The sequence below is a fragment of the Cavia porcellus genome, unplaced genomic scaffold (genome assembly GCF_034190915.1).
Source record: "Cavia porcellus strain 051 isolate PalLab524CR breed Dunkin Hartley unplaced genomic scaffold, mCavPor4.1 scaffold_4, whole genome shotgun sequence".
NCBI classification, from domain to species: domain Eukaryota; kingdom Metazoa; phylum Chordata; class Mammalia; order Rodentia; family Caviidae; genus Cavia; species Cavia porcellus.
In genome coordinates this window covers 77,165,032-77,305,924 of record NW_026947487.1, presented here as the reverse complement: position 1 = coordinate 77,305,924, position 140,893 = coordinate 77,165,032, and the positions used below count along the sequence as shown (strand labels likewise).

The 140,893-nt window shown below is 37.8% G+C and overlaps 1 protein-coding gene across 2 annotated transcripts; it reads right to left on the bottom strand.

Moving 5' to 3' along the window:
• Nucleotides 1-33,372: 33,372 nt before the first annotated feature.
• On the bottom strand, nt 33,373-118,201 carry Smarcad1 (SWI/SNF-related, matrix-associated actin-dependent regulator of chromatin, subfamily a, containing DEAD/H box 1). Of its 2 annotated transcripts, XM_003472105.5 has the most exons (23): nt 117,994-118,201; nt 106,114-106,291; nt 91,327-91,495; nt 89,628-89,694; nt 86,340-86,440; nt 70,249-70,350; nt 69,042-69,123; nt 66,785-67,176; nt 58,024-58,223; nt 52,769-52,859; nt 50,449-50,548; nt 49,753-49,812; nt 49,552-49,627; nt 45,460-45,595; nt 44,799-44,936; nt 43,295-43,390; nt 43,002-43,119; nt 42,676-42,797; nt 41,516-41,704; nt 40,735-40,853; nt 39,795-39,977; nt 38,911-39,020; nt 33,373-35,169 (listed from the first exon to the last, which is right to left on the bottom strand). In XM_003472105.5, the coding sequence occupies exons 1-23, from the start codon at nt 118,199-118,201 to the stop codon at nt 35,108-35,110; spliced, it is 3,099 nt and encodes a 1,032-aa protein (XP_003472153.2). In that variant the 3' UTR covers nt 33,373-35,107. The 2 variants fall into 2 exon arrangements, with proteins under 2 accessions (XP_003472153.2, XP_013010347.1); XM_013154893.3 differs by lacking the exons at nt 66,785-67,176; nt 69,042-69,123; nt 70,249-70,350; ... (3 more) ...; nt 106,114-106,291; nt 117,994-118,201 and adding an exon at nt 66,130-66,717.
• Between the last annotated feature and the right edge of the window lie 22,692 nt (nt 118,202-140,893).

Here is a 140,893-nt window from a genome sequence, read left to right as displayed (position 1 = left end):
GCGATCCTCCTGCCTTGGCCCCCTAGAATGCTGGGGTTACAGGTGTGTGCCACCATGCCCATCTGGGAAAGTGGTTGTTGACAAAAAGGTATTAGAGGGCTCAAATGATGACACTAGCAACAAAACAAAGCAATCAAATAAAAAGCACTTCTCATTAAAAAATAGAGATCAAGAGAATGAAAGGACAAGCCACAGACTGGGGGAAAAACTTATAAAATGTACATGATAAAGAACTGTTATTGAAAATATACAAAGAGCTGGAAAAAAGTCAATAAAAAATAAATAAAATATCAGCAAAGGACTTTAACTGATACATATTTTACCAAAACTCTATACTAGTGGCAATAGGTATGTAAAGAGATACCAAAATAATTTTATTAGGAAGTTTCAAGTTAAGATTAAATATACCCACACACCCAATAGGATGTTGAAAACTCCAAAAGACACGAAGCTACTAAAAATGAGGAACCCCAGGAGCTGTGGTTCATGACTGACAGAATGTTCTCTCTGTACACCCCAGGCTGTGCGGCCACCTGGTCAGGGTATGTCCGTGTCGCATTGGTAGATAGGAAAAGCGATCTGGCCACTCTGTGTGGATATAGACAGGGGATCAGATGTTCAAGCAGACAAATGGACCTACTGCCAGACCTGGCAGATCCAGTCACCTCTAAAGCCAAACACATTGGACCTGGCTTCTTGCTGTGGAGGTGAGGCCCCATGTACTTCCACACCTGAGCATGAACTTCTCACAGGTGTGTGTGGGCCTGCTCTCACCCCATGACTGGTCTAACAGCTGTCTCTGACCTAGACACTGTGCTATGGTGATGCCACAAACTCTGAAGCAAAGCTGTTCTGTGGCCTGGTTAAACCACTTTTTAAACAGTTAACCACTTCCCAAAATATCACCAGATTAAACCTCCTCAAACATCCCAGGCACTGCAGTAGTTTCCTTCTCCAACTCTAGCCTGCCACGTGGCAGGAGTCACTTTCCATGGGAAATTCCACACTGAGTCTGCAGTTTGCAGTAGTTGTGTCACTGCTTCCATCAATGGTAGAAGGTACTTTAAGGTAATGTACTGCTCCATAGTACATGTGAGAAATGAGGATTTTCCTTCCTTCTCACCTGCCTGCCTTCTTTCATTCCTTCCTGCTTTCCCTTTCTTCCTATTATTTTTTTTTTCATGGTACAGAAGACCTTCAAGTCACAACCAGCCTCACATACAAACATCCTGGGTTACAACTGGAATTTTAGGTTTAACTCATGATCAAAGTCTTAGGTTATGACCTGAATGCTGGCCTCTTGTGCAGTCCTAAACAAAGACTCACCATGCCAGAAAAACCTTTGTTATGTTATAAGCATCAGTCTGAGCCCAGCTGTGGGTGTTTGTGGATGTGATTTCAGTCAGTACTTTATATAATTGCTACAAATGCTGCTACCAAAATGGCCCCAAAAAAGTTAGAAAAGAAGCTAAAGAAGGGAAAGTAAAGAAAGTAATCACAATTGAAAAGAAGAGGAACATTGTGTGAACATATGAGAGTGTTCATGTGACCTTCTCCCTAACGTGCACAGCATGTTCAAATCCAACATCTTGATCATCTTACCAAGAAAAGATTTGTACAACAAACCTAGTGTTGCTAACGGTGTTGCTCAGTTTAGAAAGTCATGGTCAACAGTGTTAGACAAGGTAAAAAGGCTACTATTAGTGCATAAGAACCAAAGGCAGATGGCCAGTTCTATAATTTGTGAGAAACCTAGAGTGATAAAAGCAGATCACGTAAAGGATAATCCATCAATGAGTGCCAGTGGTGAAACATTTCATGCCAGTGAGAGGTGGTTTCACAATTTTACAGTGAGAAATGGGGTTCATAGTGTAACCAGGCTTGGTGAAGTAGCTAATACTGATAAAAGAGCTGCTAAGAATTATACATTACTTCAAAATGACACAAAGAAATGGCTTTCATGACTATCAAGATTTTAACTGTGATGAAACTGGTCTTCTTTGGATGAAAATGCCCACAAGAATGTACATTAACCAGGAAGAGAAAATACAAAGCCACAAATCAAGAAGGACGGCCTAAACTTACTGTTCTATGCCAGTGTGACCTCAAGATAAAGCCTTTCTTGCTTATCTCCATGAGATCTCTAGAGTGTCCTGAAAAACATAAGAATTGCCTGGAGGCAAGTGTGTCCTAAAATTACACAAGAGAATCTGGGTATGGTGGCACATGTCTGTAATCCCAGCACTAGGGAGGCTGAAGAAGGAGAATCATTAAAAGTTTGAGACCAGCCTGCCTACAAAGCTAAAGACCTGAACTGTATAGCAAGACGCTGTCTAAAAAAGAAAAAAACTAGATAGAGAGAGAGAGTTTGAATGCTGCATAAAGGAGCCCAGGCCTTCAGTAGACCCTGTGGTTGATGACACTGGCACTATGGCAGAATCCACAGACTTGCAGTTAGACAGTGGTGATGCTGAGGAACTGGAGGAGAAGCACTCAGAGGAATCGTCTACAGAGGATCCTCAGCAACTTCTGATTGAGCAACAGAGAATGACAGCTAAGGAGCTTTTTGAAGAGCAGGGGACTGTTGACAATCAGTACAGCAAAGTTCTTTTTCTGAAATAAAGAATACATTTTTTTTTCCTGGTGCTGGGTATCAAATTCAGGACCATGCACTTGTGAGGCAGGCACTTGTGGCACCAAGCTAAATCCCTGACCGTAAAGAATATCTTAAAAAATGGACAGTGCTACAAATATTTGTAGAGAAGACGCACCAGAGAGAGAAACAACCAATAGCTACATTCACTTGCTTAATGACAATGTCATGTCATATTACAGAACAGTGTTAAATACAGAAATGATGATCTTAGGCCAGTTTTCAGCTCTGAAAATGTTGAAATTAAGTGAGCCTGAAACCAGTCATAGGTGGCTACAAACCCAAGGAGAGAAAGGACACCAGAGATCCAGATTCCTGACGTTCTCAAGGAAGGGGACTTTCCCTCCAAACTGCAGCCACCTTCCCTTTCATCCTCCCTTTCTGCAAGCCAAAGATGTCAACCTGAACGATGAGTACAGCAGGAAACAGATTCTGGTGAACTAGGCACATTTTATAACTCTTCGGTGAATACTTTAGGAAAATCATTGGTATTCCTGATAAATTACATACATTATACAATCCTTTTGTTGTGAAAAGGTTTCACAGAGATGCTTTGGGAGGTTTGGAATACATTATGGGTATTTCCATTATTTCTTATGGATAGGTGAGTCTTGACTTTCAACACACTTGAGTTACAACCAGCCCTTGTGAACGAACTGAGTTCATATGTCTTGTGTCCACTTGTCTGACTCTTCAGCTGGATGGTGTGCCTTGGTCACACCGTCCTATCAGTTGGTTTGGGAGTGAATTCCTGAGGCTATCTTTCCAGAAGATGTTAGGAACTACAGCACTTCAGCGATGTGAAATGTACACATAATCCTGTCCCAAGAACATGAACTCTGTACATGCACATCTGACACTGCTACTGGATATGTGAAGTTTACTTATCTGTCTTGGATAGGTATGGGTATTCTTTCTTGGGTACTTTTATTCACGGCCATATTAATTAAAACCCTAAGAAAAGTCTGAATTACCTGTGGGGCTACTTGTGTGTTCTGAATTTGGGGAATTTAATTACTGTTTTATGGTCATTTTTGACTGGAAATTCAAGCGATGAGATCTACTGTGACAGGAGACAATACTCCTGTGAGTCTGAGCAGATCATCGAGAGGGACCAGGGGCTGGTCTGTCTTGTTTCCTCAGTTCCCAGGCCATAATGATTCTGGAACCTCGAAAGCCCAAGGGCTCTGAGCCCCACCTCTGTGACAGGACTGCAAGCGAAGGTCGTGTCTTCCTCGCTGAGGAACTGCTAAACATTGGCTTCCTCTAGCACAGTGTCTCTAGCCAGTTGCTCAGGCAGACCTGTGCACTGTGGCTGTGTGAGTACCAGGAGACACTCGCTGGCTTGGTTTTGGTGCTCCTCCCCCAGGGCTCCAAGATTTCGTTTCTTCATGTCTTTGCTGCCTGTATTTAATACCATTAGTGAGCCCATCATATAGCTGCTTCCCATGTTTTGATTGCTCGCATGGTTACTGTTGGTAAGCTGATTTGTCGGGAGCAGCTAGTTCACCAGAGAGACGGAGAAACTGAGATTGGCAAAGATGAAGACATACCTTCAAAGACAATTTGACTTTCAAAAATGAAAACCAGGGACAGGCACATAGCTCAGCGGCACAGCACCTGTCTGGCAAGCCTGAGGTTGGGGGTTCAACCTCGGTCCGGTAAAAAGAAAAAAAAAGAAAAAGGGAAGCACAGCAAAGCAAACTATTTGCCATAAAGAAAACCCAAGCCCTTTGCAGGAGAACAGGTGCACCTTGAGATCATGGTGTTTAATGAAATACATTAGACGCATCAGTTCGCGTATCATGATTTATTTGCATGAGAAACTCAAAATATACATAAAGAGGAAAAGGAAAGCCGGGTAAGAGGAAGTGGGAAGACGGACGGCTCAGGAGGGAAAGGGGACCCAGAGACAGAGGGGGAAGGACAGGCAGTGGAGAGGTGCTCTGAAGGAGAGGCTTCCAGCTGCCAAGGGACAAGGCATTCTCAGTCTCTTCATTTTCTGTGCCGCATCCTTCAAGGCCTTGAGAGTACTCTTCTAAAAAGTTGTTTCTATTTTTTAAAAGGTCAGGTTAATTTTCTTCAATTGCCCCTGCCTGTCCTTTGTGGGCAAAAAAAAAAAAGGCTTTGTTTTCCACGCTGTGATTTAGGCCGGGGCGGGGCGAAAAGGCTGTGGGCGTGGCCTAGTCACGAGGGGTGGGGCTCCAGGCCAGAGAGGGCGGGGCTCAGAGCACCAATGAGGAGCAGGATCTGGAGACCCTGGACTCTGCAGAGGACACGGATTTCCAACAATTAGCCGGCAGGGAAGGACATGAGGTATCAAAGGGAACAGGTCGGGAGGGGAAGACCCCACTGTAGGAATCTTCCTGGGGAGCTGAGGAAAATCAGGCCGACCTAGTGAAGGACTGCGGCGTCCCTTACCAAGGCCAGTCTTAGGCCTCATTTGGAGGAGGAGGGAAGGGCATGGCCTGGGTAGAAGGGCAGGACACTGCTGTAGGGGCGGAGCCAGGAAGGGCAGATTGAGTGCTACAGGAACAGGGTAAGAGGGGCTGTGCCCAGGCCTTGCTATTAGGGCTAACGTGGGCAAGCACTGGGGTGGGGCCAAGAACCATAGAGTGCTACCGTGGTTGGGGCTCGATGGGCTGAGCGTGGGCTGTGGGATGGGGCCGTGGAGGCTTGAACATGGGGCTGTGGGCATGGCCAAAAAGGAGTGGGTTTTGGGGGTGGGATCAGGGAAAGGCAGAGCGTTATCTTGGGGTGAGGCCAGGGAGGTGGATCATTGCGTTGGGCAGGGTCAGCAGGGGAGCTCTGGTAGGGTGAGTACAGGGGTGGAGCTTGGGGAATTGGGGAGGCCATGGAGCAGGGCAAGAGTAATGGGCGGGGAGCCCTGGAGAGCTGGGAGGTGGTAGGCATGGTGAGGGCGTGGCAAAAGGCGTCCTCACAGGGCAGCCTCACGGTGGACTAGGTCCAGGGGCGTGGTACAGGATTTGGGCCTGTGTTGGAGACCACTACAAAGTGGCTCTGAGCAGGATTTAAAACTAAGTAACTGGCTTTCTATGTTTGTGAGTCTGTCCTACGCCTCGGCCCCTTGCCTGGCAACGGCAGCTGATTCATAGTAAGTGATCCGCTATGAATCACTGGTCCTGGCAGAGGCCTGTAGTGACCTGTGAGGCCAGAGAGACCTCAAAGGGCAAGATAAGGCTACAGCTGCTGACTCTTGGCTCAGACATCAATTAAGTAAATATAGAGTGCAGCTGCAGGAATCACTCCTACAGTCTCTCTCATACCATGTCTTCATGATAAGGTAGTTCTCCTAAAATGACAGGATTCATTACTTGGAGACGTCCTTGAAGTGACTCCCAAAGTCCTACTCATTGGCCGCACTTTCCTTAGTGCCCCTGCTTTCTGTTTTGGACTTAATAAAAATGAGTGGTCCAGAGAAGTCTGTCATAGCCCTCAGAGTCTTGAGCTCAGCTAAAGGGTTTTGATTCTCCTGGAGCTCTAAAATCGTACCACTTATCTCATTTGATTTAAGCCTTTGTCATATACTTCTTTGGGAGGTTGGGGATCTAGGTCAGCCCTGGAAGGCTGGACCATGGCGGGCTGGTACAATGGGTACAAGCGGGGTGTTGTGGCAGAATTTTGTCCGTTGGCCCTTCAGGGCAGGTTGCAGAGGCAGAGTCTCAGCCCAGGCAGCAAGGGGCAGGACAGCCAGTTGAGGTCCCCAGGGGTGCAGGGTCAGTCCAACCTCCATCACTAGCAGGCAAGAGCCCAAGGGATTATCTGCCTGCCCCTGCAGGTGCCTTCACACAGACATGCACTGTTCTTAGCTGAACGTTTCTGTTTTTCTCTCACTTTCTGACATTTGCCTCTTTCATTCTTGCAGAGAATTGTTCTGAAACTTAGCCTTGGGGAAAGCTTGCTCTCAATTCTGACAGACTCCTCACTGAGCCATCAGATGTCCCTGGACCAAAGAGCAGGCAGAGGAGGTCACAAGAGGTACAGTGGCCACCTAGGCCCGGAGTTTTCAGTGGTTCCAGATTTCTGGAAGTCATTTGGACACCTGGGACGTTATTCTCTTTGAGTTGCTCTAGGACAGGCTTAATATCATTGTCCTTGTCTGATCAAACACAGGTCTGATCTTGTTGGGAGCCGCAGCCCCGAGCCCGGTCGCCTCACTTGGCGGACGTGAGGCCTGTAGTAAAGAGTAAAGCCTGAGGTAGATTACCCCTCCCATCGAGCACGTTAGTTTCCTGCTTACCGCGTAAGCAACCCGCTCAACAATATAGTCTGCCTGGCAACTGATGATGTTAGCCAATCAGCTTGCCTTGCTTACTTTAACATGATTGGACACTGTATCCGTATATATACTGGTGCCACCCCTGGGGGGGAAGAAGAAGCCCGGAAGTAGAAGCCCAGAAGGAGCCGCGGGGAGCGGACCAAAGGAGGCTTCGGCTGGGAGCGATCCCAGGGCAGGCTGTACGGAGAAGGAAAATAAAAGAAAAGGTTGTCCACTGCCAGACTTTGTCGTGTGTCCTTCCTGCCGGCCGGGAGTGGACATCGACATTTGGAGGCCCGCACGGGGACTGATCACCCCCGAGACGTGACAGCGGACAACGCTCCAGTACAGAGCTGCGAGACAGGTGAGTTGGGGATAAGCCTGGGCTCTGGGTGGCGCGCACCTACAGGGCTTTTAGACTCCCCTCAGGCTCACGCGTAAGTGGCGGATTCCTTGGGCCTCACGCGGTGAGTAACATATTAAAAAATGGGAAACATGCTAGGTAGTAACATTAAGAGCGAGGGTGGTTGTGGAGAAAGCTCTCAAGATCTTACAAAAGTACGCAGGGTATTTGAGCAGGCCCAGTCGGGGAGCTCCCGAGAGGGGCCCGTCAAGGGGAACAAAGATGCTAAGGAGAAGGACGGGGCTCTAGCCTCGGAGTCGTCTGACTCCGAGGACGAGGGAAAGTTGAATGGCAAGGAGGCCAAAGAGACCAGCTGTCAGGAGCCTAAGTCGTTCGATAAGGAGTCGCAGGGTTCTTTCCCAGTAATTCAGGGTACCACAGAGCCATTTGTTGACTTTGTGGCCCGAATGCAAGATGCTGCCGATAAGATATTTTCTGATCCGGGAGTGGCTCGACCGCTGGTAAGGCAGCTGATTTTTGAGCAATGTACAAAGGAGTGCAAGGCAGCGATAGCTCCTCATAAGAACAAGGACCTCAACGCCTGGATTAGGATATGTAGAGAGATAGGGGGGCCGCTCTCCAACTCGGCGGCTGTACAGCAGAGGGGACCTCGCGGGTTAGAAGGGGAATGTAAGGCTAAAGGGTGTTTTGCCTGCGGGGAGCCAGGACACATTAAACGTCATTGCCCAAACAATGCAGATGCTAGGCCTCGCCCTAGGAATGAAGAACCATATGTTTGTGGGCGATGCAAGAGGGGATCACACAAAGCTGAGGAGTGTAGGTCGGTCTTTGATGCTCAGGGCAACCGTATTTGTGGACGAGATGTTAGAGGGCCAAAAAACGGCCAGAGGGGGCCCCCTTCACAGGCGGGCCCCCGCCCCAGAGACAGGACAGCTCAGGATGGCAGCCTTCAACAAGGGCCACCCCTGGGTCAGCAGGTGTGGACCTCAGTGTCGCCTCCAGACTTATATTAGTGCCTGATATGGGTGTTCAAGTGGTTGAAACCACCTTTAAGGGACCGTTACCCGAAAATTCCGTGGGTCTGGTGATCGGGAGATCCTCCACGGCCCTTCGGGGTCTCATAGTAGTCCCGGGGGTCATAGACTCAGACTACACAGGACACATTAAAATTATGGTTCAATCTCTTGTGGGTACTATGGTAATCAATAAAGGAGACAAGATAGCGCAGCTCTTGCTGCTCCCCAGTCTCCACAGGAGATTTCCCTCAAAGCAGAAAATTAGAGAAAGTCAAGGTTTCGGTTCCTCAGGGGAAGTCTTCGAGGGACTCCATATAATACTTGATAAAAGGCCCATGCTCTCACTTAAGGTCAATGGCAAGAGTATAACAGGGCTCCTAGACACAGGAGCTGACCGTTCCATTATCTCCAGAAAGGATTGGCCTTCCAACTGGCCCACCAACACTGCAGATAACACGCTGCAGGGCCTGGGGATGGTGTCAGCTCCTCAGGTTAGTGCTTCAACCCTGCTCTGGTGCGATGAGGAGGGTCATCAGGGCCATTTCCAACCATTTGTGTTGCAGTTGCCAGTGTCTCTATGGGGAAGGGACATCCTCACTCAGATGGACGTCACGCTTACGTCAAACTGCTCCCCCCAGGCTAAGGATATACTCAGGAACCAGGGATATACCCCCGGCAAAGGCTTGGGCAATGCCCTACAGGGTCGGACATCCCCAATACTAGTAGAGAACAAAAAAGGTAGGCAAGGGCTGGGTTTTTCTTAGGGGCCGCTGAAGAAGCTCTCCTACCCACTTCGATCAAAATCACCTGGAGGTCAAATGATCCGGTTTGGGTACCTCAGTGGCCCCTGCCTAAGGAGAAGCTATTAGCCTTGTCAGAAATAGTCAGTACACAACTTAGATTAGGACACATTAAGCCGTCAACCTCCCCATGGAACACCCCCATTTTTATAATTAAGAAAAAGTCTGGCAAGTGGAGGCTGCTCCATGATCTAAGGGCGGTCAACGTGCAGATGCAGTCCCTGGGGGCGGTCCAGAGGGGGCTGCCAGCTCTCTCAGCCATCCCTCAGTCCTGGCCAGTTTATGTTATAGATCTTAGAGACTGTTTCTTCTCAATCCCCCTGCATCCAGAGGACACTCATAGGTTCGCCTTTACTTTACCCACCATTAACCAAGAAAGCCCTGATCTCAGATACGAGTGGATAACGCTGCCCCAAGGTATGGCCAACAGTCCCACTATGTGTCAGATTTACCTTGATTCCCTACTGGCCCCCCTACGGAAATCCTTTCCCAAGATAAGATGTGTGCATTACATGGACGACCTTTTACTCAGCGGCAGGGACCCAGACATGCTAAATAATATGCTCGGCCAGTTGGTCGAGGCCCTGAGACAAGCTAATCTGCATGTTGCCCCCGACAAGATTCAGGGAGGAGAAATGGTGACCTACTTAGGCGCAAAAATCTCCCCTATGCTAGTCTCTCCACAGAAAGTCACCATTAGGACGGATGGCGTTAGGACCCTAAATGACATGCAAAAACTATTGGGAGACATTAATTGGATTAGGCCATATTTACATATACCAAATTCAGATCTCAAACCCCTGTTCGACCTTCTAAAGGGAGACCCAGATATAGCCTCCCACAGGAGGCTCACTCCTGAGGCAAGAGCTGCCTTACAGAGAGTGGAAAAAGCCTTAGGTGGGGCTACCTTACACAGAATTGAACCAGGGCGACCCTTTGATGTCTGTTTGCTACAGACTAGTCTACAGCCCACAGCGGTGATTTGGCAGAAAGGACCATTACTGTGGATACACCCTAAGGTCTCACCTGCAAAAGTCATAGAGCATTACCCGGAGGCAGTCGCTTCATTGGCCCTTGAAGCGCATGATAGAGCTATCCAACATTTTGGCTCAGGACCACAAGCCATCCGAGTACCCTATACCGCCAGCCAGATCAAGACCCTGGCTGCCTGCATAGATACATGGGCCATTCTGAGATGTGTTTTCCATGGGGATATAAACAATCAATACCCTAAAGACCCTATCTTGTCATTTGTCACTCAGCACCCTATAATTTTTCCAAAGGTTACTGCCTCTGAGCCATTAGTCCCAGCAACTACAATATACACAGATGGCTCCAAGACGGGGATAGGCGCCTATGTGATCCTAGGCAAGCCCCCGGTTACCATACAATTTGAACCTGATCAGCCTCAGGTGGTGGAACTGCAGATCGTTAAAATGATTCTTGAACGGTTCTCAGAAGCCATTAATATTGTCTCCGATTCTAGGTATGTGGTCAATGCTATGCAAGTGCTTGAGACTGCCGGTTTAATTAGATCCACTTCCACAGTGGCTGGGCTGTTCCTGTCTATCCAGACATTGCTTCAGAACAGACACCATAAGGTCTTCACCACCCACATAAGAGCACATACATCCCTGCCGGGGCCCATGGCACAGGGGAATGCAGCTGCTGATACTGCCACTCGCCCGTTATGGATTTTTACCTTACTAACACCAATCGAGCGAGCCCGTGCCTTCCATGATAAGTTTCATGTCAATGCCAGGACACTAGCAAACCATTTCCATGTTTCCAGAGCAGATGCATGAGATATCGTGCGACTATGTGACTCCTGTGCCACATACAAACCCGCCATACCGATGGGAGTAAACCCTCGAGGTTTGATCCCTGGTGATGTTTGGCAGATGGACATCACACATATACAGGAGTTTGGGACTCTTAAATATGTTCATGTTTCCACAGACACCTGTTCTCACGTCATATTTGCAACAGCAGAAACAGGTGAAAAAGTGTCTAATGTGATCAATCATTGCCTGGCGGCTTGGGCCGCATGGGGCAAACCAAAAATATTAAAAACTGATAATGGACCAGCCTATATAGGCAAAGCCTTCAATGAGTTCTGCAAAATGATGGAGGTTCAATTAAAACATGGTATCCCATACAATCCCCAAGGTCAAGGAATCATTGAGAGGGCTCATAGAAGCCTCAAAGAAATTTTACAAAAACAAAAAGGGGGAGTAGGCCAAGGCCTGGCCCCAAAGGCACGATTATCCATGGCACTATTCACACACAATTTTTTAAATTTAAATAATGATAATCGCTCCCCAGCTGTGGAGCACTGCAACCCTTCCCCCAACCATAAAGGGTGGGTGAAGTGGAAAGATGTCCTGACAGGACAATGGATGGGCCCGGATCCAGTGGTCAGCTGGAACCGAGGCGCGGTTTGTGTTTTCCCACAGGAATCGGGACGAGAACCACTGTGGGTACCGGAGAGACTGACACGGGCGACAAAGCCCTCGACTGAAGATCAGACCTGCCCTACCGGAGATCCATCACAGACCAACCAACAAGATGAATAGAAATAGCGGTAGCCCGAAATGGACAAAAAGATCCTCAGGCATATGCATGGCTCGCTCGCCTAGCCTACGACCGAGTCTAGGGACGGTGAGCTTCCCACACTCCTCCTCTAAAAAATTATGACATAGCTGGGTAGGAGAGTCAATGACGGGTAAGAGCGTACTCCCCCGGTGCGACTCAACCTAAGCCAGGCCCTACCCCATCCTGCACGTAAGCCGCTGGACTGTTAGATGCTGCCCAGGTCTAAATTTCTCTCCGAGGGGATTTCTTTACGGAGAGGAAATGAGTGCAAGCTTGTGTGCATCCAGGTTCCGTCCAGTTTGTGCCTGGCCCTAGAAAAAGGACGAGGGCCTCAGGGCCTTGGCAGACCATGGGACGGCCGACCAGGGTCTAAGCCAAGGACCTACGGTGGGCCTACGCATAGGGCATAAGCCTCTGCACCCAGTCCAGGAAGGGCTACGATGCGCACATTTATAAAAAAAAAATAAAAATAAAAAAGGGGGAGATGTTGGGAGCCGCAGCCCCGAGCCCGGTCGCCTCACTTGGCGGACGTGAGGCCTGTAGTAAAGAGTAAAGCCTGAGGTAGATTACCCCTCCCATCGAGCACGTTAGTTTCCTGCTTACCGCGTAAGCAACCCGCTCAACAATATAGTCTGCCTGGCAACTGATGATGTTAGCCAATCAGCTTGCCTTGCTTACTTTAACATGATTGGACACTGTATCCGTATATATACTGGTGCCACCCCTGGGGGGGAAGAAGAAGCCCGGAAGTAGAAGCCCAGAAGGAGCCGCGGGGAGCAGACCAAAGGAGGCTTCGGCTGGGAGCGATCCCAGGGCAGGCTGTACGGAGAAGGAAAATAAAAGAAAAGGTTGTCCACTGCCAGACTTTGTCATGTGTCCTTCCTGCCGGCCGGGAGTGGACATCGACATGATCTTCTCTTCTGAGATAGACTGTTTGTTGATTTCTTCAGAGACAGGGTCCCCCACACAGCCCAAATTGGATTTCCAGTTTGGATCCTCCCACCTCAGCCTCCTAGTGCTGGAGTTAGGGTTCGGCATAGTGTTCAGGCCCTCACCTCAGTTTCTGACCTTTCCCTGACATCTATTTAATTTTTACACACTTTGACGGGGTTGTCTGTTATCCAGCCTGTATGCTTAGGAGCACAGTGGAAAAGGTAACACAGGAGTTCTTGCTCGTTCTTTTTCAGGGCTGCATGTGAACCTTAAAGCCCCGTTTCTCTTAGAGGGGATCCTTGGAGGGTGAGAGTGTGGCTCTCTTTTTGCCCTAGCCCCAAAGTCACCTTTGTGTGGAAGTCACTGCCTTGTGAGCCACTGAAATGTCAAGTCTCCTGGCTGTAACTGCACCATCACCCCCTTGGGCCCTTTCTTCTTGCAGCCAGATGTTCTACAGACCCCACTATGTCTGTAGCCAGGATGATCACAGTGATCCCCAGAGACTCTCACCCAGACCCCTGTCCAGCTGCTCGGTGCTCTTCCTGGGGCGCAGGGTGGCTTCACTCCTAACACGCAAGCCAGTCCTCTCAGCTCATGCCCTATTGTCCAGGTGTCAGTGTGTCCTGAAGTTCACTTTCATTCTGCATTTGGAAACCAGGATAGGAGAACTGGTCATGCTTTGGAACCCAGGACCTGAGTCACTGCATAACACAGCTCAGCTGAGCACATGCTGGTGATAATCAGTTTCCTGAGAGACTGTCTGTCTCTATGGAGCAGAGCCCTGGGAGGACAGCAGTCACCCAGTGTCATCACCTCATTGAAGACATCTAGCAACCACTGCTCCCTGTGAGCTTAGGGGGTTTCCATAGGAGCCTCATAACTCCGTCTCTGACATCACTTCTTGTCCCTGGAAACACCTGCTGCTGAAGTGTTACCTTCCTTTTTTGGAGTTAATATCTTTTAGACATTTTCTCATCTGCATTTTTCATGTCCTTCTCACTTGCTGTATGTTTCTTATCTCATTTAGTAGTTTTTACATCTGAAGGTCACAGATTTCACACTTGTACAGAAAGTTACACAACTTTGATAACTTCAATTATTTTTTCCAAATTGATATTCTCAAAAGTTTTGGTCACATTCTATCTTAGGTACTGAGGGCACAGACATCTTTATTGTAATACTCATGAAATATGTTTTCTTATGTTATTAATCTACTGTGAAATGGCCACAATTAGGTTCTTCTCTATGTAGTTGTTGATGTTGTTCATCTTTTTAATTGAAGCCCTTCTCAAAGCTTTCAGTTGGGTCTTAGTATGTGTTAATAAAACTCTGATTAAAACTAGGAATCATTTGTTGCTTGTCCCTTTTTAGAATGTCAAGCAAAAACACATGGACACTAAGCCAGTGAAAGCACAGTAAATAAATGAGATTCATTTTGCCACCCTGATATGTCTCCCTGATCCTATTGAGCAGGGAAGTGTCCAAAATGACCATGGGGTTTGATTTTAAGGAATAGTTAGGCTCATTTTTCTAGGTTGAGGTATTGTATCTTAGCTGTGCTTTGGGAAAGCAAAAGACGTCCCCACATCTACTGATGATAATTCTTGTATCTCACGTTCTTTGTAAGATTCTCATAATCTAGTTCTGTGGCCTCACTCTCCCTGATACTCCTGACCCTGGAGGACTGTGAAGCCAAAAGCCTGAGACAGCATCCCACCAGCTCTTACTGCAGTCCACACAACAGCTGTGATCTGCGGATGTTTCCCAGAGGCCTACAAAACCTCTGGACAGCCCATTGCACCAAAGCAGAAGGGTATTTGAATTTCTTCCCTTCCCATCCTGGTTCTCAGATAAGATTTTCCCTAAGTCCAGTTGACAGAGTGGATGTTGTGAGAGAAACCACCAAACCCAGGTCAGATTGGCGGCTCTTGGAACTCTTACTTGTCTGCAGCAAGGCAGGAGGGGACTTCTGTGTAGCTTCTCTCTCTAAACACAGTAAAATGAATACTATGTTCCTTTTTAGCAACTGCTAATTGATATAGACTGAGAATCTGAGCATTTATAGTTTTTCACATTTAAGTTATGTATTAACTACTCTTTGAGAAGAAGTGCAGAAAGTGAGGGAGAGCAGAGATCGGGTCAGGCTTCCTGTTGGGTGTGGAGCTGTGTTGGGTTGCAGGCTCCTTGGAAGTCAGAGTGGATCCCAAGGGGGCCACTCCTTTCAGCATGTGGGGGCTGGGAAAACTCCATCCCTGGGAGGAAGAGCCTGAGGAATAGGCCACAGGGAAGAAACCTTCCTCATGGGGAATGGTGGCTGTGGGTTGGGGAGATACCTTGGTGGCTGATGATGTAGAAATCCTTTGTCCATGTTTCTGAGGGAAAGTGGAAGAGGATCAGGGGGCTTCTCAGCCTAGAAGAGTTAGAGACACTGGAGTTCCACCTGGAAGAAGGCAGGAAGAATCAGACCCTGTCCTGGGGCTTGGCTTGGGGCAGGCAGAGCTGCAAGAGGCCCTCTGAGAGCCTCAGGCTGGGCTTCCTGGTCCTGCTGGAGAGAAAGCTGAGCATCCCAGTGGCTCCTCCCACAGTGTTGGAAGATGGTGAGCAGATCTCCTTGCAGATGCAGGCAGAACTGAGAGGAGAAGGACCATGCTGGGAATGCTCTCTGTCAGATGAGCTCTTTATGACACTGAGAGTGGCAGGATCTTGTCCTAACGGGAGCTTTCAGCTCTATTGCATGGAGGTTTTGTCTGCTGTGAGAGTTTTCTCTCCTCAAATCCCAGGGGGTGTCTTCAGCGATGGTAGCTGCAGCCCAGTTCTCAGGGGCTTCTCTCTGCAGGGAGGTCATCTGCCTTCGGTAGAAGTGAATGGTCCTGTCCCACTCCTCTTCCAGATCTGGAGCTCTGTTTATGTGGGTCTTCAGTGGCGTGTCTGTCTGCCAGTCTGTTCCAGTGTGGACAGTTTGTACTCTTGGTCCGCCTGGGCTTTTTCCTGCAGTCTCAGTTTCCAGTGGTAGCTCAGCACTGTTTGTTGATAAACTTTGGCCCCCCTTACTGTGAGCTCCTGCTGAAGCTCCTGAACTTACTTCGCAGCTGTGTGTTTGCTGACTGCAAAGATGCTCGCTGACTCTATAGATGTTATTTGCTGATGTTCAACATTCAACAGGGCAACTTTGACTTGAGCCACTTTGGCTGTGAGTGATTTTAAATCCTCTGTTAGGGTCTGGATCCTGGTGGAAATCTCTGCCATCAGTCAGTGGCTGCTGTTCAGAGTGATGTGACTGTTCCTCCACTTGTGGAGGAAGAACAGTATCTCTCGAAGTGTGAGGCCTTCTTTAGGCCGCCTCCCAGTGCTGTGCTTTCCTGGCCCCTCCCAGGTGAGCCTCATCGAGTGCTTCCTCCAAGGCTTTCTGCTCTTTTTCAAGCTGATTGACTTTGTCAACAGTTGGCATTTGTCCTGAATCACTGCCCCAAGCTGGAGAGCAAGGCATTTTTGTCTCCGCACTTCAAGCCGACTTGTAATAGAACAAAAAGTCTTCCATGAAAGTAAGAGACAGGCCCAAAAGACCCACAGTGGCAGGGCACTGCATGGCGTAAGGTTGCTTGAGCAGTTGCCTCAGCCACAGAGTACTGGTCTAGAATGTCCAGTGTTTGGTGCAGAACCTGGCAACAGGACTGGTCCACTGCTGAGCCTGTGGGGGGCAGGGGGAGAGGTGAGGGACACCTGGGGAACAGGACCTGGCAGGGATCACAGGCTCAGCTCCTCATTGACAGCAGAACCTTCATTATGCTGTCTGTCCTGGAACATCTCAGATCCACAGAGCCCTGTGATCCTGGCATGTGTCCTCTCCATGCCACCCCACCCCTTCTCTTTGGTTCCAGCTAAGCTGGCACCCGGGGTTGGGAGGTCATTTACCAGTGCTATAGAGTATGTGTATCAATGTCCAGGAATTCTTTCAAAAACACATAGCCTAAAATACTGCCAGACCAAATATCTCATGATAAGTCATTGAAATTATCTTGAGAAAGCAAAATTGTATGTTCCTAAAGTGATGTGGTGGCTTGTGACAGCGTTAAATTGTTAGAAATAAGCCCCCAGACACAAATTGTTGGTGCCAGAAAAATGAACTCAGACAAATGATAGAATTTGCAAGGCAAACAGCCAGGGTTTTAGCTCAGAGGCCTAAGCACCTGCCTGGCAAGTGTGAGGTCATGAGTTCAATCCCTAGTGCCATAAAAAAAAAAAAAAAGAAAAGAAAGAAAGAAAAGAAAATACAAAGCAAAATTTACTTCTGCCAAAGGGCGCATGGTGACCTGGGCACTCAGAACAAAGGAGTTGGCCCTTTTATCCCTAAGGCAGGAAGGGGAGCTGACCTCTCCTCAGTGGTTGAGTAGAAGGTTCCCGGTCTGTCCTGATTGGCTAACTCAGGCAGTGAGGTATCAGAAGGATTGCGAGGAAGGAACACTGAGTGAGGGACAATGTACAGAAATGTCCCGGGCGCTTGATAAACTGACTCTGATTTATACCTGTGTTTCCTGGGTTTAAACTGAGCAGGCAATTTTGGGACACATGTATTCAGTGAGGGTGCTTAGTGTGAGCCAGAGTCTGAGATACATACAATTCTTTTTGATAGAAAAGACAGTGCTTGTTGTTTTCCACAGTGGTATAGTTAATATCTTACCTGTCTACCCTTAGACACTTTGTTCATTCAGAGTAAGACTACATATTAGCAAATTCATCACCTTTCCCTCAGGATTGAGCACAGTGCCAGCCATACAATAAAATTGAATAAAAGGAAATATTGGCCACAGTTATTTTCACATAACATGACTCCCTCTTGTTCTTTGGAAAAAAATGTACGGCAATATTAAGACTGAATTACATTCAAGCCCCAGTGGCCCCCCAAAAAAGGATGAATTATAACTCCTTATTTTTTCTTTCCTCCATCTCTATATCACCACACCCCTTATTCTTCTGTATTTGAAGGTTGTGATAATGGAGAGTGTCTAACAGTTGTCTTTTCCTCTGCAATCAAAGAATTAAAAATCAATAATTAGCTTGTGTTGGTTGGCTTATTTTCAATAAGTAATAAAAGACAGTGATCTCTTTGGTGCATGTTGAAAATACTTACATTTGTATGATATATCAGGAGGCCAGATCTGAGTTTGGTGGAAAGCAAAATGCCATCCTCACCAACTCACCAAACTCCCCCTGGAGACCTGCACAGCTTTACAACCAGAGATTACTTCAGCAGTCACTGAGCCACAGCTTACCTGGCTCAGTGGCTCCTGGCTTGCAGAGCCATGTTGTGTGCTGGAGAATGTCCACGTTAAACTCTTGAGATTTCATTCTTCATGCATATATCTGTGAGAATAATTAATGTGTGGGAAGTGGCTGAAGCTGGAGATTGATTGCATTAGCAGGGTTAAAGCAAGGCCAGCCCTGAGAACATGAAAGTCCCAAGTGAGCCAAGGATACAAGCTATTCCAGCCTGAAAAGCCAGGAGCTCAGGCAAGCCATACAAAGTTGCAAAGTGAGGGAGGGACTGAAATTGACATCAGTCTCCAGAACCTATAAAGAAACACACTACAGTTGTTGAGCAGTTCCTTTCTTCCCCTCAAGAGAGAAGTCTCCACCTACCTCAGCATTCATCTCTTATTTTCTCCATCCTGTTACTGTCCTATCCCTAAGAATATTTGTAGCTATAGTCAAACATGACATATAACACCTGAACAGGGATCTGAGGCATGAGGGTATTTTTTATTTAGCAGGTGAGAAGGATACCTACAGTGTGCCAGCCAAAGGGTGGGAGGTGTATCAATATCTTCAGTATTGAGCCCATCAACCTCATCAATATTGAGCCCAAATCAGGTATACTTCAATACTGGGCTTCAATACTGAGCCCATATCAGGTATAAAACATAGGACAAACAGGTACACAAGAACCTCAAATGTATGTAGAAATCTGTATATTTTTATTTCAAAGGAAATAAAAAATGTATAGCAAACAGCTGCAGCTCTAGATGTTGGGAGGCAAGAGGCTGAGAAAATAAATTACAGACAAAACTGGGGTCAGGTGGAGCCCTTGTCCTCCTGATGAGAGGAATGGAACCACTCAACCACTGCAGCACATTTATTTATACCCTCTGAAGAAGGTCAATTTCAACCCCACTGCCTAGCAATTTGTTTGCCTGTCTGGCCTGGGTGCTTGCCTTGGTGCTGGAACAGGTTGTTTACCTGGCTTGCTTTGGGGCTTTCTGTGTTTTCAGGGCTGGCCTTACTTTAGCCCCACACATATGATCAGTCTCCAGCTTCAATGACTCCCTACAAAAAGAGAACAAAATGAAATAATGAGAACAGTATTGGACTTCAAAAGCAAGACAGTAGGAAATGCCAAGTAATTACTATATTGTATATTATTATCTTCTAACTAGATGCTTAGAGTACCAGCTTTAGGTCTGCAAAGTCAATCAAATGATCCGTCCTGCGGATCAGTCCGTGGGCCTTGCCTGGAGAGGGGACAGCGATAGAGGGCTGGGCAAGAGAAAAGAGAGATGGAGACAAGGCGGGATTCTATTCAAGTCTCGTTTATTCTTAAAATGGCTACAACTTATATAGGGTGGAAGCGGGCCAATGGGGCAGGAAGAGGGCACAGAGTGTTATCTGATAGGTCATCGTCACATCCGGATATATGATGTAAGCAGGAGAGGATTATGGGAGATGTAGGCTGAAGTGGGAAGTTGCTCCCATCATGCACACTGTAGGCAAGGGGAGGATCATGGGAAATGTAGGCTGACACACAAAATGCCCTCAGGTGGGAGGCGCAGGGCAGCAGCAGCCATTCTGAGCCGCTCCTTACAATCAAACAAGCTTTAAATTGTTTCTTTACTTCAGTAGCTTTCATCTGAGCCTGTGCTCCTCTAAATCAGCCAGGTGCTTACTGGGGCTGGGGTGGAGGCTGGCTGTTCTCTCTTGGTCTGCATGCTGGCTGGTGCATCAGAGGCGCAGCTTGGCTTCTTGCTTCTCACCCAGCCTTGTGTCTGCTACAGGCACATGGAAGCATGTGGCTTGACTTCTTGGTTCTCATCCAGCCTTATGACTGCTGCTAGGGTGTGGAAGGGCATGCCTTGATTTCCTCTTGTTGCAATCTTGATCCTGTATTTACATTACTTCTGTGAATTTGTATCAGGGAGTCTTTTGATGATTGTTTGCCTATTAAGACTGCAAAACTTGATAAATTTCTTGAGTTTGTTTTCAGAAGAAAGAACTATAAAGTTATATAATTCAGAGAAAGTGCTTAGAGCAATGCTAGGGAAAAAACAAGCCAGCACAAATTTATCTGAACCTCTACAGACTTTTAAAGGGTTATTTAACAGGGAGAAACTGTGGCTTCCTGCCCCTCTCACCACTTCTCACAGACTCCTTGGTAGGGAAGGAGACTAAAGTGCCTCACAGAGCCTGGAGCTTGTCCTGGACAGGGTGAGGTGGGAGAAAGGGTTGCTTTTTTCAGCTGCAAGGGTGAATATTACCGTTCTATTACAATACAATGTTGATAGACTTACTACTAGCTTCTAAGGATTGTTAAACCTGTGTTGTGATGTTTAAGTTGTGAAATGATAAGAATCAGCATGTCTTTTTGCCTGGAAATCAATTTAATGTGTGTGTGTGTGTGTGTGTGTGTGTGTGTGTGTGTGTGGTTGGTTCCTAAGTAGACAAGGGGTAGATTAGAATGGTTGATACATTGTGTTACCTTGATTAGAAACTTGGCTGAGGGACAAGAGGATCAAAGATGGCAGATAGATAACAACTGGCTACAGAGGCTGCCTGAGATAGTCAACTTAGAATTCAACTTAATACAGCATGGGGAGCCCTGAAGAGAGGGAGATGAATTCTCTCATCCCAAGAAGAAATTAAGCAGGCGACTTGCTGACCATCTGAGGTCCCACCACGACTTGCCGAGATCCTACTGTGACTTGCCAAGCCATCTGAGGTCTTGCCGCTTCGACTCACTGGAGGCGCAGTTAAATTGAGTTCGGGGGTCCAAGAGCCGAACAGAGAGCTGAGTTGGCAGGGTGCCTACATTGACCTGTGGTGAGTGATGGGAGTGGAACCATTCAATAGAAAGGGGGGCTCTGGCAGATGACATTCTGGGATCAGGCAGTACAAGGGGCAGCAGTGACTTCAGTCAAATATTCCTTTCCCGAATGGGATTGGTGAAGTGAGCTGGGCCTGGGTCATGTGATCTGGCTGAGACCCAATAGGTTATCTGAAATCAAGTCCCTACAGCAGTGGTACACACTAACCACACTAACCCAGTGAAACCTAGAAGTTTGACTGACCCGGAGAGGGGGCGGTGCAAAGTAATATAGGACAGGCCATAGCAGCTTGACTGATCTGGAGGGGAGGGGCCAGCATACACTGTCCCTGTCTACAACTCACTAGCACAGGGCAGTGTGAAGGGTCATCTAGCCAGCATGCTTTGGAAGAATTGCAACCAACAAAGAAAGAAACTGGGGCCTCCTGGAAGAAGCAAAAAAGATGGGAAGAGGAAGCAACAACAAAAAGTCCCCAGGTCCCAACCCTGAGAGCATTGAACCAGGATATGTAAATACAAAGGAGAAAGAGAACAGCAAGCATGCAGTATCAGACACAGCACCAATGGACATGAAAAGATATATTCAGGACCTCATAGATGAGTTCAAAAGGGAAATATTTAGCCAAATAAAGCAAGATATAAGAAGATTAATAAAAGAGATACTAAGCACCCCTCAAGCAGACACAGACAGAAGAATGGAGGAACTCAAACAAAGGAGAGAACTATTTGATGAAGAATATAAAAAAATATAGAATACATGAAGCAGATTCAAAGAGATCACCAGGAAATTAAAAACTCTATGGAAAGATGGAAAATCAGCTTGAAAGAAAATAAGGATAGATTATCCAAACTGGAGGACAGGTTTGCAATGTGGGAATATCAAAGGGAAAACTTTTTAAAAAATAACAAGGAAACAAGCAGTAACAATACAAAGGCTAGAAGATGAGAAAAGGATCTATAACTTGAGAATAAAGAATGTAAATGAAGAAGCTGGGGTATGAGCAAAGGAACTACAAAGGTATTCACAGAAATAATTAAGGAAAACTTCCCAAACATAGGAAAAGGAAATGATATTCTGATGTATGAGGCATACAGAACTCCAGCCACCTACAACTGAAACAGACCTACACCCAGGCATATAATAATCAAGATCCCAGAAATTCAATATAAGAACAGAATATTAAAAGCTGTTAGAGACAAGAAACAGATCACCTATAAAGGAAGGCCCATCAGAATAATGGCAGACTTCTCAACACAAACCATCAAGTCAAGAAGAGCCTGAAGTGAAATATTCCAAGCTCTGAAAGAAAATAACCTCCATCCCAGATTGATATACCCTGCTAAACTGTCTCTAGAAATTAATGGAGAAAGAAGATGCTTTCAAGACAAAGAGGAACTTGAGAAATTTGCAGTCACCAATCCAACTCTACAGAGATACTGCAAGGCATTCTAGAGAGAAAGAAAAGTACTAGGATTTCAGGAATAGTGGCAGAGAGGCCTCAATGAATGGAGCAGAAAACAGAATGAAGAAGATAAGCAGGCAACTGATGACAAAAAAAAGAGTATAACAGAAATGAGGCAGAGAATATTTTATTCAAAACTGGTATGATTGATAGTACCAAGTCTAAGAGTAAAGGCAACTACACTGAAGATGACAAGACTCTACGATACACATTCTGGTTTGATAACTGCTGATTTTTGAAGTTTTATACTATATACAAAGTTGTCTTTTTATTAATACTGTTATGTACTGATATATTCAATTATACTATATCTGATGATGTAGCCAATTCTATTGGAGATAACAAAAGACAACACAGGAACCATGGTAGAATTCGTTGTACAACGGTCTTATATGTTTATTTCATTTCATGTGTTTATAGGAATATGTTTTGTTTTGCCTTGCTTTGTTTTGTTTCTCCCTCTAATATAGAAAGGATAGAAATACATGTTAATACTCATGCATGTGTAGAATCTATAAACAGTTTATGAGAATTGATCTTATGACACATGATGAAATGAACACATACTTTGAATAAAAAGAGACACTAAAATACCCAGTGCTGATCCTGGAGTGTCATAATGTAAACCCACCAATAGTATTATTCTTTGTTCAGAGTGATATTAGCCTGCTTGGGTTTATTCAATCTCAATATAATTGAAGATATGGATAACTGCATATATGTTTAAGTGTATAGGATTGATAACCATATTTCTAAGTTTTTGTTGGATAGTTGAACAGAACTGGTTGCAATCTCACTGTTTGAATCCCCACTTTATATACTCCACTTTAGTATCTTGAATAACTATTTGTAAGAAGACAAGCTGTAATCATCAACTAGTGACTTCTTACTGTTAATTTTTTTCTTTGAAATTATGTATTACTTCTACCCATTTATTGTTTTGTTTAGTCTTTCTTTAAATTTAATTAAAAAAAGACACTACAGTACCCAGTGCTGATCACAGAGTGTCATGATGTGAAATCCAGCAATACTATTATTCTTTGTTCAGAATGATTTTAACCTGCTTTAGTTTGTTTAATCTAAACATAAATGAAGATATGGATAACTGCATGTTTGTTTAAGTGTATAGAATTGACAACCATGTTAACTAAGTTTTTGTTGGACAATTGAACAGAACTGTTTTCAGTCTTGCTGCTTGAATTCCCACTTTTCATGTTCCATTTTTGTATCTTGAACAATTATTTGTAAAATGATAATATGTAAACATCAACTAGTGATTTCTTACTGTTTTTTTCTCTGAACGTATGTATTATTTCTACCTATTTTCTGTTTTGCTTAGTCTCTCTTTAAATAAAATTAAAAAAAAAAGAAACTTGGCTGAGTGATTCCTTAAGGGGGCCAGGGTGCTCATTTTGTAAACATCCTCACCTATGCAGGAGGAAGGCACAGAGATAGATGGTGCACATGCTGTACCCCGCTAGGAGGGGAGGCCTGCTTACAGTGTAGGGGGAAAGGGGAAATTTATGTTTCCCCTCATTTGCTCTTGCTACTTTTGCTATCTTCTGCTGCCATGAACTGTTGCACCCTCAAATGCAATTCAACAGGCTAAAACCTGTTAAACTTGCTCAAAATTCAGTTACAAGAACAAAGGGGCAATTTTACCTACAAGATTTATACCACATTATATAACTTCACTGGGCAGTATGTACTATTAAATTTTAAAATCTTATTTGGGATGAGATTACAGCAGCATAAAGATAACTCAATCAGGTGAGGGAAAAGAAGCTAGAAATGGTCCCTGGGAAATACCTTCATACCAGACAGTGGAAGGGAGCCAGTTAATGCTACTTTGGGGTCAAGAGTATGCTTGTATCTTTCCAGAGAACACTGAATGGCCTGTCCATGTACCACAACATACCATCAGGTTGTATCATGGACATAGGTCCAGAGAAAAAGTTGATTCCACCTTTCTAGAAGTTGTTCAGTCCTGTGATGGTAATGCCTCAGAGACTGCTCTATAGCTGATAGACAAGGATTGGGCCAAATCCAACCTGGGACCAATTGAAGGACTTGACCCAGAATGCCTAGGAGATAGTAACAAAAGATGGGAATCAAATATCTGAGTAGGTTATCGAGTGTTTGGAGATAACTGAGCTGATAAAAGATCTCTGCTAATTGACCTACAAATAATTCTATTTACAATTACAAACTTGTAAAATTATAAGAGAATTTTAATAATTCAATTTGGTTGAAAATATCAGTGTACTCTGAATTTATAACACTTTTGTTTGTCCAATCTGTTAATCTGTGAACTTGTTTGCTTGTCCATTTGCCTAGTAAGTTAACAGCTGGGTTTTTTTAGCTCAATAATTTTTCTCTTTTCCTTTTGCATTTTTCAGTCATTTGTTCATAATTTAGTTTGGCTTATAAATGTTAAAGCATGCTTCTACCCAGGTTGCCAGCTGGTCAAATTATACATTTGGTTTTCTCATAGATAATCAAAAATTGTTAAGATAATCAAACACAAATCCCTTAGGGTGGGGAGAAATTATTAGACAGGATTCCAACTGATGAATAAGAAATTAGCTGCCTGGAAATATTATCTAGTCCTTGTTCATTGTTAGGAGGACCCAATGATCTCCATAGTTTTATGGGAGACACTCCAATAAATGTCATTAAAATATATTATTATAATATGTTTACATTGCTCACTCATAAAAGGATTACATTTTCTAAACAATAAGATTTTTGATTTAAAGATATTCTCATGCAAAGATTTTCATATGGCTATGATAGTTAATTGTTATGCAGAAGTGTGGGTGTTCCAAAGTGTGGAATGAGGATTGTTTATAGTGACAGACTTTTCTTTCAGATTCAGAAATCTGCATTCAACAAAAACTTATGTGATGTACAATTTATTAAAGGAGAACAAGCTATATAAATGTTTCTCATGTATTAGAGAGAGATGATTGATTAAAAGGGTCATGCTTTGTCAAAATGGAAATTTATGTGCAAAATGTCACCATGATTGTCACATTGCAATATTATGTATGGCTTCTGATCTCTAATTTTCTCTATAAAATAAGTATCTGTTGACATTCTATTGGGATTCAAATATTAGAACACTGATAAATGGTTGTTAGAAAATAATGGTTCTATTTTATATTCCAACATGCTTAATATTTAGATAGGAGTTATATTAAGCTGCAGTGTAATCTGATTAAACTTCTCTTTTAGATGTTTAACACCTGAGGCTTGGAGACCAAAAGCTAGAAAGATAGATGGGCTCCAAGGACAACCAATATTTTGGCCCCTGTCCTTTGAGGTCAGTGAGGACCCAAGACATAAGAGAACTCAGCTGCAAAGTCCCATAACTTGATGAGTCCCTTGTATTCTGACCAAGGACATTGTGGGGCCACAGAAGAAAGTGACCAGTGATTTGTAGTGCGCCTAAAGAGAGTCACCAAGAGAGAAAAATCTCTAAAGCTTTCATAGAATGCAACTTGGTCAAGGAATGGCCATAACTCATTCAGATGGCTGACACTGACAGAAGTGCTAAGAGGTGCTGTGCATGGTTCCAAGGCAATTCATTCCTGAGGAGACTTAACTGACCTTCATAGATAGCAAGAGATTGATTAGAATTAATACAGGTCTCACCTTAAGTTAGTCTTGAACATCCTGCAGGAAAGTACAACCACAAAATGTGTAAAACGATGCCACAGTAATATGCTGGCTATAAAAGAAACTCAAATCACTAACACCTTCTGACAGTTGCCATCTGTACTAGTAACTGATTAGTATTATGGATTGATAGTACAAAGATAAATTGCTGAATGCAGGCACTTAAAATCCTTGGACTGGAAATCTTTAGCCCAAACAATTAAGTTCACTCAGAATGAAAAGTGTTCAAGAATTAGGTCTTGTACAGAGACCTAGAAACACAGCTCCTTCAATTTCAACTGACCACTGATTGCTCACAACTACAAAACAGAAAAGGAGGAGAAGTGGGGAGCAGCTGAAGCTGAAGATGGATTGCATGTGTGCGGTTAGAGCAAGGCCATCCCTGAGAACGAGCTTGAGTTAAGCCAAGTAAACAAGCTATTCCAGCTCCAAGTAAATAAGCTCTTTTAGGTCTGTGAATACAAGGTACTCAGTCCAGCTATACAAGGTTGCCAAGTAGAGGGGCTGAAACTGACACCAAACTCCTGAGTGTATAAATAAATGAACTGCAGTGGTTGAGCAGTTCCTTTCTTCCCATCAGGAAACAGTCCACCACCTGACCTCAGCCTCCATCTCTTTTATTTTCTCATCCCTCACCATTCTTCCCCTCAAGAATATCTAGAGCTGCAGCTGGACATAACATTTAATGTAAAGTGCCCAATATACAGTAAAACTCTATATGCACAGATCCAATCTGATAGGATATCTATTTTAAGATATCAATTAGAAACTTGTCCCTGGCTCACATTTAGGAGCCACTAGGAGACACTGATCTCATGGAGCAGGAACACAGATTTCAAATAATGGCTATTTCTGCATCAGGGGTTATGAGCACATGAACTCTCTTTGCTCTCTGGTAGCTTTCCTCTGGAATAAGGCAGTCACTGCTGGGGCCTTGAGCACTAGTGTGACCGAGGCTTTACAGTAGCTATTATAGAGAGATGAAAGGAAGGAAAGAATAAAGGAGGGAAGGAAAAAAGGGAGAAAAGTGTAGAAAAGAGGAGTGGAAAAGAAGAATAAGGAGGAGCAGGATGATGAAGAGGATGGGGAAAAGAGGAGGAGGAGGGAAAGGCAGGAGATGGAGGAGGAGGAGAAAAGAAACAGGACACAATGAAATTTAAAAAAGGCATTGTCCTCCTTTTCTATGAAAAATCCTGTAGGCAAGTTATATAGATCCAGGCTTTTCAATAATTCTAGAACTGGGGTCCTTTTTCCTCATATGTGAGTGCATTATTTAGGTGACAGAAGTAAAAATCACTACATATTCTATAAGTGTCTGCTGTAAAGTATACAGCAATTTGCATCAATTTACAATAATATCAGGACTCTAGAGTCCTGGATTGCTTATTTGTTTACACTTTAGTGACTAGGTCTCACCATGTTGCCCATACTGACCTGAATTCCTTGGATCATGAAACCTCCTGCCTCAGCATCCCAAGGAGCTAGGAAAACAGGTGTGTGCCACTGAACCTGGCTGGATTGTTTGGTTTTATAATATCACATAGCCATTATTGCCTTTCGTATGTTGAATTTTAAAAAAATCCTAATAAAATAAGGATGAGGATTTTTCACTAACAAATGACAGTGAAGGACCATGAAGGATGAACTTGTCTAAAGGGATCTGATAATCAACAGAGAAAACTGCCCCATGATTGTCAAAGACTTCTATGAAAACATTTAGTATCAGTTAAAGATTTACAGAGAAATAGAAAAAAGCCACTTAATTTAGTACAGAGAATTTTAAAGCATTAGAGACATTTCAAGTATCTTCTTTGTAGAAAATGTATACAAAGCAGTGGTGGCCTAGGAGGAGAACCCTAAGCTGCACCCTTCCCTGAGCCAGCTGCAGCTGTGGGCCAGGAGAACCAAGAAGCCAGGCCTTGGACTAGGAGAACCAAGAGACCAAGCCATGCCCTCCTGTGACCCAGCTGGCATAGGCCTGGGAGATAAGAAAAGTGTCTCCCACTTTGCCACCATAAGCAACCAGCTGATTCAGAGGAATACGGGTTGAGATGACTGCAACTGAAAAAAACTTAATGCTTGAATTATTTGATTTTGCAGGCCGAAAGCTGGTAGTCTGGGCATCTATATAGAGGACAATATGCAATATAGCTACTATGGGGGATTTCTTTCTGTCTTGTTTTTTAAATCCAACATTGTTCTATTTTGTTTTGTTCTGTTTTATTCCCTTTAAAATAAAAATTTTAAAGTATGTATCTAGAGTAGAGGAGCAATTTCTTCCTCCTGGTATTACGTCATCCTCTACCTTACACATGAATTGAGTGTATTTACCAAGTGTTAGGAGTTGTTACATTCAAACACAGATTAACGTGTAACGTTTTTATTTTGCACAATAGTTACTGTTAAATATTACTCATGTCTCCTTTAGACAAAGCCATCAGGGATGAAGGAAATGTTTTCCTTATTTATGTTGATAAAGGGCCTTCACTAAATTGTTTTGACTTCCCACATGGTGGCACTGTCAACAACTCCAGTCAGCCAGTTCTTTTATAAATCCGTGACGCTTATTCTGATTTTATTTTCAATATCATCATTAGTCTCTTTGGTGTATATTTCTTTGTTGGCCAATGGTGTTTTTCTATTATGCATTTACATAAAATGTAGCAAGGGTTTGCTCCTGGCCCAAAAGGCAGTAATACTACTTTGTGAACTCAACAGCAGGTGTCTGGGCATCATTCAACCTCTGACTGAAAAGTGCTACCCTGGTGACTAACGGAGAGGGGCATTTGATACCAAGGTGGTGTGTAGACTGAAGAACCTGGGATAGAATTTGTACTGTGTGCATTTTCACACAGGTGATCTGCTCTGACAGCTCAAATCTGAACTGTGTTATTAAGGCCAGGATAGTTTTGGTTTATCTCAAAGCTGCACTGTGTGACATATGACATACACAGCAGAGCTTGGCTAAAACTGAATTCACTTTGGTGCAGCATGCAAGGTCATGTGACTTAGGTCCCATTTAAGGGGCTTAGCTATAAGCGGCTTTCCTTCCCACAGGATCTACAGACAAAATGGGTAGGAGTGTTTAGCCAATAGAAAGCAGAGGAAAGGAGTCACTGATTTTCACCAGTATGATGCTGGGCACTGTTATGACTGTATCTGGATATCCCCCCCCCAAATCCTTATGTGGTTATAGATGGGGTGTTTTGCAGGTGTCAAGATCAAGGGTGTGTGATGCTAGAATCCAGGATGTGATGTTGGAAGTGATTCGCATTGCAATGCTTGGACCCTAGGGCAGACAGCCTGGATAAAGTATAGGAGGCAGAAAGAGGGCTGCTGCTGTTACTGGTCGCTTGTAGCTTGTTACTTCACTGTTTTGCTGTCTTCTCCCCAGCATGAACTGTTTCTCTTCGACTACATACTTCTGCCATGCCACCCTGCTTTGGAGCCAGCCATCTGTGGTCTGAATCCTCTACAAAGTGTGAGCCAAAATAAACCTTTCCTCCTTTAACATTGCGTGTTTTTGTTCCAGCACAAGAAAAGCAACTGAGACAAGAACAAGCTGCACATGTGTATCTTAAAAATTCCTGCTCATTGCTATGCCTTCACTTTAATTCAGACAGCAGGCACACGGAGAAGAACACAGATGTCCACTCTCCTGTCTTGAGCTGTTTAACACACACCTCCTTAAACGGAGAAAGGAGGTATCCTCAGGCCCCAGACCTTGACCTCTATCCTGGGACCTTTTCTGGTTTTTCTATTATATTCTTTGAAAAAACTTTTTATATTCTCATGCCAAAGGAAACAGAACACATATCCTTACTTACAGACAAAAAATACAGTAAAATACTAGTTTACTTGTAGTAATGGTGAAATTATTTTTGCCTATTTTCTGACATTTAAAAAAAGTACACAAGCCATGTAGAGCCATTTAGAAGCTATTCAAATTTCAATAATCAGCATAGACAAAACTAATTCTATGTTTATTCTAAGTTTTACTAAATGATTATACTTGAAATGTATAGATCGTTTAAAAAAGTTAAAGACCTCTGCAAACAGAAATACATGAGAAATCAAGGGCAAGTGTGAAAAAGACAAACATGCTGGTGTCAAGCTAACTTGGGTTTCAGTTTGGGCAATACCAACACTAATACTTTCTTTTCCCTTTTTTTTTCCCCCACTGTACCAGGGATTGAACCCAGAGCCTTCACACTGCACTGCATCCCCAATCCCTTCCTTAAATACTGGGACAGAGTCTTGCTAGGTCACTCAGTTGCCCAGGCTGGGCTCAGCCTTGTGATTTCTGACTCTCTGCACAGTCTTGCAGAGTGCTGGGATTGCTGGTGTGAGCCACCATGCCTGCTTTAACTGGATTTGTTTGCTGTGTGTTTATAAAGTGGGAAACCGGAGTCTGTCCCTTGCAGTGAGTTCGTAGAGTTGGTGCCTGGTACTCAGACAGGCCTGTGCATCATGAGTGTTCCAGTTCCTGACAAATCCCTCCCCAGTGGTCATGGCTCCCTTTAACCGTTTCCACCACACTCCTGAAGCAGTGTGCCCAGAAGCGCAGGTCCCTCTTTCACATGCTCCTGGCTTTTTTAGTGCGTAACAGGTTTGTAGATGGGGTCTTCTAGTTTGTCTCTTTCCCCGACAAGTTCACGCAGTCTTCATTGGGGCAGTCAGGCTGTATTTCTTACCATGGCACCAGAATATCCACATGGCCTTATAGTGAGTGGGTGTAGTTCAGGTGTTTTGTGAGATGCTTTTAAGCTTGTTTTGAGATGCAAAAAACATACTTTTTTAAAATTGTACTGGGGATGAACTTAGAGCCTTGGGTTTAAAATGCTCTACCACTGAACTCCAGCTCTAGTCACAACTTGGCTTTTTCTCAGGGAACTCATTTCCATACCTTCCTTGGCTGCGGTTCTGAACATGCCCCTTTTCTGGGCAAACTGCAAATTTTTCAGAAACTTCTGCCTTTCTTTTGTTCTTCCTGATTCCTACAGCTTATCTGGTTAGGAGCAGCCAGTGCTGCTTCACATCTCCTTTGCTAGATAAACCAGACCATTACCTTTAAGCTCAACCTCTCGCAGTCTCAGGACTGAGACTTCTTTCCCAGACTACACTGAGTGGCCTCCAGTGCCTTTCCCCCAGATTCCATGCCCATCTGTGTCCTCTCAAGCCTTCTGCTTCCTCTCTGTCATGAGGTTTTGATCTTTTACATTCCCACAGGAACCACCTATGAAGCTGTTTACAGCGTGGTCAGCTTTCTCTAGCCTTCTCCTCCAAACCTTTCCAGCCAAGTCCAAAGGCTTCTGAAACACAGCAATAACCAACTAATTTTAAGGCTTTCTGTTACTGTGACAAAATATGCAAGAAAAATCAATTTAAAAGGAGGAAAATTTACTTTGGCTCATGGTGCCTTAAATTCCAGTCCATGGTCAGTTGGTCCTGTTTTTGGCCATGTGGCAGAGTAAAATGCTATGACTAGGAATGTGGTAGATGAACACGCGTGCTCATCTCATTACAGCTGGCAAACAGCATGGCGGGGTCTCCAAATCCCCTTCCAAAGCAGCCTCCAGGGGGATCTCCACACTCCCTGACTACAATGACCCCATCTACAATGGCCCGAATTCCTTCCTCTGGCCCTTCCCAAATTCCACACCTCACAGTGTTGCCACACACCATTGACCAAGCTTTGTGTACCTTTAGGGGACACTCCAGACCAAACCAGTGACCTGTCAAAACAAAAGATACACCCTACTCCATACACAAAAAAAAGACAGAATGATAGAATGTTGGCAGTTGATCCTCAATTCTTTCTTTCTTTTTTTCTTTTTCCTTTTTATCGGTACTGGGGAGAGCCTCAATTCTTAAGTTACATAACAAACAGTACTTATTGCTCCAGCTACTCTGGATAATTTCTTTCATGACAATAAAACTAACTCAGTATTTCTTAATGTCGTACAGGGCATTAAATCAGCACTTTTAATTTACTTATACATTCATTACCAACAAATAAGAACATTTTTAGTATGCTGGCAAAAATTATAAGGTAATAATTTTCCCCAATAATTTCTCATGTTTCGCACAATTTCAACTTTTAGTCACTTTTAGTTATACAATGCTGTGGAAAAAACTGCCTGTACAAATAAGCCATTTAAATAGACCCTGTCATATAACTACATACTTACACCTTCCTCAAAAATTCATTTTAAACTATTATAGGAACATCAAATTTTACATTGCTTGTTAATCCTAAAAATTTTGTTCGTTCTGTCACAAAATAGAAACAGGCAGTACTATTCTCAGAAGCAGAGGAAGGTGAACATAAAGAAGCCCAGCTCGACATGAATATGATCTGAGTAAGGTGCTTTACTTCCTCCCAATTATGTACCATTAAAGAAAACATGATAAATCCTTTGTAAATTATTACACATAAAACAAGATTTCCCAAGTATTTCGATTTTCAGATCAAGTTTTTATTAGTGGCTACTAATGATAAATAGAATAAGAAAACTCACTGATATCACATAATTGATCTAAAGGAAAACTTTTAACAATTTTCAAATACTCTAGATTAGTGACAGCAAATCTCTTATAGACCTTTCAGTGATGTCTGCTGTGGTGCTGTGCTATGGCTTCCCTACCTCTGGTCTAAATAATGAAGGTAAAAACTTGTTTATGAGAAGTCATGTTCTACTGTATTACACTCTGACTAGCTTTAGTGGGGAGCAAACTCAGTAAGTGTAATAAATACAATGCTTATGCAAAATTATGAAAATTAAGTATATACATGATTTATAATTCAAGTATAAAATATAACCATGGCAGTTCCATAAGGAAATATTTAACATTACTGTAACCCTTAGGTTACCTAATCTTTGCTGGACTCAAATGAAGTATTTCCTTCTTCCAGATAAAGAGGGAGAATCAGAGCAATTAAATAAATATTTATAATCAGAAAAAAAAAACCCAACATTCCATCTAGAAATCATTAAAAGAATTTCTTAAATCTATGGACTAGTTAATAGTTACATGAATGGCAACCAAACCACAAGATGCTCCTATCTCTCTGCCACATAAAACAGTAACTGATGTTCCTAGCAACACCAACAGTAGTGTACATTTTAATATAAATATCTACTGCATAAAATTATAGTTCTATCACAAAGTACTGTGATACAGATGGAGCCCTAAATAGATATGAAAACATGTAAGATACATTTCAAACCCAATGGTAACTTGCATTTTAAAAACAATGTCACTGTAGTTGGTTATTACTGTAACAGCTGTGCCTTCATTTGCTTTTTAGGGATAATTATGGTTTATCGGTATCAGCCCAATGAAGGGACAAATAAAGCATCCTAAGTAATAAATTGCAATTTATTGAAAAACAGACAACACTAAGAGATGATCTCACTTGTGCTGAATATAATATATATTTGAAGGTAAGGGGGAGGGTTAGCAACTATTAAAACATGGTGTAAAAATACAACTTATGATCACAAATATTTTATTAAACCCAACACATAAAAGAACATTACAGGAAGATCCTAGCTACATTAGAGATAAAATATTACAATAACAGCAATAGTAAAAAAAACCATCCATCCTATCACGGAAGATACACTGATACGAAAAAGTTAGGAAAAATTCATTGTGAGATTTAAAAGGTAATATTCCCAACAATTTGGCTAAGTGATTTGGGTACTGTGATATAGCAGGAGGTAGTATTAACATTTTAAGATTTGTTTTAGCCCTACAACGCTAAAATATATTCAGTATATTCAATACATTTTCAGTAAATCTACTGACTGTAAATTTTCTGAGCCTATGGCATCTAAAAATCACTCTTAAGAGCTTCACTTGCCTTCTAAATCCAGAGGGTTTACTTATGTAGCAACATAGCAGGTTAAACATCTTAAAAAGTATGATCTCCAATAATTAACGAATCTTTGATTTATAAATAAGTTTATTTATAATGATATTTACATAATAAAAACAAAACACATGAAACTCACAAGTTATACAAAGAAACTGAAATATAATAAAAACAGCAATATAGACTGACAGGCAAAAATTTAAAGGAAGATATAATAATAAAGAATTATATAGCAAATAGACAACTTTACTTCTAAATTTGTCACCCACACTGAATTGGAATTGAATAATGGCTCTCTTTTCAGGTGGTCCTGAACTAGACATTCTGGACACTGGTAAATTATATTTTTGATAAATGTTTAAAGTTAATGACCTATATTTCCATGTAGTACCTCACGCTGCCTTAATGTGAAGTCACATCCAATCTGCTCTCAAGTCAAATAGCTTTAAGTTAACCTGTTCTGATAAACTAGAAAAGTGTCACTGATATTTTGCTGATGTGTAGGGATGTGGCAAGAAGAAATTATCCAGAGGAAGAGAGCAGGAGCAGGAGTGACCAGGCAAGTTTCAAGAGAAGCAAAAGCCAGAAGGAGGAAATCAATGAAAACATGCACAAGAATAGGCAGAATTAACGAGCACACCAGTGAGTGCAGTAGGGAAATGAACAGAAGGAATTCATGGTGCAAGAGAAGGACTTCTTTAGTTCCTATACACTGGAAAACAACTTAGTGCCTAGCCAAACAAATCTGACTTAACAGAAGTATGGAGAGGACCTGGGGACGTCAGTATATGGAATGCCACCTTTAGATTCAGGTTGTGTTCTTGTTGACATTGGTGAACATCTGCTTGCTTCAAATAGCAACAAAACAAAGGCTATAAACCTATCCAGTTGCACTTTTTAAACTAACTTAGGAAAAAATAACTTCAAATGAGACAAGCAAAAACAAGACATAAGCATTGTCAAATAAGGCACATGTAAAAATCTACACACATTATCCAGTGAAAGACAATATATATATTTGGAGGTAGAAATAATTACAAAAATACTGACATTTCTAAAGCATTAGCATATTTGTTACAAACAATCACCAACTAATCCCCATTCAGAAAACTGCTTTGTAAAATGATTATTCAACGTCTTCAGGACTACCTACTTGTGGCTTATGAAATTCATGTGAGCATCTGGAAAGTTCAGTTAGTGGCAAAAAGTTGTCCATACTATGAGAAATACAATATGCAAATTATAAAAAGTTACAAATGTTCATAAACCCCATGGTCATCGTAATGTAAATGTCCTTGAGTGCACCAAGTTGGTATTTCCTGGCCAATTAGGAATTCAAAATTCTCATCTCACAGGCCCATTGATGTCTTTAGTAATGTGGCTATATCTGCTGGCATAGTCCCTTCATCACCTGCAGATCAGAAAGTGGTATTAAAAATTTTATGAAAATCTTATGAATATATTCTCTCAAATTTTCTCCTTTTTTAGTGAATTCCAATTTATTTTTCAAGGTCTAGTTTACTGTAGTATCCCATTAGAAACCTGTAACCCTGTGAATTTAACTAGGACTGTTTCCTCTGTATATAATGCCAATGTCTTAACCTCAAATTAAGGATTCTGATTTGACAAGAGACCTAAAAAGTTTGGATCATATCTAATTTACATAGTGGTATTTTTCACATTTGCTAAACGTAAGAAAAATATGTATGTTACAATCAGTGGGGAAGACAAAGCCATTATATCCCAGCTGAACCAAAATTTAATTCATACACTTACCTTTTTATATAAAAAGGTTAAAATAAAACTGTAAAAGACATTAAGAAGATAATGAGGAAAAGTGTAAATGTGGGTAGTACACAGCACTGAGTCAGGCTGAACACATGTGTCAGGTAAGGATTATTTACTAAGGTAAATTACCTTCTTTTATCCAATGGTTTCCCTGTATTTTAAGGAAGTGAGACCCCAGTACTTAGCCATTTATAGGAACAAACCACTTAGACTCCACCCATCCCTGACTAATTCAATCAATTTCTGATGAACTGAATTATTAAGTTGATAGGTACTGACAATTCACAAATACTTGCTTTTGTTTTACACCTTTTAGGTGCAGCTAAATGCAGCATAACCAGTAACTTCTCTCACAAATGCGCATCCTAGTTACAATCTAAATTATAAGAATACTTTCACGCAGGGAAAGAGTAAAGCAATTCCACTAAATTTAAAGATACTAAAGATATAACACAATGAAATGCAAAGTATGAACTATGGGTTATGGTTTCAGAAATACTACAAAAGATATTAAAAGGACAATAGGGAGAAATTTGGATATTGAGAAAACATAGTATCCAGAAATTATTGTTGATTTTCTTCAACAGAAAAAAGTACTGTGGCAACTTAAGAGAAAATTCTGAAAATGCACTCAATGTTTGGAACTGACATGAATAATTCAGATAGAAAAGGCAGATGACACAAGCATTGCAAATATTACAACTGTTAAATCACCATACTTTCATTTACCGTATAATTTCAATATTATGTAAAAATTTCCATAAAAGAGTTAACAAGATAGAACACTTTATATAATACAATTAATTACTCCTTAAAAAGCAGCAACAACAAACTTCACAATCTTTATTTCAAAGCAGAATTGCCTGGAAGGGTTGTTAAACCAGACTACTCAGTCCCATTCTTGGAGTTTCTGAGTAAATAAGAACCTGGGCATCTGTATTTCCAACTGGCCATTCCTAGGGACTCTGCTTCTGCTGCTGATCTGAAGATGTACACTCCCTCTGGAAACAGAAAACCTAACAGGCATACATGGCATGGTCTTTGACCACTGGGTTTCACAAAGAGGGGACTGTTAGCAAGAAGGCACTTGTATGCTCCCCTTATTTGTGTGCCTTCTGTTTACAGAGAAAGAGGACTCGCTGTGCGAGAGGAAAAGGGCACAAGTGTGCTCATCAATTCAGTCACAATTATGAAACCATAGGCATAACTAAGACAACACTACGACTGAGAGTAAATGCAAAAAGATAATGTAGTCTTACATCTACTAAAGAAAACACATACCAGCAGAAAACATATCAATAGCCTTAACAAGACAAAGGAGCAATGAGGAAAAAAAGAAATGTGGGGGAAGAATCTCCATAATTAAACTCTGTAAGGTTAATCTCTAAGCACACAGCTGAAATAAGTTGCCATTTTAATAGACATCTAAAGACAGAACAGGCAAACTTCTAGCCTATTCAAATTTATATGAACAGAAACAATTTGCATGAATTATGATATAAAATGATTATAAACACATCACCCTTGTTCCAATCTGAAGAATCATACTACACCATGAAAGAAACATACTACACCATGAAAGTGTTGGGGAAAATGAAAAAGCAGAACAGAAAAAAAAGACAGCAGCAAAGAGCACATGCCACCAAGTTTGGGAAGATGGACAGCAGATGAAAAACAGGAACAGCCAAACACTAGGACCCTCTGGTGGGAAAGGGAAGGCCACTTCTTGGTGGTAGGAGACTGGGACACTAACAGGGTGAGGTGGGGTACTGGTGCTTGCCCAGTTGAGTCAGTTGTCCACCCCAGGTGGACTTCACAGAAGGCTCAGCCCACAGAGACAGAAACCTGAATCTGAGGGACAGTGGAAGCCGGGTGGCAGAGAATAAGGAGGCCCTGAGGACCAGGAAGACGAGAACACCCTCCTTCATACTTCTAGCCCTCACTTTGCAAGACTTTCTCTCTCTCTGAAAATCAGCCAACCCAGGAGAATGATATCCTGACCCAGGAGCAAGCAAAGTGCCAGAACAATGAATTATTTTCTATTTAGGGTAAGATCCATACATCTTGGAGTTAAGTATATTGCTCTATTAAATTTCTAAAAGCTGCCCTAACAAATTAGTCAGAAACGAACAGTGCTCATGTGGAAACTGTGTGAAGCTAATTAGCTCTGCTGTGCTTGCTGGATAATCTGAAACCGCCAAAGTCGCCACAGCCTAACAAACCACAGCAATGACTCCCAGTTGTCTATGCTCATCTTCACCCTGAAGTCTAACCAGTTGACTGACTCTTACTGGAAGTTCCTCGTAGTGCCCACCACCCCAAGCTCCCAGAACACGGAATAAATACTATGAGGAATCTCAAGTACTGATCTGATTACACACATTTATTTCTCTCTCTAAAGACAGATCAAAACGTATTCATTTCTATACAGTACAGAGAGCCTAACAAAAGTACTGGGACATAATAAATACTCAATAGAAATATGAAATGAACCATCAATATTAGGAATGCTTATTAGAATTATGAAAAACCACTTATTTCCAAGGAAACTTTCCTATTTAATAAGAAAATCAAGATGAAGAGTGCATGCTCTTTTGCACAGAGAATAATACCCAGGTGGATTTATTTCTATAGGTTTTAAACACTTGGACACACACACGTACACAACCCACCCAACCATGCATACAGGCTACCAAGCACCACCCTTACAAATACGCAGAGCGATGGGGCAAGAAAGGAGGAGGCTCACCCATTTACATCTTTTGAGTTTTAAACTATGTATTATTTTTCAAAAAACTACCACGTTCAAATTTATAAAACCTAAAACTGTATCTTTTGAATAGGGTGGCATGGACAGGAGTCATTTATTTGAGTAGGGCCCAAGTTCTTCAATCTGCAGAGTTGAAATTATTAAATTTTTGAAAACGCATGCTTTATTGCTTTCTTCCTATAAGTATTTACTAAAAATGAAATTAATATAAACATTGGGGTCCTGTGTAAAGCTAACTATGCCACAGAAAAGTTTAGCCATATACTTCAAACATTTAGGGTCAAAGTTACTTTCATGTAAAAGAAATTATAACAATATGGATAAAACTGTACATCCAAAAATAATGAGGTGAAGGTTGGATGAGAAAAAATTTCCTAAAACCCAAGTGTTCCCTATTAAGTTGGGAGAAACTGTTCTTTGTCACTATCTCGTACTTTCAACTCAAACATGTTTACAGTCCTCAGTTTTATCCCCCAGGCCAACTACAGTAACTAGTGAAGAACTCAGACCGCTCTGTTCTCCCGCTGTGTTCTCCCCATGCAATGAGTGCTTCACAATTTAATAAATCCTGGTTTCTGCTCACAGACAACTTACCTTCATCCACAGTGGTCATATCTTGTTCTAGTTTCAATTTCTGTTGATTAATTTTTAGCATGGATTCTTCAATTGTCCCTTGGCTTATTAATTTTATAACTAGTACTTCTCTAAAAGAAAAACAAGAAATGTCCATTGGTTCCTAAAGTTATTTGATATGTGTGAAGTATATTAAAAAGTTTAAAGAGTAATTTCAAGTCTAATAAACATATCCTTAAATTTAAATTCTTTAAAATTTTTCTGAGCAGTTAAAATTTTTAGAAATTTCTTCCTACTGAACTGAGAAGAAAAACATATTTGTGCTTTTAAGATTACAGATAGGCCAGGTGTGGTGGTGCACACCTGCAGTCCCAGCACTCAGGAGGCTGAGGTAGGAGGATCACCCAATTTCTTTTTTTTTTAACACTTTTTTTTTTCTTTTTTCTTTTTATCGGTACCAGGGATCGAACTCAGGACCGCCTGCTTGCAAGGCAGGTGCTTATGCCACTGAGCTAAATCCCCTGCCCCGGATCACCCAATTTCAAGGCCAGTCTGGGTTATACATTAAGTTCAAGGCCAGCCTGGAATACACAGCCAAAAACCAAAAATAAATAAATAAAATTTACAAATAATTAAAAAATGCTAGCCCCCGCACTGTACCATAACACCTGGCTCCTATACTGATTAAACTATGTAGTTTTTGACTAAAAATAAATTTTAACGGAGTCAGGTGTGATGGGATATATGCCTATACTTGGAAAGTTAAGGCAGAGGATTATGATGAGTTTGAGGCCAGCCTGGGCTACACGGTGAATTCAATGCCAACTTATATAATAGTGAGACTTTGTTTTCACCTCTGCCCCCTCAGTAATAACAAAAAGAAAATTTCAACCTAAAATACTTACTTAGTCTGGCCTACTCTATGGCATCTATCTTCTGCTTGTTTGTCATTATAAGGATTACAATCAATATCGTGAAGTATAACAACATTTGCTGATGTCAGATTTATTCCTAATCCACCAGCTTTTGTTGACAACAGAAATACAAAAATATCCATGTCGGTGTTAAATTCATCAATTAGATGAATCCTGTAAGACCAATATGTTAAGTTAAATGTCACTAAAAGGTATGTATATAATTAAAATTAGAAACAATCATACCACATGGAAAAGAAACCTGAAATCATAGAGGTGCTTTTGGAATTGTTGCCTTTGCCTGCAGCTGTATTACTGAAGAATTTTCCAACCTACTAACTCTTCATTATTCCTCTAACAATACACCATTACTTTAATACAACTATCACTCAATTGTTATTTTAATCAAACCATTCAGATGTTTAATTTTGTCTTTATGATCACTTTAATTCATCTCAATACTACACATGCAATTTTCACTCCCTACTGGTGAACAATGTGTCTCTAGAAACAGTGACCGCAAGATCAAATGGTATCACTGAGTTCTCCTTTGGCCTGATGTTTATCTTGACTCTAATACAGAAAAAGAAAATGTCTCTGGGTGATAAAAATAAATCAGATATTGATAGCAATAGAAAATGCATTATTTAAAAAAAATCCTTTAAAACTTAAAAAAGCTAATCTTAAAATAAGATGCTCTAAACCCTACATGTTTTAAAAGAGGAAAACTATACAATTCTCGTATCTATTTCAAAATACAGAAGAAAAATTAAAAAGAAAATTTACCTCATTTTAAGGCATGAGTTTCAATATCTACACATGAAAGTGAAAGCAAAAAAAAAAAACACCCCTTATCAGATGCTCTAGACATTTAAAACTCTAATAAATGATGCATGAGTGATGTTCTGAAGCTAATGAGAAATGTACCAACCTTTCAGAGATCTGAGTCTTCCCATCTAATCTGAGATACCGATGCTGATGATGTTTTAGGAGAACCTCTAAAATATCCAACATCATAGTAAACTGACTGAATAATACAACTCTGTCACCCTATGAAAATACACATATGGATTAAAAATGGAGAATAAAACCACTATACCACTTCAAGTCTTGACACATTTTAATAAGCAGGAATATTTGATGACTGTAGAAAATTTCCTACAATAAGTTACCTAATGATCAACTGTTTAAACAAATATAAAAATTATACTTCAATTTTTTTTAGTTCATATATGAATAATTACCTTATTCCCTACATGTAAGAGCTCAGTTTTAATTTCAAGGACAATTAGTTCCTTTTCATAAAAGAAAATGCCACCAATGTGAATAGTTACATATTTAAATGCTGATCTTACAAATCTGTTTCACAGAGATACTGCAGCATTACTTAAGTATAACAAGTGGTATCTTCAAAATACTAATTTTGAAATAATGATACAGAAGTGACACCTGAAATTATTTAAAAATAACTTCAGTATACATGTGGTCTGTACTGTTCTCTCTGAATATACATGTGGTCTACACTTTACTATTCTCTGAAGTTTCCTGAAGAAAACAGGTAATCAAGAAACCATACAAACAAATATGTCAAGAAAATGTTAGAATGCTAGGATCTAGAAGAATGTAGGACATGTATAGATAAAAGCTCCAAGAGTGTCAAATTAGGCCAGACCTGTTTTAATAAGTAAAGAGAATATATTCTTTTATAATACCTTCTGTTTCAATTCAGACAAGAGGCATCCTAAAGCTCGGAATTTCCCAGAATCCAAAATCAAGTCCATGTCTAACTGGAAGTTATTAATATGTCGGTACTGTTTACAGAGCACATGCAGTTCAAAGTCTGTCATAACTTCCATGTCTTCAAAGATTAGGTCAGGATTAGCCTCACAATGAGTAGGTTCCTTTTTAATACAAAACACAAAGTGTATGCCAAAGTGACAATAATTTATAATATGGTCAGAACAATTTAATCACATCTGAAAAAACACCTAGTTCATTGCACATTTCAGTGTAAACAGATTTAGCAAAGGACATTAGTATTTTAGATATAATAAGGGAATTCTTAGTGTTACCATATTGAATAGTTACAGATGAAATAATGTCTACAATATATTTCAAAATAATCCTGGGGAAAGGCTAGGGGAGGGCACAGATGAAACAACAATATCATTATTGACTACAAAAATGGAGGAAGGTTAAATGGGCAGGAGGCTTCCATTATGTAATTTGCTCTACTTTTACATGTCTGAAATTCTCTATAAAAAATTTAAAATAACAAAAAAATTTAAATAGAAAACTTAACACAAAAATCTGTAATACAAACTAAAGATAAGGTAGTAAAGGACGATGAGGCAAAAAATAAAAGTAAACTATGAAGGCAAAGTACAATAAAGAAGAAATGAATGGAGACAAAACTGTGTGGGACAAATTATGGGAGACCAATTCAGGAACCAGGAAACCTGTCCTGCAAAGAGGCAGAGAGCAAACTGGCTCTGTTGGCAAGATGTGCTGTGAGACTGCCTAGCAGTGAGAAAGCAGATGGAGACCACACAAAACGGGCATGACCCAGGTTACACTGAAGCTTCACTATATAACAAGTCACTGTTTCAAGGACACAGATTGCTGACCCCGATCTAGATTTTCAGTCTGTTTGGTTCTTCTGTTGTTCACATTACCTTGAACTTTGTCCTAAAAATTGTTTTGGGGGCTCAGTAGTACAGTGTTTGCCTAATGTGTGCGCCCTTGTGTCTGATGCCTAGCCCTGCAAAAAAGCTGTTCCTAAACATGCAGTGAAAGGATGAAAGTGCCCAGTGGGTGCAACAGTCCAACTTCTGCCTCGTGACCTTCTGGCCGGGGTGTCAACATTCCTTACCTTTAGCATGAGCTGAGACATTTCCTTGAGTTTCTCAGCTGTGTAATACTGCCGATGCAATAAAGGGTGATTGGCCATTTTTCTCAATTGCATCATGACATTGCACATTTCTGTACTTTTTTCTGTGACAGAGGATACATTTAAAAAGAATAATAAAGCTGACAGCAAAGCATTGAAATATATCTATTTTTTAAAGTTCTAAAATTATTTCTTCAAATTCCAAATAGTTTTTTTAAAAAAGCAAATCTATGACTAAAAAACATGCAGGCCTGGTATGGGATTTTTTTTTTTTTTTTTTACATAAATCTCTGCAAGGCAGCTTTTACCTAGGTTATTGATAGACTTTTTTAGTCTGTTGAAAAGACCCAAGTAGAGCTGCTCCTGCTTCTCTGACATGGCACACAGTTCAATTTGATCTCTCTTGGGGGGCAGCTGCTTGAGAACCTGAGGGAGAAAGAAAGTTTAAGCTTATTTTTTTGGTACCTGGAATCGCACTCAGGATCCTGCATTTGCCAGGCAGACACTTGTGCTGCCGAACTGTATCTTGGGTCCAAGATTTTCAATAAAGAGAAAACAGAATTTAAAAAAGTGTTGTGATCAAAAACATATGGATAGTTACCTCTTCTTTCACTCTTCTAAGAATAAAAGGCTTTATAATTTGTTTTGCATGTGCTATTCTCTCCTTTTCATATATACTCTGCTCATCTGCTGGTTTCTAAGAAAATAAAAACATTCTTTTAGAAATTACTCACTGAAATTATAGCAAGTTAACAGTACAAAACATGAAAATTTTGTGCATTACAATCTAGATGATTTTTTACAGAAACAGTCATGGTATATAGAAAATCATGTTTGAATTCTGGTCTGTAATCCAGAAAGCTCTATGTGCATCTTGAAGTTTGACAAAACATAAGCATATACTATCCTAAGATAATAAATCAGCATTGCACTAGGCTGGTACTCGGAACTAACCAATCATCTGAGCAAGTCAACATCTAGTAACCCAGATAACTCTCATGAAATAGAAATGTTTGTGTTCATGTTTAACAGGAAGACAATTCTGTGGAAAATGGTCCCAAAAGAAACTTAGAGGACTGTCTAATAAAAATCCTGTAGACTCAGAGGATGGTACCTGGACAAAACCGTTGAGTTTCAAGAACAGAAACAAAACTGTTAAAGTGAAAGAATTAAGAAGTAAAATTTTACTCAAAGGCATGAGGGGTAATCCTCCAAATCTTAGGAAGTGGAACTAGGAAAATATCGTAGTTCTACTCATAAAATCTGCCTATTTCAAAACTTGGACATTAAATGGAAAGAATTTATCAAATGTTAAAAAGACAATTAGCTGGGCCTGCCTGAACCCCAATCATGCTAGAGCTGTGGCAGAAGGATCAGGAGTTTGTGATTACCCTCGGCATTATAATGAGACCCTATCTCAAAACTAATAAAAAGTACTGGGGATGTGGCTCAGTGATTCCCACTTTTTTTTTTTTTTTTTTTTGAGGGGGGGTGAAGGGTTGTTAAGTTTGTAGTGGAAGATACATTCTTTTATTTAAATTCTTTAAAAGTTCTTTTAAAAAGTGATCTGGGAGAGAGTTAGGATCTACATGAACATTTTTGTATTGAAAAAAAAGTTTATGAATTTCATTTAAAAACATACAGGTATTTTCTAGATATACTACCTTTGTTAAGTTTTGCAATATAGTAACAAAATGCTACTTTTTTACCTGACTATAAAGCTGTAATTATGGGGGCCGGGGATTTAGCTCAGCAGTTCAAGTGCTTGCTTGGTAAATGCAAGGTCATGAGTTTGATCCCTAGTAACAACAACAAAAAAAGCTGCAATGCCCAAGCTTTCCCTACATGCCACAGATCTGTCAGTTTAAAATTGTCATTCTTCATAAAATCAGGACATTAAAAAATCCACAAATTTTAGGTAATGATTAAGGAATTAACTGTTTTATTATGTATTTATATATTGGCTGATTTCTGAACTGATCCAAATATAGGAACATCAACTAACTTATTTCACAGAGCATATACACTATAAGAATAACAAACAGAATATCAGCTCAGGTAAAACAAAGGAACATATTTGGGAGGAAGTATGCATGAATGCTTACAGTCTTTGAAGAAAACATTCTTCGTATTTCACTGGTACTGCTACTAAACATATGTGGCATAACAAAATTCAACAGTGACATGAGTTCTAACAGATTATTCTGCACAGGTGTTCCTGTGAGCAGTAATCGGTTATTTGCCTGTGAATGAAGATACAGTTTACATTAGTTTTTTTTTTTTTTTTTTAAAGAGACATTTCCTATTTACCAAGCTGACTGAGAATAAGATATAAAGGAAGAGAGAGGAGGTAAATTAAAACCATTATTAATAATTTAACACTGTGATGCTAGGCTAGGAATTTAGACATCTGGTGTTTGCTATCATTATTTACTGTATTTATGGAGGAATGCTAAAACTAGTGGGCTTATTTTATAAGTAGATAATGTGACTCTTATACTATTTTTACAAGATGATGGAAAATAAACACTCTACATGATTATAATTTACTACATAAAACTTGGGGCACATCAATGATGAGTTAACAGGTAATAAAGCATTGTTTAAAGCACTGTTAAAACAACAATATGTAACACAGGAGACGGTCTACAAGGCTTAAAATATTACTATCTGGCTTTACACACTCGATATAAAATACTACACACATCAAAATCACATAACCTAAAATTTTATCATAACTGAGAACAATTTACAAAATACTCTTACATTAATTGTCATAAGGTGCTGGTAGCGGATGGAGCCCATATTCTTTAGCATATGGCCCTCATCAAAAATTGCATAATTAAGTTTCAGGCGTCGAAACAGACTACGGTCATCTGAACTGCTGATTGCACAATTATACCTGTCATCAAGAGAAGAACTATTAAAGAGTATACCTGCTAAGAGTGTGGAACCTAATGACATGTAAACTTTTCATTTTTTATAAATTAAATTTTATTTTATGGAGAAAAGGTAAAACAAAATTTCATAACAAAATAATAGGACAATAACAGCAGCTAATACATTGAGTATTGTTATCTTTAAAGCAGTTACTCAAGAGTATAAGATATCAACATTAACATTTCTATAATCAAACACAAACCCTCTTTTTCAATGAGCTCAGACATACTGACAGTGTAATGAACTTGCATTTTTTCCCCTTTCGCTTTTGTCCTTTCCCTTGTCTGCTATCTTAGTTCCTCTTTCCTTCTGAACAACATCTTTCTATTTCACAACATCTGTTATACATTCTGGATCTTATTTGTTTTTTCAGTTTCCTACACCAGGTAGACAATACACTGTTTACACATGTGACTCTGATTTATTTCACTTATGGGTATGCTCTCAAGTTGTATCCATTCATCTACAGAAGACTCAAGAGAATTATCCTTCTTCATGCCTAGGTAGAGTAGTACTCCACTGTATAAAAATATCTATGTTTTTTTATCCATTCCATGACTGATGGGCATTTGGGTTGTTTCCAAGATTTCTGGCTATTACAAATTGTGTTGCTACAAACATGGGTGCACATTATCTCTGTGATGTTTGTAATTCTGGGAAATACCCAGAAGGGGAATAGCTGGGTTGAATGGGACCTCTAATCCTAGCTTTCTGAGGAATCTCCACAAATGATTTCCACAGGGCTTGCACCTGTCTGCACTCCTACCAACAGTGGAGAAGGGTTTCTTCTTTCCCATAGCCTTGCCAGCATTTGTTACTGCTTGAATTCTTGATAGTAAACATTCTTTCTGGGAGGAGAAGGAATCTCAGTGTTGTTTTAATTTGCACTTCTCGAATGACCAATGATGAACATTTTTTCATATATTGATTTTCCATCTGTATTTCTTCATCTGTGAAGTGTACGTTCATCTCAGATGCTGATTTTTTAATTTGGTCTTTGAATTTTGAGTCTAATTTTTTCAATTCTTTATACATTCTAGGTAAAAGTTCTTTGTCTGAGGGATAACTAAAATTTTTTTCCTATTTTGTAGGTTGTCTTCATTCTGCTCATTTCTTTTGATGTACAAAACGTTTTGAATGAGATCCCAATTATTAATTTTTAAAAAGTATTTCCCATACAGTACAGGCTTTGTACATGAACTCTCTTACTAAACCTATGGTCTTCAAGATTTCTACCTATTTTCTCTTCTAGTAGAGATTAGGCTTCTATTTTAATATTTAGATCTTTGATCAATTTTGATTTTACTTTTAGTGCATGGTGATAGAAGAGGGTCTACTTTCAGTCTTAGGCATGCAGAGAGTCAGTTTTTCCAGTATCATTAAAGAGGCTATCTTTCTACCAGTGAATATATATGGCCCCTTTGTCAAAAACAAGGTGGCTGACTGTGTTTGTAGCTCTGTCTGCATCTTGTAATCTGCTTCTCTGGCCCTCAGGTCTGTCTTTTTGCCAGTACTATGCTGATATAATCATAGTAACTTTGTACTATAATTAAAGTCAAGGGATTGTGATGTCTCCTGCCTTGTCTTTGTTGCCCAGGATTGATTGCCTTTGCTATTTTAGGTCTCTCTTGTTTTCTAATGAATTTAAAGAATATTTTCTCCAGTTCTGTGAGGTATGCTAATGGTTTTTTTTGATTTTGGGATTTTGATTGGGATTGGATTAAATCTCTATAACAGCTTTAGGAGTATGGCCATTTTCACTATGTTGGTTCTTCCAACCATGAGCAAGGAGTATCTTTCCATTTCCTGATATTCTCTCTGTTCTCCTTTTTCAAAATACTCTAATTTTCAATATACAGATCTTTTAGTTCCTTTGTTAGATTGATTCCTATATATTTCATTTTTTTGGATGTTTCTGTGACGGGTATAGTTTCCCTAATTTCTGTCTCAGTGAGTTAGTTGTTTGTGTACAGAAATGGTATTAATTTTTGAGTGCTGATTTCATATCCAGCATACAAATGAATTTGGTTCTTAAATCTAGAAGTCTTTTGGTAGAGTTTTTGTGGTCTTTACATATGTAGAATATCATGTCATGTACAAATAATATTTAACTTCTTTCTTATCTATATTCCTTTTATTTCTCTTTCCTGGCTAATCGTTCTGGCTAATGTTTCCAGAAAACATTGAATATAAGTGGTGATAGTGGATATCGTTGCCTTGTTCCTGATTTTAAAGCAAAATCTTAGAATTTTAGAGGAGATTTAATGCCAATATTCCTCAAACTTTTCTATGAAATTGAACAGGAAGCAATACTTCCTCATTCCTGGAGGCAAGTATTATCCTGACACCAAAACCTGAGAAAGATCCAACCAAAAAAAGAGAAATACAGGCCCACTTTCCTAACAAACATAGATGTAAAAATGCTCAATAACATACTAGCAAGGAGAATGCAGCAAAATGTCAAGAATATTATACATTGTGACCAAGTATGATCATCCTGGAAATGCAGGGATGTTTTAATATATGCAAATCAATAAATGTAACACATTGTATCAACAGAACCAAAAACAAAAATCACATGATCATCTCAATAATGTAGAAAAAGCTTTTGACAAAGTTCAGCACTCATTAATTATAAAAGTTCTACAGAAAATTGGAATAGATGGTCTTTACCTGAATCTGGTAAAAGCCATCCATGAGAAACCAACAGTCAATATTACATTAAATGCACAAAACTAACCTGTAAACTTTTTAAAAGAATCATTTTTATTTATACATTTCCAGTAGCTAGTCTCTTAAGGACAACCACAGACATGATTGATATTCAAATAAACACTAATGCATTTGTATCTAATAATTACTGACATATATATAACGAGTTATGAAAACTATGATATATAAGGAAAAGAAAAATGTTAGACAACTTCTACATATTTAGGAAGAGATCAATTTGGGAATAACTCATAAATAATTCAGTACTATTATACTTTGCAGCACCTTTACTCCTTTTTAAGAAGCAGAAAAAAACCACAAAGCTAAAACATGCCTCGTTTTAAAACATGAATTAATGTAGTAAATCTGAAAAGTAACAGTTAACAGTTGGTCTAGACTACTATGGAGTGTTTTATTAAGATGATATTTTAGATGAATTCTTTCAAGGATAGACTCTTAAAGAACCAAAAGGGAAAAATAATAACAACAGTTAAACAGAGTTTTATCATAACTCACATGATAAATATTAACATACAGAGGTAATTGAAAAATACAGTTTAAATTACAATAGGATTTTTCATATAGCAAGATACACACTGCCAAGAGCAAGAGCATGAAAAGTGTGCGACGGTAGTCTGAGGAAAACTGATGACAATGTGTCTTTGAGTAAAATAAATTTTTATGTTTAAGCATCTGCAGGATTTTTGACCATCCTGCATTAAGAGCCTTAAGTTCTCAACCAGATACCTATACCCAATAGTTGACTATCAAAAACAGGCTAACATTCTTTGTTATATTTTTGATCCCTATTCTGTCTTAACTCAGATACTTCATTTGGAGACTGAGATTTCATTATACATTCTATTAGCAAGTCTGAAATATTGTATTTACAAGTCTAAAATAAAAATCATTTTGTGGAATATCACAAAATATTTTCTTCTTAACTGAATGAATCCTGTTACATCACCATGCATTCAGTTAAAGCGAATAAACCACAATGATATACTGCTGATATACTGCAACAATGCCCTATATTATCATTACATGCCAAATGAAAAAATGCCTTTATCCTCAACATATATCACTGCATTACTTTTATTACATAGTTCATACCATAAACGTTCCTAAATATTAATATGTTTATCTGTTTACCATGTATATTTGTATTGAATTTAGGAGTAGCAATCCCTCATCCCCAATACTTACGTAGTTACTATCACATTATAATCTTCGTATTTATTATGAATGTTAAATCTAATTTGTTTACGTTCTTCTTGAGAACCTGAAAGTGAAAAACAACACACGCACTGATGATACTTATTGTATATTTTAATTTTAAAGAGATTCCCAAAGTTAAAAAAAAAAAAAAAAAAAAAAAGAAAAGAAAAATGATGTATGTAGTCTTACCATAGTAACAGAGAACATTTAAAGTAGGGCACCATAAATTAACTTCCCTTAGCCAGTTATCTACGAAACAAAAGAGATTACTTGCATCTGTTACAATAGTAAAATACTGCATTTTAACATTCTTTCATAAATATAAATTATACATTCATTTTGCATTTATAACAGATACTTCAAATAAGATGCCTTATGATTAAAGTGAGCTTTGGGTTCTAAACAGGTATCAAAATGATGGACAAAGGGCAGAGAAACAATATTACGATTAACTATTTTAAGAGAACTTTTTCTTTTACATTTGTATGCACAGTATTTTTCTTAGCATACTTTCTACATCAAATTCATTAAGAAAGAATGGAATAGTAGCATAGTAATCTCAGGAGGGATTATCTACATATTTGATAAACTATAAAATTACAATTACTTGTTTTCTCTTACTCTTGAAAGTAATTTTAAAGTACTATGCAACCAAGATAAGTGATCTTATCAGGTTCTTAATCTATAATGTTATTTGAATCACCAAATTATATTTATTTTCTTGAAAATGACTGTCAACACAATCAAGCATAAATATGTACATATACAAAGAGAAAAAATAAGGGGTCAACCAAAATTAATATTCACACATGCACACACACACATGCAATTCAATCTATACAAAACATTATTTAGTCAAGGACAGTTGTCTCCAGTATTACAAACCTATGGTTGAAGCTGGGACAACGATGAGATGAGGACCTTTATTTCCTTCCTGATACAGGTATGCCAGAAATGCAATGGCTTGAATAGTTTTGCCTAGGCCCTAAAATTAAAAGTTCAAAAGAAAATGTATAAAATTTTGAAATAAGAATTCTTGAAAGTATGAAAAAAGACTTATTTGTGCTATATTCGTTTTTTATTTCCCACAATTCAACTCAGAATTTCTACTATATTCATAGCTCTCCAATGACAAATGGAATGACTATAATCTCCAAATGATACTATACCTTACTTTAATGAGCAGACTTAGATGGATTGTCACGGCTAGTTCATACACAGCTTACATTAATATACAGCAACTTTTTTAATGCATAGAAAGGATGTACTTTTGCTTACTGTTTATATATGATAAGCATTTAACACACCTGGAGAAATTGGGCATTATGACCCATAACAATCTGGAGTGAAACATATGCCTACTCTATAATGCTGCAATTTCATTCTTAAGAATAAATAGTGGTACATGGTGTGGACTACCACACTATATAGCAATAAAAAAGAAAAACTACCAATACATGTAATAAACACAATGAGTCTCAGTAACATTACACAGCACCAAATGAACCAAAACCAAATACTAAATACTGCATATATTGGCTAACTAGAAAAAATTAACTCATGTAAAAGGTGTCAGAAATAATGATGGTGGTTATGGTTATAAAGGAACATAAGAAACCTAGAATGATGGAAATACTGTTCTAGGTGGTAGTCATACGTACAACTTCACTAACCTGTGTATTTATGCATTTTTCAATGAATAAATTCAGCATCAGTAAAATAAGAGTTGCAAAGTCTACTCAGTGTGAGCACCACAGGGCTGTCACCTGTCTAATGTGGACTGAAACGTGCATGTCTCAAGTCTTAATAAATACTGAAGCCTCAGGGTAGAGTGCGACTGTAGTTTAGAAAAAGGGCCATTGAGGAGGAAATTTAATAAGGTAACAGGGTGGTACCCTAATCCAGTATGACTGGTATCCTGGTAAGAACAGAAATACCAGAGATGGGAACACACAGAAAATGACACCCAAGGACATGACAACAACAGGGCTATCTATAAGCCAAGAGAGGTCTCATGAAAAACCAAAATACCTTAGTACCTTGATCTTCGAATTCTAGCATCTAGAACTATGAAAAAAACATTCTTCAATTTGTGATACTTTTGTTATTGCAACCCTTGCTGACTAAGACAACTTAAAAATAATGTACTTTAAGGCAGGTATAGTAACCCCTATTGGTAGTCCTAGCACTCTAGAAGGCTGAGGCAGAAGGATTATAAATTTGCTCAGTCTGGACAACTTAGTGACACAATAAGACACTGTCTCAAAACAAAAATAAATTAATTAAAAGAACTAGAGGTATAGCTCAAAACCTTGGATTTAATTTCCAGTAATACCAAAGGTGGAAAAAAGACTTTTAAGGTAACAAAAATAATTTCACATAATATATATTTGATGTGGTATCAGACACAATCTTAGGCTATACAAATGATCTATATTTTATTAACATTATTTCTGAGACATCTGGCAAAGATTAGACAAATAATGAAAGGCAAAGCTGAGACTGTATTGATGAGCTTTCCCATTGCCAGGACAAAGTACCTGACACACATAATTAAGAAAGGAGAGGTTTAACTGGCTTATAGGCTCAGAAGGGTCAGTCCAAGGCAAGCTGGCTCTAAAGCAGAAACATCATGGGTAGCCGGATTTAGTTACGGAATGAAGTTACTTACTTCATGGTAGTGGGGAAGCAGAGTGTAAGGAAGGGTGCCAGCAAGAGGTATGCCCTCAAAGGCTATCCCTCAGTGACCTGCCTAATGGCACATTCAGCTATGAATGTCAGTTAATCCACCGATGAATATAGCACCCCATGATCTAATCATCTATATGGGAGTTTCCTAATCCAGCCAGGTTGATAATTAAGATTAAACAGCACAGGACCCAAAGCCAAGCTCTGATTCCCAAGACCAGCTATATGATTACAAAGCTCTTTAGTCTGTGTCTACTTTTTATTAAGTATTCTGAGGCAGGAGACTTGGAAGTTTGAGCCCATCCTTGGCAATTTAATGACTTAGAACCTGTCTGAAAAAAATAAAAAGTCTGAGGATATAGCTCAGTAATACACACACACACACATATACTAGAAGCTGTAATAGTGAAGCGAGAACAGTTGAAACTACAGTGGCAAGAGAAAATGTCAGCCTTTAAATGGATGTCTTTTAATAACATTTTAAATAACATACCCTAGAGTAATGAAATACACTTACCATTTCATCTGCCAAAATGCCATTAAGTCCGTGTTTATGTACCAATGCCAGCCAATTCAAACCAACTTTCTGGTAGGGCTTGAGTGACAAACTGGTAAGAAAGAATTAACCAATATTATAGATTTACACTTTTATTAGTTTTCTACACAATCTTTCCCACATGACACTTGGGTTTATAATGAACACAAAACTGCACTGTTCGTATAGTCTTACCTTTTAAATATCGTTACAAGCTATGTACATCTATTTAAGAATATCCAAAGCTCATTTTAATCTTCTCAAACTTTATCCTATATTTGTCAAATTACTTCTGAGAATATAAATTGTATAAAATAATTCCATATTCTATCACTGAATAATGGTATCAAATTAATTCCATAAATGATCAGAATATTAAATTATAACATATTAATGAGCTTAAATTTATCCTGGAAAGCCAAATTATACTGATTTGATTTTTAGCACATTAATGTATTTATAGGACAAAGCCTATAAACATAACTTGCTATTTTGTCAGGCTATATAAATTCTGTTATGAGTACCTACCACCCCTAAAATCAGTGGTATGTATAACTCTAGAGCATAATGGCCTATAAATATATTAATGTGTGTACTATGCACAAATGTGAACTTGCTAAACATCAATAAACACCAATGAGTAGAAAATAACATGTAAATATCAACACTTATTTAACTTGGAAACACATAAACTAATCCCTGGAAATGACTTGTTTATATGGGACAGTTAAAACAGATTAAAATTTCAAATGGTTAAAACTAATTGCAGTTATTCATTGAATACCTATTATATAGACACACAGCTACCATTTTTCAGATATTGCCTTATTAACCCTTCACACATCTTATGATGTAGCTATTATCATTTTAAACAGATTAAAACCCCCTTCAATCCTCAGCAATCTGCCTGAGATTTCATAGCTAAGATGCTAATTCAGGGAGTCAGTTTCACTGCTAAGATTATTCCTATGCTCAGTAGGACAGCACACACACATAATAATCTATAAACTTAGGACAAAGCTAGCATTTCCATTTGCCAGCTCTTATCATGTCCCCTTAATTTTCCTTTACGTACATGGTCTGCACACAGAGAGAGGTTGGGACATAACTATGGCCTAAAGAATGGGAAAGGGGTCCAACTTCTAAATCAAGATACCTTTTGAAAATGTCCAACTTAAATCAGAATCTGTTTCAACTGGGGAGTAGGCAATGTATAACTTCCTTTCTTAAAAAATTAAAAGTACAAGTACAAGAAAAATTACCAGTCCTTGTAGGATCTTACAGTTATCCTTCTAGGATAATACAGTTCTGTATTAAAGTTCCTTTGCCTTCTTACCCAACATTTTTTCTATGCTGTTCCAAAATCAAAATCTTACAGATGCAAAAATCTTTAGGGTTTAGCAATCTGACAGGCAGAGACCATAGAGCTAACCAAATCCAGGTTTACAGTGAAATCTTGAATCTAAAGCTCCTCTCTTAACCGTGACACAGCAAAAATGATAAAGTTTTCTCTCTGACCACGCGTTCTAGGGCCAACATTGAATTCTCCATTATTTTTCTGGGTCTTTCTCAATGCATTAGTGTTTAGTTATCTTTTACACATAAAGCTGACATTTCACAAATATGACAAATCTTGAGTAAGGTAGATACAGCACATTGCTTATAAATGAACCTAAGGCTTAATGTGCCAACTTATCACAAACACTCCAGAAACCCTCTTAATAAAAATGATTGAAACTCATCACCAACACATTGAGAAGATTAACTGTTCAAAATTTTCATTATGCATCACATGTGAATAAGCAGCAAAGAAAAAGCATCTACTATATGTAAATTTCCATTAAAATAAAATTGATTTATTCACAATCACAAATTATGTTAAAAGTAATTTGATTAGGTTATTAATAGCTTTATTATATTTAAGTTTTATTGTAAAAATATGTAGGTGTTAGTGTATTTAGAAATTTGTTTCTCTTGCTAGATTTATCTATGTTATAACTACATTTTGTTTTAGTATCATAAGTGCTACCTGATAAAGGTATTTTCTCTGAAATGTAAAAAGATCGATGAAAATGCAATTTTGACAAAGGTATTTTGGACCCAATTTATTATGACAAATTTTAAAAAGCAGGGTAACCATAAGAATGTAGGGATTTGTAATAAATGATAAAGAAAATGTGGTATTTATATACAATGGAGTACTACTTTGCCACAAAGAAGGATAACTTGAATCATCTGTAGGAAAATAGATGCATCTAAGGATAAGCATAATGTTAAGCAAAATGTCAGACTTACAAGTTTAAATATAACATGGCTTTTCTTATATGAGAAACCCAAATACATAATCAGAGCAAAATAAAAGATAAGACACAGGGAGATAAAACTTTTGCAAATATAAAACCTAGAAATGGAGGAAGGGAATGGAAACAAAAAGAATTAAAATGTATCATGTATATGTAACAACTTCCCCAAATGATGATAATCCTTATGCACTACAAACATACTAAAAAAAAAAAAAAAAAAAAAAAAAAAAAAAAAAAAAAAAAAAAGCAAAGAAAAAAACCATTTTAATTAGGTACTCCTTTGTGAAGAGTATAACAAGTATCTACAAAATGATGGTATTTTTTATCTACCAAGGAAAACAATAAGACTTTCTGATATCACTAGGGAAAATGAGGAAGCAGAGTACTTAAGTTACTTTTTTTGTTAGAGGAAATTAAATTGGGTTTACATTCCTTGTCAAAGAAGCTAGTTTCAAAATTATTTTCAAAGGTTAAGAAAGACCTGGAACAAAAACAGAAGGGTATATACGGTGCACTTATTCTGAGTTTAAAGTGCAGAAATTAGAACTAAAGGGAATCGTCTGAAGTGGCTCATGCAAGTTGAGATGCCAACTGCCCCGAAGTCTGTGAGTGACACTGTTTTGCTAAAAAAGCACGTCTACTACAAGCATCCAACTGAAATATTTATGCCCTAGTATTTCTGAGTGAAGTCAAACTGTAACTGTGTAGGAATCATTTAAATGATTTATGTTGTTATCAAATTGTTTAAGCCTCTGTTTAGCTTTAGAGATGGCTACATCTATAAGAATGAAATTCTGAGTTTTTCTTCCTTTCTTTCATTGCATATTTATCATTTTAAAATAAAAACTATAATGATTTTGAGGTATAGACTGGAAATTTTATATTTCTCTACAAACTTTTATTTTGAGACAGGATTTCACTATGTAGTTCAGGCTGACCTCAAACTCCTGGTGATCCCTTTGCCTCAGCCTGCCAAATACTGGAATTATAAGATTGCATGCCTGACTATCTACAAAGACTATGTTTTAGCAGGAGTTCTAGAATGTTGATATCTAAAAGGCAAATTTTCTTCTGTGATAATATACATACACTTGCAATGGAAAGCCGAACAACATTATTATTGTCTCAAAACATACTTTACTACAAAGAATATATTCTGTAAAAGGGAAGATCCAAGGGCTTGGGGCTGCTTCCTGGTACAGCACTTGCTGAAGGTGTGTGTGTGTATGTATCCCCAGCACACACAAAAAAGATACAAGCACATATACGATATATATTTGTCAGGATATCCTAATGCTTCTGTGTATGCTAATACAACAAATAAAAATCGCTCCTGTACCTCTCATATCGGTTAAGAAATAAAAAACTCTGAATACACTATCTCCAAAGCCTTTGGGAGTTGTACTTTGGATTAGATCCACTGAACACTTAAAAAAATTTTTTTTCTTACCTATTAAATGTTTCACTTAAAAAAACAAAACAAAAACCTAAAAACTTCAGTCTACTGAAAAGGATAGTGTATTACAGAATCATACTATTTACAACTTTGTGAATATGGGTTTAAGAGAAAAAAATTTTAAGTGATGCAATAAAGCACTTGATTTTTAATATCCAAATTATGATAAAGTAGACTCAACTGGGTAAGTCTTGTAGAGTGAAGAACTCCCCATATCCAATGCTGGAGAACAAGAAGCAGCAGCTCCAACTACACTTTTAGGAGATGAATTTGCTGATATAGTTCTTTCTATGCAACAGAGAAAAGAGCTTCTTTTGTGGGAACTGCATCACGTTCCCCTACACCATCCCATAGCACCCTAGAAGGGCACAGAAAAGATTGTCGCTTACTGTTAAAGGCCAGTAACCACATCTTTTTTATACCTTGATTTTTAATTATTAACCAAGGATCAGCAAATATGCTTTGATCATTAACTTAGATACCATAACTAAAATCAACAACTAAGGCAACTGCTTTAATGAGACCTTAGTGTTCATTTTATTAAAATACCTATCAGCAATATTCTGAACACATGTTCATGAAGTTGCACATTGCACAGTATGGATACACCACAGTTCTCTCCAATTACTCTCTGATTTTAGGACTGTCTCCATGTTCTTGGTGCTATAAATAACATCACAGAAAACAATTTCATATTTTTCTTTTATAAAGTAAGTATTCTGAACAGTGCTGAGTCTCCAGGCTATTTAAAAATAAACTTTTAGAGGAACTCAAAACAATTTCCCAATCCAATCCTTTAACAGCATCCAAGTTGTGGTAGTTCCCAATGACAAAAAGTCATTTTAATAAGCACTTACTACTGAACAATCTTTAGTGTTTATTTTTTGCAAGAGTTTTGGCAAGATATTTTATTGAAAGTAGCAACTTGGGGGAATCACATATCTACTTAATACAAATATCTTTTTTTTTTTTTTCTTCAAGTGTTTCTATCCCAAATGGAGACTTAAAAAATATTTCACTGTAGATAAAGGATATTTTACTAATTTCACAACAAAAAATACGGGCTGAAAAACTTTTACACTAATAGAGTTAACTAATGTTTTTATAGACACCAGATGTATAGGGGTAGTTAAAAACTACCTTTTAGTTTCTGTGATTATATAAAAATTATAGGTTATCAGATAAGGAAGACATAGATTGTATAAGACCGTACCATTCTGTCCCACTAATTTACAGTGATATAGAATAAAATACCCTGCTTAGGTGAGGGGGAAAAAAAGAAAAAGAAAAAAAAAAAAAATCAATGAGAAACCATTCACATACCACTACGTGCCATTATAGGAATGGGGTTGGGGGAGGGTTCTTTTCTGACAAAAGCTGTTATGTTTTATTTAAATTTCCCTAGGCATACTGCAAAAACACGCTCAATATATTTCTGTAGCTGAGATAAAATAATGACAATATTTAATAAATATTACCTTTGGTTTAGAATGGAGGGTTGTTCTATGTTCCATCCACCTCCATTTCCAGTGAGCATGGTAACTTGCTTTGTCAATTTATTTGAAATGTCTTCACATTTATTCATAAGTCTTATAACTACATCCCTTTCTTGGATCAGTGTCTTACAGTTCCATATCAAATCTTCTGATAAGCCATTAGTTTTGGACATCTTTGTGAACTATGGCATAAAAAAAATAATTTAATGGGTCAGATTGAGTACATAAAAAAAGGCAATTTCTTTTAGGGAAGCATTAATTAATTTAAACTTTTATTAATCATCTTAAAGAATTGTTAAAAGAACCTGATTCCTCACCTCCACATCCAAATTCTTGTATTTCACATTGACATCGTACTGTCACTTCAAATTCATTATTTTTAAATAAAATACTTTTTCCATAAAATGCAAAATCTCAATTAGCAAGTTGCTGTTAGTACCTATTAACTTTTTTCTTCAAAATCTCAGCTGCACTTTTCTTTATAATAGTACCAAAATGTAGTAACTGTGTATCTGACTAGTCAGTACTTTTTTGTTTTTATTTATGATTAGTATAAGACCTACCTTCCTAAAACACTTTTCCTCATCCATCATCAATGTAATCCCTGCAGTTCCTGAAATTTCAACTGTATGTCATTTAATATTTTACTTTTTAACTAACACTTGGAAAAACACTACATGAATCAAAACTTAATTATGGCTCTGGGAGAACAGCTCAGTGGTACAGTGCCTTTCTAACATGTAAGGGCCTGGATTCAAGCCCTAGCACTACTACCACACATACCATTAGGACTGATTCAGTAAGTTACCTAAAACCAATTTCAATGTAGCACTTGGATAAGTGGATTTTTGTGAAAGTTCAAAAGAAGTTATTTTTCAAAATTAATTTTTTCCTTTTTGAGACAGGGTCTCACTTTGTAGCTCAGGCTATCTGTGAACTCACTTTGTAGCCCAAGCTGGCCATGATGATCCTTGTGTCTCTGCCTCCCGAGTGCTGGGACTCAGGTGTGCACCACCATGCTCAAAAAAATTTATTTGTATTTATTTTTCAAAAAAAGACACTGATACTTCAAATATAAGATATACCAGCATTAGAATTTTTCACACAGATAGCTAAAAAATATATCCTAAATAACATTATAAATAATATTTTTAGCAAAAAAAGATGGGAAAACTCAATAGTTGTTAAAAAGCTTGTTGGCTAAAAAAACCCCCTCATAATCTAGAAACAAAGGTAACTAAAATAAGCCAGTGTAGTGGCATAAGCCTGTAATCCCAGTACTCAGGTACTAAAATAAAACCATCTGTTAGGAAAACACCACACACAGTTCTGATTCACGTATCTTAATTAAAGCATTCATCCAAGTTACAACATGAATTGCATTATCAATGCTAAACAATCCCTGCAATCACAGCATATTAAAATTCAGAATAAAGCTCATGCAATAAAATTTGAAGTTATAGAATAAATATACTGATAATTTTATGACAATGGAGTAGGTAACAATATGATTTTCATTTCTATACTAGAATAAGTTGGTAAGATAAAAACTATCCAATCTATACCAAAGCCATATTATTAATGGTCTGTAGAAGTTTAAATGAAATCCATTAAAAAAGAAACTACTTTTCACACATTGTGAAACAACATTGTGTGTGTGAAATACTTCTTGTACACTACTTCACATACTAACAAGGACAACATTTATTATCACAAGGTGACCTCACTTTTATGCTTTGCAGAGAGAAGAGCTACACATACATAATAGGCTAGATACCAATATTTAAGTATTAGAAATCCTCATTAAAACATTTTTGTTTTTAAATGGAACGAAACTGTAGACCAAAAGTTTATACAGTGATTTATATATATATATATATATATAACCAGTAAGACTAATCAAGGATAAGAAAGGAACAGAAACTGTGTGCTTTTATGTAGAAAGAACTACTGGATGCCTTTTATTTAGTAACTCAGTAAGTAAATTACTTTTGTTCTGCAACCAACCAACACAGTGAGAGTTCTTCTTTTGTGTGTGTGTGTGTGTGTGTTAGCATATACTACTCTACCCGGTGAAGGTGAAGGTACCTGGTAGATAGAAGGTAATTTTTAATGTAACAACTGGTATTGTAGGGCAAAAAACCCTTCACAGGTATCTAACATATGAACTGATAAAATCTAGGCTCCAGGAAGTTCTTTTAATAAGGTCTGAAAGAACAAAGCACTTCTTTCATCGAAAGAAGGGCAGTATGTCTGATCCTACAGAAGTAAAGAGATGAGCCTCAATAAGAAAGGAGGGAGAATACATTAAAGAGGTACCAGAAAATGGTTATTAGGGTTTTAGGTCAAATGTGACACTATTTCCTCTTCAGAAAGAGCAGTAGGACAATACTGTAAAACTAGACAGAAAGCCAAAATGCACAAGGAATGCTATGAAGTGAGAGACAGCTGACTGATCTGTGATACTTAGGAGGAGAATCCACTAGGTGTGGGGATATGACAGAGAAGAGAGGTAAATGTGATTCCCAATTCTGGCTTAAGCAACTACGTGATTACTGGTATTGAGACACAGAACTTTACCAAACAGAGGGAAATCTGATTCTAGATAAATATTAAATTTGGGTACAGGGGAAGAGCTCCGTGGCAGCATACATGAGGTGCCTAGTATACATGAGGTGATGGGTTTGATCCACAGTACTACCAAAAAACAAAACAAAATATTTATTTTAAAATCTGGGGTTGGTGCCAAATTTGGAAGAGGAGCAACCCAGTTTATTTAAATATATAGATCCAGAACTTATGGAAAAGATGTAGGCTGAAGAAAAAGATGGTGCACAGGTGGCCATCAAATCAGAGTCAGTAATGGGGATGAGACTATGTATGGAAAAGCATATGGCACTGACAGACCAATAGACAGAGTAAAACTTTGAAGAATGTAACATTTTAAAGTTTTAAAACAGAAGAAAAGAGCAAGAAAAAAAAAAATGCACAATGTAAGAGGGAAGCTAAAGAAGTGATGATTGCAAAAAGGAGATTGTAGCTTCAACTCTCAAAAGCACAAGCAACTTACCTGATTTCTTTCACTGATTAAAATGAACTTATCTAACAATGTAGCACATGGTAAATGCTAATTTCTATAGCATTTCTCATCGACAGTTCTGAGGAATTAAATAAATATTTATTGTCGTTATAAATATACACTGTAACTGTGCAATAGTGATGCTTTTAAATCTAAAGATGTTATGATATATTTGAAGGTTAGTAATTAACCACAGTATAAACTTAGCGATGAATAATCAATTGCATTCTCCCACCCAAAATAAAACCTTTATTCTAAGGAATAGCTAATGAAATAAAACATGTACTATTAAGATTCTTCACATAAGTAAGTCTTATTACTTTTATAAATAAAGCCAGTATTAGACTATCCTAAGGAAATACATACAAATTAAAGCTAAAGTGCGATTCAAAAATGAATGTGGCATTATTCTCAAAATACTTTTTAAAACGTTACATAACAAGTCATTTGGGAAAAACACCCAGCATGTCATGATCTGATGGGTAATTATCATCTTCCTGTTCTCTGCCTCTAAAGCACTTCTGGAATGGCAGAATTTCTACAGTATCTTCCTAAGATGAAAAAATTACCAGTCACAGATTCCAAACTGTTGGATTGCTTATACTGTCTTAATTTGTAAATCTAACATTGATATAAAATATACATTTATTAATTTTGTGGTAGTGCGGACTGCACCCAGGGCCTATGACTGAGCTATACCCTCAGCCCTTTTGTATTTTGAGACAAAGACTCACTAACAGCCCCAGGTTGGGCTTGAAGTTGTGATCCTCCTGCCTCAACCTCCCACAGTGCTGGGATTTTGTAAGTGCATGCCATCATACCTGGCTCTGGCTCTTTTACTTTTTAAAAAATATAATCTAGCAGGACTGAGGATACAGCTCAGCAGCACAGCACTTGCCTGGCAAGCACAAGGTCATGAGTTTGATCCCTAGTACAAAAACAAACACAGGGATTTAGCTCAAGGGTGTAAGCCCCTGCCTGGCAAGCATGAGGTTTTAAGTTTGATCCCTGGTACCAAAACAACAAACAAAAAAACCCACACCGACACCCACACAATAAGTCATTCAGAAATCATAACAAAGAGTTAAAATATAGAGGTGACCAATCATTTGGAGAACTTGGAATTAAAGGGAAAGCAGCACTTATTCTCCATTTTGGAAAGAAAACAAACATGTGGAAAGATAGGTACAAGAAAGCTTTTTTACAGGTCATTGTTAAGGAAGTAGTAATGACAGTATTAAAATATTAATTTTTCAATCCCTCACTGAATTATGGATTTAGGCATGTAGCATCAATAGCTGCAGTCTCACATGCAAAAAACCCATCACTGTCTTCTGATGAAAGAACTACTGCACATATGCAAACAAAAACAAGGCAACTCAGAACTGGACAAACAGAATGCTGAGCAAAAATAAAAAAGCAGTCATGTAGATAGTTTACTGTACAGACTGTGAAAGGAATTCAGTTGTAACAATGCAAACAGTATAAATGACCTTCAAAACTATCATATCACAGCAGGACTTGGAATTGTCAGCAGCTATGTGAGGTAAAGATGACAAAGAGAAGAGAGCTAACTGCTACTCAGCTATAATGTTAAATTGACAGATAAGATAGAAAACTGATAAAAAGCACCATATACTGGGAGTGCACAGGTGATGAGGAATCAGACAAATGCAGTTAAACCAAGTTATGTGTGGGGAATAGGCTCAGGAAAGAGATGGCCATGAAGATGAGGGGAGAATAGCTCACAGAATTACTTCACTTCTTAATCCTAAATGCAAGCATAAATAAGAACAATTAAATTTAACCAAAAAAGGAGCAGAAAGCCAGTATGTATTCCTACAATGTCTTCATTAACTCAGGGTGGAAGACAAGCATCCACCACTGCAATCTTGATTCTGCTATCTTCCAAAGAAAGATTAACTGTCCTAGTCACTTAGCTTCACCAAAAAGTGAAAAGGCAGGATTTTAAGTAAATCTAAAGTTACTAATGAACACAAAAACATGATCCTACTTACATGGTATGAGATATTCAAATGTATACATAAATAATTAATGGCAAATACATTTTCAGTGGTGAGTATCTGGTAGAATTTTGGGTAAATGTTACTTTCTTCATCAAATTTTGTTTCAGTTTTACCCAAAATCATTTTCAAAAATAATTATTTTTATGGGCAAGAAAATAAAAATATGTAACTGCTATCTGCTGGACAATTACATGAGAACAACAATATGAACATGGCCCTGATTACTACCTCTTTGATTAAAAACATAATTATCAGTTACAAGACTCTTCAAAAAGTAGTATGCGGCTGACATACCCTACTCTTGCCACAGTGTGTCACTCTTACTGTACAAATATTTTAGCATTCCTCTGGGGAGAAATTCTTTAAATGATATTTAGTTCTCAGATTATTTAATCCTTATTTAACAAGTTACAGCCTGAGGACAGATTTCTAATCCTATTCATTATTATAAAGAGTAGGCAGCAGCCTACAAAGCACTTAGGATACATTTATAACTTTAAAAAAAAAAAGCTTATCGAACTTACACAAAACAAAGCTTAGTACAGTAATCTTAAAAACAAAACAATGAAGCCTCTGTATCTGGAAAGAGTAATATAAATCACAATACCTTGATAAAATTTAGACATTTTACAGAACTCACTGAGTAAAACAATGTAAAAACAAGATCTAAAGTCCAAGTTACCGGTAGATGTAATGGAAGAAGCATGAAGTACACAACATGAACTATGTCTGAACTGTTTGGTTAACAGCCAATGGACACTACATCTACACAATCTAAACGTTGAAATATATGCATATAATAAAAACTTTAGATTGAGCTATTCATGAATAACGGATTGGTCAGTATAAATGCATTACTTATTCTGATTTATGTATTAAATAAAATACAATGTGACAGATTTATCATAAGCATAATATTATTTCACCTTAATGTCCTCAAGGTTAGACAAAAATTCAGTGAGGGGATAGTGAACTGATGACACTAAATGTGCGAAATTTGGCAATAAAAACACAATTTCACTACATCAATACTGGCTTTTAAACTAATGACATTTTTGGCTTGCTACATTTCCAAAGTCCATCTGATTTTCTGAAAAGAGCAACTAAATTACTGCTTATATGTAGAAAAACTACAGGTCAAATTATAAAGAAACCTTGAAAGTTACATTATTTTTGATACAAGGGGAAAAATGAGCTGCAAACATAAATACACTCTGGGATAATGCACTTTTGTAAAAAAACAACTTCATGTAAAATGAGGTGATTAAGTATAATCCATGGCAAGAAAATCATTGCAATATAAAGATTAAAAATTACTGTGCTGATTAAAATAGATGGCACTATGCAAGCATATTATGTTTATATTCTATATTACTTACAGCAAACTTATAAGACCTTGAAAAAACCAACAATCCATAACTCTTCAAATTTTGCTAAAATGTATTGCGAATAATTTCCAACTTTACTCTTAAATAAGTATCAACAATAATTTTAAGAGCTGACTAGATATCAGCAAACCATTGAGTATACAATGCTCTGTCATTTTCATTAGTTTTACTGAGTGACATGATCAAAATCTTGTAATTTTAACTGCCATAGAAATTTCCAAATATATCAAAAAGACTTCTGCTATTGTTTCAAAGTAGTTTAGAGAAAAAAGTATCAAATCTTAACGATTAATGGGAGAGAATGTATATGGCTTTTTACCACAACACACATAATATTGACCTTTCTTCTGATAATTATATTATAGTAAAAGTTGTTCTATATAACAGTCATAGTCAAACTCCAGCATTATTGAAAAGTAAATGGTAAAAATTCTAATTGAAATTGAAAGCTTATACAAACTTACTAATTTAAACTCTTAATGAGAAAATTTATTAACCTACTTTTCTCAGGATAGTAAACGTTATCACTAAACTCAAGTAAGAAAGTCTACTTTTAAGACACTTTTTAACTATTACCTAAAATATTCGACATTTGGATGGCTAGTTAGAACAAACAATATAGTCTTTATGCTCAACTTTAGAAATTTCCAAGTAGTTAGGAGGTTTAAGTAAGCAGTGTATAATCTCCAAAGTCCTGTCAAGACTAAACTATGCCAATTAATTAGTAGGGGAAACATAGTTTCTACACGTTAAGTTAATGAATATTTTTAAAAACATCTGGTGCATACACCGCTGGTAAAATTGTACAATTTTCTTTTACTGTAAGATATCTGGGCAAGTAGTTACAGTGACTAAACAAAGTAGTACAGATAATTGCATTCCTTATTAAATAAATTAGAATCCCAACAAGCCTGAGCAACCCAGTTCTCATAGGAGACCATTAAAGATGAAAAGAAAGAAGAAAGGAAAGAAAAGAAGAACAAGAAAGCCCTTCAGCAAATATTTTAACAAATAATCACCCAGACAAAGCCAAACAAGTTTTGAAAAGGCCTGCTTTGACAGATGTTCTCTGGAAAAAGCAAAGGCTTCGGGCGAAAGGAATGGTCTTATTTTTTTTTTTTTAAAGCTATGAAGTACTAGCAACGTTTCTATTTTTCAAACATTTTAATTTTTAAAATGCTGCGTTTTTTAAACTACTGTGCAGGGCTCTCCCTGTCAGTACTTTACAACACTTCACAAGGGTACTCACGCACATTTGGGTTTGTAATAGGCATAAAATTAAACACAAAAGCAACTTTGCTTAATAAGTTAGGAAAGAAAATGTCCTGAAAAGCTTTACAAAGCAGCCAGAGCCACTTCCTGTTCAAAAACTGTAAAAACTCATCCATACTGCTTTTATTCTAGGGCCTAGATACAATTTATGCTATATAAAACCAATATCCTAAGAGTTGAAGCAATATTTGAGTTCTTACACTGATCTAGGAGTAAGATTTGATGACTGTTGACATTTTTAAAACTCAAATGCAGGTATTTTGGATAAGGCTTGTTTACAGGAAATCAAACTTCACAAAATGATCATGCAAAGAGTACTTACCAGTGCTTATGCCTTCCCTTCACCTAATGCTTGAATTCTAGGTTTCCACAAATTTTCTATCTTTCCAATTAAAAACGCTGCAGCCTGATACACTCCATAAAATGGCCGTGATGTTTAAGCAAAAAAAACACATTAGAGACTGAGCTATCATTTTAGAAGAAAAAGAAAACAAACAATTGCTTTCTTTGTGGTGATGCCGGAAACAAGCTGGCATTTTGAATCATGGAGCTCCTCTGGAAGTTGCTATTGCTCTTTGAGCAGTTGCAGTAAAAATTCTGCCACATTCTTTCTTTCTGCATGGCGCCTCAGCAGTAACAGATCAGAACAGGCTAGCAAACAACTCCTTCCTAAATGGAAGCTCTAATTTCTTCTTCTGCAGTGAAATGAACCAAGTTTCTATGCAAAAGAATGAGTGACAGTATGCTCAGCCAATCAGCTTGGATTTTTTCAGGAAAATCACCCCTTAATTCATTCAAAATTAGGTCATATGACACTATTTGAAACTCTATTGGTTTACAATGAAAAGCAATGTTTGACTCTCCACAGGATAAGGCCACCCATCTATTGCCTCCCTGGGCTGAAGACAACTTGACTATAAACGGTACTGTAAATTAAACACACACACTAATACAGGGGAACAAGAATGTAGCCTTACCAGAGCTTCCCAACTGTTAAAGGGCCGGAGTTCTGTTATCTTCTGAGCCTTCTTCTGGGAGCACTGAGGAATCAGAGTGAGCTCACCAATTGAGGCACCCTGCAGGAAGTGGAGGATTTTACCTTTGTAGCCATCCTCCATCACTTCCTCCCCACTGCTATAGTCCTCATCCAGGGAGCTGCCGGCATCAGAACCCGAGTCATACTCAGAGTCTTCAGTGACTTTTTTAGGGTTAAGCACATTTTTTTTACGTTTCTTGTTAAATCCATTTTGTGCTTTCATGGAAAATTTCTGTTTCAGTTTTGTTTTAGCTGCATTTTTAGGACAATTTTGAGTCCTTGAAGAAATCTCTTTTCCATTGGGAACTTCACTTTGTGATGCATACTGCGTATCTGTATATAAAAGACCAAATCAATAACTAAATTAGAAGTATATAAAGATATAAGACTTCTATAAGAAAAACCATTAGAAGTTTTACATATGCCTTAAAATTCAGAAAAATCTGATTGTAATTTATTGTTAACTTACAATATACCTTAAGAGAAATACTAAGACAGAATTTGAGATCAAGCACTAAATTAGAATAATGAGTTTCAAAAGCTGATAATTTATTTTTTAAAAATAAGTTAAATATAAATTTCCATTTTCTGACAAAGGTCATAAGAATCCTTGTGGCATCTGCATATCCACAGCAGGCACTCCCTAAGTCAATGAAATGATGCGATGGATCCAGGAAGCTTACTAACAAAGTGATGTTTCAACTACCCATTAACAATCACTTTTTCCATCACTATCCCCACTAATCTCAGTTTATCATTATTAATACTTACACCAGGATTACAAATATATTTGTGTAATTTTAAAAATTATATTATTGTTGAAAAGTACCACTATGCTCTCTGAATAATCTACCATATTTCACCTAATTCTATGATGCCTGTGAAAGGAATACTGTTATTTTATGTACCAATAAAAATATGCATCAATTAATCTGTAATACAATTGGCCTTCTGTGCCCTCAGATTCCAAATTCATGATTCAATCAACTGTGAATCAAAAATACTAGGAAAAACTTTCCATGTGTACAGATCATATATGACTTTTATCATTGTTCCTAAATGCTTAAAACAACTATCTCCATAGTATTTACATTGTATTAGGTATTATTAAGTAATCCAAAGATTACTAAATGGGAGGGATGTATAGGTTACAACAAAACTACACCAATTTACATTAAGGATTCAAGCCATTAATCAACAAATTTTGGTACCAGGAGAATCCTGAAGCAGTCACCCACACAGCTACTGAGGGATAACTGCATTAATTTACAATTTTTCTCCGTTAATAGTTTTTTCAGAAATATCACCATACACTCTTGTGTACTTTTAAAAAAGGAAAAATTAATTGGGTAAGAGAGTCCTCAAACTTCTTTCCATTTATGATCTGGATCTTGTGAATCACTTTTTGGCCTAAGAATTTATATTAGTAGCTTTCTTTCTTTCTTTTTTCTTCTTCTTTTTTTAAAAACAGTATTGTTCTCTAGGCAACAATATTGATATTCCTAGTGCTCATTACAGAACTCCTAAAGCCAGTATGCTATTTTTGCCCCATCCCGCACTCGGCTTTTAAAGCTAGCTTTGCAACACCAAGTGCTAAGTTTACTTGACTCCTGCTTAGGGATGTTAGCAAACATGTGTCGCTCAACTCTGCCCACTAGCTCTTTCTGTACTATTCTCTAGAGTGAACATTATTTCCCTGGGTTCAGACATTTTCTCCATGCCAACACAAGTTTCTGATGCCAGTGTTTGACAAGTTTATAAAGTATAGGCTCAGTCATCTAACTGACTCAGTGATCATAAGATACTACACCAAGCACAAGACACAACCTGAGAGCTGTTCAAATGTTAAAAATGTTGCTTTTGCACTCAAACATGCAGTCTAAAGAAACCCTAAGTAGCTGGGAATTTAGCTCAGTGGCGTAAGTGCCTGCCTGGCAAGCATATATTCATGAGTCCAATCCCTGGTACCCAAAAAAAAAAAAAAAAAACCCCTACCTACCATGAAAGACTGGCAAAAAGGAAAAAGATACTTATTGTTTTTGATTTTACAATGCCATAAATAGATCAAGACATTAATTAAGGAAGTGGTCATGAAAAAGTTGTTGTATCATAACTTCCAACATTTTGTGACCCCTTCTCTAATGAGCTGATATGCAGACTATGTTGGGAGTACGTTTTCCTGTGCATAAGGTCATTACCCTGGTCTCCTGCAAACACTCTCAGAGACTCCAAGGCTTCTGTGTATATCCACTCATGTTCTTTGAGTACTTCTCTTAGTTCCTGGAAAGAAGTCATTGAGGGTTCCATTACAATTAGCAATATGCACCATTCATACAACTCTTAAACTAAGCTAATCATCTGAGAAAATAAAGAATTTCTACTCTGTCACGTGTTTTAGACTATACTACAAAGGCATTCTGTATAACTGCATCTCCCTGAGTGTGCTGTACCACACTTGTCAAAGGGACGAAAGACTGACAAAACTTTATAATCCTAGTTCTGTCTATGAATTTCTCGGAAACTGGAGGATCACCCCACCCCCACCCCCCTGGCAAAAAAAATCTGCTAAACTAAAAATGAAACGTGAAAGCCAGATGTGGTGGTGCAGGCCTATAATCCCATCACTTGCTGATGCAAGATCATTGAGTTCAAGGCAGCTTGGGCTATACACTGAGTTAAAGATAAACCTCAATTCCATAGGAAGACCTTGTCTCAATAACAAAACAAAAAAGAAACTTCAACAGGTAGCTAGACTTTTAAATGTAGTTTAAGTGCATGTAAAGAACTGGTATACACAGAAACAAGACTTCTATATTCTACTCATTAGAACTCAGTGGATAATTCCCAATGTACAAGATGGAAGAAATTAATTCAAGGACAAATGTTCTCCAAATGATAAACATGCACTGCAGTGGAGGAGCAGGGAGGAGAGACCCTTGAGCACTGGCCTGTTTAGCACTCTATCAAGACCCTGTAAGTTCTCTTACTCTCTGAGCAGCAAAATAAAGCTTGTGGAATTTTAAGGCACTGAAATGCAATATTACACTTTAAAATTCTAAGTAATTTTAAGAATGAGAATTAAAAAAAAATCTAAGCAGTTACATGAAGGGAAAGGGCCATTTAATTTAATTTAGCTTTCTTGGTGATTTACATTTCATAAATGAGTTCTAAATATTTATTAATAAATGTTTGCTATGATTAGGGTTATAATGCTAATACTCTAGAAAACAAAAAAAAAAAGTAAAGAATCCAAAAGCAGTATAAAATAGTTCATATAACATTGACAAAAAGAGAAATTTAATTGGAAAAATGTAGAACTTGCCTCAAGTTTAACCTTTTACATGGTTAAATACTATTCCATAGAGGTTTTGCACAGAAATTACATTTCCATATCCTACTGCTCACCTGTTTATCGAAATTGGGAAACTCCTTTTGCAATTTCAATACAATACTTTCCTGCTTTTCCCAATTACTACTAGACTCTGCAGACTCGTTTGATTCCTCTCCCTAATGGAGATGAAAGGAAAAAAAAAAAAAAAAAGAACCGATATAAGTGATTATCAGTAACAAGATATTAAAGTCATTACATTCAATTGCAAATTACACATATGATCAGAACATAATGTTTCTTTTTGTTCGTGTGAACACTTGACAAATACTGTGGACTTTGGAATGCTGGAAGACCTGAGTACATATCCATTAACACAAACTGTATTCACAGTATTGAAAAGGAGACAAATCTGCTAAAACTTAAAAATCCCTAAAATTAATGTAATTGATACATAATTATATTATCTCCAAATATGACAAGCTCTAAAACTGATGCAAATATTTTATTATTTTTACAAATTTTATATCCACTTCTAAGCTTTAAGTACTGAGAGAAAAGCTTTCAAAAATCCCGAATCACAGAATAGCTTAAATACTAATTGTTCAATCATAACACAAAAGTGAAATGATACAAGAGACTTAACTACAGTTATATATGGAAACTAATGATAGGGGCCAGAGATATAGCTCAGCGGCATAAGCATGTGCCTGACAAGCGCAAGGTCCTGAGTTCAAGTACTGGTACAAGCAAAACAAAACAAAACAAACAACAAAAAACCCAAATTTTAATCTAGAAATAACTGGGGCTGCACATATAAAATTGCACTTTTTGCTTCATTTTACTTATATAGTTAAATCGCACATTTAAGCAAAAAAGAAACCTTTTGTATTTATGAGTAGGAAGAATCCTCTATTTAGTCAATAAAAAGCTAAGAACTCTGCAAAGGACTGCATTATATGCTATACAAACAAGATAAGAGCAAACCAGTGCACTGTTTTCTCTTTTACCTACTTTATTTTCCAACGGTTGAATTGATACCTTTATTTCAATCACTAAGGTAGAAAGAATTGAGAGTGATATGTTCTTGCACATAGGAACAAGATAAAATTCTGTAAGTCAGAGCCAGATAAAAAGCAATGGAAAGGTTGAGATGTAGCCCAGCACGTACTATGCCCTGGGGTTGATTGCTAGTATCGAAGAAAAAAGTGCTGTGGAAGCTTTCAACAGAAAGAAAACTACATGTACTTTATAAAATGAAGTAGTCCTCTGAGCTGGAGTATAAGAACAGTGGATAGGTTACAAGACTGAAGAATTTAACCACAAATAATAACACATAACCAAAGATTAGTTTTCATTCAAAAACAGCAGAAGCAACAGGATTTTTACCAGGGATACATAAAACAATTCATTACTGCCAGCCTCACTTATCAGTGAGGACACTGAAATCCCAAGACTATGCATTTTAAACATCATAGGTGAATAACTAGGTAGGGTGGAAAAATAACAAGATGTCTGGCTCTACATCAGTATTTTCCCACTTTAGAGATTTCCTGAAACTTCAGTTGTTCAAACAGCACATTCCTGTTTTTAAAAAAATATATCAAATACCCATCAATGGAAGATAAAGGAAAACAACAGCATATACATAAAATGGATTATGACCCTAAAAAGAATGCAATGCTGACATACACAATCTGAATAGATCTTGAAAACACTATGCTACATAAAGAGGACCCTAAGCAAGGCATGGTAGCATGCACTTGTAGTCCCAACTACTTGGGAGGCTGAAGCTGGATGATCACTTGAGCACAGGAGTTTGAGGCTCCACTGGGTAGCACGACAAAACTCCAACTTGGTTTAAAAAAAAAAAAAAAAAAGACAAAACGTCACATGACTATTTTATGAATAATGCAGAATAGGTAAATACAAAAGAGAAAGGTGGCAAAATCATAAGAGTAATAGCAAGAGCACTTTCCTTAAGTAGCTAGACAGGCCGATATAAGCATCCTGGCCCACACAAAAGCTGGAAAGGTCTTAAAGAATTATTTCAACAAAGTATTACAAACAGTGCAGATTCAAACACATTCTCACTGCCTTCAGAATTATAGTAACTGTTTTTCTTAATACAGCACACATTGATTCTGTTTTGTAGTCCATAAAACATCACTTTGATCTACTATACCAAAGACATCATGATGAACAGATCTGATAGTATTTTAGAGAGCATAAATAAAATACGTAAGTAGCAAGCAAAGAGTGGAAAATAACCAATTTCAAGTTTCAGGGTCAGTCATTGTACTAATTGTGTGGGAGTCTGATCAGAAGCATGTTGTAAACTGCACTCTCATTAACAATGACCACACTCAATCTGCCTCTAAGAGACACATGACCTGGTGTGATGTGTTTAAGCACTGGGGCAAAGTAGTAGGGAGTGTGTCACCTGAACCTGCCTATGACGGGGCTCTTAAGAGTTATCAATTATATGCAGGGCCAAGGCTGAGAAAGGTGTGTATCAGATCCAGAGTGTAAGCCTCATGACCAGCATATTCAAGGCTTCTCAAAGAATAATCTGTGGCAAGTAAAGATACTCTGAAGCTGTGATGGCAAACTGTTAGAGCTTTCAATGATACAAATGGTGTGCTGCAGCATATGCTGTTAGTTCGCAATCATGCCCTCAAGTCTCTGACAAGTCCAAAAGAAATCATAGCAGAGAAACTGGCCTTTGCCATATCATCTCTGCCACACTGGCTTACAATATAATCAATAAATAATAAATGAATGATACTTCTGTGTTTACTGTTTTTAAGATGTGGTCTCACTAAGCAGCCCAAGCTGTCTTCAACTCCTGAGCTCCAGTGATCCTGCTGCCTCAGCTTCCCAAGTCCCAAGGGGCTACAGCTATGTGCTAACACACCCAGTTAAGCAATATTTCCACTGCTTGACCAGTCTCTTGGTTTTATAATAGAGCTACCAAATTCATCTGGATGCCATACAAGACTATTCTGATTGCCTTTAGCACTATTAAGTCAGTGCAACTGTTTTCATACTCTGCTAAGCTGATGCATTAAGCAGACCTGATGTAGCCCTTCAGCTATCACCATGGTCATACCTCCTGCATCCACACAGCCATCAGTAGCAAGCTGATGAGGACTTCTGTGGTGCAACCCTCAGCGTGGGACCCTAGAAGCTTTTGGACAGCTTTATTTTATCCCTCTTCAAATCCATTCTGTTTTTCTAGATCAGCACAGCTTGTTTGCAATTTTTAAAAATTTCCCTGCAGGATGAAATATTTCATAAACAAGAATCAGGTCAATTAGATGTTTATCTTTGTACTCCACATAATATAAGCATATCCACGCCCCGCCCCGTACTGGGGTTTGAACCACAACCTTCACATTGAGTTACATCCAGACTTTTATTTTGAGATAGGGCCTCACTAAGTTGCCCAAGCTGGTCTCCAATTTGCTAGTCTCCTGCCTCAGGCTTCCCAGAACGCTGGGATTACAGCACACACTATAACACCTAACTATAAGCATTTTTATGGTATCATTCCAGATTACAACAATGATAGCAATGGCCATTTTAATGTTAAATTTCTTCCAAAGTTCCATAACCATTTTGGATTCTCACCTTCAGTAACAGAAATTAATAAATGTTTATTTTATATACATTATAAATGATGCTATTATAGCTTTATCAAGGGGTTAACAGAGATGGTTTTTGGAGGAAAACAGACAGAGAGAGACTTCAGGGAGAACATGGCGGATAGCTGACAGCAGCTACAGAGACTCTCTGAGATAGCCAGCTTAGATTCCAGGAATGGTGCGGTGTGGGGAGTTCTAAGTAGGGGGAGATATACCCTGCAGACCCAGGAATGAACTAGCTGAGAGAAACCAACTGGAAATGCAATGCCAGTGCTATGACTGTAACAGCTAAAGTCTCAGTGCTGAAGCTGGAACCTGCACCTCGAAAATTCCTGCCACTGCCGCTGCATGTGAATCAGCACAGCAGGCACAGACGAAAAGTTTTGAGAGCAGGAATGAGTGAACCGAATTGAGAGCAGAGCTGGCGGAGAGCCCTGCATGGACCTGCGGTGAGTGAGAGGAATGGGGACGCTTCCACAGACGCCACAGACTAGGAGGCTCCAACAGAAGACATTCTGGGACTGGGCAGACTAGCCGGAACAGGACGCTACAGTGACTTCAGTCACATATTCCCCTCTCAAGTGGGATTGGTAGGGAGCACTTGACCTGGGTAATGCCACAGATTAAGACCCAGTAGGCTAGCCCAAACCAGGTCCCTGCGCCTGGCAGTACACCCTAATGCAGTGAAGTGGTTGGCTGCCTGGGTCTGTGTCTCCCTAGTACACTGCAGTGGGTGGGAACACCTAGCCGGCATGATTTAAACAAACTGTAATGGACAAAGAAAGACACTGGGCCTCCAGCCAGGCATGGTGGCTCATGCCTGTAATCCCAGCACTCAGGAGGCTGAGGTGGAAGGATCCTTGTGAGTTTGGAGACCAGCCTGGGCTACAAAGTGAGTTCAAGGCCAGCCTGAACTGCATAGTGAGACACCATCTCAAAAAAGACAAAAGAACAAAAACTGGGCCCCCTACATACATTTGTATGGAAGGAACAAAAAGTATGGGAAGAGGGAGCAACAAGAAAGGGTCCTCGGCCCCCAATCCTGAGAACACAGATCTAGGAAAAGTAAATGCAAAGGAGAATGAGGACAGAAAACATGCAGTATCAGACATGGCACCAATAGACATAAAGCAGTATCTCCGGAGCCTCATAAACGAGTTCAAAAGTGAAGTATTTAACGAAATAAAGCAAGATATAAGTAGAATAGTTAGAGAAATGCTAAGCACCACCCAAGAAAAAAACAGATGGTGGAATGGAAGAACAGAAAAAAAAGGGGAGAATTGTTTGATGGAGAAAACATAGAATATGTGAAGCAGATTCAAAGAGATTACCAGGAAACTAAAAACTCTATTGAAAGCTGGCCTAACAGCTTAAAAGAAACTAAGGATAGATTATGTGAACTAGAGGACAGATTTGTAATGTGGGAGCATGAAAGGAAAAACTTCTTTAAAATAACAAGCAATAACTATACAAAGACTAGAAGATGATAAGAGGATCTATAACTGAAGAATTAAGAATATAAAGGAAGAAGCAGGGATATAAACAAATGAACTGCAAAGGCTATTCACAGAAATAATCAAGGAGAACTTCACTAATATGGGAAAAGATAAAGATACTCAGATCTATGAGGCATACAGGACGCCAGCCACCTACAACCCAAACAGAACTACACCCAGGCATATAATAATCAAAATTCCAGAAATCCAATATAAAAACAGAATATTAAAAGCTGTCAGAGACAAGAAACAGATCACTTACAAGGGAACACTCATCAGAATTACAGCAGACTTCTCAGTACAAACCATCAAATCACGAAGAGTGTGGGGTGAAATAATTCAAGCTTTGAAAGACAATAACCTCCAGCCAAGATTAATATATAAAGGTGCTTCCAGGATAAAGAGGAACGAGGGGAATTTGCAACCACCAATTCAACTCTACAGAGAATACTGCAGGACATTCTAAAAGAGGAAAGTACCAGGATTCCAGAAACAGTGGCAGAGAGGCCACAATGAATGGAGCCACAATGAATGGAATGACAGAAAAAGAGCTCAACAGAAATGAGGCAGAGAAGGTTGGATGGTATGAACAGCTATCTTGGAGAAAACATATCATAATAGCTAGTGATGATTTAATATCATCTTGCTTTGAAATCTCATCAAGCTTTTGTTCTTCTGTCTCCATCAGTCTTAACATGTTGTATCTTATTGGATTTTATAATATGTGATAATATAAACAAAAACTTTTATAGACAAGGAGATAATACAGAAACCGTTGTTCATTTTGTTAGTTGATTCTAAATACCCTGTAATGCTGTCATTCTCTTGAATGGTTTTACATTGCCTTGATATGTTTGATGAGACACTATGTAACTACTTTTATGTCAGGATATTTTGTGGCAAAACACTATTTTGCTTAAATGGTTATGTTCTGACCTGTGCTGTTTTGTTATGTCCTCTTTGATCTCAATCTTTTTATTATTTATTTTTATCTTTTTAATTAAGGGAAAAATAAAAAATAGCAGGACGTATTTTAGTAACCTGTTTTGATTTCCTATTAACTTGATTTGAAACCCTGTATTGCTCTCACCAACTTGTTTTGACTGATTTTACTGTATTCTGTTTTGCTTGATAGTACCAAGTTTGAGAGTATAGGCAACAACTGTGAAGACAGTAAGATTCACCATGATGCTCATTCTGGTTTGACTATTATATTCTTTTGAAGTCCTGTAATGCCTCCAATGTTTTGGTTTTATTAGTTTTGTTCAATTTTACTATAACTGATGATACAGGCAATTCTTTTTAGCAAGAGGCATTATGGTAACCGTTGTTGATAACCGTGTCTGCTGTTTTTACATTATGTACTATGTCCATCCTTTTGATTTGACTGACTCTGTTTTGTTACGTCACATTTGGTTTTATTGTCTTCAAAAAAAAAAAAGTAATAAGAACCATGGGAGTAATAAAACCCGAAATATTTAATTATCATTGTACAAAAGAGAGGAAAAGAAAGTGCTCTAAAGGATATAACTGCATGTATATTTAAGCGTATAAGATAGATATCCTTATTACTGAGTTTTTGTTGGATCATTGAACAGAACTGTTTGCAGTCTCACTGTTTGAATGTCCACTTTATATGCTTTAATTCTGTAACTTGAACAATTATTTCTAAGATGACAATATGTATTCTATTAACTAGTGATTTCCTGTTTATTTTTTTTGAAATTTTGTATAACTTGTACCCTTTATTTTTTCTCCTTAAATAAAAATTTTTTAAAAAGGACAGATATTAAGTCTTACTTTTGTGCAGGTACAGCTTCATGCACTGTGACAATTTTTAAAGTTTTTTGCTTTGAAGGCTATGTTGCTGCAAGTCTCAATAACTTAGAAGAATTAAATAAAAACACCAATGCAACATGGGCAATGATGCATAGTTTTTTCTACAAAAAAGCCTGACCCAAAGCTGACTAAAAATTCCTTTTACATGTTTCACTTACAAGAGTTGCAATTTGGCTTAAAGCCTCCATTTGCCACTGTTGCTATGTACCATAGTTATGCTAACCTGCTAAAGCCTTAAATTGTGAAGTGTGCTATCTTTGAGGCATTCATTTATAACATGTTTGTGCCATCAAACACAAGAATTTAACTCAAAGCATGGCTGCCTTCTCAATTTAAGTCTTATAACTGGTGGGAAATTCTTTCTGATTTGCACTAATGGCTATGTGAGAAAGCTGAAACTTGAGAAATTGTAGCAAGGCTTCACGTAACTAAAGCAACCACTACTGGCATTAAAATGAAGCATTTTCTGCAAGACACAAGTGATTTCCCTATTTAGTTTTAGTGAATAAAGATCTATGTGAGAAATGTTGTACTTGATTTTTCACTCATTAGTCATGAACCTCAATGTTTCTTTCCTCTTTCATTTCTTTTCCACCTCTCCTTTCACTTCTTTATGCTTGTTATTCCTAACTTAACATCAGAGTCTGTGCCAGGCATATACCTTTATTTTTATGACATTACCTGATGATCCACAATGAAACTTTTTTGGTATCTCTTATTTGGGATCTATCATATATTCTCATCCTTTGTCATTTTCTTTTGAGCTTCTTCTCATTAAAATATTCCCTTTTGCATGTACTACATGGCATTTTTGAACCAGGATATTTAGACTGGCTTGGGGTATTGCATGACTGCTTTTCTCAAACAGAAAAGCTCACAAAGTAAACAGGAAAATAAGGGTCTTAAGATGATACATACTGTAGAATAAGGCAGCCTATAGATGTCTGCGAGATGTGTGTTTTTTACATAGTATAATCCTGTGTGGCTTGGTTCAGCCAGCAGCAATTTTCTATAAACATGTAGCATTTTTAATGAATAAAACTGCATACAAATATGAGTGCAAATTTTGGCTATCAACAAATTGTTCCCCAATATGTTAATCATAGTGGGGGAAAAAATTCACATTTTAAAAACAAAACCAACTTTCAAGGTGGCATGAGTGCTAAGCAGGAGACAAAAACATCTCTGAGGGTCACCGTCCAGATGCTGGAATATAGTATCATGAGGAAGACAAGGAAGGAAGGAAATGGGTCCCCTGGACCTAGTAAGAATTTGAAGTGTGAACTGAAACCCACAGAGTAAAATGAAAAATTTCAATGACGAGAGTGGTAGCTGTCTTCAACCGGAGTCAGAGTAACTGTACAAGGAGCTACTAGAACCTGGGGGCATGTGGTCATGGTGACAGTGATGGCTGGCAGCCCTGTAAGCCTCTATAGAGAGCTGCAGCAGTTATGGGAAGCCACACACAAGGTGACTGCACTGGCTGGTGGTGAATGTACAGGACTCAGTTCTCCTGAGGGCGAGAGCCAGGAGCCATGTTGGAATTGGGCCAGATAAGCCCAGACCCAGAACTGTTGCTGGCTTCCACTAGCAGCTCTTGACTGGGCACAGACCTGAAGAAACTGCTTGGACTGCAGCAAGCCCAATGAGTCTGGTCTCAGAGCAGGCCTGCTGAGATGGCCCACTACTCCATCAGAAAGCAACTGCTGGCTTACTGGGATAGAGTAGCATGATTCGGGACTCTGTCTCCACAAGCTGTCTACTAGGGAAACCAGAGAGAATCCTGGACAATTTTTTTACTTTTTCTATTTCGTTTTTTGTTTGTTGTTTTTGTTGCTGTTGTTGTGTTTAAGCTTTTAAAATTTTTTTTTCTCTTTCTTCATTTTTTTTGAGTGTGAGAATGGTTCCTAACCTTTTTGTGGGTATGGTTCTATTCTGTTTTTCCTTTCACCTCTTCCATCTCTCTTTTCCTTTAGTTTTCATGAGCTTCCTCAAGTTGGAGTGCTCCACCTTTTTCCTCTAACCTTACCTGTAATCTCTTCCTCTTCTTCCACTTCTCTATTTTCTCCTCATTCCATTTTAAATTTTAAGCACAAGGGCAAAATTGATACATTACAGACTTAAGTACTGCATATAATTATCTGGTTTATTTTACATTTTGTTACACAATCACAAATCTAGTTCACATAGAAAAAGTTATAAATCAAGAGTTAGCTCAGCCTGTTGTTTTCTAGGCTATGTTTGAGGCTATTGGTACCAATTATATCCAAAACTGACATAATTATTTTAAACAGCTGTTGGTCCTGATAATCCATGACCGAAATTAAGTAAGGATCACAGAAAATATGGTGACATGGTGCCAAAAAAAAAAAAAAAAAAAAAAAAAAAAAAGCAACTAAGCCAAACAAGCAAAAATTTCTCAACTCCAACAAACTAAACAAGTAAGATCTTCTAACACACTTGAAACCCAAAAAACAGCTATACCTGGAAGATACCTAAGAGGAGGAATCTTTACCTAAGGGTCCAAAATAATACCAATGAAGCAACCCACCATGGGCAACTTAAAAGCTTCATACGAGGAATTAAACTAAAAAAAAGAAACAGAGAAAATAAAATAAGAAAACACTTAAACAAAATGCAACCTCAGACATTTAGTTCACCAAAAGCAAAACCAGAGGGCAATGAGGTGGGACAATCCAAAAGCGCATCATAGGTCTCTCTGAAGTGGAAACAACAAAGCGAGGTTTGTTGTGAGATTCTAGAAAAAATGAAATCAGAAATGATCTCTCATATAACTAGAGATTACCAAAATATACACCATCCTTAGCAACACTGAAACAGGCACAAACAAAAAATTGTAAAGTTTAAGCAAATTATCAATAAAGCAGGTTCAAGAAGATATTTTCAGGAGAATATAAACTCCATTGAAAATACTTAAAGCAGATTAGCCCAATGTGAGGACAAGATCTCCAATATTGAAGACAGGCTTGTAGTTAGTGACCAGGAAAAGAAAGATTTCTCAAAACAAGCAAGAGACCAAGAGAAATCAATCAAGCAGTTGCTGGTAGAGACAAAGAATAATAATTTAGGATTAATTTGAGCCAATGAACAAGCAGGAAATACCACAAATGAAATAAAAAAAAAAAAAGTTCACAGACATCATGACAGAAAACTTTACTGGTAGAGAAAAAGAATATGACATGCAGATAAATGAGGAATATAGAATTCCAAACAGCAATGATCAAAAAAAAAAAAAAAAATCTACACCAGGCATATCATAGTCAAAATTTCAGAAATTCAACAGATGAACAGAATCCTAAAATCTGTTAAAGAAAACTAACAAATCACCTATAAAAGAAAGACCATCAGAATTACAGCTGACTTCTCGCACAAACTCTCAAGTCAAAAACATAGAATGAAGTATTCCAAGTTCTAAAGGAAAACAACCACAGCTGACTTTTCAGCACAAACTCTCAAGTCAAGGAGAACACAGAATGAAGTACTCCAAGTTCCAAAGGAAAACAACTTTCAACCCAAATTAATATACCCTGCAAAAGTATCTTTCAAAATTGATGGAGAAATAAAGACACTTCCATGATAAAGAATATTGGAGGAAATTTGTGACTACCAAACCATCACTCCAAAATGTTCTGAAGGTCATTCCAGAAAGAGATAATAAGGACTACAACTCCACGAACCCCAACAGAAGGAATCCACTAAGGAAGGCAAATAATTAGAGGGAAGGGGAAAAAAAAAAAAAAAACAAAAAACAGCGGGTTCTAACATGACAAGAATAAATCAATACACATCAGTTATACCCATCAATGTTAACGGTCTCAATTCACCAATCAAAACAAAGACTGAGAGAACAGATCAAGAAGCAAGATCCAATAACTTGCTACATACAAGAAACACACTTAATTCAAAGAGACACTCATAGTCTGAAAGGCAAAGGATGGAAAACAAAACTCCATGCGACAGACACCCAGAAAAAAGCAGGGGTAGCTATTCTATTTGCAGACAAAGTGAATTTCAAGCCAAGATTGATTAAGAGACATAAAGAAGGTCATTACGTCCTCATAAAGGGAACAAGCCATGAGGAAGACAACAATCATAAATATACATGCAATAAACACCAGTGCAGCCAAACATGTAAAACAATTATTAAAGGACATGAAAAAAATCAAATACGTCCTAATCCAATCATATTGGGAGTACCTCACATATTGGGAGTACAAAACACAAATCAACTAGACAAAAAAAAAAAAAAAACAAAAAAACAAAAAACAAAACCCAATAATGAAACTGTACAACTAAATCAAACTTTTGAGCAAATGAACTTAGTAGACAGTTATAGTGTATTCCCCTCCACAACATCAGAATACACATTCTTCTTGGCTGCACATAGGATATTCTCCAAAATAGACAATATATTGACTCACAGAACAGGATTAAGTAAATGTAAAGGAACTGAAATTATCTTGTGCATACTATCAAAGCACAGTAAAATGAAATTGGAAATCCAAGCCAAAGGAAATGACAAGACCTTAATAAACACATGGAAATTAAATAGCACCCTACTGAACAAACAATGGGTCACAGATGAAATTGAAGAAGAAATTAGGCAGTTTTTATACCTGAATGATAACAACACAACATACTGGTATTGTGATACACAATGAAAGCAGTTTTAAGGGGGGAATTTATAGCAGCAAATACCCTATCAGGAAACCAGATCAAGCACATATAAACTATTTAATGTTGAACCTTAAACTTCTACAAAAAAAGAGCACGATAAATAAAAGCTCATACAAGGGAGGAAATTATAAAGATCACAGCAGAAATTAACACACTGGAGACAAAAAAAAGGAAAGAATCAATGAATTGAAGAGTTGGTTCTTTGAAAGATTAAACAAAATTGACAAAACCTTAGCGAACCTTACCAAAAAAGGGAACAAGACTCAAATCCACGCAATGAGGAATGAAAAGGTCAAAATCACAACAGATCCTGCAGAAATCCAGAAAATCATCTATATCTACTTTGAAACTTGTGTTCTGGAAAGATGAAAAATACAGACGCAATGGATAGATTCACAGATACATATGAATTACCAAAGCTGAATCAAGAAGATATAAAAGCCCTAAATAACCCAATGTCAATCAGTGAAACTGAAAATGTAATTAAAAACCTATCAACAAAGAAAAGCTCACACCTTGATGGATTCACTGCTGAATTCTACAAGAAATTTAATGAAAATCTAACATCATTACTCTTTACTGAAATTGAAAAGGAAGCAATACTTCCAACGTCATGCCTGGAAGCAAGCATTACTCTGATACTAAAACCAGAAAAGGACCCCACTAAGAAAGAAAATAATAGGCCAATCTCCCTAATGAACATTGATGTAAAAATCCTCAATAAGATACTGGTAAAAAGACTGCAGCAAATCATTAGAAGATTGTATACCATGACCATGTGGGATTCATCTCAGGGATGCAGGGATGGTTTAACATACATAACATAAACTCTTCAATACACCATATTAACGGAGCCAAGGACAAAAATCACAGTCATCTCAAAAGATGCAGAAAAAACCTTTGACAAAGTCCAGCACCCATTCATGGTAACAACCTTACAGAAAATTGGAATAGATAGATGCTCTTATCTCAATCTGAAAGAAGCCATCTATGACAAACCAACAGCCAATATCATACTAAATGGACAAAAACTGAAAGCTTTCTAACATTAGGAACAAGACAAGGATGCTCACTGTCCCCACTCTTTATTCAACAGAGTCCTGGAAACTTTAGCGGGAGCAATTAGAAAAGAGAGAGAAATAAAAGGAATAAAGATAGGAAAGGAAGAAGTGAATCTATCATTATTTATAGATGACATGAGACTACTTAGAAGACCTCAAGAATCCACCAAAAGACTTTTGTATTTAATAAGCAAATTCAGTAACAAAGCTGGTTTCAAAGTCAACATTCAAAAATCAATAGCCTTCCTGTACATGAAAAACAAATTCACTGAGACAGAAATCAGCAAAACAATACCTTTTACAATAGCATCCAAAAACATGAAATACCTAAGAATGTATCTAACAAAGAACTGAAGTACTCTGAAAAAGGATAATGAAGAGGATATTAGACAATGGAGAGATACTTCATGCTCTTGAGTAGGAATAATGGATTTAATGAAAGTGGCCATACTTCAAAACTGTTATCCAGAGGCAATCTCAATCAAAACTCGAAAAGCGTATCTCCCTGAATTACAGAAAACATTCCTAAAATTCCTCTGGAAGAAGAAGAGACCTTGAATAGCAAAGGCAATCCTAGACAACAAAGACAAGACAGGGGGTATCAGTCTCTGACCTAAAATTATACTATAAAGCTAGTGATAAAAACAGTGTGGGTACTGGCAAAGAAACAGATCCAAAGAGCAATGGAATAAATTAGAAGATGCAGAAACAACTCCAGACACACTACGCCATTTTATCTTTGACAAATATTTGCCTTTGCCTAACATTCACTGGAAGAAAGATAGCCTTTTTAATAAATGGTGCTGGACAAACTGGCTCTACATATGCCAAAGATTAAAACTGGACCATATCTTTTATCATTATCAAACTAAAATTGGAATGGATCAAAAGTCTTAATATTAAAACAGAAAAACTAAATCCGCTGGAAAATAGAGTAAGTAAAACTCTTAAAGACATTGATATAGACAGAGACTTTATGAACAAAACCCAGATTGCACAGGAAATATCACAAAGAATCAATTTGGATCTCACCTTTGTGAAAAGCTTTTGCACAGAAAGAGAAACCATCAACAGAGTGAAGAGAAAAACCACTACATGAAAATGTTTGCCTGCTGTTCCTCAAAGGATTACTATTGAGAATATATAAAGAACTAAAACAAAAACAAAAACAAAAAAATCAGTTCTCCCAGATTTAAAGACCCAATTCAAAATGGGCATCTGAGATGAATACATACTTCTCAGATGAAGAAATACATACAGCAAATAAATGCATTAAAAAATGTTCAACATTACTGCTTATTTGAGAGATGCAAATTAAAACAACCCTGAGATTCCATTTCAGCCCTAAAATAGCTAAGATCAAGAAATCAACCAATGACAAATGCTGGAGAGGCTGGGGGGAGGGGAATCCTTCTCTTCTGCTGGTGGGAATGCAGACTGCTGCAACCACTGTGGAAATGAGTATGCAGATTCCTCAAAAAATTAGAATTGGAGGTCCCATTTGACCCAGCTACTACCCTTATGGGTATTCCAAAAGAATCAAAAACATCATATCACAGTGATATACGTGCACTCACATTTATAGCAGCACAGTTTGTAATAGCCAGATCTTGGAAACAACCTAAATGCCCACAGACTAAGGAATGAATAAAAAAGATGTGGTGTTTTTATATAATGGAGTACTACTCAGCCATAAAGTATGATAAATTGGAGACTTCTGTAGGCAAATGGATGCATTCTGAGAGCCTACTCATCAGTGAGACAAATAAGACATGTGCAAACATGACAGTTTTATTAGTGTGAGAAGGTAAAAGAAAAAACAAATATGTGTATATATATAAAAATAATAGTTAAGATATACTACTTATTTCTGAGTTCGCTGAAGAGAAAGATTTTTGCTGGTATTGTTTGCTCAATTGAATGTGGATGTCTTGTGGTCTATGTGAACGATTTGGGATGGCAATGTACCATGTTGCCCCTGATTGACAGGTTTTGAAATTTTGTCGTGCTTTTTTTCCCCTTATTTTTTCTTTCTTTTTATCCTTGAATATATAGAGAACCCTTTTCCAATCTTGCTATGGTCCAGGAAGGTTTATAATAGTAATACCAAGAGAAGTCATTGGAATTCCAGTGAGTTAATTCCATCTACCACTTCCAGTACAACCCATGATGAGAAAAGACACTGAAATATATAGTTATGGGAAGCCAAGGGGTCCTAAGTTCAGCCAAGACTGCAGTTCAATGAACAAAGGCCTCTACCCAGAGCCCTTCCCAAGTTTTATTAATTTTCCATAGGGGAGGGGCTTGGGGATGAGTGACCGTGAGAGTGGCAGGAAATATGTGACTGCCATGACTATGGTGAGTTGGGGTAGGTAGATCTGAGATCACCTCCGTGATAAGCAGATGGCCAGAAATGCTACATAACACTACATAACACAGCAAGAAAGTAATCTACATAACACAGGTGAGATAATATCTAATAATTTGGCATTCGTGCTTTAGTTCTGATGTATAATCTTTTTTGTCCTGAGAAGTCACAGCTTCTTGCTCGAGGCTCAGTCCCAGCCGACAGTGTGGAGCATGGGTTTCTATCCCACCAGACTCAACCATGTATTTGGAGAATCAATTGTTGGGGTAACACTGACCTGTTACCTTATTTCAGAGATTACACATCAGCTCCTCAGCCAGCCTAATTTACATTGCTTAAGGCCAATTGAAGGGAAAAGGAAATAACCTAGCCAGTACATATCAACATATGGAGATAGGGTCAAATTTATCCAAAATGGAGATAGTTGTTCCCCTTTTCAAGGAGTCAAGCAGAGTTGTCTCTGTGGTTCCCCACAGAAAAAAATGGATTTCAAAACAAAAACAAAACAGAACCTCCTGACATATTTTTATGAGGAACTGATAGTAGGTTCTTATAGCAGAATAGTTGACAATAGGAAATAAAGCAATGAGGCATAACTGTTATATAACCTCCATATATGATATCATCCACCAAACCAAAAAACTGAACAGTACAGTAAAATTCATCAAATATAATGGTCAGGTGTGTCTGACACACACACACACACACTCACAGAGGACAGCTGTGGAGGACTGAAGCATGTTCCACAGACTTAAGTCACCTGCATGTGCTGGTGGTTCTACCCTCCGGACACCTATTTCTGCTTCACTACTGCCCTTCTTCAGCCACCATCTATAGCAGTAAGGAAACTGGGAGCAGTAAAGAGCTCCAACTACATATGGTTCACCATGATTCACACAATTGTGAGGGCATCCCAAAGTGAAGATTGTTATACTATAATCTCATTGAAGGGAATTTCAAAAGGAAAGAAAGACTGATTAATTTACATGGATTTTCAGGTCCAATACCCACAAACTCAACATACTTTCATTGTGAATCTGCAATCCAAATGTAACTTACATGATCCAATCTTGTCTTTTTAAAAGATTGATCATCATTAAATTCATCCTCTTCATACGGCTCTGACGAAGAAGATAATTTTCTTTTCCTGGGCCCACCACCTTTTAAAACAGAGAAGCATACTTAAATTTCACACAGAAAAAACAAAACTTAATTTGCTTCAGAATAGAGGTAAAAATGCATCCCACTGACTACACAGTTCTCTTTCAGGTCTAATGTTTTTTCTTCTACATATATTTAGACTGAAGTGAAGGTGAACATGCTCTGTAGTCTTCTCAAACCAGAAATCAGTGTAATGCACTATTTGTAAACCATCACATTAGTAATGCTAAAAATATTCTCCAAATGATAATTAATTATACTCTGTACACCAACTATCTATTAAACATTATGTTCGGAGAATAAATACTTCAGAAATATATTTTTACTAATGTGAAAACATGGTTAAAGCCTGCAAAAGTTTACAATTTTAGCATTAACTTTATTGGAATCAGAATTGTGCAGTTACACAATATTCAAAGCAAGCACATACACTGTAGTATTTGAGTCATTACAAAATAAAACCGAATAACATAAACCTTTAAGGCACAGTAACCACATTAGTATGAGTACTTGTTTCCTCCTACTTCATTCCATAACGCAAAAATGCATTGTATATACACAATCTAATTTCCAGAATTCGCCTTACGAGTGGCAAAATACAACCATCTTATCACTAGATATTAATGCCATGTTACTTAGATGTTTTAACTCTTTCCTAAAAAAGATGACGCAACTAAAAACACAACACCAATAAATTCATATTTTTACTTTCTAAACATTTTTGTAAACAAAGGAGATACTATGTAAAAACTTCCTCACAGCTTAATATACAGGGACATATTGTCTATAGAAGATTTTAATTTGTGGTAAAACTCAGCTCCAGTATCAGGACTTGTAAACTTAAAATTGTTATTTTATTTTAAAAAGGCCTTTTGTTGCAAATATCCTAAAACACAATAGTTTCCTGTGGCAACACAGTAAAGATTATCTCATCTTTCAGTTAGAAAAGGCATCATTCTGTACGGCACCTAAAAGTGTTCTCTAAGAAGTTTGCAAGTATCCTGTCCAGTTCAACACACAGCAAGAAAGTATACTTAAAAAAAGCAAGAAAACCCTACTTTCTTATTTTCTTGTACTTTGTCAAAATTTTAAAAAAATTCAACCTTAACTGAGGTTTAAATTTAGTAAGGACTATAAACTCTCTGAGGAGGGGTTTCTGTTCCTTGTCTCCTTATACATCCTCAGGGCCTCCAACAGCATGTACTAGGTATTAGCTGGGGTCTAAGAAACATTTACTAAAATGATGAAGAAGTCAAATGACAGAAAATGCTCTAGAGATAAAAGGCCAGACACCAGTATGGAATAATCATTCTACAGCCTGTTTTTAATGGAAGGATTAATGTGACATTTCCTAACCCATTAAAACTCAACAAGTGTTAACTGAGCCTTTTTTTTTTTTTTTTGGTATCAAACTGACAACCTTGCATTACCAAGCAAGCACTTGAACCGCAGAGCTAAATCTCTGGCTCTAGTCTATCATTTTATTAGGTGCTTCAAAAATGCTTTAAGTACTAGAGATATCTTAATGAGGAAAATAGGTCAACTCTTGCCTGTACCATTTTCTCTTATCAGATGGCTCCTAAGAACTCAGTGCATACCAGGCCCCACAGTAAGGAAGTTATACTAACTTTATTAGTTGTTCTTCAAAAGAACTCATGAGTTTAGTACAGGATACTATCTTACTGCTGATAAACAAAGAACACAGAAGAGTAAGGCAATACTGCCCACGGTCACACAGCTATTATGCAGAAAACAAAAATACACAAATATTCTGTGTAGGTGGTGCCCACATCAATACTGTTCTCTTGTTTAAAATGGAGAAAATGAAAAGTTTTTAGTATTTCATGTGCACGAAAGATTATCATACTTAGGATCCATTGTAATCAATTGGCTGAGTGAGGAGAAAGTGAGGTAAAATAAGTGGTGGAGAAAGATGACTGGCCTATACATAACCTAAATTAAGAAAACATTTTAACTGTATATACCAGTGCATACTTGTAATCTCAGCACTCTAGGTGACTAAGGCAAGCAGATTATTGGTTCAATACCCAGTCTATGCAACTGTGCAACTTACCAAGACTCTGTCTCAAAATAATAAAAATTTTAGGGCTGGTGATATAGCTCAGTGCAAAAGCCCTGGTTTCAATGCTTCATACTCCAAAAGTAAAAAACTCTACTTAGGGCAAGGGGCATGCGTCATACACAGTTAATGAAAGAACAAACTGGTACAGCCTTAACAAAATACGGAAGTACATATAAGAAGTAAACATGTGCATACTCTGAGGAATCTAGCTTAAAATTTAGCCTACAGAAATAAAGACTTGTGTAAAATTAATAATAGAAACGAACAGCAAGAAGAAAACAAATGCTAAGAATAAACTAACCCTATGAGTAGTCACAGGGAATTGTCATGAAGTGATTTAAAATAAGATACCTAGTTGCACCGACAAGATACGCAAGGTAAATTATATGTTTTATACTCTAGTGTACATGTGCACTATACAGTGTGCCTGAACACAGGAAAAAGTCAATGGAGTACAGGGTTATTTTCATTATTTACTTTAAATGTTTTTCAGTAACAGGATTACAGGTGATTTTTATTTTTGATATGTGTAAATTAACAAAAAATCAAGATATTATTTGCTTAAAAAAATTGGTAATATTTTCTATATTGCAAGCTCCTTGAAATGCTTTTTTTAATCAGAAGCCTGAAACACAGGGTACGTATTTACTCAATGAAGGAATGCTGATTACCAGCAAGGACTTTCCACAAGATATTAGTTCCTACTGACCCAGGTTTGTAGACCTGTAAATAAAACCACAGTGCAATTAGAGAGGATATTTAAAAGAGGAGGAAAATATACCTTCCAAAACTTCACTGTTATGGAATTTGATCTGTAGGAAACAAACAAAATTACCAGTGAGAAGCTGGTCCTTCTCTTTCTTGAGGGAGGAAAAAAAAAAAAAAAAAAATCAACCTACAAATTTGGTTCCCAAGTATCTGTATGATCTCAGTGAAGTTACTAACCATCAGTTTCTTCATCTAAAAAAAACTGAAGCTATTAGTACTTCACAGGTTCTTGTAAGAATTCAGGAAAGTACAAGGTAAACTGCAGAGCACTGTTAATAAAATATTATTATTATGCAACTAATAAACCAAATGACTTAAAAGGCAGCCAGGTGTACCTGCATCACCGAACATCAGCAAGGCGGCAGCAATGGCTCCATCCATAGTGGTCGTTGATTCAATCAACTAACAGGAAAATAAAAGATAAATGTTTAAAAAATAACACTGAAAGAAGTATTTCACAAAGTTATTGAAATATTTAAGAGAAATACATTAAATATACAGGGTGGAATATATGTGTGTTATTGTGTAATTCAGGAAGTTGTATGATATATTTTCATTGATTATTCACTTATTTAAACATTTAAAGAAGATTTTAAAATTTCATCCACTTATTTAAAAAGTTTGGACTTATTCAAGTGTGTATCCTAAAATGCATACAATTTACTCTTTTTCACTAAAAATAGTAACTAAACCATAGTGTATATATGCTACATTCCAGGCTTTTGTTGTTTTAATTACAAAGCTTTTTACTGAAATCTTGAAAACTTCCCCTATTTCTGTGTTTACAGGTATTGTGTGTGTAGAGATGGAGCGAGATAGGAAAGAAAAAGGACAGGGAGACTGAAGGGAAAGAGAGGCAAGAAAGGAAGAATGATGGTCACTTATACTCCTTTTTTATTTTTAGAATAAAAAGGCAAACTCTGATCTTTGAATAATCAATTTCTTAAAATGAATAAAAGGATTCCCAATTTTTATTTTATTTCTGAATGGCCTGAAGCTCCACAAGAATGTAATGCATATAATATTTACCTAGTAATTTCAATACATTTTTTATATTGTTCAGTAACATTTCAGATTTTGGAAAAAACTAAGTAAGACACATTTTTCCTATTAGTTTCTCATATTTCCAACAAGCTACTTATTTTTAAAAAACCCTATGGAGGAGGGGATGCTAGGGAATAATACAGGAACCTGTCTGTAACAGGCAAATATTCTACAGCTGAGCTACCTCTGTAGCCCTTACTTTTTTTTTTTTTTTTTTTTTTGTCTTTTTCGTTTTTATCGGTACCAGGGATTGAACTCACGACTGCCTGCTTACAAGGCAGGAACTTATGCCGCTGAGCTAAATCCCCAGCCCCAGCCCTTACTTTTTAATAAGCTATTTTTATATTAAAACGGTTGTAAGTCAAATCTAAGAATACTTTCTTAATACTACTTTTTTCTCATTTTGGAACCTCTGACATTCTCTAAGTCCCTCTTCATTTTCAAAATAGTCAAAGCATATTCTTACCAAGCCTAGGGCTAGATTTACATTTCATCACTTCTTGAGCTCTTTGATAAACAGCTAAAAATTTTTAATTTGTAAATATTACTTTTCTCTTGAACTGAGGGAATCACTTGAAATATAAATGACTTTAAAAGAGTGTTCCCCCTTGAAGTGAATGTTAAATTTCCACAATGTCAGGTACTGATTAATAAGACAGAAATAATTAACTATGGGGAACTTACATAAGTGTTTCCAGTGGGAGGAATCCCATTGTAGAAACACTTGAACACAAGAAAACCTTGCAACCTAAGGGGGTTTGGAAGATTAAAATATTAAGATGATTTTATTACTTATAAGTGAATAGCCTTCTCTATTAATAAACTATGACTCTCACGAAGTAAATTTCAAACCTTCACCTTTACTACATAAAAGAATTATCTTCAAACATGTACCTTTAGAAAAATGGCTATCCACCAAACTAGAACAAGGACTAAAGAGAGACTTTTATCATCATCACAGCTACAACTGATTATTATAAAAGGTACAACCTTAAGTAAATCAGCATCACTTCTTTGTGGAAAAAGTTCCTTCAAAGTCTGAAGTTTAGCATCTTTAAGATCTTCTAGTGCAGAAATGTCTTCCAGTTCTGAAATCCCATCGTTTCTTTGTGACATGGTAGGAAGGCTCTGGGACTCTTCATCTTCAGATGGTTCAGAACTAAAAATATTTTTGGAGGGGAAAATTTTTTTAATACATTGCTAACTTTATTATTGTACTGTCTATATGTATTCGATATTCATAACACAGATTATCTATCAATCTTTTCTACATTAATGAAATCTGTATTTGTCAGAAGAAAAGACCTTCTTTTCATTTCAACATAGTTCCATACATAAAATTATCAAAGTTAGCCTACTTTGAAGAAAATCTCTAATTATCTGGACTGGGATGGAAAAGGTGAAAAGGGGAACTACCTGAAATTATCTTCTTTATCCAATGCTCTGCATGTTAAATAGTGTTGTCTTTCTTCTTCTGAGAAATTAGGAACATGCAGCCAGGCATAGAGACATATGCTTATAGAACTCTGGGAGGCCGAGACCAGAGGATCCCTCAGTCTGGGCAACCTAGCAACTTTATGAAACTGTTTCAAAGTTAAAAATACAAAAACAGATTCTGCCTTGGGAACTGAAAGTACAAGCATCCTGCGGTGGGGCATTGGAACATCGATCGAAGCATGGTACGGGACCCTGCCCAGCATCCTCCATCATCAGATCCCCCAGGAAGGTCCTTCCTGGCCTAGTTGGGCCCTGCCCAGTGACCCCTAAGTGCCTGTGCTCACCTTGCAAGCTGAAAGTGTGTGCAGCAATCTCCATCCAGGTTTGCAACCGTGGCATGTTACTCACAGCAGGTAGGGCCCTGCCCAGTGCCCCCTATCATGGGAAGACCCACAGGAAGGTCCCTCTTGGCCTAGTTGGGTCCTGCCCTGAGACACTTGAGTGGCTGGGACCCAACTTGTAAGGCTGGTCTAATCACCTCCACTCAACTGGGGAAACTCCCTCCAGTAGAGATAGGTATTCTCAACCCAAGAAACAGCTGAGACCTTGCCTTCAACTTCCCTAAGGGAATACAGGAAAATGAGAAACAAAAAGAGTAAAATGCAATCTTAAACCTCCAGCCCATCCCAAGCAAGCCTAGGAGACATGGACACAGAAGAAAATATAAGCTATGCACCTGAAACCCCTAAAATGTTAGTGATTGAAGTAAAGAAACAACTCCAGGAAGCTATATAAAAGAACTATGATCAGAAATGATCTCCCAGGTAAAAGAAGAAATGATAAATGTAATGAAAGAAATGCTGAACACATCTCAAGAAGGCATAGTTAAAAGATTAGAGGAACAATGCCACAAAGATGGAAACCTTGAACAAACAATGTAAGAAATAAACAGAATGCATGAAATAGATTCAAAGAGATATCCAGAAAATCAAAAATCCCATTGATGGCAAAACTGCCTCAAAGAAAGTGAAGACAGACTTTCAGGCCTCAAAAATTGCAGTTAGTTAACAGGAAAGGAAACATCTTTTAAAAATAACAAGGAATCAGGAAATAACAATTTAAAGCTGCAAGATGATGCAAAGAAAAGCAACATAAGATTGATAGATGTAAAACAAAAAAAAGATGACAACACAAATGATATCAATGCTATTTATAGAATAGCTGAAAATTTCCCAAACATGAATACGGAAACTGGCACACACATAACTGAAGCATATAGAACTCCAAATACGATAACCAAAATAAAACTACACCCATAGAATAATCAACATCCCAGAAATTCACCGTAAGCACAGAATATAAAAAGCGGTTAAGAAAGCAGAGACATATCATCACCTCTAAAGCAAAGCCTATCAGAATCACAGCAGACTTCTCAACACAAACAATGAAGTCAAGAAAAGTACGGAGTGAAGTATTTCAGATCCTAAAGGAAAACACCTTCTAACCCAGAATGATGTACCTTGCAAAACTGTCCTTCAAAATTGATGGAGAAGATACTTCCATGACACAGAACAGCTAAAGAACTTCATGACCATCAAACCAATCCTGCAAAGAATACTGAAAGACATTCTAGATAGACATAGGAAAAAACCACTAAGTATGGTAAACAAACAGAGGGGAAAGGTAAAAAACCAACAGCAGAAAGATAACACAACAAAATAAACCAATATATACCAATTATAAACATTAATGTAAATGGCCTCCATTCACCAATTACAAGAAACAACATTCAATCATATGCTGTATACAGGAAACCCATCTAACCCAAAAGGAAACTCATAGTCAGACAGTCAAAGTATAGAACAATACTTCATGCAACAGGAACCCAAAAAAAGTGGAGGTAGCTATTCTGTTTGCAGACAACCAAGAATGACCCAAAGAGATAAAGAAGGTCACTAATTACTAGTTAGGGGAAAACTTCAGGAGGCAGAGATAACAATCTTTAATATATATGCACCAAATTTGGAAGTACTAGTTATACAAAACAAATATTAACAGAAATGAAAAATCAATAAACAATAACACAATCACAATGGAGACCTTAATACTCCATTGATACAAAGAGACAGATCAACGAGACAGAAAATCAGCAAATAAGTAACAACAGAATCACACCTGTGAACAAATGGAACTAGTAGACATGTACAGGGTGTTCCATCCAACCTCACATTCTTCTCAGCAGCATATGGGACATTCTCTAAAGTAGACCATATACTAGCCCACAGAACATGCTTAAGTAAATGCAAAAGAATTGAAATTATCCCATGCATGTTATCGGGTCATAGTGCCATGAAGCTAGGAATTAATGACAAAAGAAACTGCAAAAACTCCACAAACACATAGAAGTTGAATAATACACTCCTGAGCAATAAGTGGATTACAGAGGAAAATAAAGAAGAAATTAAACAGTATCTACCAGCAAATGAAAATATAAATACAACTTACTGGAACCTGTGGGATGTACTGAAAGCAGTCCTCAGAAGAAAATTTATTGCAGTGAATTCCCACATCAGAAAAACAATAAACAACCAGATGCTACACCTCAAACATCTAGAAAAAGAAGAAAAAGTCAAGCCCAAAGCCAAAAGAAGAGAAGAAACTAAAAAGATCAGAGCAGAAATCAGCACAGTAGAGACTAAGAAAACAATACAAAGAATCAATGAATCAAAGAGTTGGTTCTTTGGAAGAATAAATAAAAATGATAAGTCCCTAGCCAACCTTACTTTAAAAAAAAGGAAAAAAACCTCAAATTCATGCAATAAGGAATAAAAAGGATGAAATCACTGCAGACCCTGTGGAAATATAGAAGATCACCAATATGGACTTCAAAAACCTCTACTGTCATAGATTTGATAACACAGAAGCAGTGGACAGATTCCTAGAAACATATGAACTACGAAAGCTGGATCAAGAAGATGTGAAACTGCTAAGTAATCCGATTACAATTAATGAAATTGAAAATGTAATTTAAATCTTACCAACAAAGAAAAGCCCAGGTCCTGATAGATTCACTGCAGAATTCTACAAGAAATTCAAGGAAGACTCAATGCCAACACTTCTCAAACTATTCAATTTAATTGAAAGGGAAGCAATTCTCCCTAACTCATTCCTGGAAGCAAGTATTATCCTAATACCAAAACCAAAGAAAGACCCAACCAAAAAGAGAACTACAGGCCAATCTCCTTAATGAACATAGATGCAAAAATTCTCAATAAAATACTTGCAAACAGAGTGCAGCAGATCATCAAGATTATATACCATGACGAAGTGGGATTCATCCCAGGAATGCAGGGATGGTTCAACATACACAAATCAATAAATATAATCCACTGTATTAATAGAGCCAAAAATAAGAATCATATGATCATTTCTATAGATGCAAAAAAAGCTTTTGATAAGATTCAACCCTCATTCATACTAAGACCTCTACAGAAAATCAGAATAGATGGTCTTTACCTCAATATGATAATAGCCATCTATGACAAATGATAAAAGCCATCTATGACAAACCAATAGCCATTTAAATGGCCAAAAACTGAAAGCCTTTACTCTTAAATCAGGAACAAGACAAGGATGTCCATTATCACCACTCCTATTCAATACAGTGCTGGAAATACTAGCCAAAGCAATTAAGACAAGAGAGAGAAATAAAAAGAGTAAGGATAGGAAAAGAAGAAGTTAAATTATCATTATTTGCAGACGACATGATATTCTACTTAGAAGATGCCCAAAACTCCACTGAAAGACTCCTGGGCATAATAACTAAATTCAGCAATGTAGCTGAATACAGTCACCACTCAAAAATCAAGAGCATTCCTATACACAAACAAAATCACTGAGAGAAATAAGAGAAGCCACACCTTTCACAATAGCATCCAAAAAAAAAAAATGAAATACTTAGGAATCAACCTAACAAAAGAAGTAAAAGATCTATTCAGTGAAAATTATATTACCCTGAAAAGAGAAACTGAAGATCTCAGAAAATGGAAAGACATTCCTTGTACATGGATAGGAAGAACAAATATTGTGAAAATGGCCATTCTTCCAAAATTGTTATACAGATTTAATGCAATTCCAATCAAAATACCACTAGCATACCTCACAGGTCTAGAGAAATCATTCCCAAAATTTATCTGGGACCACAAAAGATCTAGAATAGCAAAGGCAATTCTGAGCAACAAAGGCAAGGAAGGAGGCATCACAATCCTTGACTTGAAGTATAACACAAAGCTACTGTAATAAAATCAGTGTGGTACTGGAATAAAAACAGACCTGAAGATCAATGGAATACATTAGAAGATACAACTATAACTACAAACACACTAGCCACCTTATTTTTGATAAAGGAGCCAAACACATTCACTGGAAGAAAGATAATCTCTTTAATAAGTGGTGCTGGAAAAACTGGCTCTCCATATGCCAAAAACTAAAACTAGACCCATGCCTATCACCATGCACTAAACTAAAGTCAAAATGGATCAAAGATCTAAATATTAAAATAGAAACACTAAATCTGATGAAAGACAAACTAGGTAGAAATCTTGAAGACACACAGGTAGGCAGAGAATTCATGAACAAAAATCAAACTGCACAGGAAATACTTCCCAGAATCAGTAACTGGGATCTCATCTTATTAAAATGTTTTTGCATGTCAAATGAAATCTCCAACAGAGTAAAAAGGAAACCCATAAATTCTGAAAAAATCTTAAGTCAACTATCCCTCAGAAAAGACTTTTGTCTAGAACATATAAAGAATTAAAAAAAAAAAAATCAGATCCCCAAAATTCAAAGACCCTGTCCAAAAATGGGCATCTAACACTTCTCAGATGAAGAAACCCAAATAGCAAATAAATATATGAAATAATGTTAAGCATCACTGATCATTAGAGAATGCAAATTAAAACAACTCTTGAGATTCCATCTCACTACAGAAAGAATGACCAGGATCAAGAAAACTACCAACAACTAGGCTGGGGTGGTGAGGGGAGAGGAACTCTTCTACAGTGTTGGTAGGAGTGTAGAGTAGTGCAACCACTTCGGGGGTCAGTCTGGAGGTTCCTCAAAAAGCTGGGATTAGAAGTCCCATTTGACTCAGCTATTCACTTCTGAGCATATTCCCAGAACTGAAAACATCGTATCACAATGATATATGTGCACCCATGTTTATAGCAGCACAACTTGTAGTAGCCAGATCTTGGACAATCTAAATGCCGATCAACTGAGGAATGGATAAAAAAGATGTGGTACTTGTGGAGTACTACTCAGCTATAAAGAATGATCTGATCACATTGAGATTTTTATAGGTAAATGGATGCAACTTGAGACCATACTGATAAGTGAAATAAATCAAACTTAGATGTGAAAATACCCTATTGTCTCACTAGTTTTAAGAAATGGTTAAGAGTACACAAGATACAATATCCTTAGTAAATACTGTGAAAGGGTTAAGAATCTGCTCAAAGGAGAAAAAAAAATAGTATCTCAGGGAAAAGGAGGGGAAAAAAGGGAAAAGAAAAAATATTTCAATTTGTATAAACTCACTTAAGATAGCTATTAGTTCTTGAAACAAAATAGTTAAGATTCATAAGATTGGATCAATTTTGCATGTTTGTGTCTAGTCATCTGAGGAACTCTTTGGAAGATCACTATGTAAAATTGCAAGCTTAGTTATGTTCCTATCACCTTGTTTTGAAGGTCTGTATCGTCATTGTTTTGGGCTCCTTGCTACTGTTATTTATTTGTCTTTTTATTTCTTGTTTTTCTAGTAATTTGTTTTCTTTTGTTTTGTTCTTCCCTCTAATGCAGAAAGGATAGATGTACAGTTAGAGGCTTATACAAGCCTAGAACTTTCCTAAACAGTTTATGAAAATCGACTCTATTATATGTGATATGAACAGCTACTATGAGGAAAAAGAGACATCATGGTATGCATTGCTGATTTCCTATCGTCATGCTATGAAATCCAGTAATGATTTTATTCTTTGTTTAGTGGTTTTAGTCTTTTTTTCAGTCGGTTTAGTATTATTTAATTTCAACATTCATGAAGGTATGGACAGCTATTTTGAAGAGAACAAGAGACATTATGGTAGCCATTGCTGATTTTCCTACCATTTGGTTTTGAAGGCCTGTAATACCTTCATTATTGTTTTGATCAGTTTTATACTATCTTGTTTTGTATGAATTCATTGTGTGTGAAGATATAACTATTTAGAAGAAAACAAGAAACATTATGATAGCCAATGTTGATCTCCTGTTGTCTTGCTTTGAATTCTTTGTTACTTACATTGTTTTCTTCTGATCTGCTTTGTTTTGCTTTGTTATGGTTTGTTTTACCCTCTTTAAAACAAAATGTAAATTTTATATTTTATATACAGATGTTAGGACATTTTTATAAAAAATGTGGGAATGTGGGCCTTCAGTGGGCTCATTCAGAAACAGATGGACGAAGGGAGGGATGAAGAAAGAAGACTTCCATGGTTTATGTAGATATTAGGAGAAAAGGGTTAACATCAGAATGGTCCTATTCAAGTCGCTCTGCCAGGAACAAAGCATTGCCTCAGCAGACAGGTAGTGTTTATTTCTTAAGAGGATTTCTTCTCCAACAATTAATTTTAATTCTATCCTATTTCACTTTGTATGTTTGATAATTTAGAGTCAAATTTTACTCATTTATCATGCTTCCTGAAAATTTGTTTGAAATTTTGGTTTCCTAACATGGTAGGCACTCTAGACTTTGGAACCAAAGTAACAAGCGGGTAGAAATGTAACACTTGAGAAAGACAGCAAGTTTGAAATGTACTTCAGCATATTCCTAATATTAGCAAATGGAGACTTGTGTTATGTAACGGGAGAGCTTCCTTAAAACCTACATACTATAATTCTGTAACTTCTTGATAGCTATTCATTAGTTCTGATGTCACCTCTGAGGGGTACCAATGATGTGTAAGAATTGGCTGAGAACACTGAAAAGTAAATTCCCAAGGATTAGGGATTATTTATTTATTTAGACATAGGATCTTACTATGTAGTCCAGGCTAGCCCTGAACTTAACATGCAGTCCAGGCTGGTCTCGAGCTTCAATTTAGCCACCGAAGTGCTTCGATTCCAGGTGTGGCACTGGAGTATGTATTTTTAAAAAACTACAAAGCTCACTGAACTTTGTTCTGAGAAACTGCTCTAAGCACTTAAATAAATCTCTTTATCACTATTCTTGTCTTTCAAGTGGTGGAAGACAATTACATATGCCTCCTATCCACTATTATAGCCAGACTCCCTATTCTTAATGCACTCAACATTGAACTCTCATTCTGCTTTCCTACTGTCCCTGTTGTTTACTTGCCTATCTAACAATGAAGGAATTCAGGCTCAAATTCTTGTAATTTTTGCCCTGGATACATTTTCAAAGGTCTTTACTCTTCTAGTTATCACAATTGTTACTGTGATAAGAATCACGCTTATCCAGGATGGGATATATTCATGTATCTGTGGAGCTAGTATTCATATTGTTTACAAATTTTAGGTCTCAGATTAAACTTTAAGTTCACAAAAAAATACAATTGAGGGAAAATATTCAGTAATGTTTATGAGACAAAACCAAAAGACTATTTTCTGTCAGAAAATCATTAATCTCTTCAACAAGTTGAAGCCATTAAGAAAGGGGTGGGGAATAAACCATTCTAGATTTAAGAGGTCAGTCCTAACATCTGTTTGGATGCTGGCTTTGAAAAACCAAATATTAAGTACGTGAAATCGGAATACTGTGGTATCCTGGAGGTTTGATGAGTACCAAAAATGAGTACTGAACAAACGATTTTGTTTGCAAAGGGTGGCTGTTCATGAGCCCCACTACACTGACATGTTCCAGCTTGCATGGTAAGTGTACTGGGACAAAATTTTCACATCAACTAATGTGCTTAGAGAAAGCAGCACACCATAACTACTGCAGCACACTGCCCCGTGAGAGCCCTACAAAGCCCATAGTTGGTGAGGTGACCTGGTGCTGTGCTTACACACACACACAAGAACAGAAGTGGGCAGCAGGGGCCACTGTTTCACTCTAAATGGATGAGGGGTGAACCCCAGGAGCAGAACAGGGAGGGTCCTACACTGCCAAAGCCCCAGGGAATAAGCAAAGAGCCTTCCAAACATAGTGGGAAGCTGGCCCTTGTGGAACAGATTGGGGAGAAATCTGCTGAGGGATAAATAAGAGCTGGGTGTATCCAGACTCCACTCAGGTGGTCATCACTCTCAGCTCTACATATAAATGACTGGAAATGCCCTTCTGGTCTGGGACCAGCCTAGCAGCCTTAACCTATAGCAGGACAAGGACATTCCTCCTACCCAGTGACAAGTGGGTAAGACAAGCTAGTGGCGTGGAACAGAGGAAGCTATTTATGCAAGGTTGAGAAGGAGCCAACCCTGGGTTTCCCCTGAGAGTGCTACAGTAACTGGGATAGCACCATAGGACAAACATGGTAAGAAAGATCGAACGTCCAGACACTGTGAGCTCAAGACCAGTCTTAGGCCCCACTTCCAGAGGCCAAGATCGCCTCCTCACAAAGCACAAATCCTATTGCAAATTCAGTGGAGTTACACAGGACACTTCTGGAATCCTACTTGAACACTACCACAGAAGTGTGGACACCAGAGGAATTTTATTATTTTCAAAAGGGATAAAAATCACTACATACTTGTTAGGGAAAAACTTCAAGAGGAAGAGATAATCATAAGTATATATGCATCAAATTCCCATGTACCCAACTTAAAACAAGTATTAACAGACATGGAAAATCAAGTAAGTTCTAACACAATTTTAATGGGGAACTTAATACCCCACTGTCACAAACAGATCAATTAGACAAAAAAAAAAAAAAGGAAATATCAAATTAAATGAAACCTGTAAACAAATGGACTTAGTAACTGTCTACAGTGTTCTATCCCAAAACATCAGAATACACATTGTTCTCAGCTGCACATGGGACATTCTCTAAAAGAGATGGCATAGTAGCTCACAAAACATGCTTAAGTAAATGCATAGGCTCTGAAATTAGTCCATGCATATTATTTGACCACAGTGCAATGAAAATGGAAATCTAAAGCAAAAGAAAACACAAAAATATCTGAAAATTAAATAAAACCCTCCTGAAGCAAAGATAAAATTAAAGAAGAAATTAAACAGTATCTACAATTAAATAATTTAATTCTGACACAGAAACTTAAGTTCTGGCACAGAAACTTAGAGGATGCAATGAAAGTAGTCCTGAGAGGAAAATTTATAGCTGTGAACTTTCACATCAGGAAAGCAAACGAGCTCAAATAACCTAATGCTGAGCCTCAAACTTCTAGAGGAAAAAAGAACAAATCAAATCTAAAGCTTGTAAGAGGAAGGAAATTATAAAAAGCAGAAATTAATGTAATGGAAAACAAGAATACAATACAATCAATCAACAAACTGAAGAATTAAATATTCTGGTTCTCTGAAAAATTAAATATAATTGAAAAGCCTTAGCCAATCTTATTAAAAAGCCTTGAGTCTATGCCACTGGGAACAAAAAGGGTGAAATCACAACAGATAATGTAAAAATCCAGAAGATCATCAATAGTTACTTCAAGAGCCTGTACTCTGATAAGATGGAAAACAAAATGGACAGATGCCTAGATATATATGAACTGTCAACACAGAATCAGTAAGATATTAAATTCTAAATAATCCAATATCAATAATCTAATGAAATTAAAAATTTAATTAAAAACAGCAACAAAGAAAAGCCCAAATACTAATGGATTCACTGCTGAATTCTGCCACTACTGATGAAACTCTTTAATGAAATTGAAAGAAAAGCAATACTCCCAAAGTCATTCATGGAAGTAAGCATTTTCCTGATACCAAACCAGAAAAAGACCCAAAAGAGAACTACAGTTAATCTCCCTACTGAACATTGACACAGAAATTCTCAGTAAGATACTTGCAAGCAGGATGTGGCAAATCATCAAGCTTATATATGATGACCAACTGGGATTCCTTCCAGAAATGCAGAGATGGTGTAATATATGCAAATCAATAAATGTAATATATCATATCAACAGATCCAAAGATAAAAACCATACAATCATCTCATTAGATGCATAAAAAGTATGACAAAGCCCAACACCATTCATGATAAAAGTCCTACAGAAAACTGGAACAGAAGGTCTTTATCTCAATCTGATAAAGGTAATGTATAACAAACCAAGAGTCACCATCATACTAAATAATGGGCAAAACCTGAAAGCTTTCACTCTAAAATCGGAAACAAGACAAGGTGGCGATGTCCACTGTTGCCACTCACATTCAATTTAGTTCTGGAAACTTTAGCCAGAGCAATTAGAAAAGAAAAATAAATAAAAGAAATAAGGATAGGAAAAGAAAAAGTTAAGTTACTATTACTTGTAGATAACATGATACTCTACATAAAAACCCCAAAACGTTTATAAAAAATTCGTACAGTTAATAACCCAACTCTGGAGCATAGCTCAATACAAAGTCAACACTCAAAAATCAGTAATATTTCTATACATTAACAACAAACTCAAACAGTACTGACAAAAATGAAATACTTAAAAATCAATCCAATGAAGGAAGTAAAAGATATATTCAGTGAAAATCACAGTACTGTGAAAAAGGAGATTGAAGAGGATATTAGAAAATGCAAAGATATTCCTTGTTTATGGATAGAAAGAACCAACAAAGTGAACATGGCCATACTTCCAAAATTGTCAAACAGATTTAATACAATCTCAACCAAAATACCATTAGCATATTTCACAAATAGAGAAGACATTCCTAAAACTCATTTGGAATGAGATCCAGAATAGCAAAAACAATCCTAGGCAACAAAAGCAAAGCAGGGGCAACAATCTGACTTGAAATTATACTATAAACTGGGCGTAGTAGCACACACCTATAATCCCAGCATTTAGGAGGCTTACCATGAGTTCAAGGCCAGCCTGAGCTACATAGTGAGTCCTGGCCAGCAGAACTACATAGTAAGACCCTGTCTCAGAAAACAAAACAAACCACCCAACCTACTACAACTGACTATGGTTAAAAACAGTATACGGTTGGGCTGGGGACTTAGCTCAGCAGCATAAGCACCTGCCTGGTGAGTGCAAGGTTGTGACTTTGACCCTCAGTATCAACAAAAACCCAATCAACCAACCAAACAAACAAAAAAACAGTATGGTACAAACAAAACAAAACAGACCTGAGGACCAATGGATCATAGCTGGGCATGGTGGTGCATACTTGTAATCCCAGCACTTGGAAGGCTGAGGCAGGAGGAACCTTGTAAATTCAAGCCCAGCCTGGGCTACACAGTGAGCTCAAAGCCAGCTGAACTATACAGCTAGACAGTCTCAAAAACAAAAACAAAACAAAACCAAAAAGGAACACGCAGAAACAACACCAAACATGCCCAGTCACCTTATCTTTGACAAAGGGGCCAAACACATTCACTGAAAGATAGACTCTTTAATAACCATGTTAGAAAAACTGGCTTTCCACACACCACCAAAGATTAAAACTAGGTCACTGTTTCTCACCATGCACTAAACTACAATCAAAAAGGATCAAAGATCTAAATATTAAAACAGAAACACTAAAGGGTGAGGGGCACTAGAGGCTGAACCCAGGGAACACTGGGCTACATCCCAGACCTCTTCTTCAGTTTGAGACAAGGTGTTGCTTGCTAAGTTATCAGGCTCATTTTAAACTTGGGATTCTCCTGACCGCCTGACCCAGTCTCCTAAGTAGTGCCTCCATGCCTGGCACCTCTGTAGAGTTTTGATTTTTTGAACCCTGTTAATAATTTAAATATTATAGTTTTTTTAAAAGGTTGAGAGGACAACATCCATTTGTCAAAGAAGGATACACTCAGTTCCTAGATTTAAAAATACCAATCCCCAGAAACCAGAGCAATCTGAAGAAATGGCTGATTCTCAATTCAGGCTTGGGATAGAGAGAGTGCAAAAAATGGAACTTCTTGGGCTGGAACAGAAGGCTCACGAAAAATGAGAGGAATTTCTCAAAGAGATACACCAGACAGATAGAAAACGCCCTCCTGTGCCAAAACTAAGTAATCTCCCTCAAAATGAACAACAGTAACAGATTACAAGCCACTGAATAAATAAACATCTATAATTTCATGGCGATACCTATTGTTCTACATAAAAAATATAAAAGGATAAATCAGAAGAAACTTTTTGATAGTATGATACCAAATAATAAAAGCATTAAATTCTAAAATATCAGTCAGAATATCACTATTCAACTACCACTTCAAAACAGAGGACAAGAATCAATAGATGCTAAAAGTATAGAGTAAAAGGAAATATGATTATTATACAATCCCTCTGCACATCTCCAGCAACTGCTTAATCATCACAAAGGGGAAAACAGTAGCTTTACAGGAAAAATCCAGCTGAGCCTATGGAAAACAAATTGGCCGAACCTCACTCTATCAATAACAAGACAAACAAGCATCAGTTGCCTCCTAACACAACACAGTAAGGATACAAAACCATTTATGTGGCATTCCTTCTATGTGACCTAAATTTAATCATGAAGAAACTTAGATAAAACTAAATTCACCTAAAAACTGCCCTGAATATCAAAGTAAATATTGTGAGAAATATCCCCCCCCCAACACACACATACACAGAGCTGAGAAATCGTTTCAAATTTAATGGGATTACAGAGATATAATAAACAACAGCCAATGTGCAATACTGGGAATATACTATGAAACACTACTGATAACAAGATCTGAGGACTGACCACAGCCCCCTCAATTGCATGCTGAGGGGTCCATGTCAATGGAAGCAAACTTATACCAGAAGATAAACAAATTATGTTTTCAGGAATGTGGCTTAGTTCAGATGATTTTATTTTTTCTACTGCTCAAGACTACCTTGGAGAATTAATCAGTATCTTTATCATCACTTCTAAGGCATATTCTTTATTTATGTATCTGTGCTTTATAATTCTATAAAAGACATTACTAGAAAAAACTAATTAAAAGAGAGTATTATACCAATATAACTGGTGCTCTAAATCTGAAAATTATTACCTATGTAAGTGAATTAATGATCTTGTTCTTTAAAAATGAATGCAAAATATTGCAGGCAAAATGTTTAGTAATATTTATAAAAACTTTATTGTTTATTCGTTGTTATACTTTCTTGATCTTTTATTACATACAACAAAGGTCGAGAAACTATAACAATGAATAATTCTTGACAGGACTACAAGCAGTTGCTCATATTACTTTTATAAATTTAAATTTAAACAGTGTTGAAAGAAGCTGTATACCATTTTCGTCAGGATTAACCATTAAGTGAGATCTTCACTATTTTCTATTTCAGAGTGAATTCCAGGATGCTTACCATGGTTTTGGGTAAAACATTCAATTTAAGAGGAAGTTTTCATCTTACTGTGTCTGCAATAAATCAAATCTGAATTCTCAGTCCACTCTGCAATACATTTTTTGCTTAGCTTGTACAATATCATTTAATCCTTTGACTCTCTTCCTTTTTATAACCTTCTATAATTCTAAAATCCAGAGTTTGCTGGACTCCAGTATTTCAACCAACAGATCCTCTCTTCTTTGATTACACTAAAGTGCTTATGATTTCTTATAACCATACAGCTTGAAAATTCAAACCAATGCTCCCTGGACTGCTTCATCTGGGTGTGCAACCCATGACTCTAAATAGCTAAATCCACTTAACTACACTGAGGTACTCCGGCACCACTGCCTCAGCAAAGTGTTTCAATCTTGTTCTTCAGAAACCATGCCTGACCCTTCTGCCCATGATAGCAGTTCTTTGATAGCTGTGAGTTTTATTTATTTTTCTGAGTAGAGTAAATATAAGGGCAAGGGTTTGGGGTTTTTTCATTTCTGTGTTCCTAAGCATAAAACAGTATCTAGCTCATAGAATATACCCAATAAATGTTAAGATGATTCAATTTAGGGACTTAAAAACAAATTACACAGCAGTTACAGATGACCAAAGATACTAGTGCAACTAGTGCATAAATTTCCTATTTATGGCAGGTTAAAAATACTGAGCACCTGTGCTAAGCCTTTTATTGAGAATTACTGTTTCTGAGAAATACAAACACATCATGTACCTCAATGTCTACAAGAAAAAAAACTAACCAAGCTGCAGTTGACAAAGTCCAAGGGGAAATCACCAATGTATTTCAAATTAAGTATCTTTTCCTTGAGAAATGTCACTTACACTATAATCACGGTGTCTTTGTTGAAATTTTTCTCTTGAATTGTACTGGAACAATTTGGGGAAATAACATCATCACTATCAGAAGACAAATCAATATATTGTATCCCTTTTTCATTCTTGAAACATGATATGCTTGCTTTTCTTTCATTATCTGGAGTTTCTGGAACACTAGAATCTTCTGTAAAAGAAACAAAAAGAAAGGCATTTTGAACAACTAAAAAAAACAAAACAAATTTGTTTTTAATGATTATAATTATGGGTAAGTCCATGTACTATTTCCCTTCTAAAATAAAAAATTCCTACTACTTAAAAAAAAAAAAAAAAAAAAAAGACTTGACTCTAATTTTGGCCCTTCGTGTTTCTTAATCTCTCCAAACTTTCATATTTCACATCCTCAGCTATAAAATACAGATACAAATAATCAGCCTACTAAGCCCATAAAATAAATAATATATACAGTGTTGATGCAGTCCTAAGACAGTCAGGGACTCAGCACAGGGGTAGGAACAGCTGAAACTCCAGGTCCTGACATACCACTAATTAGCAGTGTGACCTTTGTTTTTTTCTGAGCATCAGGATTTCAGAGGTCATTTCTGCTATGGACACTGACTCTTCCCTCGGGCCTACAGATGCCCAATACTGGTAACTAAAAGTGGAACGAGGCTTAACCTTCAGCTTGTATCATTTATTATTGTAAATCTTGCCCAAATCTCTCCTTGGAGTTATAGTCATCACTTAGAAAGTGTCTGTCTAGGCTGGACAAGGCTGAGTAATCCAAGATCTACAGGATCTCATCCTTCTTCAAAACTGAGGACCACAAGAGATTTATAGGACCTCAGCTCCATTCAGAAGTCTCCAATCACTGTCTGCCCTGAACCTGGGATTACCTGGATTCCTGGGAAGGTGGGGCTGCACACCACAACCTCCTTCAGGTCCCAGGTTCCCAGACTCAGAACTGACATGGGGTGAGGATAATGCATGTGGGCCAGCTGGAACCAGTCAAGTGTCACCCTCCACGACCTATCCTGGAGCCCTTCCCTACCTTTCTTCATTTCCAGTTAAAGCTTTTTTCTATATATGCTTTTCTTTTTATTTACATTTCTACTAAAGCAAAGACTCAAACTAGCCAGTGTCCATATGGTCAAAAATATGGTGAAAGTTTAAATGACAGGAAATGTAGTATACTAGAAAACACAATGCCACTTATTCCCCTCAAAATCCTCCCTCATGCTTGGAACACACTTATCTTTCTTGCCATTTTCTGAAGCAGTTGTGAAATCCTTTTATGAGTGCCTTTAGTTATGAGATTACCCAAACCTTTCATGACCATTTGACATTGAGGAAGAGCCAGATATTCTGTGTGGTGCCACCAGAGAGTAAGACTGATGAGAACACAGTGTAACACCTCTTTTTTTTTTTTTTTTGGTACCAGGGATCGAATTCATGACTTGTGCTTGCCAGGCAGGCACCTGTGGCGCTGAGCTATACCCCTAGTCCCACAGTTTAACATTTTTTATGAGCCTGTGTTTCTCTTGTAAGGCTGTAGTGTCCATTGCCATTTTTTTTATCATGCCTCCTAAAGCTATTCATGAAGGAGGATCCCAAAACTGTATAAAGTGGCAAGAACATTGCAGTGTGTTCAAAGCAAGAGAGAATATCCTGAGGGCAGTTAATGGGAATGAGTCTTGCTGTAATAAACTTTTAAATTTAAACACTTACTATATATTTTGATCACTTCTTGTAAAGGGTAAGAGCTTGGTTTAGGAATTGCCACTAGCCGACATCCTTTCTCCCAGAAACACCAGTTTTTTCCTTATATCTTCTTTGGGAAAAGATCAGACTAAGACAATTCACGCAGCATGTGAATATTTCAAAGGCAATAAATAGTTGTCATTAACTACTTTCTAGGTAATTATAAATCCTCAAACATAATGAGCATTTCATCTTGACAACCCCAAGAAATATCAATAGACAAAACTTAAGGTTAAGAGTGAAAAAACAACTTGTCCCAAAGAGAACAAAATTACCGATCTGAAATCCATGTGCTAGGTGTGGGGCAAAGACCAGGAATCCCAGTAATGAGAGGCTTGAAGCAGGAGGATGGCAATGAGTTCAAGGCTAGCCTGAGCTACAATGAAACCATCTCAAAAAAACACAAACTGTTATACCCTAAAACTCTTAGCCTCTCCCCTTCACTGCTACAAAATGATACTAATCATTACTTCTTTTAGGTTTATAATCTGTAGTTCATTTAGGTTTACAATCAGTGATTCAGGTAGAGAGATAAGAATCTTCACAACCTTTTAAAATTACTGCGGCTATTCTTTGATACTACAGGAAACTTGACACATAACAGTGTGTTAAAGATTAGCTGCAATGTGGAGCCTGAAACCAAAAGACAAAATATCTTGCATTATGTTACATTAAACCCTTTGGCCAAGTCTGCATTTTAATCAGCTCTCCACTGTGTATTATTTTATAATACTGTAAGCAAAGAAGTAGCTAAGAAAATGCAAGAAAGAAGGAAAGATCTGTCCTGAAGCCCATTTTTTAAGTTAAACTTTAACCCCCAGTATAGGATATCCAAGTCCAAATGCCAATGGAAGAAAGTAACCAGGTAACCCAGTTTATACCCAGTAAATTTCCCTAGGGGCCCAGTGGTCTTCAAGGGCCTCTAAACTCATTAATCTGTCTAACTAACATGCACCGACTGGAAAAAAATATTAAAGCAATTGCTCAAATGCTTTTGCTTCAGACAATCATTGCACTAGTGTATGAAATAAAAGTACTATACATATATTCCTCACAATAGTAAATAAGCAATCTATAGTTATTTATTTATTTATTTATTTTGATAGGTCTCTCAACATAGTTCCAGCTTTGAATACCCATCAATCCTTCTGTTGGCCTCTCAAGTGCCTGGAATTATGGTGTGTCCAACCACACCCAGATACAACTTTAGATTTAGTAAAAATTTTATTACTTTATTGAGAAATTGTTTCGTGAAACTGGCACTTAAAAAATTTAAGTATACAATGAATACTAGAACTGTTTGGAGTCTGGCCTTTGATTTGTGCTAAGGGACCAGCAGGTCTATCCACTACTATTTTTTTTCTTGAGATGTGGCCTTAATACCCTATCTACTCTAGTAACATATAGTTTCAGTATACTCTAAAACAAGTGGTCTGCAGGTAGTCTCTTAAGCAGCCAGGAGTACAAGCCATCTATTATCATAGTTGGCCACCACCACTGCTTTTCATCAACAAATGAAAAATGCAAGTAGGGTCTTAATTCATTGATAATAGTTTGACCTTGTGGATGCCCTAAAATGACCTCAGGGAACACAATTTAAAAATTGTTGGAATACAGTGAAAGCCTATTTATAAAACACCAACTTTCTAGTACAGTAAAAAATCTAGAATTAACATAATGCTAAACTCTTAGATTTGGACTACTTTTAGAAGCAACAGTAAAAACCGTGAAGAGTCAATGGCTACAAAGATATTCCTGATGTTGTGATGCTTTTTAAACCAAAGTAAACTGGCATTTTAAAATAGTATCTTAAAGGAGATTGGACATGCACACAGAGGTGCACACACACAAAGATAAAAGTGGAGGAAGAATGGTAGAAAGCATAAACAATTACAAAGGAAAAGCATCTGCCACTATTTGCATCTGACATGTGCTGAATGAACTCTGTGTTTAAGGCACTGTATTGTGAGGCAGTAGACATTAAAAAACAAAAGGCAAGTCACAGATCAACCTGCCCTCACCAAAGTAGCAGGAGCCAAGAAGCCTAGGCACGTCAGTAACAATGAGGCTTGACTGGTGTCATGAGAGAATACACAGAATGCAAAATGAACACGGGAGAAAAGAGCCTGTCCTTTCACACAGAAATAAATTAGCTATTTTGTTTTAAAAACAGAAGATAACATTTTGTTATGGAAAGTATTGGGAACTTATATCATAAGCACATGCATCTTTATCAGTGGCACACATGAGAAGACAACCTTATACCTAAGTATGAGATTTCCAGCACCCTTAGACACTGTGTATCTAAAGTACACCATGAAACAAAATAAGCATTCAAGCCTATTACTGATTTTTTTCTTTAGAAGTGGCCCAATATGAGACTCATTCAAAAACAAATCAATACTGGGAAATTTATGAATTTAGATATTTATACCAATTTGATGATCTACAAATAAAGGTCATCTCCAGATGTAGAATAAAAAACACGAACTTTTACACCTGGGAGGCAGATTTACAAAAGCTTACCATTTTTAAAATTCTAATCGTGTGCCATTCTACACCACTGTCCAATTCTGTAACACACTTTATAAGGCAGTTCTTTTGGATACTAACAAAATTAATCATAAATTTATCCTTTTTAAAAGAACAAGTTAGATAGGAAAATACTTTCAGTATTTCATTGAGATAAAGCAACTCTGGTTGAAAGCACTAAAAAGCAATGAATGCACTAAATAGGGGACTGATGGGTAATTTTGAGGAAAGGTAAAAGAGAAAACACTTTAAAATATATACATATATACACTAGTAAAGTTAAATTTTAAAAGCAGGCTGGGTGTGGCAGCACATGCTTATAGTCCCAGTACTTGGGAGGCTGAGGCAGGAGAATCACTGAGAATTCAACACCAGCATGGGCTACATACTGGGTTAAAAATCAGCCTAAACAACAAACAAAACAACAGCAACAGAAAAGAAAGTTATGATATTAATATAGAACAATGCTAATGTACTGTATTGTTGAGAAGAACTTTTTTTTTTGGTACTTGGGATCAAATTTGTGCCCCTGCAGGTACTTGTGCTGTTGAGCTAAAGCCCCCGCTCTTGAGAAGAACTTTTTAATATATTTCATAACTATAGTAAATAGATAGCTTAACTATACAGAAATAAAGTATCAAGAACAGCCAGCAAGTGGGAGGCTGAGGCAGGAGGAACCCCATATGAGTGAGAAGCCAGCCTGGGCTACATAGTGAGACTTTATCTCAAAAGGACAAAAAAAAAAAAAAAAAAAAAAAATCAATAAAGACAAATGTGAAGGTGTGGTGGTGTACCCCTGTAAGCCTGGCACTTGGGAGACTAAGACAGGAGGATCTTTTCAAGTTCAAAACTAGCCTGGGTTACAAAGTGAGCTCAAGGCCAACCTGAACTGCACAATACAATGAGACCCTATCTCAAAAAGATAAAAAGACAAATGTGAGCCTTTAACTCAAGCTTTTAGTAAGGCAAACAACACAAAATAATTATGTATAAGTGTTTTTACAAATATTTTTGACTGGAATCTACTTAACAGACATGTTTTAGATTATAATACCAAATACAGACTGTTAGTTGGATATAACTAAAACAAGTTTCAAATACTGCTGCTATAACTGATACACTTTGATAATTTTCTATTCTACTGCATTAAATGTTATATATATTTGGTTAGAGATCAAGAAACTGATTTTATGACACAAATATTTGTAACCCACACTTCAAAAAAATCACTGATATAAATAGTATTATTTATATCACATATTATTTGGCATAAAATTAAATCTATACTTAGATTGCTTCTTTTCAAGCACCCTTGGAATATTTACAGAAATCAATTATACACTAAGCCACAAAGAAAATCTCAGTAAATTCCCTAAAGAACATATTATCTGGTCAAAAAACAATAAAATTCAGTAATTGTTAAATAAAAACATGCAAACAAAGTTTTAGCTGCGTTGAAATTTAAAGAAGAAAATGAAATCCAAAGATACCACCTCTAAACAACTTTCAAGTCAAAAAGCATACTGCATTCATACATGTATGTATGTATGTATGAATGCGTATACATATATTTTGTAACACTGTAAGAACTAAAATAATGTGGTAAATCTCATGAAGCTAAGTCAGGAGGAGCATAAGTCTTAAGGCCAACCTAAGCCACGTATCAAAACCCTGTCTCAAAACATGAAACAAAAACAAAAAACAACTAATATACAATTAGACAAACATTAATAGCCCAGAGGATACAGACATAAATGGTAATTCAGACTATTAATAAAATTATTTTAAGGTTAAGAAAAAGATTTTCAACAAATGATCTGGGACTAGTTAACTGGTGAATAATGAATCAAGGAGAAAATCCTATCACTCCTTTTCTATCCCTTATAACCCAATGAATTTCAGATTAAAGTTAAAAACCAACACAATTCACAAGGCAAAAACACCAACTTACACCCTTTAGGTTGGTTTTTAAAGGAGAATAGCTGGGTGTTCCGTAGCAGATCAAGTGCTTAGCCTACATAAATCCTACACTTAATCCCTAGGACCTACAAAATAAAAAGCAAAACAAAAAAAACCACAACAAAAAGCAACAATTACTGGCAAGAATTCGGAGAAACCAGGACTCTGCAGTGTGTAAAAATGTTAAGGGTGCATACTACAGAACAGTACAATAGCTCCTCAAAAATACAAAATTTCCATGTGACCTAGCAATTCCAGTTCTGAACATATCCTCAAAAGAACCGAAAGCTGGAAACTGAAGAACTACCTGTGCACCCATGTTCACAACAGTACACTTCACAATAGGCCAGGGATAGAGGCAGCCCGTATGTGTATTAATGGATTAACGGACAAACACCATATATGTACACACAGTGTAGTATTACGTGGCCTTTAGACAGAGACTCTATACCATACTGTATACCATAACATGAATGAACACTTAAGACTAGTTGAAACAAGTTTATCAAAAAGTAGCTGGCTCAGTGGCCCAAATCTATAATCCTGGATACCTGGGAGGCTGAGGAGGGATGATCACAAGTATAAGCCCACCTCAGATAGACTTTGTCTCAAATAAAAATAAAAAGGGCTGGATATGTAGTGCAGTGAGAAGAAAGGCCCTGGGATCAGTTCCCAGGACACCAAAAAGAAAGAACAAAAAATCCAAAAAAAAAACACCCCAAATCACTTTTGTGTAGCAAAACACAAGTTAAGATCTCACCACCCCTCCCTGGCCCCATCTGCTGGTCAAAACCTTCACTTTCACTCGATTTGAGAGTGCCTAAAACGAGGTCCTCTGAGAAGGAACTGCCACCTGTGCAAAAACTTCAGGAACAGGAGCAGTGATACCTCCTCCATCAGCAAATGGGGAGACTCTTCAGGAACAAAACTGATTGGGGCCTGCTACCTGGGTTGCCCAGCATCTGACTGTGAGAATTGTTTGCTGTTTGTAAGCAATCCAGCTGATGTTGGCTTAATACAGCAGCCCTAACTACAGTATGATGAAATCTTAAAAAATACAACTAAAAATTTACAAATCCTTTATCAGAAGAGGAAAAAATAATAAAGGAACACAGAAAAAACTTAAATGGCTAATACATTTTAAAAGCACACTTCACCTTAAAAATAAAGCAGCAAGCAATATTGAATACAGTAATATAACAGCCTGATTTAAAAAATTAGAAGATTAAAATACTTTAGCTAGGTATAAAAATATAGAAATGACAAAAATCAAGCAATAGTCTGAGGCAAAACATTTTTCTTTTTTCCTTTTTTTCTTTAAGACTGGGGATTAAAGTTTGGGCATTTACCCTGAGCTACATCCCCTGCCCTTTATTTTGAGACTGTCTCACTAAATTGTTAAATTGCCCAGGTCTCAGTCTCCCAAAGCTGGGATTCTAGAAATACTCCACCACATCAAGCCACACTAAGTGAAACTTTTAGGTAGTGTCTGCAATAATATGCCCTCCTTTATGACAATTCCATTTCTGGGAACTTCCCTACTTATTTGTACATATAGGAAAATACCTATGCAAAATGATGATCATTACGGCATTCTTTTAATACTAAAAAAATCTGAAGAAAATCAAAACTAAAAGACAAACAGGAAACTATAAAAACTGTAATACATTGTATAACTGTCCTCATTTTAAAAATTGAAGTACAGCACAGTTTATATGGACTAACATGAGAAGTGTGAAAGAAATCTTTTGAATTAGCAACAAGATACATTACAATGTGTTCTCTAGCTGTCTGCTTATGTAACTTTTAAGAGGGCTAATGAGTAACTGATGAGAGGCTAAGCCCATGCTGGGGAAATGCTGCACACTGAGCTGCAGCCCCATTTCACACAATACCCTTTGTGCTTAAAAAAAATCAAAATAAAACCTAAGCCATATACACAGAGAAAAAAAAAATCTGAAAGAATAAACACTAAAGACTGTAGACTAGATACCACTACATCGTTTTAAATAACAGTAATAGCAATAAAATTTTTGCTAAGTATGAGTACTTATCGTACCTTCTATTAGAGTAATTCAGCATTATCCCCTCTATTAAGTATTGCTTTTCAACTAAGCAAACTAAAGAAACAACAGTGACTACCAGTAGACATTGATCGTTCTTCACATATTAGCCACCTATACCTTAAAAGGACATGAGTACTATCCAGTGGTTACAGAATTGTGAAGTTAAAATGATACAGGTAATGGCAGTATGTCCCCATAACCTCAATATACCCTCTGCAATCAAGAGGCTGAAGCAAAAGATCAGCCAATCCAAGGCCAGCCTGGACTACATGATGAGATTCTACCTCAAGGAAGAGCTATCGTTCAATGAATCATACCCACGTACTGGCACAGACTACAATAAACATCCATCCAGGCAGAGCAGGCAAGAGGAGCCAAGCTGACAATGCTGACACCTGACCCAGGATGGCACCATCTGTACTCGGCCCAGCCATGCTCTCTGGAAGGCTCGGATGATAAATACACTTTTTCACTTACTATTCACTGTTACTTTCAGCAGACAGCCACTACAGATGACTGAATCTATTTAACCAAGAAAATAAATTCATTAAGCACGTATTAAATCTCTCCTCTCTGCCAATCCTAAAAACAACCAATGAACCCACATATTATCTTTCATTTTTTGATTCCTTCACAAAAATTGAACAGTCAAACCAGTTTAGTTCCCACTCTCTTAATACCTCTTTTTTGGATATCTCATTCCTTTTGGACACGTCTTTGTTTCTTGACTATATTCCATTCCCTCAAAAAATCTTTGTTGATTTGGAGTATCTATTAAGCTGCTATTTTTTCCTTTCTTTAAACAGTCATTATTTTATTCTTCTTCTGAAACTGTTAAAAGCCAAGAGTACCCGGGCACAGTGGCGCATGCCTGTTATTCCAACATTTGGGAAGCAGAGGCAAGAGGATGATGAGTTCTAAAGTCAGTCTTGATTTTCTTTTCTTTTTTTTTTTTGTACTGGGGTCGAACTCACAACCTTGCACTTGCCAGGCAGGCACTTATGCCATTGAGCTAAATCCCCTGCAGCCTTGGTTTTTCAAGACTCAAAACTTTAAACTGGGGATGCAGTTCAACCTGAAACTTCTTCACTCAATCCCTAGTATTTTCTACCTCTCACACACAAATCATAGCACTGCGCCAGGAATGATGTACCTAGCCCATATACTTAGCATTCAGGAGGCTCAGGCAAGAAGACTGAGCTCACCAGCTTGAGTACAAGTTCAAAGCCAACCTGGACTACACAGTAACCTTTTTTGGGAGGGTGGGGATGAGACAGTCTTACCATATAGTTCAGCCAGGCTCTGAACCTACTATGCAGCAAGGCTGGCCTCTAACTCACAGAGATCCTCATGTCTCAGCCTCCCAAGGACTACTGGAATGAGCCACCACACCCAACTGATAGTAATCTTGTCTCAGAAAAAAACCTCAAAACAGATGAACAAAAAAATCCAGTCTCGTTTACAATAACCATTTCTTTAAGCCAAATACTCTACTCCTAGTAGATGGATTCCCACCCCTCTTAGAACAAACTTCAAATTTCCCAATGATTCCTAAAGCAACCACAGTTTCTAACAGCTTATGCATAAAAAGGAATTCCAGTAACACGAGTGCTTAATGAAAAGGGAAGAAAGGGAAAACACACAAATATTCTGACTAGAAAGGAAATTAAAATTTTCACATTACAAATATTAGTAAGTAAAACATTCCACTGAAATCCAGCTTATAAGTGCTTCTTCATGGCCATGGCCCTCACTTTGTAAGTGCCATGTCCAACGTCCTGCATTTAACCAAAATGTCCCACATTCAGCCACGAAGCAGTGGCTTTAAAGAACTCAATATGCCCTACATAAACCCCAGTTTTTCCTGTCCAGCTAAAACTACATAACAACAGTTAAGTGTCCTTGGCAAAAAATTTAAGGTACCTCAATGTTTAGACAATAACTGCGGCATTTGTGATGCAAATCAGTATCCACAGAAAGAACACAGATCTCAATTCTGTGCTTAAAATTCCCAAAGGCACAGTAGGGTGTGCCTGTAATCTCAACACTTTGGAGGGGGATGTGTGTGTTTGGGGGTGGGGTGTGCAATTTACCACAAATTTCAGGCCAGCCTTGACTACACAGTGAGATCTTGTCTCATAAAAAACAAAATCCTTCAGTTTAAATCCTGGAGTGGCGTTGTACACATGTAATCCCAGCACTCAGGAGGCTGAGGCAGGCAGATTGCTATGAGGCCAGCCTGAACTACATACTGAGATACTGTCATGAAAACAAAAACAAAACAACCACTTAGAAACAAACAAAAAAAATGCGTTAATAGCCAGGTGTGGTGGCATGTGCCTGTAAACCAAGTATTATGGGAGGCTGAGGCAAGGAAATTTCTAGCCCAGCTTGGGTAATTTAGCAAAATTTCATCTCAAAATAAAAAGTCAAAACAGGTTGTGGATGTAGCTCAGTGCAAGGGGCCTAGAGTCCAATTCCTACTACTGCCAAAAAAAGCCAAACAACAAATTAATGAAATACACATTAAAATTTTTAAAGGAAAAAGATTGTTTTTGTGTAGTATTTTTCAGCCATGTTTACAATTTTTAACACTTCTTTCTCCATTCATAAGAAAGTATGATATATAACACAATGATTAAGCGTTGATAATCAACAAGTGAATGTCTGGATTTGCAATCTGCATCCAGCTATCATTTCTGCAAAGTGTGAACAATAACAGTATTTACTTGGTAGGATTACTGTACAAATTTAAAATTTAAAGTGCTTAGCACTAAGCCTAAAACACAGTAAGAATTAAATACTAGCTTGTCATGGTGCACACCTGTAATCCCAGTCCTCTGGAGGTTAAGGCAAGAGGATCTAAAGTTCGAAGCCAGCCTCACCCTATCTCAAAAAACAAACCAAAAATCACACACACACAAATGTTTCTAATTGTTAACTCTTCAATAAACATAGGTTAGAATGGAAATTTTAAATTTTAAACCTGGACTTATTCTCAAACCCTCATATCTGCATCAATCTGCTAATGGGGTAAAAATGATCCACTCACTGTGAAGAACACTGATTATTTATTTGCATTCTGGAGACATCCCAGAAACTAACAGCAGGCAATGTATTAGTGATCTGGTCTTTGCTTGCACACAGGGTTGCTTTCTGGCACCTAAACGACATCTGGCTCACAGTAGGTAGGTGACCAATATTGTCTGAAGAATAATGAAAATGAATGAAAATCTGCGACCAAATAACATCCCCAAAGTCTACTACAGGACTTGATTGCCTCCACTTGGCTGCAATTAGCCATTCTGACCCCAAGAAGACCTAAATTTCGTTTTCAGTTCCATCTCTGGGTTATATTGCCAGAATGCACAAAAAAACGCCGACAACCACAAGAACGACAGGTGCTGAGACAGAGGTCGGACAGCAGTAGCCAAGCTGTACTGTATTTCAAATGCAACTAGAGGACAATGCATCCTTACTAATGACATTAAGAATAAAAATCAGCATCCCTCTGCCTTACATCTTCAAAACACCCTCAGGGGCCACATCCCTCTGCACCCCAGCAGCTCACCTGTTTTCTCGGTAATGTCTGAATCGGGGGTGTTGGCCCTGCTCGCTCCCCCGTCAGCATTCTCTTCTTCCGCACTGAGCGAGATGGGCGAGGAAGGGCCGGGCTGGGCGGGCTGGGGGCGCTGGGGGATCTGGGGACTCGCTTCGGGCGCCTCCTCCACCTTGCTCCTTTTCTCGAAGCGAAAACGGTCCAAGTTGAAGAGGTTCATATTGGTGCAGTGGGATGGGCTCCAAATGAACTACCTGCAGGAGACGACACAGAGAGGAAAAGAGGCCGGTGAAGACAACATGCGGCGCGCAGCCTCCGGCGGCGCCCGACTCCCGCGGCGAGGAAAGACCGGGGCAGGCCGGCTGCAGGGAGCCGCGATGGCCGCGCGTCATTGTTCGCCGCCGCCGAGGTGGGCAGGGCTCTGTCCACGCGACGGCCGCGCCCGCGCCACTCGGCTCACCGCGCGCGGCTCGCTGCCCGTCAGCCCCTGCCGCCAGCGCCACCGCAGGCCGCCCGCCGCCCGCCAGCCCGCGGCGCCCGCCTGAGAGGACCAACGGGACCGCGCGTCGACGCCGCAGGGACACAAAGGGGCCCGAGGCGGGGAGCGGCGCAGGCCGTGCGGGCTGGCGCCTGCCGGAAGTCGACGCGGCGCGCTCGCGGCTGAGGGGAAGCGCTGGACTAAGAACACACTGGGAGACGGCGATGGAGCATCTTTCTCGACGCTCGCCCGCTTTGTTTCTTCTCTTAATACTTACAGTTTTGCAGCCCTAAGGTGATGTAACAAAGGTTGAAAGAAAATAATTCCCGGCGTGAGGTGACGGTAGCAGGCCGGGACTTTCTAAAGCGGTGTACGGAACGAGCGCGTAGTGATGACGCAACACGCTGCCTGGGCTGACTTTTTTTTTTTTGTCCAGTGACTTTAAAGCGGAAAATGTCTCCGGTGTGCCTGTTGTCATGGTAACTAGTGCCCGCCTCTTTGCCTGGTTGTAAGGCTGGGATTGTTCAGGTTGTCGGGGGTTAGCTACAAAATTGTTAAATAGTGCAACGATAAATAACAATGTAACAAATAGCATCATAATAACAATATGTATGTTTATAATATACATGTTATAAATGTGCTGTATTAAGAGTATATTCTTAATCCTTGCAGCATTTTTACAAAGTAAGGGAACTGAGGCCTGCAAATATCAAATAATTTAATAAGGGGCAAAAAGTCTGATGATGTGGAACACACAAAGCATTCCTACTGTTGACGAAACTGTTGTTAAAGAGAAGTAATGATAATTTCCTATCTTGATGGAAACGTTAGGACTTTTCCCCTTTTTTCTTGTTTCAATGTTAAACAATTTTCTATGAGTTTTAATTTGATAATTGTGATAGGCATTTCCCTGGAAAGAGGGATTACCATAAAGAATTATTTTGCTAGATAAATCTGCCAATTACATTCAGATTCCATTCATTGTATACTATAAACAGCTGGGGGAATTGGCTGATGCCTGTGATTCTAGTACTCGGGAGGTTGAGGCAGTAGGGAGGCTGAACGACATGAGGCCCGTTCTTGACACAAACAAAAGACAAACCCATGTTTTTATCAAGCATAGGTACCCATATAATCAAGTGTATGGACCCAGAAAAGCCCAAGATTGGAACCTGAAAATTTGAGATTTTCATTATGCCCATCTTTAATATACATACCATTGTTGTGTTTGGTGGGTCTGGGTCACCAGCCCACCCTTAAAACTTTTTCGGGGTTGTCTCTTTTTAATATAGAAGGAGGAAGAGAAGTCAGACCAGTGCAAAACGAAAGTAGCTTTATCCGCAGAATGTAGCAATGCAAAGCCACTTGGAGTAGTGGAGGTCCAGAGCTGGGTGACTGCTGACTCTCGGACCGAAGTCCTGTTTTATGGCATAGTGGCTCCCTCTCTCCCTCCCCATCCACCCATGGTCAATACCTGATTGATTGGAGGTTGGGCTTGATGCTAAGGGCTTGCATTTCTGAGCTCTTAGGGAAACTTGGGTAGGTATGACAACCTGCACAGGGAAGTCAGGAGCCTGTGCTGCCTGCAGGGAGGCAAAACCACACAGCTGCCTGAAAACTGCTTACTTCCAAGCCTGCTTTTTCCTACCCTCTTAAGGAGCCCAGGAAACCCTACCTAAGGGTCGCTTCTATCCCTACATCATGAAACAACTGGCTTTATACATGCACATTAAATGATGTGATTGAAGAATATTTTTACTTTGCCAGGCATGGTCATCCTCACCCGTAATCCCATCTACCTGGGAAGCTAAAGCTGGAAGATTTCAAGTACAAAGCCAGCCTGAGCAAGGTAGTGAGACCCTGCCTCAGAGTACAACTTTTAAAAGGCCTTGAGATGACAGCTCCATGGCAAAGTTCTTCCTTGGCATTTTCAAGGCCCTGTGTTCAATGCCCAGTACTGAAAAAAAAAATCACTGATAGGAGAGAAAAATTTGCAAACTACCTTTTCCCTTAGAATGGAGAAGAAAAAAAGAAAGATGTAGTCAGTAAGATTTTTAAAAGTGATACACGTAGAAGTCAGGGGATTGAGAAGCAACTTTTAAATAACTGATATAACTAATTGTACAACTCTCCCAAATATAATAGAAAACCTTCAGGAGCTTTCTTTCATTAGTCTGCAAGTGAAACAACTCACTGAATTCAAGGCAAACTCAATCTTAAATCCTGGCAATATCAGATTTCAAGAATTAAATACATATCTTGTATTTTCCCAGAAATGCTTACAACCAACAAAGGTTAAAAAAAAAAAACAAGCAAAACTTTTTTTTCTGCCAAACTAAATGCCAGATGATCATGGTGCAACATTTACAAAGATTTAAGTCAATCATTTTCTAGCTCACAAATATTTATTTATGGAAGAAAAAAGAAAAACGGTCATAATTTTAATTCTCTGAAAACATGTCTTTAAAAGTGATCCTAAAAATGTAAATCTGTGTGAAAAAGTCAAAGTGAGGATTTCAAGAATGGCATATTCATAGTGTAAAAGTATACCGTTGAAACTAAAAATAAGATTTAGTCACCATTTAATGTATCAGTTAGCTGTTGCTTGCTTCACAACTCCAGAATTTTAGTTACATAAAACTAAACTTTTATTTCTCTTTAATGCATCTAGTGATTGGCTAGTGTAGGTCAACTGTATACCACGATGCCTACACATAGTAGACTTCAATAAATCTTGAAACAAAAGTCTTAATAAATAGATTCTCCTAGTCTGGTGGCACACACCTGTAATCACTGTGAGGTAGGGGAAGAGGATTCCAAGTTTGAGCCAGTGAACAACTTGATGATTTAGTGATACACTCTCAAAATAAAAAATAAAAAAGGCCAGGAATGTAGCTCAGCATGATTGGTGGTCCTGGTTTCAGTCTCTGGTATTGCTAAATAAATAAATTGAATAAATAAACATTGAGAGGTAGACAACCACAAATAAAATGTAAAGTAAGTTGGACAACAGCCCACAAGTAAAATGTAAGTTGGATATCATCCATGTGAAGGAACAATATAAATCACAATTTAAAAGTCTCCAAAAAGAGATGATGAAGTCAATAAAGGAAAAAAAAGTAAAACAAAAAATATATTAGATAGGAAATTTAAACTACATGTAAGACATAGATAAACAAACATAGTAGGTAATGCCTAATTAGAAATTAATACTGAAAAGGGAAAATAAAATTTTAAAAATAAAAATAGGTAAACAAATGTCAAGAAAAATAACAAATATTGAAGAAAAGCAAAGAATATCCAACATAATTATAATAGGAGCACCTAAAAAAGGAAACCAAAGGAAAGGAAGAGATGAAATAACTAAAAACTGTATTCCAAAAAATATTTTCTGAAAATTATAAATACTTGAAACCATATATTGGAAGAGCCGCATCATTTACTTGTGAGTAACAATCTGCAGGGGATACACTGGGACATATTCTAGTAGAATTCAGACTTTAAAGGAAAACAGAGTTCCCTGGACATCTAGATAAAAGAAAACAATTTACAAGAAGTTATATTATCATCAGCTCATTCCACAGCAAATCTCCCTCTCAGAAGACCATGGATATTCAAGAGTGTGAGATGGAATATAGGAGGTTCATAACAAGCAAAAGTGCCTTTCAAATATGAATGTGTCTCAAACACATTATTAATATTATACAAGAATTCGTTTGCTATTGTTCAGTAATGCTGAGTTGCCTACCAGAGGATGGGCTGTGAAAATTCAAAGAATTTATGGAGACATAGATGTAATCACAGATATTGAGCATCAATTAATTAGTTACAGAGAAACTATGAAGTTTAAAATGAAGACATTATAAATAAATAAAATATTACAGTATTCACTATTATCTGAAAATATACACCTTTTAAATGGGAAGAGAAATCCTAGTACTCAGGAGGCTAAGGCAGGAGAGTCTCAAGTTTGAGGCCAGCCTGGGCTATAGTGAGTTTGAAGCTAATCTGGGCTGCATACCAAGACTGTTTTGCAAAAATTCAAAAATTAATTAATAGAATGGAAAGGAAAGGGTTGCAGACATAGTTCAATGGTAATGTTCTTGCCTCACATGTATAAATCTTTTGGTTCAGTTCTTTCTACTGGGGCAGGGTGGGGTGTGGTGGTGTTGGGTGAAAGGAGAAAAATAGTAGAAACATATGCAAATAAGTGTTTTTAAAAACATTTCCAGTAATTGTATTGGAATGTTTTCATATTATTAGTCAGAGGCTATTGTGGATACATTGTTGGATAAAGCAAGAGACTAATTATAAAATAGTCTGATTTTCTTTTTTCCTGGTTTTTGACAACCAGGGTTCACAGAGTAAAAGAAAGGAGATAAAGATGTGATCCTGAGCAATCAGTGTGCAACAGAGTGGTCCTTTGAAGTGGAAATATGAGTACAAACCTGTGAAATTTTACATGTGTGCACACATGCATAGATATTTGTTTCCAATCTATGTCCACTGAACAGGCCTAGCACTGAGTTAGTCTAGCACATATGTTGAGTACCAAGATCATGGTCTTGAAATGTGATTTATCACTAACAGAAACCAGGAATTCTTGAGAAAAAAGGCAGATTTCAGTCTGACCAGAAGTGTATAGGAGAGCCTGGGATATCTTCTTGTACCATAAACAACAGCAGTTGTGGAAGAACACGAACAGCACAACAGCAAGACGCAGGAGCTACCTTCAAGAGCTCTAACTGGCCAGAGGTGGGGAGATATGAGCTTTGTTTAGATTAACAATTGCAATGATTTGAAAGCTATCACATGTTTAGGTACATGAGTTCTTTTTAATTTTTATTTTTAAAAGAATAAAATCAAACAATAAAACAATAAAGCCAATCAAAACAAAACAATGAAAGCAATACAGGATTTCAAAACAAGACAATAGGAAACTGACCATGACTACCATAATATGTTTTGGTATCTTCAAAATAGCTGCCTATGACATTACATATAATAAAATCAAACAAAACAATAAAACCAATCAAAACAAAACAATGAAAATGATACAGGACTTTAAAACAAAATAATAAGGAGTTAACAATGGATACTACCTTCCTTTTTCAGACATTTCCTCCCCTTTAACTTTTACAATATCCATAGTACATTTTGGACCCAACTAACTCCTTCAGTTTTTTATACTAGGGAGACAACATGATGTTCACCTTTGTGAGTCTGAACCATTTCACCCAAGAGCATGAACACAAGTTCAATGAATTTACTTGCAAGAGCCTTGTGATTATCCTTCTTTATGACTGAGTAGTTTTCCATCATATAAAAATGCTATATCTTTCTTACCCATTCTGTGGTTGATGGGCAAGCTATCCCTAATTTTTTCTGGTTCCTTGTCCTATGGAGTATTACTTTCTGTCTTTTGACTTTCAGTCTATGAATTTCTTTTTCGAGTTAAATGTGTTGCTTGTGTACTACATATTGATGGATTTTGTCTCTTGGTCCACTCTGCCTGTGTTTCTTTTTATTGATGAATTGAGGCCATCTACATTAATGGTTATGTCCTACATGCACTGGTTCATCTCTGCCATGCTTTTTTCCTGCCATTGGCTCCCTGCTTTTCCCCTCCATTCAGTTGTCTGCCCTGCTTGGTGATCCCACTCTGCTGCTAATTTTTATCTCTCTAGAATATGCTTCAGCATTGTTTGTAGGGCTGGTTTGGCAGTCATGAATTCCAGTTGTTCTTTGCCATGCAAGTATCCTATTTCTCCATTAATTATGAAAAATAGTTTTGCAGGGTATATTGATCTGGGTTAGAAGTCATTTTCTTTTTTTAAAATTTTATTTAAAGAAAGACTAAACAAAACAGAAAATGGGTTGAAATAATACATATGTTCAGAGAAAAAATAAACAGTAAGAAATCACTAGATAATGTTTACATACTGTCCTTTAACAAATAGTTGTTCAATATACAAAAGTGGAACATATAAAGTGGGAATTCAAACAGCGAGACTGCAAACAGTTCTATTCAACTATCCAACAAAAACTTAGTAATATGGTTGTCAATCCTATACACTTAAACATATATGCTGTTATCCATATCTTCATTTCTGTTGGGATTAAACAAACCAAAGCAGGCTAAAGTCATTCTGAACAAAGAATTGCTGAACAAAGTATTGCTGGATTCACATCATGACACTCTGGGATCAGCAGTGGGTATTTTAGTGTCTCTTTTTCTTCAAAGTATCTGTTCATTTCATCATGTGTCATAAGATCAGTTCTCATAAACTGTTCATAGATTCTACTCATGCATGAGTCTTAACATGTATTTCTATCCTTTCTATATTAGAGGGACAAACAAAACAAAGCAAGACAAAACAAAACATATTTCTATAAACACATGAAAAAGACATATAAGACCATTGTACAAGGAGTTCTACCATAGTTCTTGTGTTGTCTCATGTTCAATAGAATTGGCTATATCATCAGACATAGTATAGTTGAATATATCAGTACATAACAGTATTAATAAAAATACAACTTTGTATATACTATAAAACTTCAAAAGCAGGCAGTTATCAAACCAGAATGTGTATCGTAGTCTTGTCATCTTCAGTGTAGTTGCCTATACTCTCAGACTTGATACTATCAATCATATCAGTTTTGAATAAAATCTGTCAATACCAAACAGCAATCAAACAAACTAGATTTAACTAAGATCAATCATAGTAAAACAGTATAAGTCATACAGGACTCTAGATTAAGATAATAGAGAATTAAAGATGATTACTGTGCTATATCCTCATGTTTTTGGGATATCTGTCTGTGCCCTCAAATCTAATGCAAGTAGACAAAGTGGAACAGAATAAAATCTTTATCAAAAAAGAATAAAATCTATCTAAGCAGAGTGGTGCAAGTAATGTGGGTTTTAAATCCTTAAACACTATTAACAATATCTTCTGCCATCTCTTTAAAGACTCTCCCTCCCCTTTCACTTCCCCAGGGTACACTGTGCATTTTTGGGTCTGACCAAGACCCTTGGTTTTAAATTGGGGGGAGGGAAACCTGCTATTTACCTAAGTGGCTCCGAACCTTTTGTCTCCTGGACTTGACCTCTAATTGTATTCCTTTACCTATTAAAGCTTGTCTTTTCAACCTATCCACAAATACTGGTCTAGTTTCCCCTATTACTCTCTGGTTCTCTGTCACATAGAGCATTGTTTTCTCATATTTGATTTTCAGTCCATGTACTGTTTTTCATGTTAATTATATTTCCTATAAATAGCATCTCGGTGAACCCTACCTCCTGGTCTACTCCATGTGTGGGTCTTTTTTTAAAATTTAGTGTATCAAGGCCATCTGTATTAGAGATTATAACCAACCTTTCTCTCTGCCTCATTTCTGTTACACTCTCTTTTTTGGCCATCAGTTGTCTGCTTATCTTCTTCATTCTGTTTTCTGCTGCATTCACTGAGGCCTCACTGCCACTGTTCCTGGAATCCTAGTACTTTTCTCTCTCTCTATAATGCCCTGTAGAATTCTATGTAGAGTTGGATTGGTGGTTGCAAATTTCCCAAGTTCCTCTTTGTTTTGTTTCTCCATTAATTTCTAGAGAGAGTTTAGCAGGGTATATCAATCTGGGTTTGAGGTTATTTTCTTTCAGCGCTTGGAATATTTCACTCCAGGCTCTTCTTGACTTAATGGTTTGTGTCGAGAAGTCTGTCATGATTCTGATGGGCCTTCCTTTATAGGTTATCTGTTTCTTGTCTCTAACAGCTTTTAATATTCTGTTCTTATATTGAATTTCTGGGACCTTGATTATTATATACCTGGGTGTAGGTGTGTTTTGGTTGTGGGTGGCTGGAGTTCTGTATGCCTCATACATCAGAATATCATTTCCTTTTCTTATGTTTGGGAAGTTTTCCTTAATTATTTCTGTGAATAGCCTTTGTAGTTACTTTGTACCCCTGCTTCTTCATTCACCTTCTTTATTCTCAAATTGTAGATCCTCTTGTCATCTTCTAGCCTTTGTATTGTTACTGCTTGTTTCCTTGTTATTTTTTTAAAAAGTTTTTGCTTTCATAATCCCACATTGTAAACCTGTCCTCCAGTTTGGATAATCTATCCTTAGTTTCTTTCAAGCTGATTTGCCATCTTTCCACAGAGTTTTTAATTTCCTGGTAATCTCTTTTGAATCTGCTTTATGTATTCTATATTTTGTTTATATTCTTTATCAAATGGTTCTCTCTTTTGTTTGAATTCCTCCCTTTTTCCATCTGTGTCTGGTTGAGGGGTGCTTAGCATCTCTTGTATTAATCTTCTTATATCTTGCTTTACGTGGCTAAATATTTCCCTTTTAAACTCGTCTATGAGGTCTGGAAGATACCTCTTTATGTCCATTGGTGCCATGTTTGATATTGCTTATTTGCTGTCCTCATTCTCCTTTGTATTTACCTGTCCTGGATCAATGTTCTCGGGGTTGGGACCTGAGGACTTTTTCTTGTTGCTTCCTCTTCCCATCTTTTTTGTTTCTTCCAGGAAGCCCCAGTTTCTTTCTTTTTTGGTTACAATTCTTCTGAAGCATGCTGGCTAGGTGAGCCTTCCTACTGCAGTGTGCTAGTGTGTTGCAGACAGGGGCAGCATATGCTGGCCCCTCCCCTCTGGATTAGTCAAGCTGCTGAGGCCTGCACTGTATTACTATGCTCTGCCACCCCTCCAGCTCAGTCAAACTTCTGAGGCTTTACTGTGTTAGTGTGCGCCTCCGCTGTAGGGAATTGATTTTGGATAACCTATTGGGTCTCAGCCAGGTCATGTGATCCAGGCCTTGCTCACTCCACCAATCCCATTCAGGAAGGGAACAACTGAGTTAAGTCACTGCTGCACCTTGTACTTGCCAGTTCTGCCCAGTCCCAGAATGTCGTCCACCAGAGCCACCCTTTCTGTGGAATGGCTCCACTCCTGTCACTCACCAAGGTTGATGCAGGCTCCCTGCCAGCTCAGCTGTCCATTCAGCTGGCCGACCCCTGACCTCAATGTGACTGTGCCTCCATTGAGTCGAAGCAGTGGGACCTCAGACAGCTCGGTAAGTCGCCTACTGCAGCGGGAGCACTGAGCCTTTACCTGTTCCAATAATAGCACTGGGACTGTATGTTTGATTGGTTCTTCTCACCTTATTTCTTCTTGGGACGAAAGAATTCATCTCCCTCTCTTCGGGACTCTCCACACTGTATTATGTTGAATTCTAAGTTGACTATCTCAGGGAGCCTCTGTAGCCAGCTATTATCTATCTGCCATCTTTTCTAAACTATAACTCTTAAATATGTGCAATCTACAACTAGCAGCCATCAGAGGATGCTTCTGCTGGAAATCATTTTCTTTTAAGACTTGGCATACCTCACTCCAATCTCTTCTTGAGTTGATGTGTTTGAGTTGAGAAGTCTGCCATGATTCTGATGAGCTTTCCTTTACAGATAATTTGTTTCTTCCCCCTAACAGCCTTTACTTTTCTATTCTTGTGCTGAATTTCTGGGATCTTGATTATTATATGTCTGGGTGTAGATCTATTTTGGTTATATTTAGTTGGGAGTCATATATATCTCACTTATCTACATGTCCTTTCCCATGCTTGGGAAGTTCTCAGCTATTACCTCTGTAAATAGTCTGTTTATGTCATTTGTGTTGATTCTTTCTTTTTTGCTTATACCTATTATTCTTAAACTATTTTTCGTTGCATTGCCTTTCAGCTATTAAATTGCTATTTCCTGGTTCCTTGTTATTTTTAAGTGATCTTTCCATGATTGTTAGCTGCCATCCTGTCTTCAAAGTCTATCTTCAGTTTCTTTTGAGCAGTTTTGCCAGCTTTCAATGAAGTTTTTAATTTCCTGGATATGTCTTTGAGTCTGTTTCACACATTCCAATTCTCCTATGTATTGTTCATTCAATATTTCCCTCATTCTCCTATGCTCCTTTCTTTAATCTATGTCTTCTTTAGATATGCGCAGCAACCCTTTGTCATTTTTTTCTACTTGAGATATTTCTGATCTTATTTCTTTTACAGCCTCTTGAAGTAGTTTCTTTCTTTCTGTCTTTCTTTTTCTCTTTTTGAGACAGGGTCTCTCTATGCAGTTCAGGCTGGCCTTGAGTTCACTTTGTGGCCTAGGCTTGTCTCGAACTCACAATGATCCTCCTGCCTCAGCCTCCCAAATGCTGGGATTACAGTTGTGAGCCACCCACTCATTTATGAAGTAGTTTCTTTACTTCAGTTTTCATCATTTCAGAAATTTCAACTATGTGACCTCTACTTTCTTCTATGTCTATGTCTCCTGGACTTGTTCTGTGTGGGCTGGAGGTCTGAGATTGCATTTGCTCCTTTGTCTTAAAAGTTTCCTGAGTTCCTACAGATGAGTGGGTTATGGGTTACCAGACTCTTCCCATATTGGCTGCTTGTGCATAGTGTAGGGGGATATGTCAGGCACCTGGGTTTCTCCTAACCCATGTTCCCAAGGAGGCAGTGGGGTGATAAGCAGGATTCTCCAGACATTCATGGCTTCTCCAAGGCATGGCTAGCTGGTTCTCCTGGCCTGCATTGACTGCAGGTCCCTGAAGGTGATAGTGGCCAGCAAAATTTTAGAGGTGGGGCAGGATGCTTCTATCCACCATGCTGATTACCTGTGGGAGAGTCCTGATGGCAGCCTGCTTCTCAATAGTATTTTTAAAAATACTATTGACTTTTGAAGATTGAGCTTAAGATAATTATGGATAATCAGCATAGAAAACAAATGGAACCCATAAAGCAGATTCAAGAAGATATTTAGGAGAATGAAATCTACATTGAAAATATTTGAAGCAGAATAAACTAATATGAGGATAGAATCTCAGATATTGAAGACAGACTTGTAATTAGTGACCAAGAAAAGAAAAATTTCTCAAAATTAGCAAGGGACCATGAGAAATTAATCCAACAGCTGCTAGATGAGACAAAGAAGAATAACAAGATTAATTGGCATCAATAAATAAGCAAAATACATCAAAACTGACATTAAAAATGTTCACAAACATCACAACAGAAAACTTCCCTGATAGAGAAAAAAAATATGACAAGCAAATAAACAAGGCATATAACACTCTAATTAGCAATGATCCAAAAAAAATCTACAGCCAGACAAGTCATTGTCAAGATTTCAGAAATTCAACAGAAAAATAAATTCCTAATATCTGTTAGAGAAAAAAATCACCTATAAAGGAAAGCCCATCAGAATCACAGCTGACTTCTCAGCACAAACTCAAGAGAAGGAGAGCTTAGACTAAAGTACTCCAAGTTTTAAAGGAAAACAACTTTCAACTCAGATGGATGTACCCTGCAAAAGTATCTTACAAAATTGACAGAGAAATAAGATACTTCCATCACAAAGAACATCAGAGGAAATTTATGACCACCAAACCAGCACTCCAAAATGTTCTGAAGGATATTCTACAAAGAGATAATAAGGACTACAGCTCCATGAACCCCAACAGAAGGAACCCACCAAAAAAAGTCAAACAACTGTAGGGAGGAGAAAAAAAAGAAAAGCAACAACAGGAAAATGACAAGCATAAGTCAATACAGATCAGTTATACTCATCAATGTTAATGGTCTCAATATACCAGTAAAGAGACATGGACTGGGAGAATGGATGAAAAAGGAAGATCTAACAATATGCTGCATACAAGAAAAACAATTCAAAAAGAAGTTCATAGACTGAAAGGCAAAGGATGAAAAATACTGCTCCATACACTAGGAACCCAGTAAAAATCAGGGGTAGTTATTCTATTTGCAGACAAAGTGAATTTCAAGCCAAGACTGATTAAGAGAGATAAAAAAGGTCCCCTTGTAAAGGAAACAAAGGGGAAGAGAAAACAATCAAATATATGCAACAAATACCAGTACACCCCACTATATAAAACAATTACTAACAGACATGAAAAGTCAAATAAGCCCTAATAGAATTGTATTGAGAGATCTCAATACCCCACTGTCACAAAAAGACAGATCAATGAGATAAAAAACCCCACACTAATGAAATAGAACTGAATTAAACTTTTGAGCAAATGGATTTAGTAGATGTCTACAGAGTGTTCCACCCCACAGCATCAGAATACACACTGTTATCAGCTGCACACAGGACATATTCCAAAATAGACCATATGCTGACTCACAGAACAGGATTAAGTAAATGCAAAGGAACTGGATTATCTCATGCATAGTATCAGATCACAGAGCAATAAAATTGGAAATGCATGCTTTCATGGTTTATGTCTGTGGCCCCCAGGCCTCATGAGTTTGCATTGTGCATTTGTGATTGGTTCATTGTCTAGCACTTGGATTGATGGTGTCAGTGCTCCACCCACATAGGGGTGGAGCCAGGATGTGATGTAATGGCAGGAAGAAGGTGTGTCTTTCTCTCTTTTTGCTTGCTGTCAACGGCTGCCATGAACTGCGGTCCAGCCATTCCTGCCTGCCTTGGAGCCAACTGAGTGTGGACTGAAACCTCCAAAAACTGTAAGAAATAAACCTTTCCTTTCCCAACTTTGGCTTCAGGTATTTTGTCTCAGCAATGAGTAAAAAATAACACTAAGACACATGCTAAAGGAAAACATGAGAATTTCATAAACACATAGAAATTAAATAACACCTTACTGAACAAAAAATGAGTCACAGATGAAATTAAATAAGAAATTAGACAACTTTTATACATTATGAGTGATAATGACAATACAACACACCAGAGCTTGTTGGACAAAATGAAAGCAGTCTTAAGAGGGGAATTTATAGTAGCAAATACTCATGTCAGGAAAACAGATCAAATGCATATAAACAACTTAATGTTGAACCTCAAACTTCTAGAAGAAAAGAGCAGGCTAAACCAAAAGCTTGTTAAAGGGAGGAAATCATAAAGATCAAAGCAGAAATTAACATGCTGAAGACTAAAAACCAATGCAAAGAATCAGTGAATCAAAGAGTTTGTTCTTTGAAAGACTAAACAAAATTGACAAATCTTTAGCCAACTTTATCAAAAACAGGAAAGCAAAGCCTCAAATCCATGAAATGAGGAATAAAAAGGGTGAAACTACACAGGCCCTGCAGAAATCCTGAAAATCTCTATACATACTTTGAAAACTTATACTCTGATAAGATGGAAAATACAGAAGAAATGTACAGATCCCTAGATATGTGTGAATTACCAAAGCTGAATCAAGAAGTATAAAAGTCCTAAATAACAATATCAATCAATGAAATTGAAAATTAATTAAAAACCTATCAACAAAAGCTCAGGACTTAATGGATTGATTCATTGCTGAATTCTACAAGAAATTTAATGAAAACTTAACACCACTACTTCTCAGACTCTTTAATGAAATTGAAAGGGAAGCAATACTTCCAAATCCATGCCTGGAAGCAAGCATTACTCTGATACCAAAACCATAGAAAGACCCAACTAAGAAAGAGAATTACAGGCCAATCTCCCTAATCAACATTGATCCAAAAATTCTCAATCAGATACTGGCAAACAGACTGCAGCAAATCAACAAGAAGGTTATACACTATGACCAAGTGAAATTCATCCTAGGGATGCAGGGATGGTTTAACGTATGTAAATCCATAAATGTAACACATCATATTAACAGAACTAAGGGCAAAAATTATATGATCATCTCAATAGATGCAGCAGAGCTTTTGAAAAAGTCTAGCACCCATTCATGATAAAAACCCTACAGAAATTGGAATAGAAATTATTTCAGTCTGATAAAACTATGTATGACAAGCCTACAGCCAACATTATACTAAATGGACAAAAACTGAAAGCTTTCTTTCTAAAATCAGGAGCAAGAAAAGGATGTCCATTGTCTCCAATCAATGTAGTCTTGGAAACTTTAGCTAGAGCAACTAGACAAGAGAGAGAAATAAAAGGAATAAAAATAGGAAAGGAAGAAGTTAAACTATCATTTGCAGATGACATGATACTCCACTTAGAAGATCCCAAAAACTTCACCAAAAGACTTCTAAATTTAATAAGCAAATTCAGAACAAAGCTGGTTATAAATAAAAAATCAATAGCTTTCCTATACACAAATAACAAACTCCTTGACACAGAAATTAGGGAAACAATACCTTTTAAATAGCATCAAAAACATGAAATACCTAGGAATCAATCTAACAAAGAATGTAAAAGACTTCTACATTGAAAATAGCAGTACTCTAAAAAAGGATATTAAAGGGGGTACTAAAAAATGGAGAGATAGCCCATGTTCTTGGGTAGGAAGAACTAATATAGTGAAAATGGCTATACTTCCAAATCTGTTATACAACTTCAATGCAATCCCAATCAAAATTTCAATACCAAATCTCACAAAATTAGAGAAAACAATCCTAAAATTCATCTGGAAACAGAAGAGACCTAAATAACAAAGGCAATCCTAGACAACAAAGACAAGGCAGGGGCATCACAGTTTCTGACTTGGAATTATACTATAAAGCTACTATGATAAAAAACAACATGGTATTGGCAAAACAAAACAAAACAGAAACAAACAAACAAACAAAAAAAACAGACCCAAAGATCAATGGAATAGATTGGAAGATGCAGGAACTCCAGATACACTAAGACACCTTATTTTTGACAAAGTGTCAAACACATTCACTGGAAGAAAGACAGCCTTTTTAATAAATGGTGCTGCAAAAACTGGCTCTACACATGCCAAAGATTAAAACTGGACCATACCTTTCACTCTGTACTAAGCTAAAATTGGAATGGGTCAGAGATCTTAACATTAAAACAGGAACATTAAATCTGCTCAAAGATAGAGTAAGACAAATGTCTTGAAGACATTGGGATAGGCAAAGACTTTATGAACAAAACCCAGATTGTACAGGAAACATCACAGATAATCAATAAATGGGAATCACCCTATTGAAAAGCTTTTTCACAGCAGAAGAAACCACCAACAGCATGAAGAGGCAACCCATAATGTGGAAGAAAATGTTTGCCAGCTGTTCCTTAGGCAAAGGACTACTATTGATAATATATAAAGGACTAAAAAATAATTAGTCCTCCCAGATTTAAAGACCCAATTCAAAAACAGGCATCTGAGATGAATACACCCTTCTCAGATGAAGAAATATAAACAGCAAATAAATATGTGAAAGAACATTCAGCATCACTGGTCATTTGAGAGATGCAAATTAAAATAACACTGAGATTTCACCTCAGCCCAGAAAGAATGGTTAGTATCAAGAAATCAACCAATAACAAATGCTGGAGGAGCTGTGGGGAAAAAGGAACACTTTCCCACTGGTGGTCGTAATGTTGACTGGTATATCCCCTGTGGAAATAAGTGTGGAGATTCCTCAAAAAACTAGGATTGGATGTCCCATTCAACCCAGATATACCTCTTCCGGTTATCTTTCCAAAATAAAAACACTATACAACAGGGATGTATGTGCATTCATGTCTATAGCAGCACTATTTATAACAGCCAGATCTTGGAAACTACCTAAATGCCCATTGACTGAGGAATGGTTAAAAAAATGTGATATTTTTGTACAATAGAGTACTACTCAGCTGTAAAGAATAATAAACTGGACACTCATAGGTATATAGTTGCACCTTGAGAACACACTTATTAGTGACATAAATAAGACACATGTGTAAACATCTTATTGTTTCTTTTGTGTGACAAGATGAAAGAAAAAATGTATATATATATGTATATAAAATAGTTAAGATAGTTATACTACTGATTTCTCAGAGTTCATTGTAGAGAAAGATTTGTGCTGGTGTTGTTCAGACAATTGAAGGCAGTTGTGTTGTGCTCTGGGTGAATGATTTAGGGATGACAGTACAGAATGTATGGACCATTGTTACCTCCCTGATTCACATGCTTTAAAATTTTGTTGTAATTTTTTGTCTTTTTATTTTTCTTTCTCTTTATCTATGAATAAATGGACTTGAAAAAATGTTTTAAAAAACCACATATTGTACCCTCAAATGTACATATCAACAGTAACTCATAAAGAGACAAGCTCCCAGGCTCAGCTTTGGTGATATATTTTGTCTCTTGCTATTCTTTCCTACTCTTTCCAAATGCTTAACTGCTTAAACATTTGCAAAACATTTCAAAGAAAGTGGCTGACACAAATAAGTAATCACAAGGAATGAGTAAATAATACTAAAAATGGCCAGAGCAGTGCTGCAGTGTTTATGGTGACATATAAAAACAAATGACATGCCATTTGGCTAGGTCAGCCAGGTGAAACAAAGCCATTAGGGAAGACAGACTAGTCAAATGTCAAATGTGCCCTAGAAAAGGAGGATTTGCACAAATATTACCGGAAGATGGCTCTGAAAATCACAAAGAAGCCAGGCAGGGGGTGCACAAGTGCAATCACAGCATTATGGGAGGCTGGAGCAGAACGATTGCAAGTTCAAGCCCAGCATGGACAATTAAATGACTTAGCAAGACTCAGTTGCAAAAATTTAGAACTATAAAAAAATACAAAGAATTTGGGAATGCAAGGATGTAGCTCAGTGAAAAGACCCTGGGTTTAATCCCCAGTGCCACACACATAAAACAATCAAACAAACACAACAAAAATCAACTCACTTCTTGGCAAGCACACATATTTCTTTAAACCAGATACAAAGGCATGCTTTTTCTTAACATTTTGCAACTTGAACATTGCAACACAGATTATATAAAAAGATACAATAATTCTTAAGAACCAACATTAAGGCTATCAATATTATATTATATTAGAACCATAACATTTTGCTTTGGTATCCCAAAGATTCATACACATCCCTTTATGTAAAAGGCATTTAGTCCACCTGCAAGGGTTGCCAATGTCCTAACCATTGCTGAAAAGTTCAAGTCCCAAGCCCCAAGCCTCCTTCAAGATAAACCTTACCTACAAGCCTCTGTACAAATGAAAACAAAGTTCAACACTTCCAACATACAATGGCACAAGATAAACATTTTCTTTCCAATAGTTACAAACAGGAGAATACAAAGGATTTGAGACCAAAGCAAAAACACTAAGTCCTGTGGTTGTAGTGTCCATGGCTTTTCACTTTGCTCCTACCTTGCAGCTTGACTTAAATGATTCACATACCTGGTTTTTCCAAATGTCTGATGTCCCCACTCCCCTGTCTTCGCATTCACAGCTTCACATACTTCCCTCACAGTGGGACACTGTCTGGCCTCTCAGATATTCTGAAATCAGGGTGAAAGCCTTTTAAACCTCAGAACTCTTGTATTCACTTTGTACCTAAACAAGCACCTTGTGGATGATGCTAAGGTCTGCTGCCAGTTGGAACAGTAGCCAGGTGTTCCTGTCTCTTGGCTATTGGAGTTGAGTGCCTAGATCACTGGGCACTCTGAACCCAATTCTGAGGAACAAATTTTTCTACACTGATGCCATTCTGGAACACGGGATGGTCACTGCCATTCTGAAATATTGCACACTGTAGCTTTCATCTCAAAGCAAAGTCGTTCAGCTTTTCAGGCTGCAAAGATTTGAGATTTGCTGCTTTCAGGCCATCTTTTCAGGCCAGCCTTTCTATTCTGTTTATTCTCAGCAATGGAGAACTTAGCTCTAGCGTTATGGTCCACAGCTTTACTGGAGCTTCCTTTGTGGCCAAACTCACATTTTAAATCATACTTCTGACTTCTGGGAGAACATGGCGGACAGATAACAGCAGCTATGGAGGCTCTCTGAGATTGCCAGCTTAGAATCTAGGAATGGTGCGGTGTGAGGGGAGAACATCTTCCCCTAAGCAAGGGGAGATGTACCCTGCCAACCTAAGAGCGAATTAAGCTGAGAGAAACCAACTGGAAATGTAATCCTGGTGCTATAACAGGAACAGATAAAATCTCAGCACAGAAGCTGGAACCTGCACCTCTGGAAGCCATGATTTGAATTTCCTGCCACCGCTGTTGCGTCTGAATCAGCACAGCAGGGAGAGAGACACGTGAAAGCTCTGAGAGTGGGAATCAGTGAATGGAGTTGAGAGCAGGAGTGGCGGTGAGCCCTGCAGTGACCTGCGGTGAGTGAGAGGAACGGGGACACTTCCATAGACTAGGAGGCTCCAACAGAGGGCATTCTGGGACCTGCAGACTAGCTGGAACAGGACACTGGAGTGACTTTAGTTGCATATTTTCCTCTCAAGCAGGATTGGTGGGGAGTGCTTGGCCTGGGTGATGCCGGCAGACTAAGATCCAGTAGGCTAGCCCAAACCAGGTCCCAGCGCCTGGTAGTGCACCCTAGCAGTGAAGCCTTCAGTAGGTTGACCTGGAGGGGTTGGCTCGGCAGAGGTTGCCCAGGTCTGTGTCTCCCTAGTACACTTCAGTGTGAGGGAACACCTAGCCAGCACAATTCAAACAAACTGTAACCAACAAAGAAAAAAACTGGGCCTCCTATATATGCTTGTATGGAAGGAACAAAAAGTATGGGAAGAGGAAGCAACAAGAAAGGGTCCTCATCCCCAATCCTGAGAACACTGATCCAGAAAAGGTAAATGCAAAGGAGAATGACAGAAAACATGCAATATCAGACACAGCACCAATAGACATAAAGCGATATCTCCGGAGCCTCATACATGAGTTCAAAAGTGAAGTATTTAATGAAATAAAGCAAGATATAAGTAGAATAGTTAGAGAAATACTAAGCACCGCCCAAGAAAAAACAGATGGTAGAATGGAAGAACAGAAAAAAAGGGGACAATTGTTTGATGGAGAAAATAGAGAAAACATAGAATATGTGAAGCAGGTTCAAAGAGATTACCAGGGAACTAAAAACTCCACTGAAAGCTGGCATAACAGCTTGAAAGAAACTAAGGATAGATTATCTGAACTGGAGGACAGATTTGTAAGGTGGGAGCATGAAATGAAAAACTTCCTAAAAATAACAAGGAAACAAACAGCAATAATACAAAGACTAGAAGATGATAAGAGGATCTATAACTTAAGAATTAAGAACATAAAAGAAGAAGTAGGAACACAAACAAATGAACTACAAAAGCTATTCACAGAAATAATCCAGGAGACTTTCCCTAATTTAGCAAAAGGTAAAGATACTCAGATGTCTGAGGCATACAGGACCCCAGCCACCTACAACCCAAACAGAACTACACCCAGGCATATAATAATCAAAATTCCAGAAATCTAATATAAGAACAGAATATTAAAAGCCATCAGTGACAAGAAACAGATCACTTACAAGGGAACACCCATCAGAATTACAGCAGACTTCTCAGCACAAACCATCTGTCATTGTTTATGTTTTTGTCCCCCACACCTCATGAGTTTGCATTGTGCATTTGTGATTGGTTCATTGTCTAGTGCTTGGATTGATGGTGTCAGTGCTCCACCCACATAGGGGTGGAGCCAGGATGTGATGTAATGGCAGGAAGAAGGTATGTCTTTCTCTCTTTTTGCTGGTTTGAGCTTGCTGTCGATGGCTGCCATGAACTGCGGTCCAGCCATGCCTGCCTGCCTTGGAGCCAACTGAGTGTGGACTGAAACCTCCAAAAACTGTAAGAAATAAACCTTTCCTTTCCCAACTTGGGCATCAGGTATTTTGTCTCAGCGACGAGCGTAAAGTGACTAAGACACCATCAAATCACGAAGAGCATGGGGGGAAATAATTCAAGCTTTGAAAGATAATATACTCCACCCAAGATTGATATATCCTGCACAACTGTCCCTAGAAATTGATGGAAAAACAAGGTGCTTCCAGGATAAAGAGGAACTAGGGGAATATGCAACCACTAATTCAACTCTACAGAGAATACTGCAGAATGTTCTAAAAAAGAAAAATACTAAGATTACAGAAACAGTGGCAGAGAGGCCACAATGAATGGAGCAGAAAGTGAAATGAAGAAGACAAACTGACAACTAATGACAGAAAAAGAGCTCAACAGAAATGAGGCAGAGAAGGTTGGATGGTAGGAGCAGCTATTTTGGAGAAAACAAGACATCATTATAGCTAGTGCTGATTTAATATCATCTTGTTTTGAAGTCCCATCAAGCTTTTGTTCTTCTGTCTCCATCAGTCTTAATATGTTGTATCTTATACAGAAACCATTGTTCATTTTCTGTTAAATTCTAAATACCCTGTAATACTGTCATTCTCTTAAATGGTTTTAAATTGTCTTGATATGTTTGATGCTACAGTATATGAAGTTATACTCAAAGATTTCAAGGAAAGAGACAGTATAGTAACTACTTTTACGTCGGGATTATCTTGTGATGAAACACTATTGTGCTTAAATGGTTATGTTTTGACCTGTGCTGTTTTGTTGTTGTGCCCTCTTTTATCTCAATCTCCTTTTTTTGTTATTTACTTTTTTAGTTTTATCCTTTTAATTAATGGAAAATAAACAAAAAATAGCAGGATATATTATAGTATCCCACTTTGATTTCCTATTAACTTGATTTGAAACCCTGTATTGCTCTCACCATCTTGTTTTGACTGATTTTTCTCTATTCTGTTTTGCTTGACAGTACCAGTTTGAAAGTATAGGCAACAACTGTGAAGATAATAAGATTCATTATGATGCCCATTCTGGTTGACTATTATCTTCTTTTGAAGTCCTGTAATGTCTCCAATGTTTTGGTTTTATTGGTTTTGTTCTTCACTGTTTTGTTCAATTTTATTATAACTGATGATATAGGCAATTCTTTTTAAGATAGCAAGAGGCATTATGGTAACCATTGTTGATCACCTTGTATTTTGTTTTTACATTATGTACTGTGTCCATCCTTTTGATTTGACTGACTCTCTTCTGTTATGTCACATTTGGTTTTACTCTCTTCAAAAAAAGTAATAAGAACTGTGGGAGTAATAAAACCCAAAATGTGTAATTGTCATTGTACAAAAGAGAGGAAAAGAAAGTGCTCTAAAGGATATAACTGCATGTATATAAGTGTATAAGAGAGATAACCATATTACTGAGTTTTGTTAGATCATTGAACAGAACTCTTTGCAGTCTCACTGTTAGAAAGTCCACTTTATATGCTTTAATTTTGTAACTTGAACGACAATTTCTAAGATGACAATATGTAATCTATTAACTGGTGATTTCCTACTGTTTATTTTTTCTGAAATTCTGTATAACTTATACTCTTTTTCTATTTTTTTTTCTTTTTCTCCTTAAATAAAATTTTAAAAAATCATACATCTAGGTTCTTGCTCTTGAGTCACAATATAAATTTGGCTAAAATCCCCCAACATTAGCCATGCTACCACTTCAACATTTGACTGCCTTGAGATTTTTTCTACCAGATCAATTAATCTGCCACCCTTACTCTCAGTCTCAGGAAAATCTCTAGACATAAGCAAAACACAGATAAACTTTTCACCAAGCCATAGCACACATTGTCTGGAATCCAACAACCAACGCAGTTCTTCTTCCCAGCAGAAACCCCCTGAGCCTGGTCTTTACTGGTTTTCTGATCTTCTAGCTCTGACCAGAATCTTCCATGCAGAACAGTCTAAGCTGTTTTGGGGATACTCTTTCAGATGACATCTCTGAACCTTTCTAAACTCTTCCCAGGAGCCATTCCCAAAGACTTTTGAACTGCTTGCTCAGGTATAGTCATAGTAACAACCCCATTCCTGTTTTAAAACTCTGTATCCTTGCTTCTATTTTTTTTTTACTTTTCTCTTTTTAAAATAAAATATAAAAGGAGAAGATGAGTGCTACACACCCCACCTGCCCAGTGCCTGGGGGAAAGGTATGGATAGCTTGCTTAAACTGTAAGGGAGGAAAAGAGGCTTGCTCTTCCCCTCTTTTGCTCTCTTCGGCTGCCTTGAAGTGTTGCCCCCGTGCCATGCCACCTTGCCTTGGAGTTGGGTGATTATGAACTGAAACTTCCACAAACTGAGCTAAATAAACCTTTCCTTCATTTTGGGCGTTGAGTATTTTGTCTCAGGAAGAAGATAAAATAACTAAGACAGAATGTTATCTGTGGACTGTTTCCACTTACATACTTGCTGATGGTATAAATATCCTACATAATCTTCTGACAGTTGAAGCCTTACTTTGTTAAAACACATTTAGTAGTCATCATGCATGATATATTCATATTTTATAATCAGCAACATAAAGAAAAATAAATTCTAAATTGCAGGATGATAAAACTAAAGACAGATGTGTTCATATCTTTTCTCTTTGGCTTTTTAGCTATGTTATGTTTTATCAATTCTCTCATCTGTAATATGGATAAAATAATACCCACACTAAGCTATTTCTGTGGGTTAAGTTTGAAATAATTTATGCTTATGGTAGGACCTGGCATGTAGTTAATATTAAACCATTTTTAAAGTTTAGGGTGAAAACTTTTTGGAGACAGGGTCTGGATAAATACTTGAGGACTGTGTAGAACTCACTGTGT

What these genes read in the sequence shown, in the direction of transcription:
- Smarcad1 (XM_003472105.5), bottom strand. Translation starts at nt 118,201, where the DNA reads ATGAACCTCTTCAACTTGGACCGTTTTCGCTTCGAGAAAAGGAGCAAG. An exon ending in AGACATTACCGAGAAAACAG is followed by an intron (nt 106,292 to 117,993) that starts GTGAGCTGCTGG and finishes TTTCTTTTACAG; the next exon opens with AAGATTCTAGTGTTCCAGAA. An exon ending in AAAGTCTATCAATAACCTAG is followed by an intron (nt 42,798 to 43,001) that starts GTAAAAGCTGCC and finishes CCTCTGTCACAG; the next exon opens with AAAAAAGTACAGAAATGTGC.